At 34.4% G+C, this 144,179-nt stretch overlaps 1 pseudogene; it reads right to left on the bottom strand.

Annotated features, from left to right (window-relative positions):
- Positions 1–76,821: 76,821 nt before the first annotated feature.
- On the bottom strand, positions 76,822–122,393 carry LOC149556908 (putative aldo-keto reductase 2; annotated as a pseudogene).
- Between the last annotated feature and the right edge of the window lie 21,786 nt (positions 122,394–144,179).

The following is a 144,179-nucleotide window of genomic DNA, read 5'->3' as shown; positions in this document are numbered from 1 at the left end:
CACTTATTGATCAATGAGAGGCTCATAAATGTTGATGATAGAATATCATTGACTATCCACATATAGTCATGTATTAGATGCACTTAAGAATTACAATGTTTAGGAAAGAAATACTTGAAAAAGGTATTAAAATTGAAGGATTTATGGTGTAGATATGAGTGGCAACATTGGGATTCACTCATGTTCACTATTTCCTATGTCTTGAAGGGGTATCAAATGTAGACACTATTAATTGGTCAAATGAGGATGAATAAAAATGTGCAAAGAGATATTTTAACTCCATTATTCATGCATGAAATCCTAGACTTGATCCTCATAAAAGAAATATACATGTAAGTTTCAAATTATCAATGAGAAAAATATGAAAATCTGTTGTTAACATTTATTCAATATAGTACTATATGAATTGCCATTTTTAGGCATTCCAAAATTTTGGTCTATAATCATGCCTCAATAATATGGCACAACTAGTTGTGATGGATATCAACCATGACTGTGAACAAATACTCAATTGTGTTCAACGACACACGGTCTATAAGGAGGGCACATTCCTTCGTAAAAAAAGAGGAAGAAAGGTTTGCAAGTAAATCAAAGTCAAAATTTTGATATCTAAATTGTCTATATTATCTTTGTGGACAAGTTGAGTTAACAAGATATGTATTTACAATGTTTTAGGTACCATGCACCTTCCCAATTGAATTAGGGGTCCAAAGTTACATGAGGATGTAGAATTAGGTGAGAAAATATTTAAACTAGAAATAAATAATGAAAGAGTTAATTCACACAATCGCTACATTATGTAATTATAGATGGCTAATTTTGATTAGAAATTTGTCATTTCAAGACATGAAAAAATAAAATACATTACAAAGTATGCAAAAAAAGCATAGAGAAGCTTTGAAATATATCAAGAAATGTTGATGCATCTTTAAAATCTTGAAAATCTAGACAATTTAGTGGTGTGGGCATATAGAAATATTTTAAAAGAAATAGTTGTAGAAAGAGATATTGGAGCTCAAGAAACATGTCATATTCTATTAGAACTTATATTGGTTGAGTGTAGCAAAATTTTTGTTAATCTAAATAAATATCATGAATTTTTCGAACCTATAGTAATCAATGAGGAAAATGAGGAAGAACTCACAAAATATTTTGTTGATGGTTACAAAACAAGACTGCTTCATTTAGAAGGTATTTGTTTCATTCATGTTCCAATGTCTTAGATATATAATCCTACAAAATGGGGAGATAATAAATTGGGGCCAAGGAAGACAACAACTATTATTAGAGATTTTCCTAGGTACTTTTCTATTCCTCAATGTGATTATAATAAGTGGGTGACCTATTCTTGGGTATTTGTTTGAGTTCTTACTATACAAAAAAGTTCATAATGTTGAGAGGGACATTAGTCATGATGGTGATACTATAGTAGAAAATTGGGAGTCACTCAACTATGATCCTTGGTATGTCCAAAGGCAAGAACATGCAAAAAATTATGAACCTTCAAGTGATTTAGAGACAAAAGATTATGGAGGCATTCAGAAAAATACAATAGAACATGAGTAAGAAATCAAATATGAGTTACACTATGGTCAACATATGTCAATTTCTAAAATTGACATGTTGGGAAGAAGATATATTAATAGAAATACAAATTGGTGTAGTGAATATCATAATGAAGAGCACACAATCCAAGTAGTAAATTTCAAACCTGAAATGAAAAGAAATAAATTTCTTATGTATGATGACATCCCATAATGCATCAACTTTACAACTCTTAGTTAGAAGAAGCAAAAGGAAATTGACATTATTATGACATAGTACCATAGAAATCTAATGGGAAGTATTTTATTTATGATAACTCAAGGAATGACAAGAATGGGAAATTCTTATCCAATTGGTGTTATCAGTCAATTTCTTCAAATGGCAGTAATGAAAAATCCTTCTCCACTTCTATTGCTTGCACCAACTAGAGTTGAAACATTCAATATAGGAGCTTCTACCATTTGTTCAAAGTTGTAGATACCAATTAATGATTTTACATAGCTATAAGGGATGAAACTTATGATTTCTTAGCAAGATACAAAGAATATCATATATATGTTGAAGAAGATTGTTGAAGTATACAAATGAGGAAGATTGATAAAACCTATCATGGAACAATCATTATTTTGTCACTGATGTCAAACCTACTACTTGCTAGTGAGACAATTTATCATTTGGTCTAAATGTTATCATTTGATTGATTGATGAAGAGTATTTGAAAAGAAAGGATAATAAGAGTACCTAGAGAAAGGTTGAGTTATATGGTGTATAAAATAAGCACTAATACCGAGTAAGACTTTGATGATATAGTGTATTTTTTATTTACTTAAGGCTATAATGAAAGGATATTTGAGCAAAGACAAGAAGAAGACTAAGAAAAGAAATGTGTGTACCAAGCTTGACTAAGCAAACAATAGAAGTTAAGCAAGTAAGTACAAGCCGAGCAGAAAGTTAGTTGCGACCAAGAAAATTCAATATGTGCCAAGCAAAGAGAAATCTAGTACAAGTCAAGTGAAGGAAGTTTAGCTTATGGTGAGCTCCAGTTAAACTTAAGTGTATACTAAGAAACCTAGTGTTGATCAAGCATCAGAAGACAATGATTGTTGAGCAAACAACATGTTATTGCCAAGTGTCAGTAAAATGATTTTGATCAAAGATTTGGTGAATTTGAGCCAACAAAGTTGAGTTGTTGAATTGTGTGAAGTGTGTGGAAGATAAGTATGATGAGCTAGTGGCACAAAATTCAAGATAAACTATTTGAAGAAAAAATTTAAGAGGATTGTAAGAGAAGTTTCTAGAAGAGAAAAAGTGGAAAAGGGGGTAGATTCGATGAATATGACCTAACCCTAAGATGGAAAATTACGATAAAGTAAAAAAATATCTAAATTATCCATATAAGGAGATATCGGGCTAGAAGAAAAGTGTCATAGTGCAAACTAGAGAGAGACAAAGAGTCTTGAGGTGTTGCTTTGTTTGGTGGCTAAAGGAATGAACCTACAATTGGCATACTAAGAAAGAAGGCTTAAGGAGGTGAAGGCTTGAAGGGTGAACAAGATATTAGAGATGAAGGAGATGAATGCCAAGTAGAATGGAGGATTGAATAAGAGATTTTTAATCTATAAGTGAGTTGTTTTTTTATCAGATCAAGTCCTATTGTCACTTTCTAACAACTATATCAGTGTAGAAAATTCCTTTGGATTAAGGTTGACCTAATAGTCATGTGTAAATCCTTTAATAGGGTGACATTCTAATGGAATGTTCTAAAGTCCTCTAACAAGGATCACTCCTAATAAGATGATTAAAATCCTTTAATCAAGGTCACATTTAACAATGTGCATTATAACCTTTAACAGGGTTGGCTCCTAAGAGAGCTCACTTTAGAAGAGTGAAAATTGGTACCATGTTACTGGTGGGTTTTCCCAAATTGGGTTTCCACATAAAATCCTTGTGTCAAATTGTGTGAATGATATTGTGGTATTTCATGTTTACATTTATGCAAATTTAATTTGACCTAGGACAGTAATTTACTATGGTTTGAAATATTGGATGATCAATGCATGCACATATATTTGTTAAGTATTGAAAAGTTTTATCTTTACATTTAGACCTTGGATAATTGATTCACCCCCCAGTTAGTTATTCTAAAGCATTCCAATATATATATATATATATATATATATATATATATATATATATATATATATATATATATATATATATATATAGAGAGAGAGAGAGAGAGAGAGAGAGAGAGAGAGAGAGATTTATTGATTGATCAAATGAGATTCATTGGCTAGAACATGCTAGAAAATATAGATTAGTGACTCAGACAAGCCTTCCCGCAATGTGCATACATAAGCTTTGGAGGTATACCTTTTCTTACATCATATGGTTATATTAACATCTTCTAAACTTATTGACATAGGTCATATAGAATGCATGTCTTATGATTTTAGTAAATGGTCCTAACTAAAAAAATTCCAACTATCTTTTAGGTTTATCTATTATTTTAGTTGGCAATTTGGGGAAATTACCTTCTATCAATGATAGGTTAGCATATCATAACAATAGGTGGAAAATGTTAGTGTGGTAGGAATTAAAGAAGGTGGTTATACTAGATAAAGTATATAGGCAAGATGGAGAAAATATCCAACAACAAAGATATTTTCATCTTCTCAAAAGTTAGAGAGATGAACTGAGAAGATGAATATCCATAGATAGATGATTGGAGCTTGTTCATGACAAGAATACCTCTAAGGTTAGATAATGTAAGAAAAGATAAGTTTGATAAGATGGTGTATTTATTATCTACAAATGACAATATTCATAACCATAACATGAGGATGTTGTATTTTTTAAGACATCCAATTACATGTATCCTTGCAACTAAGTCAAGGAATGGTAATAAAACTAAATATTTATCAATTAAAGAACTTGATACAAATTTATTGTTCAATAAAAATACAAGGGTAATGCTAGCTATAAATCTATGGGTAGAATCTACCATTGTCAATTGATCACTAAGATACATTAGAAATATTGTCTACAAACTAGGAACTGCTCTACTTGAGCCAATAAATATGTTACAATTGAATTTGATAATTACTCTAGAATACCATTTGATGGTCATTATCCAAAAATATTACCATTAGAATCATTGAAATTGGGTAGGACTTTCCAACTACCAATAAGGTTGTCATGGGCATTGACAATTCACAAATCTCAAGGGCTAACTCTTATGAAACTCACAATTGACATACGTCCAAGAGAAAGAGAATGATTGACATTTGTGGTTGTATCATTTGTAAAGTCACCTAAAGACTTGAGAATAGTTCCACTCTTCATATATGACCACTATGAGAAGATAAAAAGTGGGAAACAACTTTCAAAGAGAAAAGTAGAAGAATGTAAACTCATATGTCTTGAAAATCAATGATGTATTTGCAACTTATTATTATATAATATAGAATTATTTGTTTTCCTATTTTATATTATCATCATCCTCAAGTATTATATTGTTAGTCTTATTACACACATTTCTAATTTATGTTCCACACTTAATGAAGAATAAAATTACATATGTTCAATGTAACATGAGTACCTTATTATTTTAACGTGTTTATTGTTGCAAGATTCATTTGGCTAAAATTTAAATATACTAATTTTCTTGTTTCTAAATTTTAGTATGATCATTATGTTGAAAACAATTGGTCAATTGTATATTATCTTTCATATTACACAAAATGTCATATCTTTACTAGTCAGTGTATGTTGAGCTCATTTGGATGATCAAGATAGTTTCTTATGTTTGTCGAGCATTCTACAATTTTCCAAGTTTAGCAGATAGTGTCTACTAAGTTCACTCAAGCATCGAAGAGAAGCTAAGTGTTAGCTGAGCTCACTCAATTAACAAAGAAAATTTGGATGGAACTAGTGCTAACTAAGCTCACTCAGTTATGAAAGGATGTTTGCAAAGACGCAATGTTAACCAAGTTCACTTGGTTAACATAGGAAAATCATTTCTGAGTTACTGTCTACTGAGAAGGGTCAGCTAGCAAAGGATTTTTTTCTTTTGGCATATTTTAATAGATTTGTTTGTTGGTTCTAGCCAATTGAAGAGATGAATATTAATTATTCTACAATGTGTTCAAGCTGACTTGACAATATATTTGATATAAGTATAAGGTCAAGTTGAGGATTGAAAGTGTGAGAATGTGTCGAAGATAAGAAGGTTCTTAGAGGAATTGAATTGGAAGGATAAGTAGAATATCCTTGAGGAGATGTAAAGATACATTCGATCAACAAGGATCAAGTACCAAAGCTAGAATTGAGATCTAAAATCAAAAAATATAAGTTTGCATCAACAATTCGGTTATATCATTGTTACTTTGTAACCATTGTTGTACTATATCAAATCTCCTAGCAAATTTGGCTTAACAACTATTTGTAAATCCTCTAACAAGGTGGCATTTCTAGATTGAAGTGTCTAAAGACTTCTAACAAGGCCACTCCTAATAGGATCATTAAATCCTCTAATAGGGTCACACCTAGCAGTGTGTTTTGTAACATTTAATAGGGTTGGCTCTTAATAGAGATCACTTCAAAAGAGTGAAATACAGTAACTAGTTGCAATTGGTAGTTTTCCCAAATTGATTTTCTACGTTAAATCTTGGTATCACTTGTGTTCATGCTATTTCATTCATGTGTCTGAAACAAAGTTAATTAAGGTTAACCATAGACAATATCTTCAGATTTGCATGTTTAGTATTTGCTGAGTAATAGTTGATATTATAGTATTTTTCAAGTTACAACATATTGTTAGTGTTAACCGAGTGCTTGTTTGTTAACTGAGTAACAACACTTTCAACAGAGTTTATGTTTTGTATTAAAATCTAAGGGGTATAGGATTTATTTTTGTAGAAACTAATTCACCCTTCCCCTCTTAGTTACTCCTCTTATATTTCCAACAATTGGTATTAGAGCTTTTGGTTATTGTAGAGAAGGTTTCAAGGACCTAAGCTAAAGATCAAGATGTCTTACAGAAGAGAGATTCCCAAGTTGAACAAAGATAACTTCAAGGCATGGCAGGAACTTATGAAACTATATCTAGTGACAATCAGAGATTTAGGTCTAAAATATTTGAATACCCAATATAAAGTACTAGCTAGAACCATGACTATAGAGGATATTTTTGAAAAGAAGAATCATAACATTATGATGATTGACATTGCATCTACTCTTAAATATGTTGAATTTGATGAGGTCAAAAGGTGTGCTACTACTCATGAGATTTCAACCAAACTAAAAGATATCTATGGAGGTGATGACAATGTGAAAAGAGTCAAGGCAAAAATCTTGAGAGATCAATTTGATTAGATGAAGATGAGAGAGGATGAAAACATTGCAAAATATGTTGAAAGAATCAAAGCTAGTTCTAGTGCAATCAAAGCCTCTAGAGGAAAAATCGATAATGTCACAATGGTAAGAAAGGTACTCAAAGCCCTTCTCCATATCTATGCAATCAGAGTGTCTTCTATTCAAGAGATGAAATTTGATCCAAATAATAATATAACATTGGATGCTCTAGTGCAAGGATTGATAGAATTTGAGCTAGATAACTATAATAATTATGTTCCTAGTTCTAGCAATCTTGAACCTACATTTCAAGACAAGTTGTCACTCAAGAAGAAAGCTACAAAGCCTAAAGGTAAACAAGTTGAAAGTGAAGAGGAAGACAGTTCTAATAATGACCTTGAAGCCATTGAAGCCCTACTTGCAAGAAGGTATCCCAAAGGCAAAGGAAAGTACAAAGGTAAAATTCCCTTTAATCTATTTTTCTTGTGAAGAAGTTGCTCACATTGTTGCAAGGTGTCCAAATAGAGAAGACAAAGATGAAAAGAAGAAGAAGAAAAATACAAAGGCAAGAAGGAATTCAAAGTTACAAGGATTAAGGTAAGAAGTCTTGTTTCGTGGCTAAAAATTTAGATAGTAGTGATGATGATGAGATTGTCTATATTGTTATAAAAGATGAATCTGATGAAGAAGAAGATAAAATAGCACTTATCTCTTATGTTAGCAAAAATGATACATGGATTATTGATAGTGGTTTTTCTCATCATATGACTAGTGATAAAAGAAAGTTTGAACATATGGAACACTATGATGGATGAATTGTGATATTTGGAAACAATGAACCATGTTGCATAAAGGGAAAAGGTTGTATCTCACTAACCAATGAACTTAGATGTGATAATGCTTATTGGGTTGAAGGACTAAAGCATAATCTACTGAGTGTGGCACAATTGAAACTTGATATGGGTCTATACAAGAATTTTCAAATTGGTAAGATGGGCAAAGGAGAAATTTTAGCATCGGATACTTGTTCCATCTATGTGTTGGAGGAAGAGGAAAAAAATTTGTCAATAGTGGCTACTTCATTTTGTGAATCCATATTCACAAAATTTTTCCTACCATGGGAGTCGGATGCAGGAGCATCATGCATCAGCAAAAACAAATGTAGAAGATTTGTATGTTGGTTTTCTTGTCCCTATTGAGGTGGAAGCTTGTGTTGAAGATGAAGATGGTTCTATATCTTTCTTTTGACAGCAAAATGTGGGACACACTTTTCTATCTGCCAAGGGAGTCTGAAGCAGGAGCATCTTGCATGGGAAAATTAAATTATTAGAAAAAAAAAAAAAAAAAAGAGAAAAAAAAAATTTGTGGAGAGAGAAAGTGACAAAAATAGAAGGAAAAATAATAAAAAAATAAAATAGGAAAAAAGGAGAAAAGAGAAATTCCTATTTTCAAGGTGCATGGGTGGCATAAATAGAAAATAATAAAAATAGTTGTCATTCCATTAATCGAAGTGTGTAGGTGGCATTTTAGAAGTTTGTGGAAAGATCCTTAAAAAATGTATTTAATATTTGTTGGGTGCTTAGTTGTATTTGGGTGGGAATTTAATATTTATTTAAAGGTAGTTGTATTTACCTTTTATCCCACATTGGTTGTGTTTGTAATGTCTTGGGTTAGAAGTGCCTATTTAAGGAAGGCTTATTATCATTTCTAATCAAGTTCAAGAAATGGAAGCTCTTCTAAAGGAAGTTCAAGAAATAGCAGATCTTTTGTTGTAAGCTCTTCAAATGTAATCTCTTCTAATGGATTTCAAGTATTAATGGATGCTTTATGAAGCATTTTTGTCATCTCTCTATCTCCATATTATTGCATTTTTTTTTGTGAGTTGGTATGGGTGGTGTGGCCCATCATCAATGGTATCAGAGCATACCTTTGTTAGTGGTAGCAGAGCAGTACACTACATTAGTGGTATCAGAGTGGGAGTTCCTGATTGTGCGGATAGATAGCCGAAAGTGAGGCAGTTTGCACTAGGACCTTGAGTGGGTGAAGTTTGTCAAGAAGTTCTTGATTTTGTAGATAGATCACCGACTATGAGGTAGTTTGCATGAGGTTCTTGTGTTGCACTAGAGACTTGATTATGGAGAAGAGAAAGAAGAAGATGACTTTTGTGATTGGATGGATTTTAAGGATTCTTCGACTTGACAAAATTAGGGCAAGAAATCAAGAGACATTGCTAGTTGATTTGCAGAAGCAAGTGAATGAATTAGAAGCTGAGTTGCAGAAACAAAGAGCACATTACTAGAAAAGGGATGTTGATAATTCTTTGGATGCAGAAAAGATAGAAGATCCAATGCAGTATCAAACATGTGGTACAAAAGAAGAGCAAGAGGATGAAGAGAAAATTATTTGTGAACTATAAGTTGAAGAAGATGAAAGAGAAGAGGAAGAGCATGAAGATAACCAAATTTTTATGCCAAAAGTAGATGAAGGTGATTTGAAGATTGCAACAATGGAGGATGAATATAGTGCCTTCGTTGGAGATCAAGCAAGTGGAGTAGTTACATGCATTGTTGACGACATGAAAGAGGAAAGCGCAGATGAATATGTCAAACAAGTAAATTCTTATGAATCATGGGATGTTGTCTTTGATATGAGTTTAAAAGATATTAATAATGGTTTGCATGAGGATCTTGTTCATGATGTATGTTATGCAAAGGAAGATTGGTATGGTGTTGCTGGATTTATTACAGGTGTGATTAATTCAACAAGATTGGATGAGGATGAGATTTATACTTGGATAGAGTTCATTGCAAAGGAGAAATTTTAGCATTGAATACTTGTTCCATCTATGTGTTGGAGGAAGAGGAAAAAAATCTGTTAATAGTGGCTACTTCATTTTGTGAATCCATATTCACAAAATTTTTCCTACCATGGGAGTCGGATGCAGGAGCATCATGCATCAGCAAAAACAAATGTGGAAGATTTGTATGTTGGTTTTCTTGTCCCTATTGAGGTGGAAGCTTGTGGTGAAGATGAAGATGGTTCTATATCTTTCTTTTGACATCAAAGTGTGGAACACACTTTTCTATCTACCAAGGGAGTATGATGCAGGAGCATCTTGCATGGAAAAATTAAATTATTAAAATTTTAAAAAAAAAGAAAAAAAAAAAAAAAATTTGTGGAGGAGAGAGAAAGTGACAAAAATAGAAGGGAAAATAATAATAAAATAAAATAGGAAAAAAGGAGAAAAGAGAAATTCCTATTTTCAAGGTGCATGAGTGGCATAAATAGAAAAAAATAAAAATAGTTGTCATTCCATTAATCAAGGTGTGTAGGTGGCATTTTAGAAGTTTGTGGAAAGATCCTTAAATCATGTATTTAATATTTTTTGGGTGCTTAGTTGTATTTGGGTGGGAATTTAATATTTATTTAAAGATAGTTGTATTTACCTTTTATCCCACATTGGTTGTGTTTGTAATGTCTTGGGTTAGAAGTGCCTATTTAAGGAAGGCTTATTATCATTTGTAATCAAGTTCAAGAAATGGAAGCTCTTCTAAAGGAAGTTCAAGAAATAGCAGTTCTTTTGTTGTAAACTCTTCAAATGTAATCTCTTCTAATGGATTTCAAGTATTAATGGATGCTTTATGAAGCATTTTTGTCATCTCTATATCTCCATATTATTTCATTTTTGGTTGTGAGTTGGTATGGGTGGTGTGGCCCATCATCAGTGGTATCAGAGCATACCTTTGTTAGTGGCAGCAGAGCAGTACACTACATCAGTGGTATCAGAGCGGGAGTTCCTGATTGTGCGGCAGATAGCCGAAAGTGAGGCAGTTTGCACCAGGACCTTGAGTGGGTGAAGTTTGTTAAGAAGTTCTTGATTGTGTAGACAGATCGCCGACTATGAGGCAGTTTGCACGAGGTTCTTGTGTTGCAATAGAGACTTGATTATGGAGAAGAGAAAGAAGAAGATGACTTTTGTGATTGGATGGATTCTAAGGATTCCTCGACTTGAGAAAATTAGGGCAAGAAATCAAGAGGCATTGCTAGTTGATTTGCAGAAGCAAGTGAATGAATTAGAAGCTGAGTTGTGGAAACGAAGAGCACATTACCAGAAAAGGGATGTTGATAATTCCTTGGATGCGAAAAAAGATAGAAGATCCAATGCAGTATCAGACATGTGGTACAAAAGAAGAGCAAGAGGATGAAGAGAAAATTATTTGCGAACTAGAAGTTGAAGAAGATGAAAGAGAAGAGGAAGAGCATGAAGATAACCAGATTTGTATGCCAAAAGTAGATGAAGGTGATTTGAAGATTGCAGCAATGGAGGAAGAATATAGTGCCTTCATTGGAGATCAAACAAGTGGAGTAGTTACATGCATTGTTGATGACATGAAAGAGGCAAGCACAGATGAATATGTCAAACAAGTAAATTCTTATGAATCATGGGATGTTGTCTTTGATATGAGTTTAAAAGATATTAATAATGGTTTGCATGAGGATCTTGTTTGTGATGTATGGTATGCAAAGGAAGATTGGTATGGTGTTGCTGGATTTATTACAGGTGTGATTAATTCAACAAGATTGGATGAGGATGAGATTTATACTTGGATAGAGTTCATTGCAAAGGAGAAATTTTAGCATCGGATACTTGTTCCATCTATGTGTTGGAGGAAGAGGAAAAAAATCTGTCAATAGTGGCTACTTCATTTTGTGAATCCATATTCACAAAATTTTTCCTACCATGGGAGTCAGATGCAGGAGCATCATGCATCAGTAAAAAAAAATGTGGAAGATTTGTATGTTGGTTTTCTTGTCCCTATTGAGGTGGAAGCTTGTGGTGAAGATGAAGATGGTTCTATATCTTTTTTTTTGACATCAAAGTGTGGAACACACTTTTCTATCTACCAAGGGAGTCTGATGCAGGAGCATCTTGCATGGGAAAATTAAATTATTAGAAAAAGAAAAAAAATTTGTGGAGGAGAGAGAAAGTGACAAAAATAGAAAGAAAAATAATAATAAAATAAAATAGGAAAAAAGGAGAAAAGAGAAATTCCTATCTTCAAGGTGCATGGGTGGCATAAATAGAAAATAATAAAAATAGTTGTCATTCCATTAATCGAGGTGTGTAGGTGGCATTTTAAAAGTTTGTGGAAAGATCCTTAAATCATGTATTTAATATTTGTTGGGTGCTTAGTTGTATTTGGGTGGGAATTTAATATTTATTTAAAGGTAGTTGTATTTACCTTTTATCCCACATTGGTTGTGTTTGTAATGTCTTGGGTTAGAAGTGCCTATTTAAGGAAGGCTTATTATCATTTGTAATCAAGTTCAAGAAATGGAAGCTCTTCTAAAGGAAGTTCAAGAAATAGCAGTTCTTTTGTTGTAAGCTCTTCAAATGTAATCTCTTCTAATGGATTTCAAGTATTAATGGATGCTTTATGAAGCATTTTTTTCATCTCTCTATCTCCATATTATTGTATTTTTTGTTGTGAGTTGGTATAGGTGGTGTGGCCCGTCATCAGTGGTATCAGAGCATACCTTTGTTAGTGGTAGCAGAGTAGTACACTACATCAGGAATAAGACTTGAACTCTTGTTCCTAGACCCAAGGATAAGAATGTAATTAGCACAAAGTGTTCTTTTAGAAATAAGCTGAATGAAGATGGAGAAATGTCAAGAAATAAAGTAAGGTTAGTATGCAAAGGCTATTCTTAAGAGGAAGGTATTAATTATGGTGAAAAATTTTCTCATGTTGCAAGATTAGAAAGTGTTAGGAATTTACTTTCTTATGCTACATATAAAGGATTTAAAGTATATCATATGGATGTGAAATCTATAGTCTTGAAATGAATTCTTAAAGAAGAAGTTTACATAGAACAACGTAAAGGTTTTGTTAATCCTAGTAAAAAGAATCTGGTTTGTAAACTGTAAAAAGCATAGTATGGTCTCAAATAAGCTTGATATGAAAGACTTCATAACTATTTGATGAAGATTGGTTTTCAAAGGACAAATGATAACAGTAGCCTATACATAAAAGAAGGACTAGATAGGAAGATTGTGTTCGCTAAAATCTTTGTAGATGATACATTGTTTACTGGAAATGATGATTTTTCCAAAGCTTTTTTAGAGGAAATGAGTAAGGTATTTGAGATGTCAATGTTTGGAGAGATCAAATTATTTTTTGACTTGTAGATTCAACAGAAGAAAGATGGTATCTACATTACTCAATCTAAGTATATCAAGGAGATACTAAAGAAGTTTAGAATGGAGGATTCAAGACCAGTTGGAACACCTATGTCTACTAGATATAAGCTTTCCAAAAATGATGATTCCAAGGAGGTAGATCAGACCATATACAGATCAATGATTGGTAAACTTTAGTATGTAGTCCATACTAGGCCTAATATTGCTCTTGTAGTTGGTATGGTAGCAAGATTTTTAGCTAATCTTAAAGAAAATCATATGATGGTAATAAAAAGAATCATTAGGTATTTGAAGGTTACTAAAGATTATGGATTATGATACAAGAATGGAGGAAATTTAGGTTTCAAAGCCTCTACTAATTTTGATTGGGTAGGAAGTGTTGAGGATGGGAAGAGCACCAGTGGTGGAACATTCTTTCTTGGTAAAAGATGTGTCTTTGACAAGTAAGAAGAAAAATTTCATTTCTCAGTCTATAGAGGAGGAAGAGTATGTTATAGCAATAGTTAATTGCTCCAATATTATTTGGTTCAAGCAACTATTGGCATGTACGAAGGTAGAAATCAAGGATCTAGTGGTTATCTTTTTTTATAACACCAGTGCAATTAATATATCAAAGAATCCTATGATGCATGCCAAGGCTAAACACATTGCAATAAAATATATGTTTTGAGAGAATTGGTGCAAGACAAAGAGGTGAGATTGGAATATGTGAATACTAAATAACATATTATAGATGTAATCACCTAAAAATGGTCATCTAGACTATTAGCCCCCTTCTCAGCATTTTGACTAAATTAATTTAATCATTTGCCTAGAAAAAATTGCTAATAATCAATTTATTTGATTATAACCTATAGTTTGACTATGCTATCCTAAGTTCATTATTTGATTAAAAGAACATGTCCCCTTTTAATTAAATAAAAGACCCCATTCTTCTAACCCACTTAAAGTGCACGCATAAAGTCTTTTTTCTATTTTGCAATTAAAAGAAAAGGCTTTGTGACTTTTTTCTTATATGACAAGTTAACTTATATTCTATTGGTTGACTTGTGTGTGCACATGGATCACTCCTCTTTTCAAATTCCACCACTAATCATCCACCATCTTCATCTTGATCTCTACCGTCTGTACAACTTTAAAAGGGAGAGATCTTTCCCCCTCAAATCCATCCATCTTTTGAATATTGTTAAACTGCAGGTTTTCTAATAGGTTTCTTTGGAGCTTTTTGGATAACTTTTATTTCTTGTCTACATTCTCTCATACCATAGCATTTTAGCTTAGATTCATGTTGCATGTTAGTTTAGCTTCTATTTTGCAATAATCTATCTCACATAGCTTAATATTTGGATTGTAACACTCTCATCCATGCTTAGAATAGCTACACTTTTCATATTTATTCTAGTTTAATCTTTAGTTGCATTGCATTCTTGAGGAACTCCTTAAGACATTTGCATTTTTGCATCTTGTCTTTGGAACCTCCCATTGCATGGTTTACTAGTAAGAAGTGTATCTCTAAGGCTCGGCTGAGAGCCTTCAAACATGAAACATACCTTCTTGCACTCCATGGATAGGGAGCTCTAAGCTGGCATTCAAACATTCCAAACTTATGGAATCGTTTGAATAGAAGGGTTTAAAGTGGGACACTTTCGAGTGTACATTTTTGGTGCCCACCGTGGGAAATGAATCAAGTTTCTAGCTCCATTTGCTTTCATTTCTTATCTTTGATTTTTTTATAGCAGCATATTGGATCTAATCAAGTGCTTTTGTAAAATTATCACTTTGGTTTTAAGACCAACCCATAAGTAGATTGGTTTGAAGGCCAAAAATCTAGTTGGTTTAAATATTTGATCATATCTTTTAAACCGCTTGGAGTTTGGTTTTGAAATTTTTTGTTCAAGTTGGGTATGTGTTCAAAATGTCTCAGTCCAATTTTTAGATCATTTTGACATGATTTGTGGGAGTTATGATTTATTCTTTTTTTTTTATAAAAAGCCATTTTTGATCGAAAATCAATGTATTTTTCAAAAAAAATTACATTTTTAGAAATATTTTTCAATTTTAAGAGGGGTACTCTCTTTGTGTTGTGACTTTTGAGGTCGTATTAGGGATCAAAAATCCAATTTCATAAATTTGTCCTATTTTGACAAAATTGGTCTCTAGGGAGAAAATGAAGAGATTTTTTTGAATTTCTTGCATTTTTGGAAAGCTCTCTGATTTTTAGTAGGGGTCTCTTCTTTTCATTTTTATTTTTGGATCCGAAATAATAGAAAAAAAGTATAATCTTGTTGACTATATCAAAAGCAAAGAGTAAAAATGAGAGCATTTGTGATTAGTTTGCCCTTTCTTTGCATACACTTGATTGGAAGATAACTTGGATATTTGAGGCAACTAACCACTTTTTATTTTAGTTTTTTATGTTATTTCACACTAACTTGTGGTGCTAACAAGTTGTGATTGCAGGTTGCCATCCTTGTGAAAAAAATTGAAACATTGCATAAAAAGAACGCATGTCAAAGCTTCAAATGCACAAGGGCTACTAACGATTGTTTGCAGGGCTGCAAAATGCATAAAAATCCAATTTTTCTTGTTCTTTACTTTTGCATGTGTGGCATATACTAGTTGTTTATTTTTAGGCACATTAAAAACTTACAATTAGGATCTTTTGGTGATAGGAGAGTATGCTCCTCACCCTTGTGATGAATCAAAAATCTTGACTTACCATTTGATTTCAAGAGTAAGAGGCAACTAAATCTTTTTGGTGTGTTTGGGAGAAAATGATTGGAATAGGAGAGTATGCTCTTCACCCTTGTGGTGAATCAGAAATCTTGACTTCTAAAAGTTGATCCACTCTTTATGTAGTTTAGAATCCTTTAGAGGGCCTGCTCTCGGACAACCTGAGAGGAACGACCCAAGTGGGGACAAGTAGATTGCCTGGCTCTTCCAACCCACTATAAACTTAAGGCTATCAAGGACACAAAACTTTGGTAGACATAGTGATTGTCTTCACCTAGTGTGATCGCTTATGGGATTTCAACCATAGGGAGATCACTAGGCAAGAATGCTTAAGGTACTCTTGTGGTCCTGAGATCGGTTACTCATCGCAAGGTGAGGTGTCCCATAATTGAGACCAGGAGGAACACTATGAATGGAAGCCTTACTAAACACCCTAAGTTATTAACTACCTTTTTTAGCCGCTCAACTTCTTGGTGCAAGGATCGATCCTAGTGGACTACCCGGATCACCCCAAGATTTTACACTCACCATCTGTGTTCCCTTGGTTATGCTTATGGCATTTCCATGACAAAGCCAATATCTTTTGTGGGAAACCACTTGGTGTGAGGCAAAGGAGCATCAAGTGTGGGCCAAGTTGTTGAGTAATGAACCATGTCCTTTAGGTAGATAATGCTTGATGTGTTCTCAAATGTGGTATACTTGTGAAAATATTTTGAACATACACATGACGATAATTCTAGGGAATTCTTTTGAGACCTCAGATATGCTTGTATTATGCAAGGTTGATTTTTCCCTTGCTTGATTGCTTGAAGACTACTCCATGTGTCACTATCTTGCTTGGAAATAAATTGCTTTTGAACATCAAACATGCTATGCTATCAACTATTGTCAAACTTTGTCAACCAAATCAAAACATAAAATACAAACATTTTCTTGTGTTGCTTGCTAAGGGGAGTCTCGTCATTTGATTTTTATTTTCTATGTCTATAGTACTTAAACATGCTTAAAGTGACTCTTTGGTCTTGGTGCTCTTGGTCTTTTTGTCTTAATGGTCTATGTTTGCTTGCTAGTCATCCTTTTGTTGAAATGGTTACCTTGATTTCTTGACTGCACTCTTAGGTTGGGAAAGTTGTTCACTTGTCACCCCACTTGCTCTATCTACTTAGCTATTATCTTCTTGCCTAGCTCTTGACTTGAGTCACTAGTGTCATAAGTAACTTGGACACTTTCTTGACAAGTCACTTTACTCTATCATTACTATATTGGCAAGTGAATAGTCTCCTTCATGCTTGATTATCTATCTATCACTATGGAATTCAAAGCTTGTGCTACCAAACCTCAACCAAATCTATATGGTCATGATATCCTCCGTGTCACTAAAGAGTTTCAAGATCTATATGCACAATATAAGGAACTAGAAGAGACAAATGATCTTTCTTACCTTCATCTCTCTAAGCGCATGATAGAAATGAAGTCTAAACTTGAGAAAAGGTTAGAGGAGAAGATTGCATCATTACATGAATCTTCCTTAAGGTCTTTACATGCATGTGAGTCACCTTCTTTGAGGTCATCCTCTTCTTCTAGGTCTACATGCTCTACTTCAAGACATCAAATGTCTTCATCTTCTAGATCTAAAGACCTCTTTAGAGGACAAGCAAGTGATACCTACTTTGAGCCTATTCCAAAATTTCATGATGGACCTATCTTTGACCAAGATAATGATGAAGACATGAATGCATTCTATTCACTTGAGAAACAACAAGAAGATCCTAGACATACTTCTAATAGAACTTTTGCTCCCTTGGAAGATTCTTATGATGACACTTTGTAAAAACTTCTTAGCAAAGTCTAGCTCATATGGAAACCCATTCTTGGATATCTATTGTGCTTATCATCAACATAATGAGCATAGTACTTCAGATTGCATTGAGCTAAAACATAAAATCCAAGATCTTATTGATAATGGAATTATTGATACCTCTAATTATTCATGCGATGAGGATAGTTTTCTTGAGCAAGATTACATTAATGAACCTATGTCTAGTAGCAGCTCTATTACATCTTCCACTTCTTCCAACACTCATGCATCTCCCAACACTTCAAATCTTTCCAACATGCCTCCATCAAATAAAGAACCTAATGCTTTCCACATTGACTATGTGTATCCTCAAGGGCTATCTTTAAAAGAAACTCAAGCTAACCGTCACTTGGTTGCAAACCTTTTCCATGCTACTAATCCTAAACATCCTCAACCTTCATGCACTACTATGCCTAATCCAAACACTACTCCATTCACTCTTCATTCTCCCTTGTCCTTGGAAGTGGCTCCATGTCAAGAGGACTCTCAAAAAGAAAAAGCTATAAATTTCAAGAAAGATCAAGATCAAGCACCTTTTCATCTCTTTCAATATTTTCCCCCTCCATATCCTATATCTTGTCCACCCCATAAGTATGATGAAGATACCACTTCCATTATCTCCCTTGAGCTTACTGAAAATTATGAGAAAAGTTCTCTTCATATGCTATCCAAAGCTACTTGTCAAGATCAAAGCATCGCCTCATGTTCTACTTCTCCACATCCACTTCAAAATTGTGCTCAAGCTTCAAGTGCTTCTATTAAAAATGATGCTCCTATCAAAGGTACTTATGAGTCTATTGATGGCTTCGACCATGTTTCTCATTCTAAAGATGTTGATATCCCTTCCCACTATCCCTTTCCATCTTCTAAATCTATCCTTGGTCCTTATCCATCTAAGCTAAAGCATTCAAACCTTCCATCCATATTGGAGCCTTATGTTCCTCCATCTCCTACATTCACTCATAGCTCATTCCCTAGCTCTCCTATACTACCTCAAGGTCAAAAAAGACACTCATCCTTGATGAATTTTCACCCATCTATACATCTAAACCAGTCATATCATCCTTATTCATCCACAAATCCCAAGTCCTTTGGAAGTGAGAATAAACATAAGAATCCATTGAAAAAGAAATATCACTATGTCCCATCTAATCGACATATGAATGCTAAGAAGGAGAATGCACAAAAGAGACCGCAAAGGTCCACTACTCAAAGAGCTAAACCAAAGAAAATATGGGTTCCTAAATCCATCATTATACAAAGGCACTCTCAAGCACCCAAAGAACGAAGAAAATCTAAAGCTATTTGGATTCCCAAGTCTCTTTTAAAAGACTTGAATATTGAAAATATTTTAAAGTTGACATTCAAGCTTCCAAAGGCTTCCATTCCATCTTCTTCCAAAGCCTTCCACTCCACTTTTTTTCAAATCTCTTCTACCAACTCATACATCTAAACCTCAAGATACTTCATCCATGATTCCTCCATCATTCCAATACCCTTCAAGGTGTGTTTCAATGTTGATCTTGTACAATATTTCAAACTACCCTCATGAAATCCTCTAAAGCTTACACTAACTTTCTATACATGAACTATTATCCTCCATATACTCTTCCTACTACCATTTCTCTTTCATCACCCTATCAACATCTTTGAGCATACCTTTTTATGGTCTTGGCTTATCATGACTTATCTTTTCTATAGGAGCATTATTTACATTCAAACAACTTCAGCTCTTTCTAAAAATTCAAAAAAAAAATAGAAGAAAAAATAGAAAAAATGAAAAAAATGAAAATGTGCCTTAGTGAAAACCACATCTTGTGGCACCTTGGTAGCAAAAGTAAAGAGAAATAAATTTATCCTATGGTGAAAACTACTTCTTGTGGCACCTTAGATAAGTACCATGATGAAAACCTGGCAAACAGGCATCATGCATAATTCTTCCATCATCCATCTATCCCTTCTCTTTTTGATCTTGACAATGTTGAGCTATCTTTGCATATTGGCTATCTTATCCACCAGATTTTCTATTGTTCTCTCCCATTCACTCATATCCTCTATCTTGAGCTTTCTTCTTATTGATCTATCACATTGTTATACTATCTAGTTGACCCCTTGGTCTCGATCATAATAAATGAAACATGGTTCTCATAGGTCTCTTGACATGGCTACTCTTTTGGACTATACACTTCATGCTATCTCACTTGTTGGCTTCATTGCTTATCCTACATGCTATCTTTCTCATTACTTCCATTGCTTATCCAAAATATGCTTCATATGACTATTTCACCTCTTTCCCTAGCTTGGGTACTCTTGAGGAGTCAGTCCTTGAGGATCACTTTCACTTGCTTCATACTCTTTTTTCATCCATCTTTGCTTATCCACTAGCTCATTGCTCCATCATATCCTATACCTTGCTAGACATTAGGAGAAAATGATGTGATCTTGCTTGAGAACTAGTGATATCTAAAACCTTCTAAAAAATTCCAAAAAAAATCATATATGATCCTGAAAAAAATTCTAAAAATTAGAAAATGTCCTTAAAAAAATATCTTCTTAGTGAAAACCTAGCAATAGGCACTTTGATGTATCACCAAAAAAATCAAAAATAAAAAAATACAAAAAATTGAAAAAAGTCCTGAAAAAATCTATCAAGTGGTGAAAATCTGGAAATAGGTGCTACTTGAGACCCTTGCACCTCTGTCTATCAGTCTCAATCACCTATTTTGCTACACATTTCCTAGCTTGGAATTCTTTCTTGTCCCCGTCTTGGGGGCACAACTGCTTAGCCTATTGAGGTAGTCTTGTGCATTAGGGTTTCTTGGACAACTCACAAAATAGTGTTTCTCAACACTTCCCCCACCTTGACATCAAGTGTTTTTCAACACTTTTCAGATAGTTTACCTACAGTCTCCGATGTCGCAATATTTCTCACTATCAGAATCAAGTCTTGAAGAAATGGCCAAGTGACTTACACACACACACTTTAACACTTAAAAGATTGAGCTATGTTGATCTTTATCTACTTTGTGTGCTGTCTATGATGATTTCTTTTCCATGTGTTCCCTCCCTAATAGTCTTTCAAGGATGTCGTTAACTAGAAGATTGGGGGCATGGGACATACTTTCTTGATTTCTGCTTGTGGGTATACTTTGTTTGTCTATAGTGTTGTAAGCATTTATGCTTGTCCTATCCAACATGTTGACTTGCAAATGTATCATCCTTGAACATTTTGCAAGACCACACTTGGGGGTTATCTTGGCGCTTATGCCTTGATACAAGTTAATCTTGCTAAATTAAACTTAGGGAATCTAATCACGTAGTTATCTTGAGTTACATGTCTCTGATGCTTAGATTGGATTTTCACATACCTATCTAATATTGATCATATTCATATCCCCATAGTTATACTAGTGATGGTTGTATGACCTCATTGTAATCACCTAAAATGGTCATCTAGACTATTAGCCCCCTTCTCAGCATTTTGGCTAAATTAATTTAATCATTTACCTAGAACAAATTGCTAATAATCAATTTATTTGATTATAACCTATAGTTTGACTATGCTATCCTAAGTTCATTATTTGATTAAAAGAACATGTCCCCTTTTAATTAAATAAAAGACCCCATTCTTCTAACCCACTTAAAGTGCACACATAAAGTCCTTTTTCTATTTTGCAATTAAAACAAAAGGCTTTGTGACTTTTGTCTTATATGACAAGTCAACTTATATTCTATTGGTTGACTTGTGTGTGCACATGGATCACTCCTCTTTTTGAATTCCACCGTTGATCATCCACCATCTTCATCTTGATCTCTACCGTCCATACATCTTTAAAAGGGAGAGAGCTTTCCCCCTCAATCCATCCTCATTTGAATATTGTTATGCTGCAAGTTTTCTAACAAGTTTCTTTGGAGCTTTGTGGAGAACTTCTCATTTCTTGTCTTATTCTCTAATTCCATCACATTAGCATAAGATCATATGACATTCTTAGCATAGTTGCATTTTAGTTTAGCTTTGATTTCTTGCAATAATCTCACATAGTTTAAATATTTGGGTTTGTAACACTCTCATCCATGCTTAGAATAGCTGCACTTTTCATATTCATTCTAGTTTAATCTTTAGTTGCATTTCATTCTTGAGGAACTCCTTGAGACATTTGCATTCTTGCATCTTGTCTTTGGAACCTCCCATTGCATGGTTTACTAGCAAGAAGAGTATCTCTAAGGCTCATCTGAGAGCCCTTGAACTTGAAATACACTCTCTTGCACTCCATGGATAGGGAGCTCTAAGCCGGCATCCAAGCATTCCCAACTCATGGAATCATTTGGATAGAAGGGTTTAGAGTGTGACACTTTCTAGTGTACATTTTTGGCACCCACCGTGGGGCTTGAATAAAGTTTCTAGCTCCATTTACTTTTATTTTTCATCTTTTATTTTTTACAGTAGCATATTGGATCTAATCAAATTATTTTGTAGAATTATCACTTTGGTTTTAAGGCCAACTCATAAGTAGATTGGTTTGAAGGCCAAAAATCTAGTTGGTTTAAATATTTAATCATATCTTTTAAACCACTTAGATTTTGGTTTTGAAATTTTTTTTTCAAGTTGGGTATGTTATCAAAATGTCTCAGTCCAATTTTCAAAGTATTTGGACGTGATTTGCGGGAGTTATAATTTTTTCTTTTTTTTTTCATAAAAAGTCATTTTTGATCGCAAATCAGTCCATTTTAAACAAAAATTTACATTTTCAGAAAGGTTTTTGAATTCTAATGAGGGTTCTTTCTTTGTGTTTTGAATTTTGAGGTTGTATTAAGGATCAAAAATTTGATTTTATAAATTTGGCCTATTTTGACAAAATCAATCTCTAGAGCACAAAAGAAGAGATTTTTTTAAATTTTTTGCATTTTTGGAAAGCTCTCTGATTTTTAATAGGGGTCTCTTCTTTTCATTTTTATTTTTGGATCCGAAATCATAGCAAACAAGTCCAATCTTGTTGACTAGGTCAAAATCAAAGAGTAAAAATGAGAGCATTTGTGATTGACTTGCACTTTCTTTGCATGCACTTGGTTGGAAGATAAATTGGATTTTTGAGTCAACTAACCACTTTTTATTGCAGTATTTTATTTTATTTTACACTAAATTGTGGTGCTAACAAGTTGTGATTGCAGGTTTCCATCCTTATGAAAAAAATTGAAACATTGCATAAAAAGAATGCATGTCAAAGCTTCAAATGTGCAAGGGCTACTAACATTGTTTGCAGGGCTACCCAAAGCATAAAAACCCAAAATTTCTTGCTTTTTTGTTTTCATGTGTGGCATTGACTAATTGTTCATTTTTCATAAGCACATAAAACTTGTGATTGGAGTCTTTTGGTAATAGGAGAGTATGCTCTTCACCCTTGTGGTGAATCAGAAATTTTGACTTGCCATTTGGTTTCAAAAGCAAGGGGTAATTGAATCTTCTTGGCGTGTTTGGGAGAAAATGATTAGAATAGGAGAGTATGCTCTTCACCCTTGTGGTGAACCAGAAATCTTGACTTTCAAAAGTTGATCCACTTTGTGTAGTTAGAATCCTTTAGAGGGCCTGCTCTCGGACAACCTGAGAGGAACGACCCAAGTGGGGACAAGCCAATTGCCTGGCTCTTCCAACCCACTATAAACTCAATGCTACCAAGGACACAAAACTTTGGTAGACGTAGTGTTTGTCTTTGCCTAGTGTGATCGCTTATGGGATTTCGACCATAGGAAGATCACTAGGCAAGAATGCTTAAGGTACTCTTGTGGTCGCGAGATCGGTTACTCATCGCAAGGTGAGGTGTCCCATAATTGGGAGCAAGAGAAACACTATGAACAAAAGCCCTATCTAAACACCCTAAGTTAGTAACTACCCTTTTTAGCCGCTCAACTTCCTTGTGCAAGGATTGATCCTAGTGGACTACCCGGATCACCCAAAGATTTACACTCACCATATGTGTTCCCTTGGTTATGCTTATGGCATTTCCATGACAAAGCCAATATCTCTTGTGGGCAACCACTTGGTGTGAGGAAAAGGAGCATTAAGCATGGTCCAAGTTGTTGAGTAATGAACCATGACTTTTAGGTAGATATTGCTTGATGTGTTCTCAAATGTGGTATACCTGTGAAAATTTTTTGAACATTCACATGATGATAATTCTAGGACTTTCTTTTCAGACCTCAAATGTGCTTGTATCATGTAAGGTTGCTTTGTCCCTTGCTTGATTGTTTGAAGACTACTCCATGTGTCACTATCTTGCTTGGAAAGAAATTGTTTTTTAACATCAAACTTGCTATGCTATCAACTATTGTCAAACTTTGTCAACCAAGTCAAAATGTCAAGTGCAAACATTTTCTTGTGTTACTTACTAAGGGGGGTTTCATCATTTGACTTTGATTTGCTATGTCTCTAGTTTTTGAACATGCTTAAAGTGGCTCTTTGGTCTTAGTGCTCTTGGTCTTTCTATCTTCATGGTCTATGTCCACTTGCTAGTTATCTTTTTGCTGAAATGGTTGCCTTGATTTCTTGACTACACTCTTGGGTTGGAGAGTTGTTCACTTGTCACCCTGCTTGCTCTATCTATTTGGCTATTTGAGCATCTTGCCTAGCTATTGACTTGAGTCATTCATGTCATAAGTTTCTTGGACATATTGTTTGACAAGTCACTTTAATCTCTCTCTACTATCTTGGGAAGTGAACACTCTACCTCCTATAGTTTCAACATCAAGTTATCTTCTAGACTATTTTATGCTTGGCTTTGCATCTAAAACTATGGGATCTAAACCTTGTGCTAGCAAACCTCAACCAAATCTAGATGATCATGATATCCTCCATGTCACTAAAGAGTTTCAAGATCTATATGCGCAATACAAAGAACTAGAAGAGACAAATGATCTTTCTTACCTTTGTCTCTCTAAGCGCATGATCGAAATGAAGTCTAAACTTGAGAAAAGGTTAGAGGAAAAGATTGCATCATTAAATGAATCTTCCTTAAGGTCTTTAAATGCATGTGAGTCACCTTCTTTGAGGTCATCCTCTTCTTTTAGTTCTACATGCTCTACTTCAAGACATCAAATGTCTTCATCTTCTAGATCTAAAGACCTTTGTAGAGAACAAGCACTTGAGGCTATGCCAAAATTTCATGATGGACCTATCTTTGAGGAAGATAATGATGAAGACATGAACACATGCTATTCACTTGAGAAACAACAAGAAGATCCTAGACATATTTTTGATAGAACTTTTGCTCCCTTGGAAGATTCTTATGATGACACTTTGCAAAAACTTCATGGCAATAAGATCATCATGTTACCTAAGTATAGCTCATATGGAAACCCATTCTTGGATATCTATTGTACTTATCATCAATCTAATGACCATGCTACTTCAGATTGCATTGAGCTAAAACATAAAATCCAAGATCTTATGGATAATGGAATTATTGGAACCTCTAGTGACCCATGTGCTGAGGATACTTCTCTTGAGCAAGATTATGTTGATGAACCTATGTCTAGTAGTGGCTCCATTACATCTTCCACTTCTTCCAGCACTCATGCATATCCCAACACTTCAAAGCTTTCCAACATGCCTCCATCAAATAAAGAACCTAATGCTTTCCACATTGACTACGTGTATCCTCAAGGGCTACCTCTAAAAGAAACTCAAGCTAACCTTCACTTGGTTGCAAACCTTTTCCATGCTACTAATCCTAAACATCCTCAACCTTCATGCACTACTATGCCTAATCCAAGAACTACTCCACTCACTCTTCATTCTCCCTTGTCCTTAGAAGTGGCTCCATCTCAAGAGGACTCTCAAAAAGAAAAAGCTATAAATGTCAAGAAAGATCAAGATCAAGCACCCTTTCATCTCTTTCAAGATTTTTCCCCTCCATATCCTATAACTTGTCCACCTCCTAAGTATGATGAAGATACCACTTCCATTATCTCCCTTGAGCTTACTAAAAATTATGAGAAAAGTTCTCTTCCTATGCTATCCAAAGCTACTTGTCAAGATCAAAGCATCCCCTTGTGTTCTACTTCTCCACATCCACTTCAAAATTGTGTTGAAGCTTCAAGTTCTTCTATTAAAAATGTTGTTCCTATCAAAGGTACTTATGAGTCTATTGATGGCTTTGAACATGTTGCTCATTCTAAAGATATTGATATCCCTTCCCACTATCCCTTTGCATCTTCTAAATCTATCCTTGGTCCTTATCCATATAAGCTAAAGCATTCAAACCTTCCATCCATATTGGGGCCTTATGTTCCTCTATCTCCTACATTCACTCCTAGCTCATTCCCTAGCTCTCCTATAATACCTCAAGATCAACAAAGACACTCATCCTTGATGACTTTTCACCCATCTATACATCTAAACCAGTCATATCATCCTTATTCATCCACAAATCCCAATTCCTTTGGAAGTGAGAATAAACATAAGAATCCATTGAAAAATGAAGATCACTATGTCCCATCTAATAGACATGTGAATGCTAAGAAGGAGAAAGCACAAAAGAGATCGCAAAGGTCCACTACTCAAAGAGCTAAACCAAAGAAAATATGGGTTCCTAAATCCATCATTATACAAAAGCACTCTCAAGCACCCAAAGAACGAAAAAAATATAAAGCTATATGGATTCCCAAGTCTCTTTTAAAAGACTTGAATATTGAAAATACTTCAAATTTGACATTCAAGCTTCCAAAGGCTTCCATTCCATCTTCTTCCAAAAATATTTCTAAAAATATTCCAAAGCCTTCCACTCCACTTTTTTCCAAATCTCTTCTACCACTTCATACATCTAAACCTCAAGCTATTTCATCCATGATTCCTCCATTGTTCCAATACCCTTCAAGGTGTGTGTCAATGTTGATCTTGTCCAATATTTTAGCCACCCACATGAAATCCTCTAAAACTTACACCTCCTTTCTATACATGACCTCTTATCCTCCATATATTATTCCTACTACCATCTCCCTTTCATCACCCTATCAACATCTTTGAGCATACCTTTCTATGGTCTTGTCTTATCATGACTTATCTTTCCTATAGAAGCACTATCTACATTCAAAAAACTTGAGCTCTTTCTAAAAATTGAAAAAAAATAGAAAAAATAGAAAAAATGAAAAAAATGAAAATGTGCCTTGATGAAAACCACTTCTTGTGGCACCTTGGTAGCAAAAGTAAAGAGAAATAAATTTATCCTATGGTGAAAACTACTTCTTGTGGCACCTTAGATAGGTACCATGATGAAAACCTAGTAAACAGGCATCATGCGTAATTCTTCCATCATCCATCTATCCCTTCTTCTCTCTTTGATCTTGACAATGTTGAGCTATCTTTGCATATTGGCTATCTTATCCACAAGATTTTCTATTGTGCTCTCCCATTCACTCATAGCCTCCAGCTTGAGCTTTATTTTTATTGCTCTATCCCATTGTTATCCTATCTAGTTGACCCCTTGGTCTTGATCATAATAAATGAAACATGGTTCTCATAGGCCTCTTGACATGTCTACTCTCTTGGATTGCACGCTTTCATGCTATCTCTCTCATTGGCTTCCATCGCTTATCTTATATGCTATCACACTTGTTGGCTTCACCACTTATCCTACATGTTATCTTTCTCATTACTTCCATTTCTTATCCAAAACCTACTTTACAATGCTATCTTTCCCTAGCTTGGGTACTCTTGAGGAGTCAGTCCTTGAGGATCTATTTCACTTGCTTCATACTCTTTTTCTATGCATCTTTTCTTATCCACCAACTTTTTTCTCCATCATATCCTATACCTTGCTAGACATTGGGAGAAAATGATGTGATCTTGCTTGAGAACTAGTGATCTCTAAAACCTTCTAAAAAATTTCAAAAAAAAAATCATATATGATCCTGAAAAAATGATCATCATAATGAAAACCTAGCAATAGGCACTTTGATGTATCACCAAAAAAATTCAAAATTCAAAAATACAAAAAAAAAATTTGAAAAAAGTCCTAAAAAAAATCTATCAAGTGGTGAAAACCTAGAAACAAGGCACTACTTGAAACCCTTGCACCTATGTCTATCAGTCTCAATCATCCACTTCGCTACACATTTCCTGGCTTGGAATTGTTTCTTGTCCTTGTCTCGGGGGCATAGCTACTTAGCCTATTGAGGTATTCTTGTGCATTAGGGTTTCTTTGACAACTCACAAAACAATGTTTCTCAACACTACCCCAACCCACTTAGACATCAAGTGTTTTTCAACACTTTACAGATAGTTTACCTATGGTCTTCGATGTCGCGATATTTCTCACTATCAGAATCAAGTCTGGAAGAAATGGCCAAGTGACTTACACACACGTACTTTAACACTTAAATGACTGAGCTATGCTGATCTTTATGTACTTTGTGTGTTGTCTATGATAATTTCTTTGCCATGTGTTCCCTCCCTAATAGTCTTTCGAAGATGTCATTGACTAGAAGACTGGGGGCATGGGGCATGTCTTCTTGATTTCTGCTTGTGGGTATACTTTTTTTGTCTATAGTGTTGTAAGCATTTATGCTGGTCCTATTCAACATGTTGACTTACAAATGTATCATCCTTGACTGTTTCGCAAGATCGCACTTGAGGTTTATCTTGGCACTTATGCCTTGATATAGGTGTAATCTTGCTAAATTAAACTTAGGGAATCTAATCAGGTAGTTATCATGACTTACATGTCTCTGATGCTTAGATTGAATTTTCACATACCTATCTAATATCGATCATATTCATATCCTCATAGTTATACTAGTGATGGTTGTATGATCTCATGATGTCCCTAATAAATGCTCAATGATGAAATTAAGAGTCTAAATGTTATGCGCTTCTTGCTGGTAAACCACTTTGCATATTAGCTTGCATTTTAGGTTCATTTTCTAGCTTAGTCTTGCATTCTTACATATGGGGAGAGCTCTCTCTTCATCTTTTTCTGGACATATCAGCTAACTCCTTTCATATATTTCTTTACTTTCTTCTTGTTCATGTCTTTTCACCTTCTTAATCTTTCACTTCATCTCTTTTCTATCTTATCATCACATTATATAAATTTTTGACCTCTTAAATAATTTCAATGTCCTAGATTTATTTTCAAGATCGAAATCCAAATTTGAGTTCATCTTGATGGTCAAAATTGTCTTTTGAAATTCTACTTTCTTCTAAGCAATTAGCTGACCTTTTGAGGTCTAATCTCTGAATCATTACTGGGGCATCTTCATTTTTTCATGTCTTCATCATTTCCATACTTCATATCTACTTCAATTCACTGTTTCATGTCTAAAATCACCTTTCTACTCGTTTTGACCTAATTTTTATGCTATATCCTTCAAGGTCAACTCTAGTCAAACTGGGGCATTCTATAAAAAAAAATTTATAGTCATTCTTGGGTTCTAATCATTTATCTATCATCTTGTACATTGCTATATTCTAATTTTCTCATGTCTAGCCAATTTTTGCATCCCCTTACCTCATTTCAATTTTGATCCCGAGGGGGCAGAAATACTCTATTGCTGATTGTTACGACTATCTATTTCTTAGGAGCATTTGTTTGACCTTATCACTTGCTCTCGATCTATTCGCTTTTCTAGATGTTAGAATTCTTTTCGGATCCTAACATCATCTTCCTAATGTTCAGTACTACCGCTATTAGGCTATGCATTTAGGACTTGCTATCTATTTCTGCATTTCATTCTTTGGAATCAGATATCTATATCTATCATCCCCTACTTGGCTTTGATTTTCTTTGACGTAATGTGTTCCCAGATTGATCACGCATTAGTCAAAGAGGGGAAAATGTAATCACCTAAAAATGGTCATCTAGACTATTAGCCCGCTTCTCAGCATTTTGGCTAAATTAATTTAATCATTTACCTAGACCAAATTGCTAATAATCAATTTATTTGATTATAACGTATAGTTTGACTATGTTATCCTAAGTTCATTATTTGATTAAAAGAACATGTCCCCTTTTAATTAAATAAAAGACCCCATTCCTCTAACCCACTTAAAGTGCACACATAAAGTCCTTTTTCTATTTTGCAATTAAAAGAAAAGGCTTTGTGACTTTTGTCCTATATGACAAGTCAACTTATATTCTATTGGTTGACTTGTGTGTGCACATGGATGACTCCTCTTTTTGAATTCCACCGTTGATCATCCACCATCTTCATCTTGATCTCTACCGTCCATACATCTTTAAAAGGGAGAGAGCTTTCCCCCTCAATCCATCCTCATTTGAATATTGTTATGCTGCAGGTTTTCTAACAGGTTTCTTTGGAGCTTTGTGGAAAACTTCTCATTTCTTGTCTCATTCTCTCATTCCATCACATTAGCATAAGATCATATGGCATTCTTAGCATAGTTGCATTTTAGTTTAGCTTTGATTTCTTGCAATAATCTCACATAGTTTAAATATTTGGTTTTGTAACACTCTCATCCATGCTTAGAATAGCTACACTTTTCATATTCATTCTAGTTTAATCTTTAGTTGCATTTCATTCTTGAGGAACTCCTTGAGACATTTTCATACTCTCATCTTGTCTTTGGAACCTCCCATTGCATGGTTTACTAGCAAGAAGAGTATATCTAAGGCTCATCTGAGAGCCCTTGAACTTGAAATACACTCTCTTGCACTCCATGGATAGGGAGCTCTAAGCTGGCATCCAAGCATTCCCAACTCATGGAATCGTTTGGATAGAAGAGTTTAGAGTGTGACACTTTCTAGTGTACACTCATGATGTCCCTAATAAATGCTCAATGATGAAATTAAGAGTCTAAATGTTATGTGCTTCTTATTGGTAAACCACTTTACATATTAGCTTGCATTTTAGGTTCATTTTCTAGCTTAATCCTATATTCTTGCATATGGGGAGAGCTCTCTCTTCATCTTTTTTTGGACATATCAGCTAACTCCTTTCATATATTTCTTTGCTTTCTTCTTGTTCATGTCTTTTCACCTTCTTAATCTTTCACTTCATCTCTTTTCTATCTTATCATCACATTATATAAATTTTTGACCTCTTAAATAATTTCAACATCCTAGATTCATTTTTGGGATTGAAATCCAAATTTGAGTTCATCTTGATGGTCAAAATTGTCTTTCAAAATTCTACTTTCTTCTGAGCAGTTAGCTGACCTTTTGAGGTCTAATCTCTGAATCATCACTGGGGCATCTTCATTTCTTCATGTCTTCATCATGTCCATACTTCATATCTACTTCAATTCACTGTTTCATGTCTAAAATCACCTTTCTACTCATTTCGACCTAATTTTTATGCTATATCCTTCAAGGTCAACTCTAGTCAAACTGGGGCATTTTATCAGTTTCTTATAGTCATTCTTGGGTTCTAATCATCTATCTGTCATCTTGGACATTGCTATATTCTAATTTTTTCATGTCTAGCCAGTTTTTGCATCCCCTTGCCTCATTTGAATTTCGATATTGAGGGGGTAGAAATACTCTATCACTGCTTAGGAGCATTTGTTTGATCTTCTCACTTGCTCTCACTCTATCTGCTTTTCTAGGTGTTAATATTCTTCTTGAATTCTAACATTGTTCTCTTCCTAGTGTTCAGTACTACCACTATCAGGCTGTACATTTAGGACTTGCTATCTTTTTCTACATTTCATTCTTCAAAATCAGATATCTATATCTATCACCGCCTACTTGGCTTTCTATTTTCTTTGACATAATGTGTTCCTAGATCGATCACGCATTAGTCAAAGAGGGGCAAATGTAATCACCTAAAAATGGTCATCTAGACTATTAGCCCCCTTCTCAGCATTTTGGCTAAATTAATTTAATCAGTTGCCTAGAACAAATTGCTAATAATCAATTTATTTGATTATAACCTATAGTTTGACTATGCTATCCTAAGTTCATTATTTGATTAAAAGAACATGTCCCCTTTTAATTAAATAAAAGACCCCATTCTTCTAACCCACTTAAAGTGCACACATAAAGTCCTTTTTCTATTTTGCAATTAAAAGAAAAGGCTTTGTTACTTTTGTCTTATATGACAAGTTAACTTATATTCTATTAGTTGACTTGTGTGTGCACATGGATCACTCCTCTTTTTGAATTCCACCGTTGATCATCCACCATCTTCATCTTGATCTCTACCATCCATACAACTTTAAAAGGGAGAGAGCTTTCCCCCTCAAATCCATCCATCTTTTGAATATTGTTATGTTGCAGGTTTTTTAACAGGTTTCTTTGGAGCTTTGTGGAGAACTTTTATTTCTTGTCTACATTCTCTCATACCATAGCATTTTAGCTTAGATTCATGTTGCATATTAGTTTAGCTTCTATTTTGCAATAATCTATCTCACATAGCTTAATATTTGGATTGTAACACTCTCATCCATGCTTAGAATAGCTACACTTTTCATATTCATTCTAGTTTAATCTTTAGTTGCATTGCATTCTTGAGGAACTCCTTGAGACATTTGCATTTTTGCATGTTGTCTTTGAAACCTCCCATTGCATGGTTTACTAGCAAGAAGCGTATCTCTAAGGCTCGGCTGAGAGCCTTCAAACTTGAAACATACTTTCTTGCACTCCGTGGATAGGGAGCTCTAAGCCGGCATTCGAACATTCCAAACTCATGGAATCATTTGAATAGAAGGGTTTAGAGTGGGACACTTTCGAGTGTACAATAGACATATTCACCAATCCATTCCCTAAGTATGCTTTCTTATATCTAAGAGGTAAGCTAGGGATTATTTCCCTATCTGAAGCCCACTTAATGAAGTTTAGTGATGCATCAACCAGAGCATGTTGAAGATCAGTCAAGTTCGTGAAATAATAAAAGAGAAGATTGCATATGAATTAGTACATAACTTACATTAAAACTCACTGAATATTGTCTTTGGCATAAGATGTCAAAGAGGGAGAGTTTGGCTATCATATTCACAAAAAAAAAATTTGAAGATATGAAGGATAACTTGGTCTGATATCAGAATGGGAGAGTTTGTTGGTAGAGGGAGAAATTGAAGTCAAAGGGATTTCACACTAATAGAGGGTGTTCTCGTGGATGAGAATTAGAATAAAAATAAGGATATTATCCTTACTATTATTTTTCTCTAAAATTTCATTGTATTATGACATTTTTTGTTGCGATCAATATCAAAGAGGGAGATTGTTGAAAATAATTGATCAATTGTATATTATCTTTGATGTTACACAAAATGTCATAGCTTTATGAGTCAATGTATGTCAAGCTCACTTAGGTGATGAAGATAGTTTCTTGTGTCTACTGAGCATTCTATTATTTTCCAAGTTCAGAAGACAATGTCTATTGAGTTCACTTAGGCTTCAAAGAGAAGTTTGCATAAGTTGAGTGTTAACCGAGCTCACACATTAAATGAAGGAAAGATGGATGGAACTAGTGCTAACCAAGCTCACTTGGTTACCAAAGGATATTTTCAAAGATGTAGTATTGACTGAGTTCACTTGGTTAACATAGGAAAATTATTTATGAGTTAGTGTCTACCGAGCAGGGTTGGCTAACAAAGGATTTTCATATTTTGGCATATTGAGTTTAATAGGTTTGTTTATCGGTTCTAGATGACTAAAGAGATAAATATTAATTATTCTAAGATGTATTCAAGCTGACTTGACAATGTATTTAATATAAGTATAAGGTCAAGTTGAGGATCAAAATTGTGGGAATGTGTGGAAGATAAGAAGATGCTTAGAGGAAGCTAATTGGAAGGATAAGTAGAATATCCTTGAGGAGATGCAAAGATACATTTGATCAAGAAGGATCAAGTATTAAAGCCAGAATTGACAATCAAGTCATATCATTTTTAATCTCTAACCATTGTAGCAGTGTATCAAATCTCCTAACAGACTTGTCTTAACAACTATTTGTAAATCCTCTAACAAGGTGGCATTTCTAGATTAAAGTGTCTAAAGACCTCCAAAAAGGCCACTCTTAATAGGGTGATTAATTTCTCTAATAGGTTCACACCTAACAGTATGTTTTGTAACCTTTAATAGGGTTGGCTCCCAACATGGCTCATTTTAGAAGAGTGAAAATAGTTGCTAGTTGCAATTCGTGGTTTTTCCCAAGTTGGGTTTTTATGTTAAATCTTGGTGTCACTTGTGTTCATGCTATTTATTTCATGTGTATGCAACAAAGTTAATTAAGGTTAATCATAGATAATATATTAAGATGTTCATGTTCAGTATTTGCTAAGCAATAGTTGATTTTATACTATTTTCCAAGTTACAACATATTGTTAGTGTTAACCGAGTGCTTGTGCGTTAACCGAGTAATAGTAGTTTCAGCGGAGTTTATGTTTTGTATTAACATCTAAGGGATCTAGGATTTATTTTTGTACTAACTTATTCACCCCTCCCCTCTTAGTTACTCTTCTTATATTTCCAACACATTATTTGGGTCCTCAAATAAAGGTTATAGTAAGATTAATGCAAACATAAGGAATACTTTTCTTAAATTTATCATAATAAAGATAAATTAAAATCCATAATCCAAATACTACCATATTAAGCATAAATAAATTGTGATATAATTATAAAATATAACCCAAAGACTTTATATAATATAACATTATTATTACCCTAACATTGAGTGTAACTATAAAAATACCACTAGCCATAATTCTAATATGAGAACCACCCGTAGCAATTTTTGATAAACATGCCACTAAAATTAAGTGTAATAATAACAAATTAAACTTGACCGTAATGTGAGAACTACCCTAACCATAACCTTGACCTTAGGAATATAAATAAACTTAACGATACAAATCAACACAATCCTAACAAAACTAAATGTAGCCAAAAGACAACCATAACTTATAAGAAAAATGAGTGTATTGTCAAGAAGATATGATTGTGGAAACATCGCAGGCTACACATTGAACTTATCATAAGGTTTCCCCTAATTAGGTAATATAATGATATTTGCAACCCCAATTCTAACCTAATTTTAAACCCAACTCTGCCCATTTTCATAACCCCAATCATATGCATAACAATAATTATTATTATTAAATGTAGATGTATTTACAATCATATTTCTAACCCTAAATCTAACTCCAAGCTAATAATTACCTTGTATTCCTAACCCTAACCCTAACCTCATCTCTAACCCTGAATATTTGACCCTTACTCTTGTTTATTGGTAAAATGGAAGCACTTTAATAAGGTGCAAGTCTCCACTTTATGGGATCACTAAGCCATTCAAATATGTATGTGAGGGAAAGAGTGGAGTTTCTAAATATGAGTCCACTTATGATCCAAATTAAATTAGCTAGGACCCAAAGGAATAAAGGAGCTAATACTAAATTTGAATAATAAAGAGGAATGTAATGCAAGGAAATGTACTCTTTGGCCCTTGATAGGACAATGTAAATGTGAAATTGAACTAATTTCTTAAAGAATGGAAATCTAGATGCTATGTAAAGACAATTAGCCTGATTAAGATATAAACCTAGGGTAAAGATATTAAAGGAAATCAATATAAATGACATGCTTTGAAATGTGTAGAAGAAGATGTATTTTTTCTCCAAAGCTTGCAGATCCAAACTATATCCAGGAATATTTTAGTGGTGAATCTTCACCAATTGGTAATTTTGTCTCTTCAAAAAATCATCATTTCGAGACTAAAATGTACATATGGGATCAACTGTGTCACTGAGTCACTGATATATTGTAATAATTTTGGTCCAAATATCAAGCCAATCACCCATTAGTTTACATGTGTAATCACCTAAAAATGGTCATCTAGACTATTAGCCCCCTTTTCAACATTTTGGCTAAATTAATTTAATCACTTACCTAAGCCAAATTGCTAATAATCAATTTATTTGATTATAACCTATAGTTTGACTATGCTATCCTAAGTTCATTATTTGATTAAAAGAACATGTCCCCTTTTAATTAAATAAAAGACCCCATTCTTCTAACCCACTTAAAGTGCACACATAAAGTCTTTTTTCTATTTTGCAATTAAAAGAAAAGGCTTTGTGACTTTTGTCTTATATGACAAGTCAACTTATATTCTATTGGTTGATTTGTGTGTGCACATGGATCACTCCTATTTTCGAATTCCACCGTTGATCATCCACCATCTTCATCTTGATCTCCACCGTCCATACATCTTTAAAAGGGAGAGAGCTTTCCCCCTCAATCAATCCATCTTTTGAACATTGTTATGCTGCAGGTTTTCTAACAGGTTTATTTGGAGCTTTGTGGAGAACTTCTATTTCTTGTCTACATTCTCTCATACCATAGCATCTTAGCTTAGCTTTCATTTTTACATGTAGCTTAATCTCACATAGTCTAATAGTTGGATAGTAACACTCTCATCCATGCTTAGAATAGCTACACTTTTCATATTCATTCTAGCTTAATCTTCATTTGCATTGCATCCTTGAGGAACTCCTTGGGACATTTGCATTCTTGCATCTTGTCTTTGGAACCTCCCATTGCATGGTTTACTAGCAAGAAGAGTATCTCTAAGGCTTATCTGAGAGCCTTTTTATTCTTGAAATATACTCTCTTGCACTCCATGGATAGGGAGCTCTAAGCCGGCATCTAAGCATTCCAACTCATGGAATCGTTTGGATAGAAGGGTTTAGAGTGTGACACTTTCGAGTGTACATTTTTGGCGCCCACCGTGGGGCTTGAATCAAGTTCTAGCTCCATTTGCTTTCATTTTTTATCTTTGATTTTTTACAGCAGCATATTGGATCTAATCAAATGCTTTTGTAGAATTATCACTTTGGTTTTAAGGCCAACCCATAAGTAAATTGGTTTGAAGGCCAAAAACTTAGTTGGTTTAAAGATTTGATCATATCTTTTAAACCGCTTAGATTTTGATTCTGAAATTTTGTTTGCAGGTTTGGTATATGCTCAAAATGTCTCAGTCCAATTTTTAGATCATTTCGACATGATTTTCGGAAGTTATGATTTTTTCTTTATTTTTCATAAAAAGCCGTTTTTGATCGCAAATCAGCGCATTTTTTAGAAAAACTTACATTTTCAGAAATATTTTTGAATTCTAATGGGGGTTCTTTCTTTGTGTTTTGAATTTTGAGATCGTATTAAGGATAAAAAATTCGATTTGATAAATTTGGCCTGTTTTGACAAAATCAATCTCTAGGGAGCAAATGAAAAGATTTTTTAAAATTTCTTACATTTTTGGAAAGCTCTCTGATTTTTAACAGGGGTCTCTTTTTTTCATTTTCATTTTTGGATACGAAATCATAGCAAAAAATTCCAATCTTGTTGACTAGGTCAAAACCAAAGAGTAAAAATGAAAGCATTTGTGATTAACTTGCACTTTCTTTGCATGTACTTGGTTGGAGGATAAATTAGATTTTTGAAGCAACTCACCACTTTTTATTGCAAATTTTTATGTTATTTCACACTAACTTTTGTTGCTAATAAGTTGTGATTTCAGGTTGCCATCCTTGTGAAAAAAATTGAAACATTGCATAAAAAGAACGCATGTCAAAGCTTCAAATGCACAAGGGCTACTAACGATTGTTTGCAGGGCTGCCCAAAGCATAAAAACCCAAATTTCTTGTTTTTTTGTTTTCATGTGTGGCATTGAATAATTGTTCATTTTTCATAGGCACATAAAACTTGTGATTGGAGTCTTTTGGTAATAGGAGAGTATGCTCTTCACCCTTGTGGTGAATCAGAAATCTTGACTTGCCATTTGGTTTCAAAAGCAAGGAGTAATTGAATCTTCTTGGCGTGTTTGGGAGAAAATGATTGGAATAGGAGAGTATGCTCTTCACCCTTGTGGTGAACCAGAAATCTTGACTTCCAAAATTTGATCCACTTTGTGTAGTTAGAATCCTTTAGAGGGCCTGCTCTCGGACAACCTGAGAGGAACGACCCAAGTGGGAACAAGCCGATTACCTGGCTCTTCCAACCCACTATAAACTCAAGGCTATCAAGGACACAAAACCTTGGTAGACGTAGTGTTTATCTTTGCCTAGTGTGATCGCTTATGGGATTTCGACCATAGGGAGATCACTAGGTAAGAATGCTTAAGGTACTCTTGTGATCGCGAGATCTGTTACTCATCGCAAGGTGAGGTGTCCCATAATTGGGAGCGAGAGGAACACTATGAACGGAAGCCCTATCTAAAAACCCTAAGTTAGTAACTACCTTTTTTAGCCGCTCAACTTCTTGGTGCAAGGATTGATCCTAGTGGACTACCCGGATCACCCCAAGATTTACACTCACCATATGTGTTCCCTTGGTTATGCTTATGGCATTTCCATGACAAAGCCAATATCTCTTGTGGGCAACCACTTGGTGTGAGGTGAAGGAGCATCAAGCGTGGGCTAAGTTGTTGAGTAATGAACCATGACTTCTAGGTAGATATTGCTTGATGTGTTCTCGAATGTGCTATACCTGTGAAAATCTTTTGAACATACACATGATGATAATTCTAGAAAATTCTTTTGAGACGTCACATATGCTTGTATCATGCAAGGTTGCTTTGTCCCTTGCTTGATTGTTTGAAGACTACTCCATGTGTCACTATCTTGCTTGGAAAGAAATTAATTTTGAACATCAAACTTGTTATGCTATCAACTATTGTCAAACTTTGTCAACCAAGTCAAAACATCAAATGAAAACATTTTCTTGTGTTGCTTGCTAAGGGGAGTCTCATCATTTGACTTTGATTTTCTATGTCTCTAGTTTTTGAACATGCTTAAAGTGGCTCTTTGGTCTTAGTGCTCTTGGTCTTTTTGTCTTCATGGTCTATGTTTTCTTGCTAGTTATCCTTTTGCTGAAATGGTTTCCTTGATTTCTTGACTACACTCTTGGGTTGGAGAGTTGTTCACTTGTCACCTTGCTTGCTCTATCTATTTGGCTATTTGGGCATCTTGCCTAGCTATTGACTTGAGTCATTCATGTCGTAAGTTTCTTGGACATATTGTTTGACAAGTCACTTTAATCTCTCTCTACTATCTTGGCAAGTGAACACTCTACCTCCTATAGTTTCAACATCAAGTTATCTTCTAGGCTCTTTCATGCTTGATTATCTATCTATCACTATGGAATTCAAATCTTGTGCTACCAAACCTCAATTGAATCTAGATGATCATGATATCCTCCATGTCACTAAAGAGTTTCAAGATCTATATGCACAATACAAAGAACTAGAAGAGACAAATGATATTTCTTACCTTCATCTCTCTAAGCGCATGACAAAAATGAAGTTTAAACTTGAGAAAAGGTTAGAGGAGAAGATTGCATCACTACATGAATCTTCCTTAAGGTCTTTACATGCATGTGAGTCACCTTCTTTGAGGTCATCCTCTTCTTCTAGGTCTACATGCTCTACTTTAAGACATCAAATGTCTTCTTCTTCTAGATCTAAAGACCTCTTTAGAGAACAAACAAGTGATACCTCCTTTGAGCCTAGGCCAAAATATCATGATAAACCTATCTTTGACCAAGAAAATGATGAAGAAATGAATGCATTATATTCACTTGAGAAACAAAAAGAAGATCCTAGACATGTTTCTAATAGAACTTTTTCTCCCTTGGAAGATTCTTATGATGACACTTTGCAAAAACTCCTTAGCAATAAGATCATCATGTTACCTAAGTCTAGCTCATATGGAAACCCATTCTTGGATACCTATTGTGCCTATCATCAATCTAATGACCATGCTACTTCTGATTGTATAGAGCTGAAACATAAAATCCAAGATCTCATTGATGATGAGATTGTTGATCTTGGAACCTCTAGTGACTCATGTGCTGAGGATACTTCTCTTGAGCAAGATTACATTGATGAACCTATGTCTAGTAGTGGCTCCATTACATCTTCCACTTCTTCCAACACTCATGCATATCCCAACACTTCAAAGCTTTCCAACATGCCTCTATCAAAAAAGGAACCTAATGCTTTCCACATTGACTACGTGTATCCTCAAGGGCTACCTCTAAAAGAAACTCAAGCTAACCTTCATTTGGCTGCAAACCTTTTCCATGCTACTAATCCTAAACATCCTCAACCTTCATGCACTACTATGCCTAATCCAAGCATTAATCCATTCACTCTTCATTCTCCCTTGTCCTTAGAAGTGGTTCCATGTCAAGAGGACTCTCAAAAAGAAAAAGCTATAAATGTCAAGAAAGATCAAGATCAAGCACCCTTTCATCTCTTTCAAGATTTTTCCCCTCCATATCCTATATCTCGTCCACCTCCTAAGTATGATGAAGATACCACTTCCATTATCTCCCTTGAGCTTACTGAAAATTATGAGAAAAGTTCTCTTCATCTGCTATCCAAAGCTACTTGTCAAGATCAAAGCATCCCCTCATGTTCTACTTCTCCACATCCACTTCAAAATTGTGCTCAAGCTTCAAGTGCTCCTATTAAAAATGGTATTCCTATCAAAGGTACTCATGAGTCTATTGATGGCTTTAACCACGTTGCTCACTCTAAAGATGTTGATATCCCTTTTCACTATCCATTTGCATCTCCTAAGTCTATCCTTGGTCCTTATCCATCAAAGCTAAAACCTTCAAACCTTCCATCTATATTGGGACCTTATGTTCCTTCATCTCCTACACTTTCCACTCCTAGCTCTCCCATCATACCTCAAGATCAACAAAGACACTCATCCTTGATGACTTTTCACCCATCTATCCATCTAAACCAGTCATATCATCCTTATTCATCCACAAATCCCAAGTCCTTTGGAAGTGAGAATAAACATAAGAATCCATTGAAAAAGAAAGATCACTATGTCCCATCTAATCGACATGTGAATGCTAAGAAGGAGAAAACACAAAAGAGACTGCAAAGGTCTACTATTAAAAAAGCTAAATCAAAGAAAATATGGGTTCCTAAACCCATTATTGAAAAAATCTGTTTTGAAGTATCCAAAGAAAAATCTAAAGCTATATGGATTCCCAAGTCTCTTTTAAAAGACTTGAATATTGAAAATACTTCAAAGTTGACATTCAAGCTTCCAAAGGCTTCCATTCCATCTTCTTTCAAAAATCTTTCTAAAAATATTCCAAAGCCTTCCACTCCACTTTTTTCCAAATCTCTTCTACCAGCTCATACATCTAAACCTCAAGCTACTTCATCCATGATTCCTCCATCATTCCAATACCCTTCAAGGTGTGTGTCAACATTGATCTTGTCCAATATTTCAACTACCCTCATGAAATCCTCTAAAGCTTACACCTCCTTTCTATACATGAACTCTTATCCTCCATATATTCTTCCTACTACCATTTCCCTTTCATCACCCTATCAACATCTTTGAGCATACCTTTCTATGGTCTTGGCTTATCATGGCTTATCTTTCCTATAGGAGCACTATCTAAATTCAAAAAGCTTGAGCTCTTTCTAAAAATTCAAAAAAAAAAAAAGAAAAAGAAAAAAATTGAGAAAAATGAAAAAAATGAAAATGTGCCTTGGTGAAAACCACTTCTTGTGGCACCTTGGTAGCAAAAGTAAAGAGAAATAAATTTATCCTATGGTGAAAACTACTTCTTGTGGCACTTTGGATAAGTACCATGATGAAAACTTGGCAAACAGGCATCATGCGTAATTCTTCCATCATCCATCTATCCCCTCTTCTCTCTTAGATCTTGACAATGTTGAGCTATCTTTGCATATTGGCTATCTTATCCACCAGATTTTCTATTGTGCTCTCCCATTCACTCATAGCCTCTATCTTGAGCTTTATTCTTATTGCTCTATCCCATTGCTATACTATCTAGTTGACCCCTTGACCTTGATCATAATAAATGAAACATGGTTCTCATAAGTCTTTTGACATGTCTACTCTTTTGGACTACATGCTTCATGCTATCTCACTTGTTGGCTTCACCGCTTATCCTACACACTATCTTTCTCATTACTTCCATTGCTTATCCAAAACATGCTTCATATATTTCACCTCTTTTCCTAGCTTGGGTACTCTTGAGGAGTCAGTCCTTGAGGATCACTTTCACTTGCTTCACATTCCTTTCTTATGAATCTTTGCTTATCTATCGGCTTGTTTCTCCATCGTGTCCTATACCTTGCTAGACATTGGGAGAAAATGATGTGATCTTGCTTGAGAACTAGTGATCTCTAAATTATTCTAAAAATTTCCAAAAAAAATCATATATGATCTTGAAAAAAATTCTAAAAATCAGAAAATGTCCTGAAAAAAAGATCTTCTTGGTGAAAACCTAGCAATAGGCACTTTGATGTATCACCAAAAAAAATCAAAAATACAAAAATACAAAAAAATTGAAAAAAGTCCTGAAAAAAATTTGTCAAGTGGTGAAAACCTGGAAACAAGCGCTACTTGAAACCCTTGCACCTATGTCTATCAATCTCAATCATCCACTTTGCTACACATTTCCTAGCTTGGAATTGTTTCTTGTCCTCATCTTGGGGGCATAGCTACTCAGCCTATTGAGGTATTCTTGTGGATTAGGGTTTCTTTGACAACTCACAAAATAGTGTTTCTCAACACTTCCCCCACTTTGACATCAAGTGTTTTTTAACACTTTACAGATAGTTTACCTACGGTCTCCGATGTCGCGATATCTCACTATCAGAATCAAGTCTGGAAGAAATGGCCAAGTGACTTACACACACGCACTTTAACACTTAAACGACTGAGCTATGCTGATCTTTATCTACTTTGTGTGCTGTCTATGATGATTTCTTTGCCAGGTGTTCCCTCCCTAATAGTCTTTCAAGGATGTCATTGACTAGAAGACTGGGGGCATGGGACATATTTTCTTGATTTCTGCTTGTGGATATACTTTTGTTTGTCTATAGTGTTGTAAGCATTCATGCTTGTCCTATTCAACACTTTGACTTATAAATGTATCATCCTTGATTGTTTTTGCAAGACCGCACTCAAGGTTTATCCTGGCGCTTATGCCTTGATACAGGTGTAATCTTGCTAAATTAAACATAGGGAATCTAATCATGTAGTTATCTTGACTTACATGTCTCTGATGCTTAGATTGGATTTCCACATACCTATCTAATATCGATCATATTCATATCCTCATAGTTATACTAGTGATGGTTGTATGATCTCATGATGTCCCTAATAAATGCTCAATGATGAAATTAAGAGTCTAAATGTTATACACTTCTTGCTGGTAAACCACTTTGCATATTAGCTTGCATTTTAGGTTCATTTTCTAGCTTAGTCTTGCATTCTTGCATATGGGGAGAGCTCTCTCTTCATCTTTTTGTGGACATATCAACTAACTCCTTTCATATATTTCTTTATTTTCTTCTTGTTCATGTCTTTTCACCTTCTTAATCTTTCACTTCATCTCTTTTCTATCTTATCATCACATTATATAAAGTTTTGACCTCTTAAATAATTTTGACATCCTAGATTCATTTTCGGGATCGAAATCCAAATTCGAGTTCATCTTGATGGTCAAAATTGTCTTTTAAAATTCTACTTTCTTCTAAGCAGTTAGCTGACCTTTTGAGGTCTAATCTCCGAATCATCACTGGGGCATCTTCATTTATTCATGACTTCATCATTTCCATACTTCATATCTACTTCAATTCACTGTTTCACATCTAAATCATCTTTCTACTAGATTTGACCTAATTTTATGCTATATCCTTCAAGGTCAACTCTAGTCAAACTGGGGCATTTTGTCAGTTTCTAATAGTCATTCTTGAGTTCTAATCATCTATCTGTCATATTGGACATTGCTATATTCTAATTTTCTCATTTCTAGCCAATTTTTGCATCCCCTTACCTCATTTCAATTTCGATCCCGAGGGGGCAGAAATACTCTATCACTGCTTAGGAGCATTTGTTTGATCTTCTCACTTGCTCTCACTCTATCTGCTTTTCTATGTGTTAGTATTCTTCTTGAATTCTAACATCATCTCTTCCTAGTGTTCAGTACTACTGCTATCAGGCTGTGCATTTAGGACTTGCTATCTATTTCTGCATTTCACTCTTCGGAATTAGACATCTATATCTATCATCGCCTACTTGGCTTCGATTTTCTTTGACATAATGTGTTCCCAGATCGATCACACATTAGTCAAAGAGGGGCAAATGTAATCACCTAAAAATGGTCATCTAGACTATTAGCCCCCTTTTCAACATTTTGGCTAAATTAATTTAATCACTTACCTAAGCCAAATTGCTAATAATCAATTTATTTGATTATAACCTATAGTTTGACTATGCTATCCTAAGTTCATTATTTGATTAAAAGAACATGTCCCCTTTTAATTAAATAAAAGACCCCATTCTTCTAACCCACTTAAAGTGCACACATAAAGTCTTTTTTCTATTTTGCAATTAAAAGAAAAGGCTTTGTGACTTTTGTCTTATATGACAAGTCAACTTATATTCTATTGGTTGATTTGTGTGTGCACATGGATCACTCCTATTTTTGAATTCCACCGTTGATCATCCACCATCTTCATCTTGATCTCCACCGTCCATACATCTTTAAAAGGGAGAGAGCTTTCCCCCTCAATCAATCCATCTTTTGAACATTGTTATGCTGCAGGTTTTCTAACAGGTTTATTTGGAGCTTTGTGGAGAACTTCTATTTCTTGTCTACATTCTCTCATACCATAGCATCTTAGCTTAGCTTTCATTTTTACATGTAGCTTAATCTCACATAGTCTAATAGTTGGATAGTAACACTCTCATCCATGCTTAGAATAGCTACACTTTTCATATTCATTCTAGCTTAATCTTCATTTGCATTGCATCCTTGAGGAACTCCTTGGGACATTTGCATTCTTGCATCTTGTCTTTGGAACCTCCCATTGCATGGTTTACTAGCAAGAAGAGTATCTCTAAGGCTTATCTGAGAGCCTTTTTATTCTTGAAATATACTCTCTTGCACTCCATGGATAGGGAGCTCTAAGCCGGCATCTAAGCATTCCAACTCATGGAATCGTTTGGATAGAAGGGTTTAGAGTGTGACACTTTCGAGTGTACAACATGTAATTGGTCCCAAATCTTGGTTCAATGGCTAATGTAATCTATATTTAGCACATAATTTTTATTAAAAAATTGCCAGCCTTTACCTGATGTATTTTATTGGATAATGTTATTTTTCCCTTAGTATACCAAAATATTTTCCCTAGGGCCAAGTGTCACCTACCATTTTACTGATGTGTGTCTTCATCTACTCCCATTTAGACAACTATCTTATATTTTGGGCTTACATATATGGCATGTCATTTTGCCTACTTTTTACATAACCACTTACAATTCCCACCCAATTTTCCAACATAGTTTGGTACAAATACATTCATATGAGACTTTTATTTTACACAATTTTCTCTTTTATGATCTAGAATTTTTTATTGTTACCAAAGTTTTAGAGTGTTGAGTGTATTGTCTAGTCGTGACTCGTGATATTCCTTAAAGGTAAGAAATTTCTAATTTTATTTTTATGTGATTCATTTTACTAGGTAGTAGATACCCTTTAGACACATGACATCTACCATCTCACTATATCGAGTAGTAAGTGGACATGTGTCACAAATTTGGGTGAATCTAGACAAAAGCATTAACATTCCCCAAATCAACCTAAAATTCATCTCGGGCCATGGATTTTTCTTTTAATCAATAGTTGGGTGTAAGAAAGAGTCCTAAGTCATGAGTGACGAGTGATACGATATGATTATAGCTATCATTAGTAATCACATTGAGTGGATTTGGGACATGTTTCCTAATTTTGGAAAGAATTAGACTTTATTTTATATCATTTAAAATTAGGCCTAAAATAGAGCCAAGTTCATTGATCTATCTTACATCGATGGTCCATAAAAATTCCTTTCATCATCAAAATGATAACATGCAAAGTGAAAATAGCCTAGTTGACAACAAAAAAGGGCACATTATTAATTGAACCTTAATAGATTGGTTGACTAAAGTATATTGTATACTATACACTCAGCATATGGGTCATGGCTCATCTATGACTCTATAAATTTTCTAACAAATTAAATAAATTTTCCATAGAAACCAATACATTAGCCAACTATATTAATATTTTGTTCTTATGAAATAATTAATTTACCTCTTACATTACAAAAATGTTTATGGCTAACTAAATAAATTGCCTACCTTTATTTACATGCGAGAAAAATAAATTTTATTTTTCATAATTATTATTATATTTTGATACAAAGAGGAAAAAATTTCCAAAACAAAATAATCTTTTTTGCTACCTCAAACAAAGAAATTACCCTTGATTAGAAAAAAAAAATTATGCATTAAATGTTGAATTCACCAGCCTTTTACATATTTTTCTCAGAAGAAGTTTCTTAAAGTTATCCCTACTTGAAAATTTGAGATCTTTAATTTTTGTTCTTAAACTTGTGAAAGCATGATGTGAAAATGAGGAAATGAAAGGGTTTATAAAGGGCTCAAAATTAACTGACTCTTGTAGGCTAATATGCATAGAAATTAACACCTTGAAGCTATCCAAACATAGGACTTGAATAGAGGACCTAAAATGGAGCCCAACCAAGGATACATTATTTCTCTAATTGGACCATTAGGGGTGCACCATGTCCCTAACAATCAAGGCCTAAAACCTTCAAAATCCCCAAATAGGTCCAAAATCCTCAAAATTGGGCATAGAGTCTAAGATATAGCCATTTCAATGTGGAGAGTAGATTCCATGTGATTAAAAGAAAAGGAGGACCCAGTAGGATAGATCCTACCTTGAGATTAATGCCATAAAAATAGGAGCTTTAAAGATGATATATTAGGTTTTATCCCAATTCCACCTAGGAGAAAGGAGAGAAAAGGGAAGAAGGAAGGAGAGGTGCAAGGAAATTGATAAGATTGCATTAAATGTGTGCTAAATTGTCACTAAATTGGAGGTCTTCCAATTTAAAATGGTACATTTAACCCCTACTTTAGTGAGAGTGTGGGTCAATCCACACTTGAGGTAGAGTAGAGAGGGGACAAGAAAAGAATTTGGTAAATCACAATGAGCTAGAACAACACTTAGTCAAAGGGAATAAGCCCCCAAGACTAATGGTCCTAATTCCACACCCATACACTGGGGTCTGAAGAAAAATAATACAAATAGAGCTAAAAATTCAAAGACACCAAATAGGGTTAGTACTAAAACAAACCGAAATAAACCAGTGAAAGAGAAATTGGCTAAAGAAATATCTCACCCACTAATATCATATTTGGAAAGCTATTACAAGAGCAATAGTGATGACATAATAAATGCAAGAGAAAAATCATTAATAACATAGCTTCTAGATCTATCTCTACTAGCATAAAATAAAAAGAGAGAGAAGGGAAATAAAAATTGATTACCTCACATAGTAGAGTGCCCACCCTATAGTGAATCACCAAAAGAGCTTCTATAAAGGATGGTGTTTGAATGGTCTAATAGGGTGGTAACCTACTAGTCAACCCACTAAAGTTCCATCCATACATCAGTATCTTCGATATCACCATGGAATGGTCCTATAAAAATATGTTATCCATGTATAGGACTTAGCATGTTATGGTTGAATGTGTTACTTATATTGGGACTTAGCAAGTTTTTATGCATTACCCATATGTAAGATTTAGAATATATGTCTGGATGTATTACTCACATATGGGACTTAGCAAATCATTATGCATTATCCACATATGAGATTTAGCATATGTGTTTTTGTTTGCAAGAGAGAGAGAGAGAGAGAGAGAGAGAGAGAGAGAGAGAGAGAGAGAGAGAGAGAGAGAGAGAGAGAGAGAGAGAGAGAGAGAGAGAGAGAGAGAGAGAGAGAGAGAGAGTAACAATGCCTAGATTTGAGAGTAACTTAGAAATCATACCAAGCATCTAGGGCTAAAGTATTCTAAGCCATGCTTAAAAACTATATTTGCTACCCCATGAGAGAGAAATTATGTACAAGGAAGGTGTATATAGTCCCTCTCCTTATCATGAATAGATACTAGACATGAGAAGGAAGAGAAAGAGGATACCTAAATCATGCAACAAGGAGATGTCCTTAAAGTAACAATGTAGACTACATTCATAGAAAAAGCCTTAACTCTTACAATCTAAGAATATAGATAAATTGTGAAAAGGATATAGCAGTTTTGGAAAGAAGATTCTCAAAAGGTAAAAATATTAATGAAAACACATCTACCTAAGAGAAATAATTGTTTAAGATAACATCTCCAAGAAGAAGGGAGAAGAGATAAATACTATACAAATCTTCTTGCCCCCAACAGTGAGATTAAAAAAGAAACCTATTGTGGAATATATAAAAAGATCTTGAAGAATATAAATATGATTTGTAAGAAAAAATTGATAGCTATGCACAAAATGTAAACATCTAATATCCTACAAGAGAGATGTAATACTACACTATAGAGGGGATAGAAAGAAAGAAGGTGTCATAAGATAATCAATTCCAAGCAATGTAAGATTCTAGAAAAGAAAATCATAGATAAAGTAAGATCATTATATGAGAAGCATTAAGATCAAATATATGGAAAGATACTTTGTTATGAAAAAAAAAACCTCATCATGTATATATAAAAGAAATACATACCTATGGATAAGAATGATCCATATAACAATGCAAATCTATAGAGAAATTAAAATAGAGAAAAAAAGATGTCATTATAACATCTAAAGAACATCTGATAAATATAAGTAACATAATAAAGAAATAAATCAACACCCATGTAATGCAAAGAGATGTAACATATAGAGATAATACATTCAAAGTCATCATGCAACCAAATTTCAAGAAGACAAGGAAATAATTCCTGTCCTAAAAGAGGAAATGAATTTAAGAAAAGATGTGAAGAAGGGATAACCAACTCTATCTCCCACATTAGATTTCATAAAATTCCTATGCATAGGAAGAAATATAGATCCCTAGAAGGAAAGGGGATAAAAATCCTTGCTCCTAATAAAAAGGAACAAGAAAAAGAAATCTATTGGGGGACTCTAAATGTACATTATATGAAATAATGGGGAATTAACGCCAATAGGTGAGAAGAAAGACTAAGTGAAGTTATAAAGAAATTGTAACACCTCATGTGTATAAGGAATTATTCCTAAAGAAGATTCCTTAACATAAAAGAAAAAAGTGATACAATTGACAATCATGTGAGCAACATCCTAGTGAAAATGAAATGAAAATTTGACAAGAGAGTCTTTAAGAGGAATTTTTTTATTGGTTCAGCAATAACTATTTGAATATAAACCTTCAAAGCCAAATATATATAAGTATGGGGATAATTAATATCCAGAGTAGGTAAGAAAATATGAAGACGAGGCCATCCAAGATATTCTTGCATTATTTTAGAAGGAGAATAACTAATACCATGTTTGTCTACCTTAGGAGATATATGAATAGGATTTTTAATACCATGTTCATTAATACCAAGTCCTAAGTCATTATAACCTTATTTAGTAATCATGTAATAACCTTTAGGATAATAATTCTTCAATTCTTCAATAAAAAGGATATTTTTTGATAGAATTACGAGAAAAGGTCATGTAAGGAATGATAATAGGAGGAGAAATAAAAGGAACTTTATGTTTCCCATTATTATGAGTAGAAGGAGGAGAAGGTTCATCAAGGAATGCAGTAACATCCTCATCATAAGAAAAGGTTTAAGCTATAACATATGTTTGAGAAATGCTAGGAGAAGAAGAAGAAGAAGGGGGATTAAGAGGGTTAGGAAAAGCATTAGGAGGGTTATGGGGATGATTAGGAGCACCATCAACTAGACCTTTCACATAATCTAAAGAAGAAATAAGCCAACCACATAAAGATCTAATCAAAAACTTGAAAGATGGAAAAGATGTATTCATTAACCTCATAATAGTACAAGACAGAAGATTGTGAAGAGTCATGAATACTATAAAATGCATGAAACTCTCATAAACATCGTAAGTGCCATAAATGGATGCAAGAAGGAGAATATTGAAAAAGATAGTCACACAATTGGTAGATCATGGAAATTCCCATATAAAATACACCATGAAATTTTTATTTTTTCTTGGAAAATACTCTAAAAAGCACATCTTCACCATTTCAGGAGACAAGACCAAAGGTGCCTACCAAATAGTAAAAAAAAAAAAATTCAAAGAAGATAAGGTGGGTACCTCACAAAGTGGCAATTTTAACTATTTTAGATGGATTAAGAAAGAAGGCTTGCGAAGTAGTGATTTTAGCAAAATCGCATTTGCTAGCATGAGGTGACTACAAAATGGTGATTTTTTGTTGTTTCAAGAATAAAACTAAGGAAGCATTGTGAAGTGGCAATTTTCACTATTCCATAAGGGATAGTCAGATTACTTAGTAAAAATGTGCAAATAACATATGGACAACTTAAAAGGATAAATTAGTCATTTCAAGTACCACAAAATATGAAGCATTAACTATCGGAATGTTTGAGGTGATGGATGAGAAAATTAGAGATATATCTACTTGTTTAAAATTTCTAAGGTCACGAATGTGAATTAAATGAGAAATAAAGACAATGAGTTGTTAAAGGAAAGAACTCATTCTATGAAAAGTACCATTTTGAGTTGAGAAAGAGTTTGGATAATGAGCAAGAGAGTTGTGTGATTGCATCTATGAATTTCAAAACCATAAGTTAAATTTTCTACCTAAATTTGAGCTTCTTTTCAATGGCACCTAAGAAAGAAACTAGTTCTAAGAAAGAAGTAACTCTTACAAAAGAAAAGGGAGAAAACATATAGAAAACTATTCAAAAAACACTTTTAGATTTATTCCCTGATTCCTTTGCTACTGGAAGCATGTCTATCTTTTCTGGTGAGTTTAATGGGTGTAAGGATGCAAATATTCCTATATTGCTAGGTCTTTGTTTTGGTACTTCTATGAAAACAAAGAAAGGAGATATCATATGTTTTAGGATGAAGGTGATTCTGGGGAAATTTAATGAAATATATGAAGGGTTCTGAAGTATGAATTAGATTCTTGAATTTTTCAAGAAAAATAAAGCCATACTCTCTAAATTGGAAAGAAAATGGAAACCCTCTTAGTTTGAATTGAGTAGGCTCTATGAGTTTACTAAAAGAGATCATGGTACTCCCCCATAGATTAGATGTATTATTTATATGTTGGAAGCCATATAAAAGAACTTAGCATACATGGAACAAGACTAGCAAAAGATAGTGCTCATTACTTCTAATAAATATTATATTACACCTACTCTAAAAGATAGTGAGGGGAGGACCATAAACTTAGAATAATGGAGAAATGAGATGGTGACACTAGCTTAGAAGGTCATGGCTCAATACAAGGAAAATGATGATTTTGAACTAAGTTAATTCCTTAGTTTTCTAGATAAGCTTATTACATTGGAGAGTAAATTTATTAAATTCCACACAAATGTATGTATTGTTATAGGAAAGAAATGAAATGACCTACAAAAGTTCATCCCTAAATTTTCTCAATTTGTATGGCCAAGGCACGTTCAGATTTCAAAGTGGTTCAATGATTACATAATGGTTCCTGAATCAATGTAAGTAGAGGCATCAACTAACAAGGAGGAGAATGCCACCATGGTAGAATGATAAATATAAATTTTTTTCAAGTATTTTTTGATATTTTATATGCATAACTAGTTTTTAATCGGATAGTTAGTTATGAAAAGTTGTATTTTGAAGAGATCTAAAGCTTTGTTGCACCCCTTCATTTTATATAAGAAATGGTACCAAGATCTCATTTTCATATAAATGACACAAACACATTTTTATCAGCTATAATTCCTTTATAAAATATTACAAACATAAGTTGAACCTTAATGATTAATGCAATTTCAAGGTTTATGCAATTTACATTATTTTGTCATTGTTCCTTATTTCAAATATCAATATAATGATACTTTCCTTTGATTCTCAATTTAGATATATGGATGTTTAATAATTTGATGTTAGCATTTTCCTATTGAATTCATTATCAAATATTGTATGCTATGTGATGTTTTTAGTTGACCTCCATCATTGTGGTTAAATTCATTTAGACTAGGGTTCATATTCTTTAATTGCTAAGATTATGTTGATTAATGGTTATAATTGATGGAATTCTTTACCTGATTACTTGCACCACATTAAGTCACTTTCATTATTTTCATTAATCTTTTATATTTATTGTAAATGCCTAATCCGTCTTTCTACTTGAGAATAACTTGCAGTTTCATCTAGAGCATCAATTCAGAAAGTTTGCATAAGTAAGATAAATTAGTTTTCATAAGGTATACCCACCTAGGTTGCCAGAACCTAAAGAGAAGATGATTTGATCATTAACTATCAATCCTAGCTTTTGGACAAATTGTGTTGGATTCCCCAACATTAAGAAGGCAAGGCTCATAGGTTTTTCAACCAATGATTTTAGGAATCAACAACACAAAAAGATCTTCATAATGCAAGACATAAGCTAAACAATAGCACACAAATATGAAGATGAAGATGTAAAGAATCAAACTTTGAAAAAGGACACAAGTTGGATAAATAATTAAATGTAATAGTGTAACTATAAAATGGAAGAGGAGTTTTTTGGGTTCACTAATTAATGTAATACATAATGAAATGTAATAATCTAACTCCAAAATGAAAGAAGAGTGTGTTGAATTCACCAATTAATGTATGATTGCAAAATTGAATCTAACCGACCAACACATTAATGAAGGGGGGAGACCAAGATCCACCCCTAGGATTAGGTTTGATTGACACAAGAGGAAGTATCAATACAAGCCTAAATACAAAAGGATGAATGACTTGGGTTTATTTCCCTCTTGCCTCCACCTTAAGAGGGTTTAAGAAAGAAAATAAATAATATAGTACTAAAATGTAAAGTATAAAAATGAAAAAGGGAATGATCATATAGCTTAAAAAAATAAAAACCTAAAAACCAATTGTCAAATGATGCCAAAAACTATTGTAAAGAACTCTTTAGACTAAAAATTGTGAGACAAACAGAACCCAAAAATTGTCTCAGCAATCTGTGAGCGTTGAACTAGATCATCAAGAGTGACATGTTCTTCATTGAAGCCTCAAGGGTGACCTGATCAGCCCTATAGGAATGAGTATGACACTAATTTTGATTTTATATTTTTGAAGAAAATTGAAAAGGGTATCTTGATCTACAACCTGTTTGCCAATCTAAGATCTGAAATCTAAAAAATAAAGGATTTTCTTTTTCTTTCTTTTTTGGGAGGGTCGCCTTATTCAAACCTCAATTTAGGAATTAAACTTGAATTGAAATAAAAATAGAATTTTATCAAGTAGTAGTGATAGATATATCATGAAGCAGTGTGAATATGCTCTTGAATTTAGAATGTAATCAAGCATGTAGATGCAATAGCTTTGACTCAATTTCAAAATCCCTAGAAAGGAAATCAAAGTGAAACCAAAACCTTCATGAATGAATGTGCTTGAAATCCACCAAATGAATGTGGATGAAAGCAAATCTTGAAAGGATAAATATATAAGATACAAAAAGGATCTTGAATGTGTGAATATATGCCAGAATCTATGCTTAATTGAGTTTGTACAAGTGACTGAGAAGTACTAATTCTAGATCATCTCACTTCTTTTAATCCTAAGATTTTCCAATCTAAATCCCTTAAATATCTTAACTGGGTGGTTCATTAATTTCAGTTTTAAATCCTTTCACAAGGTTACTTCTAATAAGGTAAAGATCCTAACTATTCTAGAAGAAAATCCCTTAACCAAGTGACTCCCTAATAGGTTTTTCTCTTAATTGGGATTTATGCTAATCTCTTAATAGGGATAGTCCATTAACCATACATATTTTAAAAGAGTGTAAATATTTGTGGGTACTAGTTCCCATTTTGATTTTTCCCTTAGAATTAGGGTTTTCATGTGAAATATCTTGGTGTTCATGTGTTGTATTTTGTAAATGGTTTTATGTATTTCATTTTTCGTTGCTTTACAAGTTAAATTAGCATGCACGTAATTCAATGATCAATAAATAAATATAAATTTTGATTTGAATAGGTGGTATAAGATTGAATTTGATAGATTACTAATTCACCCCACTCCCCTTCCATGTAATCTTGCACCTTATTGTTGGACTTAGAAGTCTCATTAGCATGAAGTGTGTAGCAAGATAATGATATCACTTAGCATACCAATGTGTGTTTATTGATTAACAATTGGTCAAGAATGATCAAAGAGTTATAAATAGAAAGTGCAACCACTAGTAAAAATGTGTACCAATTAACATGTGTTTAGCGACTCAAACAAAGTCAAGATAGGAAAACAAGACAGAAAATATGTAAAATCCTATCATTTTGTTCCTTCCAAACACCACAATATAAATAAGGTAGAATATAATTCCATAAGTTATTGATCAAGGCATTATCAGAGGGCGACTTTCATGCTAAGAACAAATCTTGGATACAATAAAGGAGAATCCACTCCATATCTAGAAGTCTAAAAATCCTTTCCCATAAGATTCTAGTGTAGGAACAATAAATGGTCAAGTGATTAACCAACTCTTCCTCTTCCTTGCAAAGATAACATTTGCTAACAAGAAAAAGAACTTTTCTCTTTAAATTTTTAGTAGTGATAATTTTGTCCTGTAATAAAATCAAAAAAAAAAAATTTGTTAACTTTAGGTGTCAGGCCTTTGAACTAGGCTTTAGCCCAACAAGGTTCATGACAATCTTCAAAGGTATTACCATATAGAGAAGAGATAGAAAACAATCCATTAGGATTAAACTTCCAAATTAGAGAGTCCTCCTCAGTAACTAAAAAGACAACATTTATCATTTTACTAAGGTCATTCAAAGAATTATCCACTCTAGTAAGATCCACCCATTTATCTCCTTCCAAATAGTTAGCAATAGATTTCCCAAAAGTAGTCTTGTATTGCATAATATAGTCATTCCACTACTGATTAAAACTTAGGGCATGATCAACTAACAAGGAGGAGAAGGCCACCATGGGAGAATGATAGATATATAAAAAATTCGAGTAGTTTTTTTAATTTAATGTGCATAAAATTTTTTTAATCAGATAGTTAGTTACAAAAAGTTGTATTTTAAAGAGACCTAAAGCTTTGTTGCACCCCTTCATTTTATATAAGAAGGGGTACCAAGATCTCATTTTCATATAACTAACACAAATAGAATTTTGTCAGATATAATTCCTTTATACACTATTGCAAAGACATGTTGAACCTTAATGATTGATGTAGTTTCAAGGTTTATGCAATTTACACTATTTTGTTGTTGTTCCTTGTTTCAAATATCAATATAATGATACTTTTCTTTGATTCTCAATTTAGATATTTGGATATTCAATAATTTGATTTCAGCATTGTCCTATTGAATTCATTATCAAATATTGCATGTTGTGTGATGTTTTTAATTGACCTCCATCACTTAAATTTATTTAGAATAGGGTTCATATTCTTTAATTTCTAAGATTATGTTGATTAAAGGTTATAATTGATGGAATTATTTACCTAATCACATGCACCACATTAAGTTACTTTCATTATTTTCATTAATCTTTTACATTTACCATAAACACCTAATCTCTCTTTCTCCTTGAGAATAACTTACAATCTCAACTAGAGCATTAGTTAAGAAAGTTTTCATAAGTAAGATAAATTAGTTTTCGTAAGGTATACCCACCTAGTTTGGAAAAACCTAAAAAGAAGAGTATTTGATCATTAAGAATCAATCCTAGGTTTTGGAAAAATTGTGTTGGATTCCCCAACATTGAGAAGGCAAGGCCCATAGGTTTTTCGACCAATGATTTCAAGAACCAACAACACCAAAAGATCTTCATAATGCAAGATGTAAGCTAATCAAGAACACACAAATATGAAGATGAAGATGCAAAGAATCAAACTTTGAAAAAGGACACAAGTTGGATAAATAATGAAATGCAATAATGTAACTATAAAATGAAAAAGGAGTTTCTTGGGTTCACTAATTAATGTAATACATAATGAAATGTAATAATGTAACTCCAAAATGAAAGAAGAGTGTGTTGGATTCACCAATTAATATATGGTTGCAAAATGGAAGTTTACCAACCAACACATTAATGAAGCAAGAAGACCAAGATCCACCCCTTAGATTAGGTTTGATTAACACAAGAGGAAGTATCAATACAACCTTAAATGCAAAAGGATGAATGACTTGGGTTTATTTCCCTCTTGCCTCCACCTTAAAAGGGTTTAAGAAAGAAAATAAATAATATAGTACTAAAATGTAAAGTATGTAATTTAAAAAGGGAAAGATCATATAGCTCACAAAATAGAAACCTGAAAACTGATTGTCAAATAATACCAAAACCTATTGTAAAGCACTTTTTAGACTGAAAATTGTGAGATAGACAAAATCCAAAAATTGTTTTAGCAATCTATCAGGGTTGAACTCGATCATCAAGAATGGCATGCTCACCATTGAAGCCTTAATGGTGATCTAATCAGCCCTATAGGAATGAGTGTGACACTAATTTTGATTTTATATTTTTGAAGAAAACCAAAAAGGGTATCTTGATTTGCAACATGTTTGCCAATCTGAGATCTGAAGTTGACAAAATAGAGGATTTTCTTTTTCTTTATTTTTTCAAGGGGGATTTCCTTTTTCAAACCTCAGTTTAGTAATTAAACTTGAATTGAAATAAAGATAGAATGCTATTAAGTAGTAGTTATAGATGTATCATGAAGTAGTATGAATGTGCTCTTGAATTTAGAATGTAATCAATCATGTAGATGTAGTAGCTTTGACTCAACTTCAAAAGCCCTAGAAAGGAAATCAAAATGAAACCAAAACCTTCATGAATGAATGTGCTTAAAATCCACCATATGAATGTAGATGAGTGCATATCTTGAAAGGATAAATATGTAAGATACAAAAAAGGGTCTTGAGTGTATGAATGTATGCCAGAATTTGTGCTTAATTGGGTTTGTACAAGTGACCAAGAAGTGTTAATTTTAGATCATCTTACTTGTTGAATCCTAAATTTTTTTGAGATAAATCCCTTAATCCGATCTTTCCTAATAGGTTGAGTAGGATCCTAATAGATCTGAAGTAAAATATTTTAATTGGGTGGCTCATTAATTTGAGTTTTAAATCCTTTCACAAGGTTACTTTTAACAAGGTAAAGATCCTAACTAGGCTAGAGGAAAAGCCCTTAACCAAGTGACTCCCTAATAGGGTTTCCTCTTAATTGGGAATTATGTTAAGCTATTAATAGGGCTAGGTTGTTAACCATACATATTTTAGAAGAGCACAAATATTTGTGAGTACTAGTTCCCATTTTGGTCTTTCCCTCAAAGTTAGGGTTTTCATGTGAAAAATCTTGGTGTTCATGTGTTGTATTTTGTAAATGGTTTTATGTGTTTCATTTTTTGTTGCTTCACAAGTTAAATTTGCATGCACATAATTGAATGATCAATAAATAGATGTAAATTTTGATTTGAATAGTTGGTATAAGATTGAATTTGATAAATTACTAATTCAGCCCCCTCCCCTTCCATGTAATCTTGCACCTTATTTTTGGACTTAGAAGTCTCATTATCATGAAGTTTGTAGCAAGGTAATGATATCATTAGCATACCAATGTGCATTTATTGATTGACAACTAGTCAAGGATGATGAAAGAGTTATAAATAGAAGGTGCAATTACTAGTAAAAAGTTGTACCAATTAACATGTGTTTAGTGACTCAGACAAAGTCAGGACAAGAAAACAAGAAAGAAAATATGTAAACAAAGGATTGAAGGCAAAGGCTCACCAAAGATGTGATAGAATGAAAGGACAATTGGAAAGAGTATTATGATAGGCATACAGGTTGAAGTGGTAGAAGAATGCATTGATAGAGGCTATATATACATACATAGTGTTAGAATACAAAAACCACTGAGAGGGGGAGGGGGTGAATCAATGGTTTAAAATACTTTTCAAAACTTGAAACAATCACAAGTTATAAAATTTAACACATGAGCGAGATCGGTAATGCATAACAAAGTGACACAATATTTTAATATGGAAAACCCCTTAGGGAAAAAATTCATATTGAATCTGAAATTTTATTGACCTCTTGGGAAAATCTTTCAAAGCTACAACTCTAGGAAGCACCAACACCCTATTTTAGAAACACCAATCCCTTACACCTAAAGCACCAACTTCATGAATACAAAAAGCACTAACTTCTAAAATGAAAAAATGAGATATAAAATTTGACGATCATCTCAGTTACAATACAAATCATGAATCCCTAGTTTCAACTTCTTGTTGAAAACATAATGTAGGATATACTTCTATTCTTCTCTCTTATTGACTCTTTTACATCAAAGATTGCACCACCAAAGTATACAAGCCTCTTTCAATGAATTTATAATATGATGACATGTATAATCAGATCTAAAAAAAAATATATGAATGCACTAAGATGACTCAAATTAAATTCTTTCAAACTATCAACTTTCTTGAAGTAATAAATCCTTGTTTCTCCTCAAAACATCAAGTATCTAAATATGTTTTCTTTTTCCATTAAAAGATCTGATCAAATACTGATATGAAAGAATAAAGAAGAAATATATAACCCTTATTTTACCTCTAATAAACCTTTGCAATGAAAATCAAATCACAATTGGGAAAATAGATGCATAAAGCACTACCCTCTTCTTTGTTGTTTAAATTATGTCTACAAATTGTTCAGTCTACAAAGAATTCCACACAAATCCTACAACTTCTGTCAAAATCACCTATTAGAAATTTTAGAGGAATGTATATCCTCTACTTATAAACCAAAAAATTCAACATTTTGGAGGTAGTTACGTACTCTGAACTTCAATTAGACCAAAATTGCTTAAAATTGCAAAAACTATGATAACAATTTGGTAATTGCTTCTGATAAACAGATTTTTTCTCTTTCCATACATGTGTTATGAAAAAACTAGTAGAGACCCATTATATATCATTTTCTTAACCAATCCATGCATTAAGTGTTAATTGTATAACACTTCAGTGTTTGTCTTGAATATATTTTGAACAATATTGAAGGACAAAAAATAAGATAATTACATGTTGTTAACCATACCATATGCTCATTATAATTGAATGGAAAAATTATTGACATCAATGACAACAATCAAAGACCAAATACCAAATACCAAGGGTTCAACACATAGAAATATTGGAAGGTCTACCATTCTAGACCCCTACTAGTAGGTGTGATGGATTTTATGTGAATAGCTCAAGTATGCAATTCAAATTTAAAATAAATTTAATTTGAGTGATACTTTGTTTTGGTAACAACGATCAAAAATTGAAAAGTGTATAAGGATGCCTAAACATCATTATTGAAAATGATTTTTTGAGGTTGTCGAAGTAATTTATCATATTGAGTATGCAAGCTATTGAAGTAAAACACAATTGAAAAGAAGGTAGCCAAACATTAGACTAGCTATTAAGAATAAGAAGGTAGAAGTGAATGAGAGAAGTTCACAAGGTAAGCAAGAGAAAGGAAGAAGAGCAGTGCATCTTTAGGGAGACATTATGAAGATCCATAAGGAAAGATAGTTCTCTATATAGAACATTCACATTTTTTTTCTCACCATTTCATCTATTTGTAAGATCTTGAAAGTGCAAGCTTAATTATTAATCTTTGTTAACCCTCTTACGAGGTACATCCTAGAGGGAGTGTTTGTAAATCCTATAACCAAGTAGCTTGCACAAGCTTTTATAATCCTCACAAGTTATGAACATTCCTAATAGAATGTGCAATACCCAGCCCACAGATCCTTGGAGACAAGGATAAATATAAACTAACAATTTTTTTTAAATAAAGCATATCAACAAGAATAAAACCATCATAAGGTCACAATGAAAGACTTAACTAACCAACCACCTGCAAGTGCTCATCACTTACTAACAAATTCATTTCCATCTACATGAAATAATCATACAAGGTTCATTCCTTTAATCATACTAACATTATAATTGATGCTCATTTTAAATCCCAAATACAAAGTTCCTACATAGTTAATTCATACAAGTTTATTTACCATTTAAAATGATATAACAATGACCCTTGTTGACATTGAATCCCTATGTGTCCCAAAAGGGTATCCAAAACATCAAACTGCATCCATCAATAAAGTCAAGAAGTGCCCATTGTTTGGGGTTTTAAGTTTCAAGGTAGGTGTCATATCACATTTCACCCTAAGCTAAGTGATACAATCTTCTACTAGAGGCAATACTTCACTAGTATTGTATGATTGACCATAGAACAACCATGCGATGCTTTACTAATATCATACAATGCACCATGTAACTACTAGGTGATAATAAACCTCAACATTATATATGATGAATAAAATCATTGTATGACATGTTGACCCATTTTCCCCTAGTTTTCAAAACAAGTCTAAAATGCTAACTTAGAAGCTGAAAAGGGATATATTCTACACACTGAGGAGTGCCAGATATGAAATTTGAGTAAACACTCAAAGAAAAAATATAGATCAATAACTCTACTTATACTAATCAAAGAAGTACATTGCTACTCTAAGCCATTATATAGAGTTCACAATGAAACAAAAGGCACCAAGTACAATAAGTGCATCAACAATACATAAATCCTAAGTAATTCATAACCATCAAGCAATATAATTATAAAACATCTAACATGATACTTTTCCAATAATATCTCTAGTACATAGCAATGAAAAAGTAACATAAAGATAAAGGAATCCATCAAGTAACCCATAGGGTACACCATAGCATAAATAGCATGCTATCAAAATGTATCAAAAGAAAGGCATAAACCCAGAGAGATATACTTCAAATACATTGAACCACTAAGTGAAAATGTAACATCAACCTTTAACTAAAATTAGACTATCTTTGTATATAGAATCTTGATACTTTTATAGGTAGCAATGCCTCCCAACCACTTGGTACCCTCGGTCCCACACCCACCATGTTGATAAAGATAATAACCCAACCATGCTCACATGAGATAATTATCCATGGATTACACACAAGTCAATCAAGTATTTTAAAAACATCTATATTATTAGGAAGACAATATAGTACATCGTGTCACTAGTCAAACACTCTATAGGATAATTATGTAGGGAATCTAGTTGAGTGTAAATCTCTTGGCAACAAAAAGCCCAAGTTATATGGGTATGGCTTAACTCCCCCCAAAAGACCACATACCTAGCATGGCTCAAATCCAATGGGAGCCCACATGGCATTCCCTCACAATAGCTTCTACAAAAGAGTTCAAAATATAAATGTGTAGCATCACACCAGCTCCCTCGAGACACTTGAAGAATGTACACATGTTTACTGATCTTATAATTAAGTTTTATCATCCTATTTATTAATTTTGGTTATACTTGTTTAAACCTCTTCATGTTACCTTGTCAACCACTTTTGGGTTGGGGTACATAAGAGAAGTAACTCCACACATCTACCCTACATGCCCATGCCTAATACATGATAAGTGCCTATAGGAAATGCAAGTTCCAAACCCAACCACCAAATAAAAAATCCCAAAACTGACCTATATTTAAGATTTTGGGTCTTGAAAGATCCTATTATATGGATATGCATGTGCTTGTGTGTGGGCAGTATTGAGAACAATTGGTTAATTGTGTATTGTCTTTGATGTTACAAAAAATTTCATATCATTGCCAATTAGTGTATGTCTATTTCACTCAAGTAATGAAGACAGTTTCCTGTGTCTGTTGAGTATTCTAGTGTTTGCCAAGTTCAAAAGATAGTGTCTACTAAGTCCACTTAGTTGTCAAAGAGAAGTTTGCAAAAATTGAGTGTTAGCTAAGTTCACTCGGTTAATAAAGGAAAAGTTGGATGGAACATTAACTGAGCTCACTTGGTTACCAAAGGAACTTTATGAAAATGCAATGTTAACCAAATTCACTTAGTTACCACATGACAATCATTTATGAGTTAGTGTCTACCAAGCAAGGTTGGCTGATAAAGGATTTTATTTTTTTGGTATATTGAGTTTATTTAATTTGTTTGTTGGTTCTAGCTGACTAAGGAGATGATTATTAAGTATTCTAAGTTGTATTCAAGTTGACTTGACAATGTGTATGATATAAATATAAGATTAAGTTGAGGATTCAATGTGTGGAAGTAATAGAAGATTTAAAAGATACTTAGATGAAGTGAATTAGAAGGATAAGTAGAATATCCTTTTTGAGCTACAAAGATACATTTGATTAGAAAGGATCAAGTATACAAGCTAGAATTGAGATTTGTAATCAACAATTCAATTGCACTAGAAATCAAGTCATCTCATTGTTACTCTCTAACCATTGTAGTAGTGATCTAAATCTCTTAACAGAGTTGGCTTAACAACTATTTGTAAATCCTCTACCAAGGTGGTATTTCTAGATTGAAGTGTCTAAAGACCTCTAACAAGGCCACCCCTAATAGGGTTATTAAATCCTCTAATAGGGTCACACCTAACAATGTATTTTGTAACCTAGATTGACTCCTAATAGGGCTCACTTCAAAAGAGTGAAAATCAGTAACTAGTTACAATTGGTGGTTTTTCCCAAATTGGGTTTCCAAGTTAAATCTTGGTGTCACTTTTGTTCATGCTATTTCTTTTAAGTGTGTGAAACTAAGTTAAGTAAGATTAATCATAGATAATATCTTAATATTTTCATATTAAGCAATTGCTGACTTATCGTAGTGTTTGCCAAGTTATAGAATTTGCTAGTGTAAACCAAGTACTTGTGTATTTATTGAGCATCGGTATTTTTAGTAAAGTTTATGTTATGTACTAGCATCTAAGGGATCTGGGATATATTTTAGTGGTAACTAATATTCACCCCTCCCCTCTTAGTTACTCCTCTTATATTTCCAACAATTGGTATCAGAGCTTCTTGGTGCTTGCAAAGAATGTTTCAAGGACCTAAGCTAAAGATCAGGATGTCTTATAAAAGAGAAATTCCCAAGTTGAATAGAGATAACTTCAAGGCATGGCAAGAACTTATGAAGTTGCACTTGGAAACCATCAATGATTCAGGTTTGAAATATTTGGAAAATTCTTACAAGGCCCCTACTAGAACATTGATTGTGGAACACAACACTGAAAAGAAAAATAATAATATCATGATGATTGGCATTGCATTAGCTCTTAACTATGTTGAATTTGATGAAGTCAAAGGATGTGCTACTACTCATGACATGTGGACCAAAATGAAGGATATCTATGAAGGTGATGATAATGTGAAAAGAGCCAAAGTAGAAAGCTTGAGAGGTTAGTTTGATTAGATGAAAATGAGAGAAGATGAGAATATTGTAAAATATGTTGAAAGAATCAAAGCCAGTGTTGCTGCCATCAAAGCCTCTAGAGGAAAAATTAAAGATTTGATAGTGGTAAGCAAGGTACTCAAAACCCTTCTTCCCATCTATGCAATCATAGTGTCTCCTATTCAAGAGATGAGATGTGATCCAAATAACAAGATAAATGTGGATGCTCTAGTTGGAAGATTGACTACATTTAAACTAGATAACTATGATAATTATACTCCTAGTTCAAGTAATCTTGAGTCTACATTTGAAGCCAAGGTATCACTCAAGAAGAAAGAAAAAAGGTCAAACAAAAATCAATCGAAAAGTGAAGAGGAAGATAGTTCTGACAATGATCTTGAAGCCATTGCAAAATTTCTTGCAAGAAGCTATCCCAGAGGCAAAGGAAAGTATACAAGTAAAATCCCTTTAATATGTTTCTCTTGTGAAGAAGTTGGACACATTGCCACAAGATGCCCAAATAGAGAAGACAAAGATTAAAAGAAGCACAACAAGTACAAAGGCAAGAAGGAGAACTTCAAGGACTACAAGGACAAAGGTAAGAAATCTTATTTTATGGATAAGGATTCAAATAGTAGTGAGGATGATGAAATGTTTTACATTATTGTAAATGATGAATATGACGATGAAGGAGATAAAATGACACTTATCTCTCATGTTAGCAAAAATGATACATGGATTATTGACAGTGGTTTCTCACATCATATGACTGGTAACAAGACAAAGTTTGAACATATGGAACATTATGATGGTGTAAGTGTGAGATTTGGAAATAATGAACCATGTTGCACAAAAGGATGTATCTCACTAAGCAATGGACTTAGATGTGATAACACTTATTCAGTTGAAAGAATAAAGCATAATCTACTGAGTGTGGCACAATTGAATAATGTTCGATTCAAGGTATAATTCATAAATGGGAAGGCCAAGCTACTGGATGGAAAAGGAAATCTGGTTGGGTCTAGCAAACAAACAAAAGGTAACCTATTCTACCTAGATCTTAGTGAAAGTTCATGTTTTATTGCTCAAATAAAGGAAAGTTGGTTATGGCATAAAAGGTTATGTCATGTGAACTTTGATAATCTAATCAAGATAAGTAAGAAGAAAAGAGTAAGAGGTATTCCTAGTCTAACAAAACCTGATATGGGCCTATGCAAAATTTGTCAAATTGATAAGATCAGAAAGACAAGTTTCAAAAGCAAGGACTATCATTCTGAAGAAGTCTTCAAGCTAGTTCATATAGACTTATGTGAACCTATTGGAATAGAGACCTATAGTGGACATAAGTATTTTATTCTTTTTATTGATGATTATTCGAGAATGATGATTGCAATGTATTTGAAAGAAAAGTTTGAAGCATTTAAAAAATTTAAGTAGTATATGGCAAGAGTAGAGAAAAAAAAAATCTAAAATGTTTGACATCAAACAAAAGTGGTGAACTCATTTCCAATGAGTTCAATGAATTATGCATTGAAAAAGAAATTAAGAGACAAGTATCAGCTCCCGATACACCACAACAAAATGGTATAGCTGAAAGAAGGAACAGATCAATCATGGATTGTGCAAGAACTTTAATTATAGAAAAGAGTGTTGCAATCAAATAGTAAATGGAAGTAATCAATATTGTAGTGCATACCTTGAATAGAGTACAGTTGAAGAAATAATCAAATCAAACTCCTTATAAACTATGGTATGGTTACAAACCTAATGTGAGTTACTTGAAAGTATTTGATAGCAAATTTTATATCTTAAAGGAATCTAGGAAAGGTAAATTTGATATCAAAGGTGATGAAGGAATATTCTTAGGATACTCTTGTAGAAGTAAAGAATATAAATTTTTGAATTTATCCACTCATAAGATCATAGAAAGTGCACATGTGAGAATTGATGAGTTTGTAGAAAAGAGTAAAGAAGAGAGTGACAGGGAACCTAAGGATTATAGAAGGTTTACCTACTATGATCCTGATACACTACCAAATCAAATTAGAAGTTAGCATACTTCACCTCCTAAGTCCCCAAAATCTCCAAAAGCTATCGACTTGCAACTAGTGCAACATGAGTCACAATTTGAAGGAATTAAATCACAATTAGAAGGTATCGATCTATTGCCAAAGCAAACCAAGTTTGAAGGACCCAAGTCACAAACAGTGGGACCCAAGCTTGACATAGAATATCATGGAGAGGTTAGTGGAATAAGTTCTAAATCCAAAGTACCTGTGTTAGCAAGATATGTTAGAAGGCACCATGCACCTTATCCAATCATTAGAGATAAGTCATATGGAACAATGATAAGAAACAAATTGAAAGATACATGTTTGCTTACTAAATTTGAACCTAGATAAGTAAAAGATGCTTTGGATAATGAAAGTTGGATTGAAGCTATGAATAAAGAGATCGAACAGATAGAGAGGAATAAGACTTGCACTATTATTCATAGATCCAAGGATAAAAATGTAATTGGCACAGAATGAGTTTTTAGAAATAAGTTAAATGAAGATGGAGAAGTTTCTAGAAACAAAGAAAGGTTAGAATGCAAAGGTTATTCTTAAGAAAAAGGTATTGATTATGGTGAAACTTTTGCTCCTATTACAATATTAGAAGGTGTTAGAACTTTACTTGCTTATGTTGCAAATAAAGAATTTAAATTTTATCAAATGGATGTGAAATCTGCATTCTTGAATGGAATTCTTGAAAAGGAAGTTTACATAGAACAACCCAAAGGTTTTTGGGATCCTAGCAAAAAGAATATGGTTTGTAAAATGTAAAAAGTGTTCTATGGTCTCGAGAAAGCTCCCAAAGCTTAGTATGAAAGGTTACATAACTACTTGATAAAAATTGGTTTTCAAAGAACAAATGATAACAGCAACATGTATATCAAAGAAGAACTAGACAAGAAGATTGTGTTGGCAGAAATCTTTGTGGATGACACATTATTTACTCAAAATGATGACTTATGAAAAGATTTTTCAAAAGAGATGAGTAAATATGTTGAGATGTCCATGTTTGGAGAGATTAAATTCTTTATTGGATTGTAGATCTAGCAGAAGAAAGATGGTATCTATATTACTCAATCCAAATATATCAAGGAAATACTAGAGAAGTTTGGAATGAAAGATTCAAAACCAGTTGGAATACCTATGTCTAATAGACATAAGCTTTCAAAAAATGATGATTCTAAAGAGGTAGATAAGAACACATATAGATCAATGATTTGAAAACTCCAATATGTAGTGCATACAAGGCGTGATATTGCATTAGCAATTGGTATGGTGGCAAGATTCTTAGCAAATCCAAAAGAAAATCACATGATAGCAATCAAGAGAATCATGAGGTATCTAAAGCATACTAAAGACTATGGATTATGGTACAAAAAGGGAGGCAATTTGGATTTGAAAGCATTCACAAATGTTGATTGGGAAGCAAGTGTTGATAACAAAAAGAGCACCAATGATGGAGCATTATTTTTTGGTAAAAGACTCATGACTTGGACAAGTAAGAAGCATAATTGCATTTCTTGATCTATGGAAAAAGCAAAGTATGTGGTAGCAGTAGTTAATTACTCCAATGTTGTTTGATTCAAGCAACTATTGGCAGGTATGAAGATAGAAATCAAGGATCTAGTGGTTATCCTTTGTGATAACACTAATGCAATTAATATATCAAAGAATCCTATGATGCATACCTAAACGAAGCACATTGCTATAAAATATCATTTTCTAAAAGAATTGGTACAAGATAAAGAAGTAAGATTGGAATATGTGAATACTAAGAACAAATTGCAGACATATTCACTAAGCCATTACCTAAGGATGCATTTTTGTATCTAAGAAGTAAGCTAGGGGTCATTCCCCTATCTGAAGCTCACTAAAATGAAGTTTAGTGATGCATCAACTAGAGCATGTTGAAGATCAATTAGTTGATGCAGTATTGAAAATGGTAGATTGCATATGACTCAGTACATTGGGTACATTGATATTAGTTGAATATTGTGTTTGGTATGAGATGTCAAAGAGGGAGAGTTTACATTTCACAAAAAATTTTAAGAGGGAGAGTTTACATTTAATATCTCATAGAAACTTTCAAAAGAGGGAGAGTATACATTTCACAAAAAATTTATAAAGGAAGAATTATTTGCAGAGATGTCAAAGAGGAAGAACTTGGTCTGATACCAAAGAGGTGGAGTTTTCTATTAGAAGAAGATGTTGAAGAAGCAAAGTTTTTAGACAGAGAAAGAAACTGAAGGAAGAGGGAGTTCACATTGATAGAGGGAGTTCTCATGAATGAGAATTAGAATTCAACTATGGATATTTTCCTTAATTTATTTTGCTCCAAAACTTCATTGTATTATGGCATGGTGTGTTGCCATCAATGCCAAAGAGAAAGATTTTTTAAAATAATTGGTTAATTTTGTATTGTCCTTGATGTTACAAAAAATGTCATATTATTGCTAGTTAGTGTATGTTATGCTCACTCGAGTAATGAAGATAGTTTCATGCATCTATCGAGCATTCTAGTACTTCCAAGTTCAGAAGATAGTGTCTACCAAGTCCACTCAAGAGTCAAAGAGAAGTTCGCATAAGTTGAGTGTTAACTGAGTTCACTCAGTTAATAAAGGAAAAGTTGGATGGAACCAGCGTTAACTAAGCTCACTCGATTAACAAAGGAACTTTGTGAAAATGTAGTGTTAATCAAGTTAACTTGGTTAACAAAGGATTTTCTTGTTTTTTCATATTAAGTTTATTTAATTTGTTTGTTGGTTCAAGTTGACTAAGGAGATGAATATTAAATATCCTAAGTTGTATTCAAACTGACTTGACAATGTCTATGGTATAAATATAAGGTCAAGTTGAGGATTGAATGTATGGAAGCTAATAGAAGATTTAAAAGATGATTAGAGGAAGTGAATTAGAATGATAAGCAAAATATCCCTATTGAGTTGCCAAGATACATTCAATCAGAAAGGATCAAGTATATAAGCCAGAATTGAGATTTGTAATCAGCAATTTAGTTGCATCAGAAATCAAGTCATCTCATTGTTACTCTCTCACCATTATAGAAACAATCTAAATCTCTTAACAAAGTTGGCTTAATAGCTATTTGTAAATCTTCTAACAAGGTGGAATTTCTACATTGAAGTGTCTAAAGACCTCTAACAAGGCCACTCCTAACAGGGTGATTAAATCCTCTAATAGGGTCTCACCTAACAATGTGTTTTGTAACTTTTAACAAGGTTGGCTCCTAATAGGGCTCACTTCAGAAAAGTGAAAATCAATAACTAGTTGCAATTGGTGGTTTTTCGAAAAGTGGGTTTCCACGTTAAATCTTGGTGTCACTTGTGTTCAGGCTATTTCTTTTATGTGTATGCAACTAAGTTAAGTAAGATTAATCACAGATAATATCTTAAAATTTTCATGTTAAGCAGTTGTCAGGTTATTTCAATATTTTCCAAATTATAGCATTTGCTAGCGTAAACCAAGTGCCTTTGTATTTATTGAGCATCAGTGTTTTTAGTAAAGTTTATGTTATGTACTGACATCTAAGGGATCTAGGATATATATTTTAGTGGTAACTAATTCACCCCTCCCCTCTTAGTTACTCATCTTATATTTCCAACAAGAACAACCAACTTCATAAATATAATCAAGTAATACCAATGCAAGGGTTGGATTTGAGAAATACAACAAATAAAACAAGTATAAGATAATTGTCTAAAATGGCCTATATCTATGAGTATTATTTTTATACGAATCCCAATGTCCATAGGGTATAAATAACTCACTCAATCAACATAAATACGGAAGTGTGAATTCTACATGAATCCTAATGTCCATAAAGAAAAACATGACATGAAAGGAAACATGAAATACACTCCTTTTCCATAATCTAAATAAATGCCAAAAAAATCCCAATAAAATATAGGTGGCACACAAAAGGAGGTGAGGGTAAAATGGCCAAACTTCAAACTTCTCAAAAATCAATAAAACTAAAAACGTATCTCTAGAATCTGGTCACAAGACCAAGGGTCCAATAAAATCCACAAACTAAGCTCAAAGTCAAAATCTAAAAAATTACCAAAACCAATATGAAAACACACCTTTAGGTTGGGAATTTAAATACCTAAAAATTGTTGAAATTATAATTTGAACAATGGTTATGTTGTTGTTGATGTCAAACCTTATTAGTAAGATAATTGTTATCTGAGTAGAGTGTCATATCAAGATGATTAATGAAGACGATTTGAGAAGAAGAGATAACAAAAGGACCTAGAGAAAGGTTTTGTTATGAGAAACTACAATGAGAACTTAATTAGTTAGACCTTGACAGGATAATGTGATTGTTTAATCATAATCTGAGTGAAGAAGACAGTTGTATTAAAGCCTAGAAGGAATGATCAATGAAAGACAAAATGCATAGGCTTGATTGAGAAAAGAGAAAAAGATTAAGGAACTAGAAGCATATGCCAAGTGATGCTAGTGTTGACCAAGTGACAACATAATTCAAGCATAATACAGTGTTAACCGAGCATTAGTGTTGACCGAGTATCAAAAAATATGTCAAATAGAATAGTCAGTATTGAATGAGTAATTTAGTAATGAACAAGTGTTAGAAGATAGTGTTGGCTGAGTGACAACATTTGATAGTTTGTGAGGAAATCTTGATTTCTAGTCAACACAGTTGAATTCTTGGTGTATGTAAAATGTGTTGAAGATAAGGATGGATGACTTGGAGCACATAATACATAAAAAACCATGTTTGAGCATTTCTAGGCATGGATTCAAAGAGAATTCTTAAGAAGTTTCTAGAAGAGAAAGGAGGAAACAAAAAGGTGGAAGGATTTTATGAATTTGACCAAACCTTAAGGTCAATGGTGGTGTTTAAGTGGTAAAAGATCTAAACTATTTACTTTAGGATGCATAAGGGTGAACTAATAAAAATTAAACAAGTAAATGATTGTTGATGTTATTGACTGGTAAACCTAAGTAGAAGGCTAAGAAGAATAATGAAGAAGTGAAGTGTGATCACTTGAAGGATCTCCAAGTATATCAGAGATGGAGATGATAATGCAGGTTAGTCAGTGGATCAATATATGAGCTACATTGTGATATATATTTGCAAATTGAGTTGTATTTATTAGATCAACATATTGTTACTTTCTAACCATTGTGTGAGTATTGAAATCCTTTAATCAAGGTTGACCTAATCATCATTTGTAAATCCTTTAATCAAGGTGGCATTCTAATGGAATGTTCCAAATCCCTCTAATAATTCCACTCCTAACAAGGTGATTAAATCATTTAACAAAGTCACATTTAATAGTGTGTTTTGTAACCTTTAACAAGGTTGGCTCCTCATAGAGCTCACTTTATAAGAGTAAAAATTGGTAGCATGTTACTAGTGGTTTTTTCCAAATTGGGTTTCCACATTAAATCTTCGTTTCATACTTGTGTGGATGTTATTTGAGATTTTTTACTATTAATTTTTTACATTCTACAAATTTTGTTACTAATAAGATAGTGGGATGTAAGTTTTATGTTGCTAATTATTTTCCATAGAGATCGAGCTAGTTAATGATTAGATTTGAAGTATTTGAAGTCATTAAAAGTTGAATTGGTACATTTGAACCCAAGGATAATTGATTCACCACCCTCCCCCTGCCTCTTAGTTATTCTAAATCATTCTCACAAGAATGTCTCATAACCATTTTGATTCCATGATCTTAATCATTGTAGCAAGGGCTACAAAATTAAATCCCTAATTAATCCAAACCAAGAAATATGCAAAAATTGTATTGAACGCAAAATGAGTCAATGCCAAAAACCAAAAATCAAACACCTTGGGATTCGATGAACTAAAAAGATCATTCACAAATATGCCCAAACTAATGAAAATCAAATTAAATTCAACTTCCAAGAACACATGCAAAATCTAACAATATAACATTGCCAAAACTTACATTTCTAAATTCTTATGATAAATAAATGCTCATCCCCATCCAACCAAGTGATGGAATTGTGTAAAAACAAAGAGCAACACTATTTCTCCACTCCCTAACATTTAGCAATCAAAATAGTGTATTAAAATAGAGTAACAATAAGTAAACAATAAAGTCCTACCTCACATGTTTGGTAAAAAACAAGAACAAGAAGAAATAATGGATACTCATTCAAAACCATTGAAAACTTTAATAAAGTAGAGAAACCCCAATATGAATCCAATGAGACTAATCTCACAAAGATCTGCCAAGCCAAACTCTTGCAATGAGCAAAATAGTGAAACAACCCGACGAGGTTTTAGAGCAAATTTCTCCAAACATGAAATTGTAAAGTGACAGGTGGGAATGAAAACTCACTTATGTGTAATATGAGCATTTTTATTTACGTGACTTATAAATAAGAATATTAAATTACATAGACTAATTGGCCCCTTTCCCAAAGTAAATAAATCAATTCCAGATATTTGAAATTCAACTACGAAAAATTAGCTAGAAATAAAATAAAGTTAAATCAACTAATTAAAGACCCTCAAACCAATTAAATCACCATATAATTTAAATATTTTTGTGAAAACTACAAAACTGTAAATGTACAAACACCCTCACAAGTCTAATCACAAAATATATTATAAATACAAATTTACTAATTACCAAAGGGTTAATAATAACAATTATAAAGATACATCACCCATAAATGGATGGCATTGGCTCAACACGAATGACCAAATCACTAACTTTGTATGCCACTACTAGGGATATATATCTTGTATAGTGAACAAAAAAAATCAATCCTATTAGCTAAAGCAACAACTACATGTAATCATGTAATAAAGCATCTACTTACTTTTATTTACATAAACATCATTCATTATTACATAAGTCTATTATAAGAACAAGATAAAATATGGAGCATCATAGTCCATGAAGCCAAATATAGATAACTCATATCTCAATTATTCTAAGCATTTGATAATTAAAATAATAACCAAATTACAAGACATCATAAAGGTACAATATCACATAAGTCTCAAATAGTCATTCTAAAGAAACATCATCAACCTTAATATAAAATACACGAAATAACATCATATATAATGATCATACAAATATGGTCAAAATATCATGAGTCGACATCACTACAAGAACCAAGTCAAGTGCAGCAAACCAATAGTACACAGTGAAACCATTGTTTACATCTCAAGGGTACTCATGAAACAAATTGTGACACCATATAAATCTAGGTAACAACTAGCAAAACCTTAGTGAAACCATCAAATACATTATAATCTCATAAATCAGGTAAAATAAGCATAAACAAGCAACTATTACCATAACATAATTCAATCACCCCAAGGGTGTAGATCACTCATGGGTCCAAACATGATCACTCAAAATGTAAGATCATCAATGTTGCATCCATCATGATGACTTGCATTAATCAAAAAGGAAAGGTGCTACAGAATGTGTTCTCGAAAGGAATGATTGTAGCATCTAACAAGGAAACTATTTTACATTCATTATAAGGGCTATTGAGTTTATTATTCCCACCATGGTTTTCATCCTCTCATTAAGGGTTTCCATACACAAAATATTTATGTCATTGGTGTATGTATTTTTGTGTGAGTTTACTTTCTCTTATAGTATTTCTTTCATTACTTTATTATTTTCTAGAAAACTTGCAGTAAAGCTTATTCTATTAGGAACAAGGTTAACTAGTAAGAAATTTTCTACTGATTCACCCCCCTCTTAGTACTAGTTGTGACCAATAATTGGTATCAAATCTCATGCCAAGATAGCAACAAGCCTAACAACTTGAGGGAGAATCTAATGGAAGCTTTGATATTATAAAAATAGCTTGATGAATATTTTGATACTATTGAAGGTTTAAAGTAAAAGATGATAAAGTCTCTAACCAAAAGGAAGAAGCTAAGTGGAAGCCAAGAACTCATTGAATAACTAGAAAATTGTAGTGGATATAGGGAGTCTCATGAAGCCATTACTGATCTAATGGTTGAGAATGAGAAGTTGAAGGAAACTATTTCATTGTTGGAAATATAGATGGAGTAACTAAGAGGGGGGTGAATAAGTTACCACAAAAACAAATCCACAGATCCCTTAAATGTCATATAAAAATAGTTATCATTGTCACTCGGTAAACATATAGAAAAATGTTGTAACTCAGTAGATACAATGTGTGTTAAACTTATTACTAATCTTTAAGCATTCACAGTGATTAACATGCAACCATAAAAGAAATAGCATGAACACATGAGACACTAGATTTAACATGGAAACCCAATATGGGAAAAATCACCAAGCAACTAGCTACTAATTTTCACTCTTTTGAAGTGAGCCCTATTAGGAGCCAACCGTATTAAAGGTTACAAAACACACTATTAGGTGTGACCTTGTTAAAGGATTTAGTCACCCTACTAGGAGTGGCCTTGCTAGAGGACTTTAGAACAATTCAATAGAACTATCACCTTGTTAGAGGATTTACAAAATGGTTGTTAGACCAACTCTGTTAAGAGATTTAGAAATCACTGCTGCAATGGTGAGAAAAAAACAATCAATAGACCTGAATGAGATGCAACTAATTTGCTGATACAGATCTATGTTCTGCTCCACTAGATCCTCTCCTAATTGAATACAACTTTGTTGCTCCTCAAGGATATCTAACCATCCTTCAAAATTTGCTCACACTTTCCTCAACACACTTGCATGCTTGCTCATTACAATTTAGAATTCACAACTTGACCTTTTATTTATACCTTGCAAATTGTCAAGTCGGTTCATTTACAAGTTACATTTATCAATAATCATTACATCGGTCAGCTAAAATCATTACATAAAACAATTAAACTTTATTTCTCAAAATAATGAAATCCTTCATTGGCCGACGCTACTCGGTAAACACTGCTCCAGAAATGATTTCCAGTATTAACCAACTAAAGCTCAGTGAACACTGTGAACTCTACAAAATCCCTTGGAGACTGAGTGAACTCAGTAAATAATGCCTTTCCTTTGCTAACCTTGTGAGCTCGGTCACCACTGACTTCTGCCACAAAATCCTTCAATGCTAAGTGAGCTCGGTAGACACTATTTTCATAGAGTAATTTCCAGGAACACTCGATAGACTCTAGAATTTGCTTTGCTAACCAGCTGAACTTAGTAGACTCTATCTACTAACTGATATAAAATTTGTGTAACATCGAAGACAACACACAATTGAACAATTGTATCCAACAATCTCCCTCTTTGGCATTAATGGCAACACAACATGTCATAGCACAATGAAATTTGAGAACAAGTATTTTCTTGACAAAACATTTCTCCCTCTTAGATTTTATGCCACAAACTTCTCTAATGTAGTAATCTCGCTCTATGAAGGAATTACATAGCTTCTTTTCTAAACAAAAAACTCTCCACAAACAAATTCAAATTTGAAAAAGATATGATAGTAAACTCTCCCTCTTTGACAACACATGCCAAAGAAAACACAAGCCAAGTGAGCAACAATGTATCTTGAGTACTGATTCATATGCAATGTTTTCATACTAGTACATTTGACCCCAATTTTTGACCAAAATTTTTGACCATCTATTAAAATGTTTTAGATTGGTCAAAATATGCAAGGAAAAATATCTTTTTTTTTAAATCCATGCTCATGTTGGTCGAATTTTTGACCAACACGGGCTTCATATGTTAAATTTTTTTTAAAAGTGGGAAAACTCATTGTTGCTGAGGACGAAAATGGAGGAAGGGTTTCACAGGCTAGAGGAGGCAAAGGCAAAGTTTTTTGAGAAAGGGGCATCTATGTATAGGGGGTGCGTGGAGATGGGTGTGGCAGCGACGGTTTTAATGAAATCCTTGCAATCAATATTGCCGTCTGCTAATGAGGAGGCCAAGTTAGGGTTGAAGATGAGAGTGGCGGATTTGGTTAATGAGGATGGGGTGTTTTGATAATGCAGGATCTATTAATTGTTGGTTTCGACATCACTAGTGCAACAATAGAATGGGCAATGGTAAAACTCATTCATAATCTAGATAAAATGGAAAAAGTCCAAGGGGAGTTAGAGGAGGTTGTAGGTCATAGTAGAAGAGTGGAGGAATCTGATATTGATCATCTACCTTACCTTCATGAAATGGTGAAAGAAGTGCTTCAATTGTATCCTCCTGGTCCTCTTTTGATCCATCATAAAGCATCAAGATCTTGTGAAATAGGGGGTTTTTGATCCCCAAAGACACACAAGTATGGGTTAATGTGTGGGCGATTGTGAGGGATCCTGTTGTGTTGGAAGGAGCCTTCCAAATTTATGCGAGAGAAGTTTTTGGAGGGAGAGGGAGCTACTGTGGACTTTAAGGGACAAGATTTTGAGCTTATACCATTTGGAGTAGGGAGAAGAATATGCCTAGGGCTTCCTTTGGCTGATAAGATGCTTCATTTAATTTTGGCTTCGCTGGTTCACTCCTTCGACTGGAGTCTTCCTAATGGAATGAGCACAAAGGAACTAGACATGGACTATATATTTAGAGTGGTATTGTGGAAGAGTCAGAATTTGGAAGCAATCCCACTACACCTGCAACATCACTTGTATTAATTCTTCAATATTAAGGTAATTTCTTCAATACGTTGGATCACAAAGTCTAATATGATAATGCCGTTTAAAATGGAGGTGTCATAATAGATTTAGTAAGTTGACTGACTTTCCCTACAATAATTTTATTAGTGTCTAAGACTCTAAAGTATCAAGAAAAGTGACATTTGTGTACACAACATAGTGAACGAGGGCTACCATTTCTTTCTTAGGTGTCACACCTCTGTATCAAGAGAGACATACCCATACAACGTAGACCCTTCTTGCACTCTACATGGCACTACTTCTGTGCATATCAACGAATTTGAATGCAATATTATAAATAATTTTTTCATGCAACTTCTTACCATTATATACTTATTTTTGTTTAAATTAATATGATCATAAACGAGTTTGAAATTTTTATTAGAAAGACTTTGAGATTTTTATATGGTTTTTGTAATGTAATATGGGTCTTATTCAATGTTATACCACTTCTTTGAGTGTGTTTCATATTGTTTCAAGGAAATTCAAGGAAATTTGGATTTATTTGTAGCTACGGGTTCTTGTGCTTTGTCTTGATAATAAAACATGAATTGGCACCAGATGGACATTCTAGATTATCTACTTTGAAACATGAATTTGTTGACATATGGGGTGAAAACCTCTAATGTATCCTTGGCATGCACTGATAATAAATGGCATATTGTTATCCTGATGTCCAAGCCCACAAGTTATGTGGAGTAACAATGGTTGAATATCGAAGTCTCTGAGAGAACCTTGGAGACATTACGACTCATTTATTGGATCTTTATTACTAACTTCTGCTTAAGATCCATGTGGAAGGGTTTGGGTTTATCACTAGTCCATAAATATTGTCATGCATAAATGTTAAAATTCCAGTATCATTACTATTAACGAAATATATTTCCACCAAGTTTATAAAACTCTTTATAGAGTCATTTACCAAAAGCTCTCTATTAATAGGCTCTAAAAATACTCTATTAATAGACTTTAAAAATACTACATTTTCAATAATAAGCATTTATAATTGATATAGTACAAGGCTAAAAAATCCATTTATTTAGATTCTTTTTTTTTTAACACTGCTAACTCTTCAGAGCCCTTTATTCATCTAGCTCAATTACAAATGTTCTGCTCTGGAACACAAACATTTACGTGCTTTAATTCAATGGAGAGTGTTGTATGGGAGCGTTTCTGAATTTATTCAGGTCAATTGCAAATCAACAGCTCTGTGTCGGTCTCCAGCTGCAGCATCTACAGCAAAGATGGCTTTGATTTCATTCATGTCATCTGCTGTCAATTTTATCGAGAGAGAAGATATTATCATCCAGGTTCTTCATCTTGGTGGTTCCAGGAATGGGCACAACATCATTTCCCTAGTCTTGAACCCATGCAAGAGCAACCTGGATTGGGCTGCACCCCTTTCTTAAATTGATCTTACTTAGCTTTAGTAATAGATCTTGGTTCCGCTCAAGATTCTCACCTTAAAACCTCAAATTCCCTTATTTAACAGATCAATTATTATGATATGAAACAATCAACAATGACAAAATCAAATCAAATTAATTTTTACCTTTATTATCAGTCTTGTCATGTAGATTTTTGTTTAGATTTTACTTTGTTGTTCAGTCTCAATGTTTGAACTCAACATCAGATCATCTTTAAAATGGTACAATTATTAAATGGAAAAAAAAAATCCTATCCTTTACCTTACGAAGTCATTATCTATCACACTTTGAAGAAGTTTTCCTCCTGTGCTAAAGAAACCCATGCCTAAAGGATTGTATGGAACAATCCCAATCCCCAACTCCCTATGAATGGAATAAAATGAAATAAAATAAATATAAGTAAGCTTGTATTCCTTATCTAAGTTCAAATGGAACAAAGTTCAAAAAAAATCTTATTAAAAACTTCAACTTTTGGTATATACTGTGAACCCAATTCACAAATATTTATTCTCAGTTCTCTGCAATCTATAAAGTAAACATTGAATCACTGACTGTTGAGGTATTATATCATCACAACGTTTACCTAGAGGTGGGAATAATTTGGGCCTCAGAATCCCTACTCCAGAGAGACCATTCAAGCTGCACAACAGTGATTGGATGCACTGCATGGGCCCTACGGATTGTTGAAGTAGAGGCTTCAAATAGACCCACATATTTTATATTTCCCTCTTCTACCAACTTCTTCAGTTCACCCATCTGTATAAAAGGAAAATTGATTTGCTTGTTATTAGATTTCTTATGTTTTGCTAGGCGTCGGTAAAGAGCGAGAGGGATACAATCTTGCCCTCCAAAGCCATACAACCACGATTATTAGACACATATTTTATAGTGAAATTAGAGGTTTCAAATTTTGATTTTGTTGTTTCTGAGACAAATTCATTGACTCATGTTACATTAGCTTCATAAGAACTCATCTCTCATGACAACAAGTTGGAGTAGTATTGCACTTAGTGACCTTCTGGAAAGGCTTAATGCTTCACCTTATGAGCATCATCTAAATGTAATGAGTACTACGTGTTCCATTCATTCTTATGAAAAATGAGTTCTTGTGAACCACTATTAAAATAACTTGTGTCAATGCGTTTCACTAGAAAACCACACAGTTGAATCCTTGTAGTGAAATCACAATTTGACTTGCTGTAGAAAATATTTCATACTTATCAATCTCAAGAATTGATATGTAAAATATATTTCTCACATCAAATCAAATTCAAGATTCAACTATGTAGTTTTTGGAGAAAAACCATTGCCCAAAATTTTATAAATAAGATTAAAATAAAAAACCTATCACAGTAGTACAGATTTTGAATCTTAAAACTTACAGCACCATGACAAAATAGTATTTTGGTGCAAGGTTAAGGGTTTGGAATCCTAAGACTTATAGTAGCTTCTATGGGTATAGTAATATCCACCCTGTGCTAGTAATAAAGATCAATGTAGTCTATATCAAGCCTCTTGAGGCTTGCTTCACAGGCAGCCCTGACATATGCAGGATCTCCCTTCACACCAAATTCTCCATTACTCCAAGTCAATCCAAACTTAGTTATAATATGCACCTTCTCTCTGATACCTTTCAGAGCCTATTTAGGAAGGAAAAATAAAAGCATTATGCACAGTGTTAGAACAATCACGCTCAGAGAATTAATAGATTAAGAAATGGAAACAGTACGAGTTGGAAACAAGATGTGCATCTTTTGATCAATCAATGGTTTTAACAAATGCATCTTTTGAGTAATATTGATCACTTTTCAGTGATGGTTTATATAGTTTTCAGCTATGTAAGGATTTGATACAGTTGATGCTTCTGCAGCTCATAATTATGTTATAATGTTGAATTACTTTTCAGAAGAGTCTTCTAGTGCAGGCTGGAAAAGAAATGTTAGAACTTAAGTATAAACACACAAGAGAGCTTGTTAGGTTTGTTTACATGAATGATCCAATGTTTTCCAAGATGACACAAAATAAAACAGCATGTATGGTAGAACCATTTTTTAAATTGTAAAGTGAAGCTTCTCAACACCTAACATATAGAAACTGTTATCCAAATTTGCTCATCTACATCACCACTTATCAGTTACAGCAGTAATCTTAAAATGTATCATAGCAGTAACTGGGAGCCAAGCATGCTCAGATCAACATGTATGGTAGTCACAATCAAACATGGATTTCAAGAATTTTTAAGGAAATGAAAGCATTTCATTTTATTCATGCTGCCTATCCAAGAACCTTGAATGGCACAAAGAAATCTTACTCCTTTTGTCATATATTCTAACTTGGCTATATTTATAAGATGTGTCTATATAATCTTTTGTCAAACATGAGAAGTCATACAAAATATTTGGAAATACCTTCATCTCTGAGTTACAAGGCATAGAATCATGCTAAATTGCTTTAATCCACCTTAGGTTCAGATTTCTTGATTATGCTTTACAAATATTGATACACTGTTATCCTCTTTTGTAAATCCAATTTGACATTATTTGATTGGTAGTTGCTCTGTATTATGCATTAATGGCAGTCCATGTTCGGAGAATGTAATCCCATCTTTGTTATATGAATAGAGTTTGCATAAGAGATGTTGGTATGGTTTTTATAAAGCAAGTTAACAGCTCTATCTTCTAAGTTCTTTCTTATAAATGGACATTTGGATATGGTGATAGTAATGAAGGGTCTATATTGGTCAATATGATTGTGTTGGAACAGACAAGCAAAGGAAGTAATCAAAGCAACTAAGAAACGCATTGCCAATAAGAATCCTAAGATCCAAATTCTTTCTCTGACGGTTAGTATTGAATAATATTATAAATTTCTATATACATTTTGATTTATTTTAAGTTATCATTACTGAGATATTTGGTTGAATTCTGAGTGCAAAAAATTTACTATAGTAAGAATTCATTTATGATTGACTTTGATGGATAACTTTGATTTAATATTTTCCTGGTTATTTCTGCAGCTATTAGAGACACTTACAAAAAATTGTGGTGATAATGTTCACTTGCAAGTTGCCGAGAGAGATGTGCTACATGAAATGGTCAAGATGGTAAAGAAAAAGGTCTGTTAAAAAAGCTTTTGTGTAACTTGCACATGTTTTTTTGGGTTGTAGCTTAAACAATTTTCGGTTTGTGCTCTTAGTGCATATTTTCAGCAATCCTTTATGTGGGTTTTATTTGTATTTTATTTTGTAGCCTGATTTAAATGTTAGAGAAAAGATCTTGGTCCTGCTAGATACATGGCAGAAAGCTTTTGGGGGTTCAAATGGAAGATATCCACAATATTATTTTGCATACCACGAGTTACAGGTAAGGAAAAAAATAAAATGAATCTTAAGGATGTTCAACAAATATCATGTTTTTCAAGGGCAGCTTGAATATATTTGACTGACTCTGCCAAATGGCAGGGTAAAACATTAACCTTGAGATTGACCCTCATTTTTGTTACCTAGATTTGCTTTCTAGCTCGCATACTTTAAATGCCATTTGGAAGTAGTGTATATTGTTAAACTATTCCAGGATGTAGTGCAGCAGTGATGTTGGCATAATAACATTAGTTAGTAATTAATTTCATGTTGCATGTTCTTAGTTTGAAGTTTTATTTGTCATTTTAGAGCCCAGTGGATCTAGGGCCTTGAGTATGGTAACCTGAGAGAGTGCATGAATTGTTTGTTATTGCATATTAAAATGTGATTGCCTGCCTCAGTTTGCTACATTTGTAGATGCTTTAAGGCTTTCCAGAAAACAACAATAATTGTGTTACGGTTGCTCAAGTATCTTCTACAGTCACTCCTCAAAGATCTATTTTAAGTTTTTATCTTAACCAATGGAAGGCATCAACTCCTTATGGAAATTGCCTTTTAGGTGCCTACCAAAAATGGTATGATTCTTCAGAATCATGGGGCTCCTGCACAAGTAGCATAATGATCTCTTTATGGGATATATTGGATTTTGCCCAAAAATAACAAGTCCCACAACACAAGTTATTTATAAATAGTATTCTATATATAAAATACGTAATTGCAATTCAATTTAGAGAAAATTGTATCAAGGATTTATGATCATTATACAAATGATATTGAAAACAGAACACCCTAAATTCACTTGTATCCATTTCACTGCATACTTCTAATAGCTTACCATATTAGGAATTCGGTGGAAAAGCTTGATAGGATGCTGGGAGAGTTGAGACTATCCTCCTCAATTAAACTCAAGGGCACATAATGAGTGTCCAAGTCATATGGCTCCTTGGGTCATGAGAATGGCAGGACATCTATCATCTTGTAGTTGTTGTATTCAATGACAGAACTAGTATTGGTGCATCTTTCTATCAAACATTTTCAAATTGATCCCAAATATGATGTTTTATGGAAATCAGATAAATAATTATTAATCTTATGTTCCTTGTTAAGAGGATCAAAGATATTCTTCCTCAACCAAGGCCAAGGGCATGGAATGAGCCTCTGAGTAGAACCCTTAGTCCATCCATCTCGCGATTGGCATACTTGACGAGGGATGACCAATACCTGTTGCATCTTCTTAACAAATTTATATGGAGATTAATAGAAGAATACTTGCATACCAGTTACTTTCTATTATATTCTTTATTGCTATTATTTTATACACCGATTCTTTTCTAATTCAAACATGGTAGTTTGATTTCCATGAAGTTTTGCAAATCCTCAAGACCACAAGATAGATTAAGCATCAATAAGTAATTGTGAAAGATCCCCACCCAAACCCGATCCAATTTTTCCATTTTGTTTGGTTTGATGTATGTTTTGGACTCCTAGGAATGGTGATGTTTCTAAGTTCGGCAATTCTGATCTGACTTTGGCTGAGTTCACTTTGATGCTTGTTTATGATAACAGACTACAAATGATTAAAGGAAATGACTATGCAATGAATGAAAACATGTATAGCTAAATGATATGGAAAAATATGACTTTATTGTTTACTGCTAAGACTGAAAAGAGAGATTACAAACTTATTATTAGTCACAAATCAAACTATAACAATTCAATCCATAGGTTTTAATGCCATATAATCAACATGTATCACATCCAGATGTTAGCTAGCTATTGTAGGCTTCTGTAGACCACTTTGGGACTAGTAAATGACCACTTTAAGGTATGATATGAAGTATGATCTGCAACAGAAAGACTGATATTATCCTACACAGGTTTGATATGCAATTTCCAGCCATTATATTCAGTGCCATGAATCTAATATGCACTTTTAGCCACTATATCCCTTCAGATATGGTAAGTTTGAATGACACTATAATTTGATTTTTTAATTTGATTCCAATATTGAAAACTAAGAACTCAAATGACTAGTACATTGTGATCCTGTTACACCAAACATCTAGAACCAGATTACTTGAGCAAATTACAGATTCACACTGAATGATATTTCTCATCAATGCTTTGGCAATATAAATTGCAAAACTAACTATAAAGAAGCAAAGACTGAGTTTCATAGTCAATATTAAGGCATTGTTATATCTCAAATCACATGTATAGGAACGAGAAATGTTACAGTTCTGGATCCACATTAGCTCTCCAAGCGGTAGGCAACAAGCCTCTATTTCCCATTGTGACTAGTAATTCAACTATGCTTTTCAAACCTCTGATTTTGTCATCTAGCACCAACCTTAAGAGCCTTCCAGGTGATCTATGTTGTTTAAATCTCTCTCAAATATTGCTTATTTATTTGTTGCTATTGTCAGTCCCAATTGTAGGGACGCATTTATCAATTCACCCCTTGTACCACAGTTATCCTAGTATAGCCATGACAGTCAAACAGTGAAGGTTGAACTTCTTTTGAGATTCTAATGCATGGCTCTGAATACATTCTTGTCACATTAAATAAATAGACAACTATTTTTGCTAAGAACACATTTTCAGTCTACTAGTCTTTTATTTGTTTATGATCCATAGTGTTAGTTTATAGTTAATAAATTATAATATTAGCTTATCCACCACCTATGAGCATCATCTAATTGCAATGAGTGCTAAGTGTTCCATTCATTCTCATGAAAGATAAGTCCTTGTGAACTATTACTCATGAAACATGGGTCAATGAGTTTAACTTAAAATCTACAAAGTTGAATCCGCATAGCAATATCATAATTTGACTTGCTGTGGAAAATATCTCCTACTTACTAATAATATATTTCCGTGTTGGGTAGTTAATGGTTGGTTCTTATGGGAAAAATGGTTTTAGAAGCTAAAAAAGTGAAGGCCTTTTGAAAAATAATTGAATATTGTAACTGATATAGAAAATATAAAAATAATATAATATTTGTGAAATTTTATGTTACTTAAAAATGTGATTCTATATTTTGTTTCCATTTTTTAATCTTGTACTCCACATGTTCATCAATGTATCATCAATGGCCTTTAGCTATATAAGCTATAGTCTTATTCTAATATATGTCCTTTCCCCATGCAGTTGAGCTGTTGGGTACAGGTTTGGACCGCATCTAAATGAAATTGTTCCCCTACTTATTAACTATTGTAAAAGTGCATCTAAAACTGATGAGGAGCTAAGAGAATATAGCTTGCAGGTGTTAAAAGAGTTTGGTTGTAGAGAAATTATGTATTTTCATCTCACACTATTTGTTAACATTAGTGGTTCCATTTTAAAAGTTCATATCATCTATATTGAAAGTATATGTATGTTTTGTGAAATGCATCTTCAGATTTCATTCTTCAAATAGAAAACCCTGATTATTCAAAAATTTGTAAATAATCACCTTAAAGATGCAATTTGCAGGCATTGGAGAGTTTTTTCCTATGTTGTGCCAGAGATGTGGTTGTTTATTGTGATACAATTTTGGAACTTGCTCTGGACTACATAAGCTATGATCCAAACTACACTGATAATATGGAAGAAGATATAGAAGAGAGTAATGGAGAGGAGGATGAGTATGTTAAAATTGCTTAAGGTAATTATTTGCTTGAGAAAATTTAATTTTTGCACAATGGTGTCTTTTATTTTCATGTAATTATGAATTTTATGACCAACATATGAATACTATTTTGTTGATGTAGAGAGAGTGCTAATGAATATAGCGATGATGAGGATATCAGCTGGAAGGTTCAGAGGGCAGCAGCTAAGTGTTTGTCTGCTATGATAACATCTCATCCATAAATTCTATTAAAGTTGTATGAGGAGGCATGTGCTTTGAACCTTTCTCAATTGTTGATGGGAGATATTTATCATTTCATAAAAGTTGACTCTATTTGTCCTATACATTTGCCATGTTTTTTGACCTTTGTGTGCCCAATAATTTTGGCTTAGTGTCTCTTCAAAGTTTATGGCTTACCTCTAAAGAGTGACAAGAATGGCCCTTTGTCTTTGTTAGAGTCAAGAGGATACATAAATTCCATTCTCTTGGCATAACACTAACCTGCTAATGTTATGCACAAATAGGAATAAATTGAGTTTTAAATGATATATATCAGTTGTTATCTCATTTCAAAATGTGGTTAGCTTTAGGAATTGTTTTATAAGATGTTATATGAAATGATTGCTAGCTAACACCTGCCAAGGAAACATAACTTGCTTCTTCTCGCAGTGAATTCTGCTCAAGGTTTTGGCATTGTGAAGTGTAGCCCAGTTCTTTATGTGCCAATGGCAATACTGAGAATGCTAAGAGATGGCATGGTTACTCTCGTTGATGTTATTTCTTTGTTGATAAATATATCTATTGCGTTTTCCTTGGTTTGTTAAATGGGAAGTAATCTAAGGGGAGAACACTTCATTATGTTTCCAAGTAAGTGTTTTTATAAATATAAAATGATAGCATTATTTAGACTTGCACAATGCACCAAATTTTTCTTTGCTTCAAGTGACTTGGAGGGGTGACTTGGTGAGTTGACTCGACGAGCCAACATGGCGAGTGAACTTGGTGAGCGAACTTAAAGAGTTAAGCCATCTTACAAATTTCAAAAGAAAATGTTGACAGTTAATCCAACAATAAGATGCTGCTCTAACTAAGTGCAAAGAAAAGAAGGTTATTCACGATATTCAAAGAATGAGTTTGATGAGAAAAACAAGTGCAAATATACGAATTAGAAGAACATAGAGTAAATCATACAGGCCTCTAGAAATTCAAGAAATAATACAACTCACAATTAATATTTTATATCTTCTATACATGCTAGGCTGGAATGCTTTTTCCTTTATGGAATTGTTTTTGGGCTTCTACATGCTTTTTGGTCTATGAAACCTTGCTTTGTCAAGCCTGCCCGGGATGTACAAAGTTTTACCACAATTGAAAGAGAGATTTCTTGGTAGTGGGCCAAAAAGATGAGGATAATAAAATGTGTATCATCTAATATCTCACTGAGAAACTAACTTCAACAGATTGCTGGTATTCTGATTAAGAAGAAGCTAAACAAGGAAACATTAAACTGACAGAAGAAGCAATCCTTGAACTTCGTAAATGTTTTGAAGATTAAACCATATATATTCAGTATGATGAGAATCAGATATGATATTATTGGTGTCAACACATATTGCTTACAGGAAATGGTTCTTCTATCAGAACTAATGGTCTTACTATTAGACAAAGGCCATCAAGGAGATGGGTTGCAGAGATAGAAGACAACATTCAAAAGATCAGTTTGTTGGGCACCTTTGACACTGTAAAGGATGAAGCAGCCTGCCTTTTGAGGGGCAAAGAGACTGCCAAGATGCTCCTCCTGAGGTTCAAGGATGCCTGTGCCAAAAACAAGACTATCAACTCTAGTTCAAGTCCCAATTCTCTCTCTAATTCTGAGGCAAATTGTCTCAGGAATCATTTCTTATAGTCAAAAGTCAAGCTGGGAACATAGTATCTCAGCTCTAATGCCCATGTCCAAAATGTTGAACTTACCTTCAGAGAAGTCCTCTTGCATTGGAAGTAGGATTTCTAGCCTAAAAAACGTGCACATTACTCCAAGTAAGTCCATGGGTGAGGGGAATTTCGAAGGTAAAGACAATGACTCAACTGGTTTTTCTCACAACTCTATACAACAGAGACATAGTAATGGTGAAAGACAATGGCTATAAACGTTAGTGAACCATAATTTGGTAAACTTTTAGTTTTCCATCCCTTGTCTCTCTTCTATTTAAAAATGTTCTTTGTTTTGGTAAACTTTTAGTTTTCCATCACCTTGCCGATTAGGATCCACCTTGTAGATTTGAGGCGACATGTTTGGATTGGATCTGGTTTAGGTCCTTGTTTATGAGTTTTGTGCCCAGATTTGGGTCTTATTTCATGTGGCTAAGGCCTATATGTTTCATGTTCTGGGCCGAGGCCCACATGTTACCCTTTTGAGGTTAGATCTATCTCAAACTTAGCCTAGTATATGTTCCCAAATTCACACCCTATATGCTAAAGCCCTAGCCACTTGGATCTAGGCCTAATTAGGCTTGTATGTCAGCTATTGGGGCCTAATAAAGCCCATTCTACATTGAATTATGGACTTGTCTAATTAGATCAGGCCCATTCATTAGATTGAGAGGCTATTTAAATAATTTTTAGGCTCCAATCTCGAGTTTTGAGCTTCATGTTTCATCGTAGGCCTGATTATAGGCATCACTATATCTAGTTTAAGCTTGATTTGGTCATATAAGGCCCACGTGTTTCATTACAAAGGGCTTGCTGATTGGTTGATATTATATGGGTCTTTAGGAATGTGCCAACACTCCCATAGGAATCTGGCACCTGAGAGGAATCAGTCATGGAGAAAAGAGAAGAGTGAGCATTGCCTTAGAAATTCCTATGAGCTAGTATAATAATATGGTTCATTGGTTCAATAGATCTCAAAGTTTGTCATTTTTTCACTTAATAATTATCATAACATAATTATTGTTCCTCCATATTGGTATCGGTTATGAGTGTTGCATGCTTATTATTGCTCAGTCATATGTTGATTGATGTCCTCTTGATTATTTATATTTACTGATACAACTTCTCCTAATTTTTGTATCATCCTGTTACATAGTAATCATGGACCGTCATTGGATATACATATGATCATTGATCAATTATCACTTATCAATTATCAACCATACAAATCTTTTTATCTCTTAGTTGCTACCTTTTAGAAGGAATTCAACTTAGGTAATGAAGGTCACTGATTTTGAATGTGAGATGAGACACAGACTCATGTACTATTAGGAATATCCATTCATATGGAGCTTAGATGACTTTTCAACAATGTGCCGATTTATTTCTCATAGTTTCTTTACAATAAAATTGTAGTAGCTCTACGCTTTAAAGTCTGCATTCTTAAAACAAACTTATGTAATGTGGTAAAAAACATTTGTGCTGGTTTTCTATTAATTATTTAATGAAAATGCTAGGAATGGTTTTTTCCTTCTATAAGGTTGATTGATCATGATGCGTCTTAATTTATCTAACAAGACACAAATTAAATACTGAGGCAAAGCTAATGTTCAGTTTATTCATGTTCTTTGTAATTAGGATACAATGGCCAGGTGACCAGTTGATCCAGAGGAGGAGTTGAGGTTGATTTCTCAGGAAGTATGTGGTTATGTGGAAGCTATTCTGAATAGTCTTGCTGCAAATGTACCTAAAGTAAGAACCTTAGAACATCCTTGCATTAAAGCACTACAGAAATAGGCGTTCTTCTGTATGGTTCTCATGAGTATTAACTTGTCCTAAAATGATTGACAGGTTGTGGTGCTCTACCAAGTTGAGAAAGACAAAGAGGAAATGCTGACTCAACTTTATAGCTCTGTCAGGTGAAGGTTAATTACATGTGGCTAATATGGCCATGGTACTAGTTATATTTGTTTTCTATGTTCCTCATATATTATTTTTCAATTCTACTTCAAACAGCTCTCGGAGTTCAGCAAAGATTTAAGAACTTCTCCAAGAAGATCAAAATGCAAAAAGGAAACGTGAGAGATTCAAAAAATAGGCATCTTTAATGTCAAGACTTACTTATCAATTAAGTATCCATGATGTTCAAGAAACAAGTGATAATTTTTCTTCAAATGGAGGTACTTGATATATTAGTTTTTGTTAAGTGAAATGTTTCTTTTCATAGTAATTGAATAATATATTTAATTTCTTATAATGTTTATATCTATATACAGCTTCATATAAAGGGAGAATTGTTACAGTAGATCTGTAACCTCCATTATATTTAGAAGCTTCATATCTTCTTAATGTTCTTTATAACAGTATTTTATTGTGAAGATATATGCTGTTCATTTTTGTTGTCAAACAGAATTGCACTTGCATTTTAATATATGTTTTTAATGAATATTCAATCACAATAACTCAAAACCAAAATGATAAGAAAAATTATAGCAAATATTGAGAGGGATCATCACATTTGAGGAACCATCCATGTAGAGAAAAATATATTGAGATTATTTTGTTTGTTAGTGATGTCATTTTTCTCTACTCCTAGCTACATTCTGCAACTAAAAATAGTTGAAGCAAAGGAATATTCTGTACAGATATGATCTAAGAAAACCAACATATACTTTCTAAGTCTACAATAGTATCATTGGCTCAAAATTTTTAAATAACCATTTCTTTGCAAGGGCTGGCACAAGCTATATGCCTAAGGTGCATCAAATTGTTTGAATAGAGTTTGTCTCAAAGATAATACCTCTAACATTTACTTGCAGCTTTTGAAAGACTTCTCTGACACTTAGCATAAAGAATAGGAGTCCCCATCTGGATAGAACTTCTTACCATCATCTTTATCTTTATGAACCTACATTGCCACATTATTCACAACAATAGATAATGTGGCATCTAGATAGACTTAGAAGAGTTATCCCCTACAACCAATTTATTAAGCAACAAAACTATTTCAAAAAATGACTTTTTTAGGTAGATAATTAGACCAAATTCTTGTCTCTTAGCCCAAACATTCCTAGAATCATGAAGACCTCATAGGAGGTTCAATTAATTGCACCAATCCGCAGAGGGTAGTCAAGCATACATGTAATCAGGAGTAACTTGAAAGATTTTCTTACCACCAACCCATTTAATATTCTTCTACAAGCCAAAATTGCAATGTATTCTTGTATAACAATATTTGATTAGTTAACACAATTGCACACATGCCTAGATAAGTCCCCAACCTTATTTTTGCAAACAGTTTGAGTTTTTTGGAAAGTTTGTGGTTTGTTGGGTATTTGAGAAAGTATTCTCACAATTTGATGGTCCAATTGATATGGGTTCCCCTATTACGATTTCATGGTCAAGCCTTCATAAGAAATATCAAAATGAGTTTTGTCTCTTTCTTATCAAATTTTATATTTGATATCAGTGTTCCTTCCCATAGAATTACCACTTGTGTTGGGGATGCTACTATGTTGCTTGCTATATGGCACATGCCATACATATTGATAGCAAACTTTTTGAAATCTAGTTTACTTTTCATGGGGTACTCAGATATGTTATTTTGTAGATTCTGCCTAATATTTCAGTTCTTCTCAATTTGTATAGTGGCTATTTTCCTGCCCACGAATCTTGTCTTAGGGAAATTAAGCTTTTAGAGTATATGGTGACTAGATGCATTTGGCATCTTGACAAATTGATTCATGACCACTATCATTTGATACCTATCTTGTTGGTATTTTGTTTGTGAAAGAAATATATAGTGTTGTAATAGTCATTATTTTTACTCCAAAATCAAGTTATGGATGTCATATTAGGTTTTGTTGGAGGAAGGCTTGGGGTTGGACTTAGTTAACTACCTTGCCATAATTATTGGTCCTTTTTAAATTTAATTTGAACATCACTACTTATGGCCATTGATGTTACCTTGATGTGGGAAACAATGAAAATCAGAGCTATGTCTATGTTTAAGGAGTCAAAATTGAGAATGTAAAGAGTTTGTGAAGGGAAAAATGTCTAATTATTGAGGGCAAAGTCAAGTTCTCATCAAATAATATAATTGCCCCAATTTTGATTTGTAAAGGATCTTGATAGCATTTCCTGAAGTCTTAGAAAAGCAAATTGTTAGTTGGGGAAAATCTATTCATTCATCCATCTTATCTTTTCGGACCAAGTCTCTCAGTAATAAATTGTAGTGCCATTTAAAGATTTACAAGTTTATCGTAGAGGCTTCAAAGTAGATTCAATTAAATATGCAATTTTTCTTTAGTGTTGATTGAATCCAAGAAATTATATTTTTATGTTCTTGTTGCATATGGTGTAGAGCTTGTTGACATGTTATATTGGGTGTAGAAGACAATGGTCCCACTGCAAAATATGCTAAATGTATAAGTTTTGACTCAAACCCTCCTCGTAGTTGAATCCTGATGAATTAACATAATTTGATACACTGGAAACAATACTCATATGGGAATTAAAGTTACAATATCCATAAAGATAGAGGTTTCACACATCACATATCCTTTTGTTATTCATTGATTACACGATCAATAAAGTTAACTAAAATCTCTACATTTCATGTTATATCCATTTGCAGCATGTGCCTCATGGCTATGTTTTTGTGATGGGCGATAACCGGAACAACAACTGTGACTCTCATGTTTGGTAAGTAGAGTGGAAGCTTAAGTTTCTAATAGACTTTGTGCCACCTATATTTGTATATCTGACTTTTAAATGGATTGACTCTGATTTGTCTTATTTTAAAACAGGGGATCTCTTCCTGTCAAGAACATTCTAGGAAGATATGTAATGTGTTATTTGCGACTATCACAATTGGGATTAGACATATACAAACATCATTAGAAATTTAGAGGCACGAGATTTGCTAGGATGTTACTAGACAATAGCTTTTATGACAACATGAATCTCTTTTTGTGGAGAAAATCCTAGTAGTAGTCATGCATCATATGCAACCTTCAAATATTGGCAGGAACCCTGGTGGACAGAAAACTAGTGGTTGTGAGTATGTGTCATTGGAGTATCAATTCCTGACTAGGGTAAAGCTTCTTAGGAAAATGTTGTCTATAGTAAAATGAGCAACTGCAGACTCACTTCTTAGTCACATAATTTGGTGGTTGTAATTTCCTTATGTTTCTGATTATGAGATACTACTTGAATTCTTCACAATTCAATGAATATAGAAATAGTTTCTTGTATTAAAGTAATATTTGAATGATTCTTAATTCCAAATGCATATACAATATGGTTCAGATCAAAATAATTATGATTGCATAACAATCAAGATGATATATATTTTCTATTTCTGATATACAGGAAATTACATGCAATGATTGAGGAAATTCTCAGTACCTTGTACTGTTCGTTGTGTCTGATATACGAGTAAGAATTTGAAAATATGAGGCCGTCTCTGCTATAACATTATATTTATGCTCTAAATAATGTGATAAGTTGTCTAATATGACAATATAAATATACTCAAAGATGATGTCGTTTCTGATGGTAGACTTTATATGCCTGCACTGAATGGGTGCCAAAGGCAATATGCTCTCTTACAAAGTGATCATTGTGAGATACAAAATATAATAAGTTCTTCCAATCATCCTGAGTTGAATGATAGAACTACCTTTTTATAGCTTTCATTAGAAATGATTAGTCATGTTGTAAATGATGTGAGTTATCTCTCTTTTCAGTCACACCATTTCATAATAATCTCTAATCACTTCTCTTATGATCCAAATTGGTTTGTTCACAATAAGCACTGGGTGGGGGTGACTTGGTGAGCTGACCTAGGGGGTGGACTTGGTGAGCGAACATAAAGAGTCCAGTTGGTGAGCGTACTTGAATTATTGGCTTGGCGAGCTGACTAGGAGAGTCAGCCTGGTGAGCTGACATGGCGAGTCGACTTAAAGTGGCGAGTTGGTGGGGCAAGTGGGGGTGACTTGGTGAGCTGACCTAGAGAGTTGGCCTAGGGGGCAGACTTGGTGAGTGAACTTAGAGAGTCGACTTGGTGAGCATACTTCAATTGTCCGCTTGGCGAGCTGACTTGGGGAGCCGGCCTGGCGATCTAACATGGTGAGTGGGCTTAAAGTGGCAACTTGGTGGGGCAAGTTGGTGAGCCAAATTAGCGAGGCCACTTAGAGACGTGACATAGTGAGCTGACTTGGTGAGCAAGCTCGAAGAGTGAACCTAAAGACTGACCTTGATGAGGCACTTTGGTGGGGTGACTTGATGATCGAACTCAAAGAGTCAACTTGGCGAGCATACTTGAACAGTCAACTTCGTGGGGCAAGTTGGCGAGCCGACTTAGTGAGTCCACTTGGTGAGGCGAGAGGTGAGTCAACTTGGTGTGGTGACTTGGCAAGCTGACTTGGTGAGCTGACCTAAAGACTGACCTTGATGAGGTGCTTTGGTGGGGCGACTTGATGAGCGAACTTAAAGAGTCAACTTTTTGAGCATACTCAAACAATCGACTTGGTGACATGACTTGGTGGTCTGGCTTGGCGAGCCGACCTAGCATGCGTACTTGAACAGTAGACTTGGTGAGCTGAATAAAAGAGTCAACTCATTGAGGTGACTGGGTGGGAGTGACTTGGTGAGCTGACCTAGAGAGTTGACCTAGGGGATGGGCTTGGTGAGAAAACTTAGAGTCAACTTGGTGAGTGCACTTGAATTGTCGTCTTGGCGAGTAGACTTGAGGACTTGGTGGGACATGTGGGCGAGCCGACTTGGTAAGGCAACTTGGTGACATGAATTGGTGGGTTGGCTTGGCAAGCCAACCTTAAATATTCAACTTTGTGAGTGTACTCAAACAATTGACTTGGTGACATGACTTGGTGGGCTTGGCGAGCCGACCTGGCGTGTGTACTTGAATAGTAGACTTGGTGAGCTGACTTAAAGATTCAACTCATTGAGGTGACTTGGTGGGGGTGACTTGGTGGGCTAACCTGGAGAGTTGACCTAGGGGGAAAACTTGGTGAGCGAACTTAAAGAGTTGACTTGGTGAGCGTACTTGAATTGTTAGCTTGGTGAGCTGACTATGGGAGTCAGCCTGGCAAGTTGATATGGCGAGTTGACTTAAAGTGGCAACTTGGTGGTGCAAGTTGGTGAGCTGACTTATCGAGGCCACTTGGTGAGGTGACTTCATGAAGCAACTTGGTGAGTTGACCTACTAAGTGTACTTAAAGACTGACCTTGATGAGGTGCTTTGGTTGGGTGACTTGATGAGAAAACTTAAAGTGTCAACTTGGCATGCCGACCAAGTGAGTTTACATGGTGAGCAAGCTTAGAGAAGAAACTCTATGGGGAAACTTCATAAGCACACTGAGTGAGCCCACTTACTGGGGCAAGTTGGTAAAACCACTAGGTGAGTCAACTTGTTGAGGTGACTAGGTGGGGGTGACTTGGTGAGCTAACCTGGAGAGTTGGCCTAGGGGGAAGACTTGGGGAGCAAACTTAGAGAGTCAATTTGGTGAGCATACTTCAATTGTCAGCTTGGCGAGCTGACTTGGGGAGTCGGCCTGGCGATCTAACATGGTGAGTGGGCTTAAAGTGGCAACTTGGTAGGGCAAGTTGGTGAGCCAACTTAGCGAGGCCACTTAGAGACGTGACATGGCGAGCTAGCTTGGTGAGCAAGCTCGATGAGTGGACCTAAAGACTGACCTTGATGAGGCACTTTAGTGGGGTGACTTGATGATCGAAATCAAAGAGTCAACTTGGCGAGCATACTTGCACTAGTGCATTTGGGTTCATTTTTTGACCTTCATTGATCAAATTTTTGACCCAATTTTCGACCAAATTTGACCAACCCATTGGTCAAAAATTTTTTGGTCAAAATTTTGACCAACTCACTGGTACATGATTTGTCTCAATCATATAACTAATTATATATTTTTCATATTAGTTACTGTTAGTGTTTTTCAGGCATTCTATAAAATAGTTCACATGCCTTACGTATGATATGACATTTTGCATGCATCCTGCACTCTCTCTCATCTAGCTAATGATGGATTACGTAGAGTGATCTGAAACCATGATGCTAAAAAACACACAATCAAATCCAAAATGAACTTGCACTACAAATGGATTGTGGAAATCTGATATTGGTAAAATTGCATGCATGTCTACCAGGACAATCACAACTTAAACATGTATTTGTCCTGGTAGACATGCATGCAAAATTAACAATACCAGATTTCCACAATCCATTTGTAATGCAAGTTTGTTTTGGATTTGATTGTGTGTGTTTTTTAGCATCATGGTTTTAGATCACTCTCTGTAATCCATCATCAGCCGGATGAGAGTGCAGGATGCATGCAAAATGTCATATCATACGCAAGACATGTGACTGTTTTATAGAATGCCTAAAAAAAAATTTACACCTACCTGTTGGTAGAAATTTCTACCTTCATTGGTTGAAATTTCTACCTTCATTAGTCAAAATTTTTGACCTTCATTGGTCAAAATTTCTACCTTCATTAGTCAAAATTTTTTACCTTCATTGGTCAAAATTTCTACCTTCATTGGTCAAAATTTTTGACCTTCATTGGTCAAATTTTCTACCTTTATTGGTCAAAATTTTTGACTTTCATTGGTCGAAATTTTTACCTTTATTGGTCTAAAAAAATTTCCTTCATTGGTCAAAATTTCTACCTTTATTGGTCGACATTTTCTACCTTCATTGGTCGAAATTTTGACCAATTCCTGACAGAACTTGCACCATGGCTATGGAGGTTTTTCGACCAACGTATTGGTCAAAATTTTGACCAGTGTGTTGGTCGAATTTGGTCAAAGTTTGGTCAAAAATTGGGTCAAAATTTTGACCAATAATGGTCAAAAAATGGTCTTAAATGTACTAGTGATAGCTATGTTGCATCAACTAAAAGATCTTCAACTTGGTTCCTATTGATGCATTACTAAAACTTCATTTTAGTGATCTTCAGGTAGGGGAATAACCCCTAGCTTACCTCTTAGATACAAGAATGCATCCTTAGGTAATGGCTTGGTGAATATGTCAGCAATCTATTCCTTTGTATGGACATATTCCAATCTGATCTCCTTATCCTACACCAATTCTCCAATAAGTGATACTTTAATGCAATGTGCTTGGTTTTGGAATGCATTACTGGATTCTTTGATATGTTGATTGCACTTGTATTATCACAAAACATAACAACTGATTCTTTGATCTCAACCTTCATACCTTCCAACAACTATTTAAACCAAACAATATTGGAACAATTTACTGCTATTGCAACATACTTTGCTTTTGTTGTAGATTGGGATGTACAATTTTTCTTTTTACTTGTCCAAGAAACCAACCTCTTGCTAAGAAAGAATGCTCCACCACTTGTACTCTTTTTGTCATCAATGTTTCCTACCCAATCAGCATCAGTAAACACTTTCAATTCCAAAAAAATTTCAAATTTGTACCATAATCCATAATATTCAGTACCTTTCAAGTGTCTCAAGATCCTTTTGATTGCCATCATGTGATTTTCTCTAGATTTTGCTAAAATTCTTCCTACTATACCAACTACAAGAGAAATATCAGGGCTTCTATGAACTACATATTGCAACTTTCCAATCATTGATCTATATAAGGTTTGATCTACCTCTTTTGATTCATCATCCTTGGTAAGCTTTAGTCAAGTTCACATGGGAGTACCAATTGGTTTACAATCTTCCATACCAAACTTCTTGAGTATCTCTGTGATATATTTAGACTGAGTAATGTAGATACCATTCTTGCTCTGCTGAATCTAAAGACCAAAAAAAAATTGATCTCACCAAAAATAGACATTTCAAATTCCTTATTCATTTGCTCTAAAAATTCTTTGCATAGATCATCATTCCCTGTAAAAAAAGTATAATCCACAAATATTTCTACCAAAACAATCTTGTTATCTGGTCCTTCCTTGATATACAAGCTACTATTATCATTAGTTCACTAAAAACTAATCTAAATAAGATAGTTATGCAATCTTTCATACCATGCTCTAGGGGCTTGTTTCAGACCATACAATACTTTGTGTAATTTGCAGACCATGTCCTTTTCTGGATCAATAAAACTTTTAGGTTGCTCAATGTAGACTTCATCACCCAAAATACCATTGAGAAATGTTGATTTGACATCCATTTGATATACCTTAAATCCTTTGCATGCAGCATATGCAAGTAAGGTCCTGACACCTTCCAATCTTGCAACAAGAGAAAAAGTCTCTCCATAATCAATTCCTTCTCCTTACCATCTTCATTCAACTTATTTCTAAATACCCACTTAGTTCCAATCACATTTTTATCTTTAGGCTTAGGTACAAGAGTCCATGTTTTGTTTTTCTCTATTTGCTCTATTTCTTCATTCATGGCCTCAATCCAACTTTCATTTTCCAATGCATCTTTGACATTTCTAGGTTCAAAATCAGCAAGTAAACAAGTACCTTTTAGCTTCTTCTTGTCATAGTACCTTCAAATTTGTCTCCAATAATCTGATACGGTGCATGATGTCTCCTAGCATACTTGGCCAATACAGGTTCCTTGCCTTTTGAATGAATTGCATTGTCATCCTCTTGAGCTTCAACGTTAGGTTCTAGCTATTATGGCTCGGTAGCAATTAGCTTGATAGCATCTAAATGTGACTCGAGTTCCTGCAACTCAGTTTGAACTTCTTGCAACTTGGTGACTGAAGACTTAAGAGTAGAAGTTTCTTGATTGACAGATGTATCTGGCACTGTATCAGGTTCAATAAAAAAAAATCTCCTATAATCTTCTACTTCCTTTTTTCTTTCTTCTTCAGTCCTTTCTACAAACTCATCAACTTTCACATGTGCACTTTCTATGATTTGGCGAGTAGACAAATTCAAACATCTATATGCCTTACTCTTGCAAGAATATCCCAAAAATATACCTTCATCACCTTTCACATCAAATTTGCCTTTTCTAGATTCTTTCAAGATATATCATTTACTTCCAAATACTTTTAGGTAACTTACATAGGGTTTATAGCCATACCATAACTCATAGAGGGTTTTGAATGAGTCTTTCTTCAATTGTACTTAGTTCAAGGTATGAACCATTGTGTTGATAGCTTCCTTCCAATATTTGATAGCAATGTTCTTTTCAATCATTAGAGTTCTTGCACAATCCATGATGGATCTGTTCCTCCTTTGAACTATTCCATTTTGCTCGAGAGTTTTAGAAGTTGATACCTATCTTTTGATTCTTCTTTCAATATAGAAGTTATTGAATTCATGGGTGATGAATTCACCACCTATGTCTGATCTCAAGTATTTATGTATTTTCCTTGTTTCCTTTTCTACTCTAGCCAAATATCATTTGACTTCTCTCTTAGATACATGACAGTCATCTTTCTAGAGTAGTCATCAACAAAAAAGAATGAAGAGCTTTTCACTAGTATAGATCTCAATTCCAATAGCTCCACACAAATCAGTATGCACAATTTCCAAAATTTCTTCAGACTAGTAGTTTTTACTTTTAAAGCTAGTCTTTCCCATCTTACCAATCTAACAATTCTTGCATAGACCAACCTCAGGTTTCTTTATACTAGGAATGCCTCTTAGTTTCCTAAATTTTCTTATTTTTACTAGGTTATCAAAATTTACATGACATAACCTACTATACCATAACCAACTTTCTTCAACTTGAGCAATAAAACATGAACATTCACCAAGTTCAAGATAAAACAAGTTACCTTTTATCTATATGCCTGATCCAATCAGCTTTCCTTTGTCATCCAACAGTCTTTCTTTTCCATGCATGAATTCCACCTTGAATCCAATATTGATTAGTTGTGCCACACTCAATAGATTGTTTTTTAGTCCTTCAACACAATAGGCATTATCACATACAAGATCTTTGGTTAGTGAGATTCTTCCTTTTCCTTTTATGCAACAAGATTCATTATTACCAAACCTCTCACTACCACCATCATAGTCTTCAAATTGTTCAAACTTTGTTTTTTCACTAGTCATATGATGAGAACAACCATTGTCTATGATCCATGTATCATTTTTTCTTACATGAGAGATAAGTGTCATCTTATCTTCCTCATTATTATCAGATTCATCTTTCACAGCAATGTAAACAATTTCATCTTCACTATTATCAGAATCCTTAGAATCCTTAGCCATGAAATATGTTTTCTTACCTTTTTCCTTGAATAATTTGAAGTCTTTCTTACCATTACACTTGTGACCTTTCTTCTCATCCTTGTTTTCCTTGTTTGGGCACCTAACAACAATATGACCAATTTCTTCACATGAAAAATAGATTAAGGGAACCTTACCTTTGTATTTACCTTTCCCTCTAGAATATTTCCTTACAAGTAGAGCTTCAACCACCTCAATATCACTATCAAAACTCTATTTTGATTCTTCTTCACTTTCTAACTAAGATTCCTTTATTTTCTTCCCTTTTTCCTTGAGTGAAATCTTGGCTTCGAATGTTGATTCAATGTTCTCGGAAGCTAGAACATAGTTCTCATAGTTATCTAGCTCAAATGCAGTCAATCTTTCTATTATGGCCTCTAAATTTATCTTATGATTTGCTTCACATCTTCTTTCTTGAATTGTAGAAAATCTAATTGCATAAATGGGAAGCAATGTTTTAAGAACTTTACTTACAACTATTTCCTCTTTGATATCTCCTCTAGAAGCCTTGATTGCACTGACACTTACTTTGACTCTTTCAACATATTTAACAATGTTCTCATCCTCTCTCATCCTCATTTGATCAAATTGTCCTCTTAGACTTTCTGCTTTTGCTCTTCTCACATTTTCATCAGCTCCATAGATATCTTTTAGCTTGTCCCACATAGAAAAGGCAATTTTGCAATCCTTGATATCATCAAATTCTTCATAGCTTAGGGCAGATGCAATGTCTATCATCATGGTGTTATGAGTCTTCTTCTCAGCAATGTCATCAACAGATAATGTACCAAAAGGAGTTGTATATTCTTCATCAAGATATTTCAATCCTATATCTCTAATGGAAGCCAGATGAAGTCTCATCAGTCCCTTCCATGCTAAAAAGTTATCCCTGTTAAGCCTTGGAATTTCCCTCTTGTAAGACATCTTGATCTTTAGCTTAGATCCTTGAAATCCTTCCTGAAAGCACCAAAAGCTCTAATACCAATTGTTGTAAATATAGATGGAGTAACTGAGAGGGGAGGGTAAATCAATTACCACAAAAAAAAATCCATAGATCCCTTAGATGTCATATAAAACTAGTTAGTGATGTCACTCAGTAAAAATACAGAAAAATGTTGTAACTCGGTAGATGCAGTGTGTGTTAAACTTATTACTAATCTTCAATCATTCATAATGATCAACATGCAACCATAAAATAAATAACATGAATACATGAGACACTAGATTTAACATGGAAACCCAATATGGAAAAAACCACCAAGTAACTAGCTATTAATTTTCACTCTTCTGAAGTGAGCCCTGTTAGGAGCCAACCCTATTAAAGGTTACAAAATACATTGTTAGGTGTGACCTTGTTAAAGGATTTAGTCACTCAGTTAGGAGTGGGCTTGCTAGAGGACTTTAGAACAATTCAATAGAACTATCATCTTGTTAGAGGATTTACAAAATGGCTGTTAGACCAACTCTATTAAGAGATTTAGAAATCACTGCTACAATGGTGAGAAAGTAACAATGAATAGACATGAATGAGATGCAACTGATTTGCTGATAAAAATCTTTGTTCTACTCCACTAGATCCTCTCCTGATCAAATACAACTTTGTTGCTCCTCAAGGATATCTAACCATCCTTTAAAATTTGCTCACACTTTCCTCAACACACTTGCATGCTTGCTCATTACAATTTAGAATTCACAACTTGACCTTTTATTTATACCTTGCAAATTGTCAAGTCAACTCATTTACAAGTTACATTTATCAATAATCATTACATTAGTTGGCTACAATCATTACATAAAATAATTAAACTTCATTTCTCAAAACAATGAAATCCATCATTGGCTGACCTTGCTCGGTAAACACTACTCTAGAAATGATTTCCAGTGTTAAGCAACTGAAGCTCAATGAACACTGCGAACTCTGCAAAATCCTTTGGAGACCAAGTGAACTCAATAAACACTGACTTTCATTTGCTAACCTTGTGAGCTTGGTTGCCACTGACTTCTGCCACAAAATCCTTCAATGCCTAAGTGAGCTTGATAGACACTGTTTTCATAGAGTAATTTCTAGGAATGCTTGGTAGACTCTGGAATTTTCTTTGTTGTCCAACTGAGCTTGGTAGACTCTGTCTACTAATTGAAATGACATTTGTGTAACATTAAAGACAACACACAATTGTATCCAACATTTCATAAATGTGGAAAGAGAAGGAAGAGCTAGAAAGAGAAGAAAGAGATAGCAAGAGAAGTAATAAATGCACAAGAGGATTGAAACAATGCCATCTTAGCCAAAAATGAAGTTGGGGAAGCAAGAAGGAGAAATCATATACAAATAGTGTAGCTAAGAGAGGAAAACAATCAACCTCACATGAAATAATTCATGCAGCTAAATGCTTGAATCCTTATCTTCAATGGAGGAATTTCTCGAAGAATGCTTGAAACCTTGAGTGCTTGATCTTGTGAATTGTTGGATGTGATGATGAAATGAGGAGGCTCCCTTTTATAGAGATCTCTAGGTGACAAATGTCTCAAACTTTAAAATGAGGTGATATGTAATAAAGTAAATTCCACCAAGATAACTAAGAGGGGGTGTGTGGGGGGTGAATTGGTTATCCAATTAAAAAGCTCTCAATATCCTTATAAATTCCAAAACATGTAAATAGTAGATGTACAACCACAAAAATATAACCATACACAATAACACCATATTTGTTAACTAGGGAAACCCTTGATCAAATAAAAAACTCCGATGGGAATGGTGCCCACAAAATATGTACTAATATTAAAATTTCTTGTGAAAGGATGGACCTTGTTAGTTTCAATGAAATACATTTAGTACATATTAGTCCATATTAAGGGACTTTGATTCCATGTTAGGAGTTGTGCCAACCCTATTAGGATTTGTTTAGGAAGACAAAAGGACCCATTGTCTTAACAACTTCAGTACTATTCTCACTAAATAATACAATTGTACATCAACATTGTCCAATAAAAATGTCTTGTCCAAATATAGTTCCTTGTAAGCTCATAGTGCCTCAACTACACCAATCACTTCTCTAATCCAAAAGGTATTCACATGTAATTTCACCCAATATAATATCTCATTAATTATACAATATTTGCACTAGATGATTTCAACTAAGGAAATCACCTTCCCACTACACCAAGTCCTAGAACAAGTTATTGATTCAGCCTTGAGGCTTTCTCAATTCATAATTACAAGCAATCTTTTGGCTCATAGTCTTCATAAATCTTCATGTGCTAATCATCTAAATTTGCATAAGTTAACCACAACATCCTCAACATTCTTCTAGCTCTGTCCAAGTCTGCTTAACCATATTCCATCTCTATTAGGTGATGCAATCCAAACAATAGTAATTATTTCCTAGACACTATGTTTGAACTTCACTAAATCCAACATAACTTTGTCTAGTCTTCATATTTCCATATGCCTTTTTTGTTATAGTGGGATTGACATTGCACCAAAAGACCAATCTATTAGTGTTTGATGTAACCACTCAACTTATAGTACATAGGAGGTAGCTAAGCCCTTGTCACAAATCTCAAGGGGAGTGTTGAACATATTTCTAAAAATCTCTCTCTCAGTGTTACCTAAGGGTTTAAGGATTCAAACTTGTGATCAAGCTCTGATACCACTTGTTAGAGTGGGATTTTTGTTGCCCCAAAAGATTGATATATTAGTGCCTAATATAACTAGTCAACTTATGGTACACAAGAGGCAATTAAGCCCTTGTCACAAATCTTGAGGGGAGTATTGAAAAAATATCTAACATTCATAATTGTAGGATATAGACATACTCTAGAACATTCTCCCAAGTGCGCATAAGATGATCTTCAATTCTAGAACCACACAAAGCCAAACTCTATCTACTACTAAACAAGTCTTCATACAATAACTAGTATGTTGACATCAATGGCAAACTCTCTCATGAATGCAACACATAACCTCTAAATCATGTCTCCAACATTGCTAGGATAACCCCCATATGAATACCATCAAAATTCATGCTACTAATCTCCCTCTTTGGCATTGATAGAAACATAGATGAAAAACATCTAAGTTCCAAGAATGCCAAATGTCTTTGCTGCAACTGCTTCCCCATTCATGCTAATCATGAATGTTAATTATATTGTAACCATCATGCACAAAGAAGTTGTTAATATCCCCCATACAACAACATCTTTTTAAATCTTCTTCATCAATCAAATATCTCCTTCAGGAATATTACTCCCCCATTGACATCAACTAATATACAATCATGTGTTATTCTCTCCAAACATACGTATTAAAGGGTTTTTCATGTGTTATTCTCCCCCATTAATATTAATCAATATACAATGGTTTTTTCATGTATTATTCTCCCCCATTGACATCAACAACAAAGGTATCATTATGTCAATTCTCTTAATAAGAACTACAATAAGCTCAAGTATCCAAAGACACTATTAAATACTAGTTACCAAGAGACCTTAATGACTCAACTCAAACAAATACACTCCCCCACAGAGGAAGCATCAAGAATCTAGTCTAGATTAAAAGAAATAGAGCTTGGTTACCACTAGACTTATGCAATCTCTATATTAACTACTCAAAAGTAGGTTGAGGCATAACCCCAAGCTTACCTTTCAGGTACTCAAATGTGTCCTTCACCAAAGGTTTTGTAAATATGTATGTTATCTACTCCTTTGTGCTAATATACTCCAATCTAATCTAATTCTCTCTCAAAAAGTGATACTTAATGGATATATGTTTTGTCTTTGAATATAAAACTGGATTCTTTGACATACTCACTGTATGTGTTACAATAATGTATGATAAAAAGCTCTATAAACTCAATCCCAATGTTTATCATTATTTTTTTCATCCAAATGATTTGATTACAACTATTTTCTATAGCTACATACTCTACTTTTGTCATACTCTATAAAATGCAATCTTGTTTCTTGCTTAGCCAAGAAACCAATCTTCCTCCCATGAAAAATGTTCCACCACTAGTACTTTTTTATGTCATCTACACTTATTTCCAAATCTACACCACTATATACACATAAAGTGAAATCATTTAATATATCATACCATAATCCATAATCAAGTGTACCCTTCTTTAAGACCTGCTTGAAATCTTTCCACAATTCCAACAGCATTAGATATATAAGGTGTAGTGTGTGCTAAATATTACAATTCACCAATCATAGATATGTACTTTTTCTTCTCAACAGTAGGGGTTTCATCTTTGCTAAATAACTTATGTCCAATTACCATAGGTATTCCAATAGGTTTACAACTTTCCAAACAAAATATGTTCAATAGATCTTTAAGACACTTAGCTTGTGATATGAATATACCATCTTTGTTCTAAACAATCTGCAATCCCAAGAAATACTTCATCTAGCTAATCATAATCATCTCAAACTCTTTCTTCATTTCTTCTACAAATGCTTCACTTTCTTCATCATCTCCTCCAAACATTATGTCATCCACAAATTCCTCAATAATTAGTAAGCCACTAACAATCTTTTTCAAATACAAGTTATTATTATCTCTTCCTTTTACAAATCCCAAAATTATCAGATACTTATATAATCTCGCATACTAGGTTCTAGGTGCATTGTTCAGTCCATAGAATGCTTTCTTCAATTTTAAAACCATATCCTCTTTAACTATTAAAGGAAAACCATTAGGTTTCTCGATGTATACCTATTTTTGTAGTTTACCATTTCAAAAGGTTGATTTGACATCCATTTGATACACTTTGAAATTATTGTTAGTTGCATATGTCAGAAACATTCTTGCCACTTTTATTCTTTAAATGGGTGTAAATGTTTCCTCAAAGTCAATTCCTTCTTGCTTTGAATATCCTTTACATACCAATCTTTCTTTTTTTCTTACAACTTCACCTTTTTCATTCATCTTATTTCTCGTACTCATTTAGTTTCAATAACATTCTTATCCTTAGGTCTAGGAACCAAATCCTATGTATTATTTTTCTCAATATACTCTAGTTCTTCTTTCACAACTTTAATCTAAAAATCATCTTTAGTAGCTTCATCAACATTTTAAGTTTGAATTAGAGAAATTAAACATAGTTCTTCTTATACCTCATTTTGTTTCATAACTCCTTTGTCTTTGCTTCTATTTATCTATTCAGCAGGGTGATTCTTGATCAAGTTTTTGTTACATGTCATTGCTTCAACTTGACTTCAATTATGTGTTCTTCTCTCTATGCTTCTCTCTAATTCTATTTTGGAAATCAATGTCAGTCTCATAAAATAATTCCTTTTCAATTTTTTCTCTATTAGGCCTTGGATTGGTCTCTTCATAAAAATTGTAATCATGTATCCTTTCCTAAATTCTAAACTTTTCTTCAACTCTTACAGTTGCGCTCTCAACAATACTCATAGTTCTCTAATTAAAATATCCATATGCCTTAGTTTTCAATGAATACCTAAGAAACAAATCCTAAACTTATCAGATACTTGTCCAATATTGCATACTAGGCTCTAGGTGCTTTGCTTTGTCTATACAATGCTTTCTTCAATTTGCAAACCATATCCTCTTTATCTTTTAAAGGAAAACCATTAGACTCCTCAAGGTATACCTATTTTTTTAGTTCACCATTCAGAAAGGCCAATTTGACATCCATTTGATACACTTTGAAATTATTGTTAGTTGCGGATGCCAAAAACATTCTTACTGCTTCTATTCTAGCAACAGGTGCAAATGTTTCCCCAAAGTCAATCCCTTCTTGTTGTGAATATCCTTTACATACCCATCTCACTTTTTTTCTTACAACCTCACCTTGTTTATTCATCTTATTCTTGAATACCCATTTAGTTCCAGTAACATTCTTATCCTTAGGTCTAGGAACCAATTCCTATGTATTATTTTTCTCAATCTTCTATAATTCTTCTTTCATGGCTTTAATCCAAAAATCATCTTTACTAGCTTCATCAACAATTTTAGGCTCGACTTGAGAAATTGAACATAGTTCGTCTTGTACCTTGTTTCTTGTCATAACTCCTTTTTCTTTGCTTTCAATTATCTTCTCAATAAGGTGATTCTTGATCAAGTTTTTGTTAGGTCTTATCGCTTCAAATCTAACTTCAGTTCTAGGTTCTTCTCTTTGTTCTTCTCTCTATGCTTCTCTCTGAATTTCATTCTATAAACCAGTGTCAGTCTCATAAAATAATTATTTCTCAACATTTTCTCTATTAGGCCTTCGATTAGTCTCTTCATTAGAATTGTAATCAAGTATCCTTTCCTAAATTGTAAACTTTTCATGATCTCTTACATTTGCACTCTCAACAATAGTCTTATTTCTTTGATTAAAACACTCATATGCCTTACTTTTCAATAAATATCCAAGAAATATACCTTCACCACTCCTTGAATCAAACTTTCGAATATAATCATCTCTCTTATTGTAACATTTATATCTAAATATTCTAAAATATTTTACTGCCGGTGTATTTCCAAACCAAAGCTCATAAGGTGTCTTACCAATGCCTTATTTTATTTTTACTCTGTTCATAGTGTACACTTTTGTATTCACTGCTTCTCTTCAAAATATCTTAGATACATTGTTCTTAAACATCATTTCTCTTGTTTTCTTTGTCACTGTTATTTTCTTTCTTTCTTTTATCCCATTTTTTTGAGGTGTTTTAGGGGCTAAAATTGTCTCTTTATGCTATTATCTTTACAAAAATTATTATACTCATTTAAAGTAAACTCTCCTCCTCTATTAGATCTCAAACATCTAATCATCAAACCAAATTCATTCTCAACTCTACTCTTAAATATCTTCAATTTCTCAAAAGCTTCAAATTTTTCTCTAAGAAATGCTACTCACACCATTCTAGTGAAATCGTCAACAAGAATCATAAAATAACTTTCACCATATAATTCTTTTGTCTTTATAGGACCACTCAAATCTATGTGCACAATCTCCAACTTCATTGATGTAGTGAGTTCATTTATTGGAAATGAGTTTTTCTTCTATTTTTTCATTACACATTCCTTACACATCACATTAGTAGGTTTTACCATCTTAGGAAAATCTCTTATTGCAAATGTAGTATTGACCTTCACAATGTTATCAGAGTTGATATGACAAAATCTCTTATGCTAAGACCAACTATCATATACCTTAGCAACTAAACATGTCATCTTAGTAGAACTCAATTAAAATGCATTATCTCTTGTTCTTGTACTAGTAACAATCAATGAACCATCTTTATCTTTGATAATGCAAGTCTCTTTATAAATTACAACTGATGTCCCTTGTTCGCTAGTTGTCCAACACTTAAAAAACAATGTTTCAAACCATCCACAATGTAAACATTATCAGTGTGAGTCTTTTCATCAGGTGTAATAGATCCTTCTCCTTTTATACAATAGGCTACATTATTTTTAACTCTAAAAATTCCTCCATCATAGCTATTGAATTCAAAAAACTTATTCATATCTCCAATCATATGATGGGAATAACCACTATCAATAATCCAATCAAATTTCTTCTTTTCAACTTGTGATGTTTATGCTTTTTCTTTTCTAACTTCTTCTTTTTCAAGGCTTTCTTCTTTAATAGCAAGAAATCCTATCTCATCATTCTCATCATCACTTTCACTCAAGAATTGTTCTATTCTACCATAAAAATTTTCATCATTTGCAAAAATTCAATCCTTGGGAATTCTTGATTTATAGGGATTCTTATACTTCTTTACTCTCTTAGGACATTTAGAAGAATAATGACCAAATTCATTGCAATTCCAACACTTAAAGATTTTATTACCTTTAGGTTTTCTTTTCATAAGCAAGGCAAGACCTTCCTCAATCTTCTTGTCTTCTTCAAATTTGTCTTTGTTGCTGCTAGCATAATCCCTACTTGTACTTGCACTCCTTGTCAACATAGGTTGAACACTTAATGTGTTGAAAGAAATTTAAACTCTAGCCAATTCTCTACTCTATCTCATCTACATCTCTACTGATTTTAGTCCTCCACGAAGAGTCTCTCTTGTAAAATTAGATGATAAGGGAATAACATGTTCTATCATTTTTGTTCTATGTCTGTATGCAGGTGTCAAAGTCTTCAATATCTTCCATATAACTTCATCTTTAGATTTATCTCCTCCACAAGTCTTAATTCCTACAATAATTTTGGATATCCTACCAAGAAACTTCTTACAAAATTATCTTCCATCATTTTAGCATCTTGATAAGAGCATATACAATTTTGTAATCTAACCTTCTAAGCATGATTATCACCTTCAAATTTACTTTGAAAATCTTTCCAAATTTCATGAGCTAGTATTAAAGATTTTACTTAAGGAAATTTAGTTTCAAGGAGAGCTGATAATAGTGCTTCTCTAGAAAATATATTGAGCATGTATACATTTTTTTGAGTTTCCTCGCAACCTTCAAGCTTGTCTTCTTCAATCACATCCTTTTTACTTTTAGTAATCAGTCAATAAACCAAACTTGTACAAAGAAAATATGTTTTTCATCTTCTCCTTCCAATTTTCATAGTTTTAGATTAAGGTAAAAATAGGTTTTGAGGGGACCCAAAACCCCTTACAACTAAGAAAAAAAGATATATGATAAAAGTTCACTAAGTTTTAAAATGACTTGGAACCTAAAGTTTATAAACACATCAAAATACTAGGTTTCACAAGGACCTGGAATCTAATAGAGTATCAAAAAAATCAAAGCTGAAAATGAAACAAAAATAGGAAAACCAATACCAACCACCCAACCAAGAACCAAAGCCCACAATTAAACTAACTCTTTGATCACCTTAGCTAATTCCTTACTAGCCACCATAGTACCTTGAAGGATATCCTCCAGACCTGAACCTAGAGCATCAACAACAACTTTATTTGTACTTTGCCTAGTTCTCTTACTAGGGCAACCATATAGCTTAACTGTAATAGGGGAAATGGTTTCCTCCTTACTTCTTTTACCGATGCTTGCAACAACAACACATAAACTCAAGGTTAACATATCTATCCTTTGACCTCTATCCTTAACCATTTGGTATAATTCCATTTTTTCGGCCTTTAACTTCTTAGGGATATTACCCACCTGATTCTCCAATTGGATTCTCTTCATTTTTTCTTCATCCAATTCATTCTAGAGCTCTCCCATTTTTTTCTTGAGTACAATTATTTCATTATAGAGCCAAGAATCAACCCGAAGAGAGGCATCAACTTTTAATTTAACCTTATGGAGGAAAGACTACTTCATCGTATTGGTTTCATCATCATTAGCCTCATCATCACACATTTTCTCCAAAATAATAGTCACATCCTGGGTACCATTCACCTTTAACTAATTTTCTTTGTTTAAACCCTCCTAAGCCATATTATCCTTCTAGTTCTCCTTGTTCAAATTCTTCTCTTTAATCACAAGGGTATTATCCTCAACATTCTTTTCCTTTCTGAGTCCACTAGGAGCTTAACCTCATTAATATCTATCTAAGTAGGGATAGGTCCTTCACTTTGAGTCATGATTTATTTTCCTCATTCTATCCTGAGGGATCTGAATGTGATTTAGTGTCCATTTTTCCCTCATTACTACTTTCCCCATCATCTTTAGCTAAAGAGACTCCCCAACTATCATAATACCACTCCAAGTTGGAGTTGAGATCACCAATTTCCCTTTTGTCCTCGTCTTCTTCACTTCTCTCAGAATTCATAGCTTCCTCATTAACCTTCTAAGTATTATCAACCTTAATCTCCTTCTTTTTACCCTTGCTATCACTACTACCCTCCTCAGTTTTCACATTACAACTTTTAATTTTCTTAGCACTCATTTTGCCAAGAGGCTCTTTCCCAAGAGATTCTCTCTTCTTTTCCACTATAGGTGAAAGATTCACTACATTTTTTCTACAATAATTTTCAATTAATAGAATAAGACCGTCATGGAGCACGAGCCTAGTCTCTTTCTTTTTATGGACCTAGAGGCTATTCAACAAAGAAAATTTAAAGTGAAAGGGAAAGGACAACCTATCCTTATACTAAAAATGGTTCAAAAACCCAAAATAGAATTTATGAACCCTTTTTGATCTACCATCTAGAATAAAATACTCACAAACACAAGATAAAACATCTTTCTTACCATAATCTAGTCCATGTCATAAAAGTCCCTGTCCTTCCCAAGATTTTTTTCTGCCTCTTTATTTTTAGGAAACTTCTTGAAAGCCGCATTTGATATACTAAATTCCTTCTTGAATTTTAGACCCTCCATAGGAACTACCAGAATACCCATCCAAGTTAGTGTTGAGATCACCAATTTTTGCTTCACCCTCATCTTCTTCACTTCTCTTAGAATCCATAGCTTTTTCATTAACATTCTAAATAGTATCAGCCTCAGTCTCCTTCTTTTTATCATTACTATCACTATAGCATTCCTTAGTTTTCACATTACAAATTTTAATTCTCTTAGCACTCAATTTGTCAAGAGGCTCTTTCCCAAGAGATTTCCTCTTCTTTTCCACTGCAAGTGAAAGATTCACTGCATTTTTTCTCCAATAATTTTTAATTAACAGAATAAGACCTTCATGGAGCATGAGCCTAGTCTCTTTCTTTCTATGGGCCTGGAGGTTATTCAACAAAGAATTATTTTTCCAATTGTCATAGTTACCTCCATCAAACTTTAGACTTTCTTTTCTAAAATGTGTCATATATCTCCTTAAGTTGTTAAACTTCTCCTTCAAGGACCTGATGCTCTTATACAAATTGTTAGAAATTAAAGTCTGCAAAGATAACTGAGAGGGGGGAGGGGTGTGAATTAGTTATGAAATAAAATCAACTCTAAAACACATAAATAGAAGATGTAACAACCACAAAAAGATAACCATACACATTAACACCAAATCTATTAACTAGGAAATCCCTTGATTAGAGAGAAAAACCTAGTGGAGATGGTACCCACAAAATGATGTATAATATAAAAGCTCCTTGTGAAAGGATGGACCTTATTAAGAGTCAATGATATATGTTCCTACATATCAATCCCTATTAGCAAACCTTGAATCCATGGTAGGAGATTCCAACCTTATTAGGAGTTGTACCAACCCTGTTAGAAGTTCTTTTGTTAGGAGTTCTTTAGGAAGACAAAAGGACCCACTATCCAAGAAGCTCCAATACTATTCTCACTGATTAATACAATTGTACATCAACAATTTCCAACAACTTATTTTCCAAATATAGTTCCTTGTAATCTCACTATACATCAACTCCACCAACCACTTCTCTAGTCCAAAAGATATTCGCATGTAAGGTCACATAATACAATATCTCATTTATTATACAATATCTGCACTAGATGATTTCAACCAAGGAAATCATCTTCCCTTTATACCAACTCCTAGAATAAGTTATCAAGTCAACCTTGAGGCTTTCTCAATTTACAATGATAAGATAGGACCAACTTAAGATATTACATTTACACATTACATTATAATATTACATCATTTCACAATCAAAAGAAATTTGTCAGCTCACATTCTTCATTACTATTTATGCACTAATCATCTGAATATGATTGATTAACCACAACATCCTCAACATGTCATCTACCTCTATCTAAGTCCACTTAACTAGATTCCATCTCTCTAAGGAGATGCAATCCAAACAATAGTAACTATTTCTCAGACACTCTGTCTAAATGTTGCCTTCACCAAATCCAACAAAACTCTATCCAATCTTCATATTTTTGTGTGTGCTCTTAACTCTAGCATCTAGACATACTCTATAATATTCCCCCAACTATGCATAAGCTAATCTTCAATTCTAGAACCACACAAATCCAAACTCTGGTTTTTACTTAACTAGTCTCCATAGAATAACCACTATGTTGACATCAATGATAAACTCTACATGAATGCAACACACAACCTCTAAATCATGTTTTCATCACTACTAGGATACTCCCCCATAGGAATACCAACATCATTCATGCTAATAGTGAGACCCATCTTAAAGTGGAGCAATAAATGCTTGACCATAATCTTCCTTGGAGGAGTAAATTAAGGATGATTGATTTGAATTAATAAAGGTCTACTCCAAATTATAAAATAAGAGGAGACACATAGTATTAATTGATAAGGGAGATAAAATATTATTTAAGATATGACAAATTTTTAATATTAAATTAAATTAATTAATAAATGAGGACACCATATTTAAGAAAAATAAAGGTCTAACCCATTTATATTAATTTTAAATTAATAAAAGGTCAAATGAGATGAAATTAATTTTTTTAATGGAGGAAAAATAAAAGATAAATGCAAATAATTGATAGAATTGTATTAAATGGTTGTTAAACCTTCATTAAATTGGAGTGCTTCCAATTTAAGATGGTACAATTGGAAATCCCAACATTGAATAGGAAAGCTCATAAGATTCTAACTAATATTTTGAGGAACTAACAAGTTGTATGAACCATTTTTCTCAAAAGGGGCTTTGAGTGATGTAGACATAATTAGAGAAGTCTACCCTAAGCCAAGCAATAGACATACCAAACTTCTTTCATCAAGAATGGGTGTGATTTGTGTTAAGTAGGGTTCATTATCAATATATGTGGCTATATGAGCCATATAAATCATGAAGTTAGAGATACAAATGGTTACTAGATTAAAATCTACAAAAAATGAGCTAACCATGAGTATAATATCAACAAGGCAAGTTACAAAGCTCACAAGAGGATGTTAGCTTCAAAATGGAAGAGCATGTACAACAAATGACATCCCAAATCTAGAAGTAACATTCATCATGATGATAATAGGTTACAAAATGTATCATGCAAGCAAGGTGAACCACATCCCTAGTGGAGCAACATATGGAGCTCACAACATCATACATAAGAAGGCTACACTTGACCTAAGTGGATGGTTGCATGGTCGAATCATGGAGAATCTAGGTATGATCAATAAAGATTTTAGCAACCAAGTTATTAAGTTTAGTTCAATTTTAGTATGTATATTCTTATATTCTAGAGGAGAATTTGAAGGATCCAACCCTTCAGATGGTCATAGGGATAACTAATAATTGCACAAATCAATAAAATGTATAGGAAACTTGAAGGCAAAGGAAATGTCATTATGAGGTAGTATTTCAGATTTTTTCATATAGAAATACATAAGAGAGAAAGGATTCATGCTAATCTAGTAGATAAATACAAAAAGGATATATGCTTTATTGCAAATACAGAAAAAATTATCATACAAGTTTTTGACCTTAATGTCAATAATCTCCCCCTTTGGCATTAGTAACAAAAACACTTATCAAACCAAAAATTTGAAAATTCAAAACTATAAGTCAAAAAATTCCTTTATTATCATTTTGTGTCTTCAACTCAATTTAACTTCATCCTACTGTTGCTCAATAACATACTCTATTTTTTTTATTTTTTAAAATTACTTTTGTAAAAATATTTTCCACTCATCTATACAAGTATCTACATACTACCATACTACTCCACCATACATATATCTCTACTATATACATACATTTGTAGTATAGTAATCTTTTCTCCCTCTTATAATATATTTTCCTCCTTTATATAGTATATAACATCTTCTCCCCTTTTTGACATAAATGCCAAAGGTGTATAATATTTATATGTTAGTGCCAAAATGTGACAAGAAATTAGAATGTACCTTCAAAAGTAGTACCATTGTCTTGTCCCACTTCTCTTGTAATACCTTACTTGTATGTAATGCAATTTAAATTTCTACTTATAATTCCATCATGTGATCAGGTATGGAGAAGTTGTTGTCATGGATGAGAGTCTTTGCATACTTAATGTGTTTCTACAATGCATCCATGTTTGGAAGAATCATGTCCTATATTTCTTCTAGTGTGGCCTTGATTTTGGCTTCTTCCTTCAATAATTATGCCTACAGATTTTTTAGATATCTAATCTTTGTATAATGTGCAAAACTATAACTTGGATCAAGTAACAACTAGTGTACACTTTCCTTCATGTCTTCATCTATCTTGGAAAATTTCTCCTTGATCTCCTTTGTGAAGATAGATGTATCACTTAGTTTGATAAATAATGAAACAACATTATTTATAGAGGTTTCTAGAGTATAAAGAATGCTAGATAGTTCAACTTGATCTATTTCAATCTTCTGTGCAACTTGATCCAACACTCTATGTTCAAACTTTCTTTCAGCTCTTTGAAGAAGCTTATCCTATCCATTCAAGTCTTCATTGAATGTGTGGACCATTTTTTCTAACTAATCAAGAATAGTTTGAGTACTATCAACCTCAATACTCAGATCAAAAAAATGCTCTTTATGTCCTCTAGCACTTGGTTTTTCTTCTTCCTTTCTTCTCTAAGATTTTGTTGCTTAGCTCTCTTCTTCAGTAGTTCACCCAGGGTATCCATTTGATCTAGATGAGGACATAGTTATTCCAAATTGGGATATCTCTACCCTCACAATGAAGGACTCACTAGTTGACATCTTTTTGTATGAGGTAAGTGAAGAAGCAGAAAAGCAATGGATTAAGCAGCTACTCACTATGCCATAAATCCCAATTCTACTGAGGTTTTTCACCTATACAAAAATATGAAACAAATTTCTTAGATAGAAGAAGTCAAAGGAGATTATGCCAAAGAGGGTAACTCAAATTCAAGAAACAAAGTCATCCAAAGTTATACATATTGAAGAAATGGGTGATGAAGAGATGGAGGTAAAAATCACTAGAGAATCCCCGCCAAAGTCTTAAGAAAGGATGAAAGAGAAAGAATCATCTAATACTATGAATGATACTAAGATAAAGGAGAGATAAAGGAGATAGAAAAAAAAAGGTAAGAGGAAGTCAACCTCACTCTCATTAGATGACATTCTAGAGGAAATAACAAACAATAATAACTATGCTATATTAAAAAAATAGATTCTCCAAGTTTAATAAAGAGAAAAAGGTCAAGATTGTAAAAGTGATACTAACAAGTATGGGTAGAATCAGTAAAAGACCATTCAAAGTTAGAATATTTCTACCTAGGGAACTAAGAAAAAAAATATATGAGAAATGGAGAATAGGCACACAGAGCTTTGAAAAAATGCTTTATGACAACCTTATCCAAAATTAGACTTGATATAGCAAAAATAAATAAAAGAACACTAATAGAAGTATAAATGAAAGGGTTTGGCATGCATGAAAACATGATCAATATACTAACCAATCACATAAAAATGACTCAATAAAGTATAGTTAAGCACTATAAAGAGGTGGCCTAGGAGATAGATAGGCACATTTTGAAGAACTAGCAAGTAGTCATCAAGGAACAAATAGGATCAAAAGAAAAAGATACAGATAAAGATGCAAAGGAAAAAGAAAGGAAGGAAGAAGAATAAGGAGTGAAACAAGGCACATGAAATATAGGCCACATTGAAGTCACATATATTCCTAAAAGAGAACAAGTGCCATAGGAGGTGGGCACCATGTAGAAACAAGTAGAAGCATCTAAGGCGAAGTCCCTTGAACCACTAAAGAAACAATGTAGACCATAAATTCAAGCTACATATTCTAAACATGAAGTAAATTCATCATCAGTCACATTAGGAAAGACATTGACAACTGACTCCCCAAGGAGAAAAGGAAGTAAAGATAAAGTTGAGTCACTTGTCATTATTGTTGAAGTTGAGGGAAGTGCAACCCAGCTCCCAAGAATCACTTGTATACAAAGATCTATCACATAAAGAGAGAAGAAAATCTATGGAAGGTTGAATTTAAAGATCCATGAAAGAGGAGACATTCTTGATGCGAAAGAAATGAGATTGCAATTCAATCAAAAAGTATATGAATGTCATGAATTACAAAGAGAGATCAATCCTTATAAAAGGAGATCAAAACCCTAAAATCTAACTAACCTAGGTTGGATCATAATAATTAACAAAAAATTAATTAGTATATGCCGAATGTTTATCTTAAGAAAAATGGAGATAATAAGTGACTTACCAATTAAATAAAAATAATTTAATTAAAAATAAAAATAATTTAATTAATAATAAAATACCTTATTTCTCTAAAACCCCCCTTGGGATAAACTTAGGGAGTAGCTAAAAACCTATAAAATACTACTAAAAGAAAATGCAAAAGGGTCCCATCAACAAATGCCTAATCAGCTACCCAAATATAAGAGAAAATTATAATCACCTAAAAATGGCCATCTAGAATATTACCCCCCTTCTTAGCATTTTGGTTAAATTATTTAATCATTTGCCTAGGCCAAATTGCTAAAAATCAATTTATTTTATTTTAACCTATAGTTTGATTATAATATCCTAAGTTCATATTTGATTAAAAGAACATGCCCCCTTTTAATTAAATAAAAGACCCCATTCTTCTAACCCACTCAATGTGCACACATAAAGTCTTTTTCCTATTTTACAAGTTAAAAGAAAAGACTTTGTGTCGCATGAAAAGTCAACTCTCTCTCATTATTTGACTTGATCTTGCACATGGATCATGTTAAAAATCAACCCCCACCCTTGATCCCTCGTTTCTTGATCTTGATCTCAACCATCTGTATACCTTTAAAAGAGAGAGCTTTCTCCCTCTCTAAGGATCCGATTTTGAGCTAATGTTATGTTGTAGGTTTACTTATAGATTCTTGGAGCATTTTTGGAGAACTTATGTTCTTGTCATCTCATTCTTTGCATTTCCATACTAGCTTAGATTCATTTGCAAGTAGTCTATTTCCTTTTGCAATAGCTTAGATTACCTAGCTTAATTAGTATGGCTTGGTAACATTATCATATTGTTAGCATAGTTGCATTGTTCATTTCATTCTAGCTTAGCTCATTTATTGCATTGCATGTTTGAGAATCCCTTTAACATTGCACTCTTTCTCTTGTCTAAGGAATCTCCCATTGTATGGTTTACTAGCAAGGGTTGTGTCTCAAGGCTCAGTTGAGAGCTCCTCATATGCACAAGCACACACCTTTGCATTCCATGGATAGTGAGCTCTAAGCCATCATTCAAGCATTCCAATCTATGGAATACCTTGGAAATAAGGGTTTGAAGAAGTGCCACCCTAGCTAATTTTGATGACCTGGATCCATTTTTGGGTCGAAATTGAAATTTGAGTTCATCTTGATGGTCAAAATCACATCTTAAAATTCTTCCTTCTTATGTGCAGCTAGCTGACTTTTTGAAGTATAATATTTGAATCTTCATTGGGGCATCTTCATTTCTTCATGTATTTATCACTTCTACACTTCATACCTACTTGAATTCACTCAATTCACCTTGTATCATCTTTCTACTTGATTTGACCTAATTTTCATACTATATCTTTCTTGGTCAACTCTAGTCAAACTGGGGCATTATATTGCTTCCTTATGGTCACTCTTTGGTTTAATCACAAATTTGTCATGATGGATCTTGTCCTATCTCTATTTGATCATATATTTCTCATTTTTGCATTCCCTTTACCTTATTTCAATTTTGATCCTGAGAGGGCAAAAATATTCCATCATTGCTTGCTATAGCTATCTATTTCTCAGGAGCATATGTTTGAACCTTTCCATCTGCTCTCGATCTATCTTATATTCTTGATGTTAGTACTCTTCTTGATTTTTTAAACTCTCTCTCTCTCTCTCTCTCTCTCTCTCTCTCTCTCTCTCTCTCTCTCTCTCTCTCTCTCTTTCTCTCTCTCTCTCTCTCTCTCTCTCTCAGTGTTTAGTATTGTCACTACCAGGTTGTACATTCAGGACTTGCTATCGTTCTTTTCATTTCATTCTTCAAAATCAAATCTCTCTATCTACTACTACCTACTTGGCTTCTCTATTCTTTGATGTAATGTGTTCCTAGACCAATAACACATTAGTCAAATAGGGGAAAATGTAATAACCTAAAAATGGTCATCTAGACTATTATCCCCCTTCTCAACATTTTGGTTAAATTATTTAATCATTTTCCTAGGCCAAATTGCTAAAAATCAATTTATTTGATTTTAACCTATATTTTGGCTATAATATCCTAAGTTCATATTTGATTAAAATAATGTGTCCAATTTTAATTAAATAAAATACCCCATTCTTCTAACCCACTCAATGTGCATACATAAATTATTTTTCCTATTTTACAAATTAAAAGTAAAGATTTTGTCTCACATGAAAAGTCAACTCTCTCTCATTGGTTGACTTGATCTTGCACATGGATCATGCTAAAAGTCAACCCCCACCCTTGATCCCTCATTTCTTGATCTTGATCTCAACTATTTGTATACCTTTAAAAGAGAGAGCTCTCTCCCTCTCTAAGGATCTCATTTTTGAGCTAATGTTATGTTGCAGGTTTACTTACAGATTCTTGGAGCATTTTTGGAGAACTTCTATTCTTCTCATCTCATTCTTTGCATTTCCATACTACCTTAGATCCATTTTCAAGTAGTGTATTTCCTTTTATAATAGCTTAGATCACCTCGTTTAATTGGTATGGCTTGGTAACATTATCTTATTGTTAGCATAGTTACATTGTTCATTTCATTCTAGTTTAGCTCATTTCTTTCATTTCATGTTTGAGAATCCACTCTTGTCTAAGGAAAATCCCATTGCATGGTTTAATAGAAAGTGTTGTCTCTCAAGGCTCAGCTAAGAGGTCCTCATATGCACAAGCACACACCTTTGCACTCCATGGATAGGGAGCTCTAAGCCACCATTCAAGAATTCTAATCAATGGATTACCTTGGATAGAAGGGTTTAGAGAAGTGCACTTTCTTAGTGTAAACAATTCTCTATAAAGAGGAGAAATAAAGAAAACCACATGGGAAATACTATGTTCCAAAAAGAGATGAAGAACATGAAGAACACAACTGAAGTATGAAGCTTCAAACTTTGTCAAATTAATGACTTGAATAACCTCCAATAAATATAACATGAATAGGTAGAGAAGACTAAGTCTAAAAAGTTGATCAATCAAATATGGAAGATATCTTCATGGCCTTAAAAAATAAGAATGAAAGAGTGTCCATATGGTAAATGATTCTTATTAAAATGCATAGGTACCCAACTACAGCATCCACCTAGTGTATACTCAAAAGTGTCTCACTCCAAACCCTTCTATCCAAACAATTCCATGAGTTCAGAATGCTTGGATGTCGGCTTAGAGCTCCCTATCCACGGAGTGCAAGAGAGTGTATTTCAAGTTCAAGGGCTCTCAGATGAGCCTTAGAGATACTCTTCTTGCTAGTAAACCATGCAATGGGAGGTTCCAAAGACAAGATTCAAGAATGCAAATGTCCCAAGGAGTTCCTCAAGAATGCAATGCAAATGAAGATTAAGCTAGAATGAGATGAAAAGTGGAGCTATGCTAAAACATGTATGAGAGTGTTACAATACCATTATTAAGCTATGTGATATTATTACAAGAATGAAAGCTAAACTAAGATGCAACTATGCTAAGAATGCCATATGATCTTATGCTAATATGATGGAATGAGAGAATGTAGACAAGGAGTGAGAAGTTCTCCACAAAGCTCTCAAGAAACCTGTTAGAAAACCTGCAGCATAACAATATTCAAAAGATGGATGGATCCTTTGAGGGGGAAAGCTCTCTCCCTTTTAAAGTTGTACGGACGGTAGAGATCAAGATGAAGATGGTGGATGATCAACGGTGGAATTCAAAAATAGGAGTGATCCATGTGCGCACACAAGTCAACCAATAGAATATAAGTTGACTTGTCATATAAGACAAAAGTCACAAAGCCTTTTCTTTTAATTGCAAAATAGAAAAAGGACTTTATGTGTGCACTTTAAGTGGGTTAGAAGAATGGGGTCTTTTATTTAATTAAAAGGGGACATGTTCTTTTAATCAAATAATGAACTTAGGATAGCATAATCAAACTATAGGTTATAATCAAATAAATTGATTATTAGCAATTTGGTCTAGGTAAATGATTAAATTAATTTAGTCAAAATGCTGAGAAGGGGGCTAATAGTCTAGATGACCATTTTTAGGTGATTACATTTGCCCCTCTTTGACTAATGTGTGATCGATCTAGGAACACATTATGTCAAAGAACAGAAGCCAAGTAGGCAGCAATAGAAATAGATGTCTGATTCCAAAGAATGAAATGCAAAAATAGATAGCAAGTCCTGAATGCACAGCCTGATAGCAGTAGTACTGAACACTAGGAAGAGAACAATGTTAGAATTCAAGAAGAATGTTAACACCCAGAAAAGCAGATAGAGTGAGAGCAAGTGAGAAGATCAAACAAATGCTCCTAAGAAGCGATAGAGTATTTTTTACCCCCTCGAGATCGAAATCAAAATGAGGTAAGGGGACGTAGAAACAAGCTAGATATGAATAAATTGAGATATAGCTGTATATGTGAAAATGCGGCCTATGCTAACACACACACTTCAACATGATCTTTGTATGCAAATTTATCTCGAAATGAACATTGGATTGTTCATCTAAAATTTGCCCTGCAAAGCGACCTGTTGCCTTCTATCTAAAGGGGATTGATTATCAGATATCCTCAGATTCGAGGTGTTTAAGCAACCCGACCCTCTAAGAACAAAGGTTTTAACAATGAAATTAAGCTAAGAATGAGTATGCAGATTAATCTAGAAATGAAAGATGCAATGTAATCTAAGAAAAAATAAAAAAAACTAGATTAAGCATATGCGTGATTAAACTAAAATGACATTTAAACTAAGAATGAGAATGTATGCAAGAAATGTAAGTAAATGTGAGCATGAATTTCAGCAGCGATTCGATGCAAATTCTCCAAATTCATCCTCCAAAATGAAGAGATGAGGGTCTCTTAAATAGACTTTCCTGGAATCCATCAACGGTTGAGATCGATTCGGATCAACGGTCAAGATTGAAGATGAGGTTCAATCATAAAGGGAGATTCCCAAATTAAAGGGAGTTAATAGATTTGATTTGAGTCAAATAAGGAGTTAACTGTTTTAATTTGAGTAGAAAAAGGAGTTAACTCATTTAACTCATTTTTGATCAATAGTGAACTGGAAATTTCCCTTTTTGAATTGAAGAGAGATTTTGTTGAGATATTTAATTTAATAAAATGAGATATGCTCTCATAATTACTTTTTTCTATTTAATTAAATAATCTTTAATTAATTAGAGACACTTTTCTTATTTAATTAAATAACTCCATTTAATTAATTAGGAATGGCTTCCCATTAATTAAATAACTTTGTTTAATTAATTAAAATTAAGTACTCCATTTAATTAAATAATTTCATTTAATTAATTAGAAATACCTTTCCCATTTAATTTAAATAATTACATTTAATTAATCAAGATAGGCATATTTATTAAATTAAATAAATTGAATTCCATAGTACATTAGCCTTAGGATATAATTTAATTTAATTAAAGTATAAATACTTAATAATTAAATTATAATTAAATCAAGTAGGTTTAATGTGACTAATATGAGTACGTACTATAGGAATTAAATAAGAAATATGATGAATGTAGATTAGGGTTTTCTGCATCTGACAATTAAGTCAAGTAGTGAATAGCAGAATGAGAATTGCCTATTAGAATAGGACTTTGAAATTATCAGAAATAGACCAGAATTGGTATAATGGCAGTGAGCCAATTTTGGGGTATTACATTTTGTCCCTCTTTGAATGAATGTGTGAGCAGCACGTTCAATTCAAAGATAATCAAAAAGCATGATGGGAACATGAGATTGGTTTTGAAGGTGATGATACAGAGACCAATTGATAAGATTTTTAAGGACCATCTCTAGAACAGAGCTTAATCCTAAGAAATCCAAGAAGAGCACTTAGATACCTAAGATCGATAGCATTTAAAAGACTACCTCCAGAACAAAGCGTAATCTTTAAGGATCCAGACAGAACGTCTAGATACCTAAAATTGATAAGCATTTAAAAGGCTTCTTCAGAATGAAGTTTAACTTTTAAGGATCCAGATAAAACACCTGGATACTCGAGAGTGATAAAGCATTTAGAAGACTATCTCCAGAACAGAGCTTAATCTTCAAGGATCCAAATAGAACACCTAGATACCTAGAATTGAAAGCATTTAGAAGATTATCACCAGCACGAAGCTTAACCTTCAAGGATCTAGATAGAACACCTAGATACCTGAGATTGATTAAAAGATAACAAGGTCCAATCATAAGCCATAGAATCATCCCCAGAACAAGGCTTGATCCTCAGGAGTCGGGGTTTAGACTGTCCCAATACCTATCCATCAAACTCTGAGAAGAGTTGTTATAAGATTGATTAGTTGATGAAAAGATAGGATGGATAGAAAAGATGCCAAATAGAAAGGAACAAGATGCCCCGAGTGATTAGATGCCCCAAGTGATAGATGGCAAAGATGCCAGATAAAAGGGAACAAGATGCCTCGAGCATTAAGTATTCAATGATGTAATCATCTTGCCCCCTCGGGAGCGAAATCAAAAGATGACACACCAGAAATATGATTTGAAGTAGTATATCATGTCAGCAGAATCTAGAAGAGATCAGAATGATCTAAAGATTGGGTTGATTTGAAATGATTGTGAAGTTGAAAAAAAATTGAGTTTGACCAAAAGTTGACTAGACTCAGCCACTGTTGACTTAAGTTGACTATTTTCAAAATGAATTTTGAAAACATGGAGAATGTAAAGTTGAAAGGATTCCAAGAATCATAAAGTATCAGAAAGATTTGGGCTGCACAAGCGTTCGATCATGTCGGTCCCCAAAATTTTTAAATGCATTTTTAAGGCTCTTAGGTGTGTCAGATTTCGAATTTGATCCTGAAAATGGATCTAGAATGGTCCAATTAGCCAAGGGTGTAATTTTTGCACAAATTCGAGCTTTTTGAAAAATTTGGTCAACACCTATATAAGGGCTCGAAGGGTCATTTTCAATTCATTTGTGCCTTTGTCTTGTAGTGATTTTGAGCTCTGATAGAGACATGGCAGCGAACGTGAGATATCATCATTTTGAGCACTCTAGACGACATAGTTGGCCAGTAGACTACGGACCACCAATGAGTCATTGATTTCCCATCTTTGTACTTTCATTTTCACGCATTTCGAGTTCATTTATGCATGTTTTAGGTTTGTGAAATCTTTCTTCACGTGAGACCGATCTCTTCTCGCGCAAAGATCTTCTTTCTTCGTGCAAAGAAACAGGATGCATTGTTTCTTTGCGCGAGGCTGAAGGATCTTTGCGCGGGGCAATTTTGGTTTCACACGAAAGTGGAGATTCTTAGCGCGAGGCAATTCGTGTTTCACGCGAGAACCTCTTTTCTCGCGCGAGAAGATCTATCTTCGCACGAAGGCTAGATTCTTCGCGCGAAGAAAGAACTATTTTGTGTGAAACTATATGTCTTCGCGCAAGATTTCACGAATCTCACGCAAAATTCCTTGATAGTTTTGTGATTTTGCATTTAGAAATTGCATTTTATTTCGCTTTGATGCATCGTTTCAACTTGATACTGATCATTTTTTTGTCATTTTTTTTGTTGTGCCTGCAGGAGGTCTTTGGAGACGTATCATTTAGATCTCATTATCCACTGTATGGAGAGTTATTGCAGAGTTTGGATGACGTAGATCGGGCACACATTGCCCGATTGAGTTTGTCTTCATTATGCCAGATTCCAGCCGTGATGGTGAATCACGATTTACTGACTGCTTTGGTAGAGCGTTTCCATTTGGAGATGAACACATTTCATTTGTCGATGGGTGAGATGACGATTACCCCAGAGGATATATGGAGGATATTGAAGATCCCATTTCACGGCGTCTGGGTCGTCTATGATACAGTGCCTCGATTAGGGACAGAGGCACTTTCTATTGTTTTTGAGAGAGAGCTACCGAGAGGCAGGGCCATCAGCTAGGATGAGCTAATGCATACCTATGGACCCACACAGAGGTTGGCATCCATGCTGGGTATTATCTTGAGTTGCTTCCTATGTCCTGACAGGGGATAGCATGGATTGGAGTGTGGATGGGGTGTCATGCTCTGTAGGATGGTTGAGGCACTTGAGATCTTTGGGTGGGGTCAATGTATGTTGGCCCATCCTTTTCATGAGATGCATGAGGTTGTTTTCCATGAGAAGAAGACCATGGTAGCAAGTGTTTATGTTCTACAGATCTGAGCCTGGGAGCATCTCCCTGTATGTAGGTCAATTTTTGAATATTCTCGGGAGCCCATGGAGCCCTACATATGCAGATATCGAGCGCATATTACCCAGGCCCACCTGGGTAAGACTAAGCACTGGTAGACACATCTCGATGATCTGGTGTCTGTTATATGGCGACCTTGGAGAGAGACAGAGGACTGGGATGATGCCCCTAGAGAGTTGCCCTAGATGTTTAGTTCTCGACCGTTGGTAGGCAGGACTACATTAGTCATAGAGAGATTCGTGATCTCACGAGTATGGTGGTAGTATGGCCAACCACAGGACATTTCAGCTGAGTACTATGCCTATGCCAGGGTGTAGAGGGATATTGAGCAGGGATGGCCTCCACGGATAGATCTAGGACGATCCATGATAGACATCCGTAGCTCAGCTGCAGTTCAGTGGGACTACTTGCCAGCAATAGCAGATGATGGGATGACACTTGCATATCAGGCATTTTTGATCAATCATCCATACCCACGTTTTATAGATCTAGTGGGGATAGCAGGGAAGGTACAGGGACAGGGACAGGGACAGGTGCCCTAGCAGCAGCAAGCACAGCCACAGGTGCCACAATAGGTCCAACACTAGGTACAGTAGATACCTATTCCCCCACATTAGATGGGATCAGACCCAGGTGCTAGGGGTAGTCGGGTAGGACATAGTTAGCGGAGGAGGCAGAGGACAGAGGAGCAGGCCCCTCAACAGGAGGTTCCACAGCAGCAGGTGCCTCCACAACCATAGGTACCACCATAGTAGGCACCTCCATAGTAGCAGGCACCAGAGATGGTTGATGAGGATATACCAGATCAGCTAGCAAGTGGGGTATAGGATGTGGTACGGCGATACCGAGAGAGAGTTCGTGCGGCCTCCCGACAGTTGGGAGAGTTGCAGATTGCATTGGCAATCAGGGATGCGCAGCTGGTAGAGCAACATCGAGAGACAGATTTTCAGAGAGAGTGCATGGAGACTGTAGAGTGGAGATTGGAGCTGGCACAAGATGAGATCCGCTTCCAGTCAGCTCAGGTAGCATATTATTATGCAGCATATACTAGTGCAGTACCTGATGAGACATTGCAGGTGCAGCGATTCTCTCAGTATGCGCAAGAGTCTAGAGGTGCACGACCTCCTGTCAGGCCATATATGCCACCACCACCTCTGCCACCTACTGCCCCTGCTCCTCCTAGAGGTAAGAGTTTGGGACAGAGTTAGACGCTTTGTGCCTGATTTTGATTTTGATCTCTAGCTATGTATTGATTGGTGTGCCAACACCGCATGTATCATTTTTGATCGATTACACTCGAGTAGCGCCCATTTTTGTACTGACCCATTTTTTGATATCTATATATACAAGATTTTGAGCCGAGTATTCCTGTGTACATGTCATTTTTTGTTTTTGTTTTGCTTTGATGTACATGAGATGTATGTTGTACTTAGATAGAACGCATATGTATGAACTGACATCTTATGTAGTGTTGCGTGTTTTTGTTTGACAATCAAGTATTCCATTGAGGAGCGAGAATTGACAAACCAAATGCTTGTGCAGCCGTAGAGGAATCTCATGCATGTGGAGTATGAGAAGGATTACCATCAAATTGTGTACTAATGCAAATGAAGTATGTAATGCAAGACTATGTTAAATGCAACCCTAGGTCTGGTTACCAAGCCTCGACGATTTATCATCACTGGATAAAAAATAAAGCTCATATGTTATACAACTCTCACTGACATTGCAATCATGAAAATATGAATATAACATATGTTATTGGGATGTCAGGATTAAATGTAAGCATTCAAGGCACAAGAAGCCAGAATGACCAGAACATTTGCCCCTTTTAATGTAGCAAGTTAACATAAGCATCAAAGCATGAATGCTAGGATGACCTAAATGTTGCTTGCATGACAGGCACACCAAACATACGGGAGATTCCTCTTATGCTAAGTATTCAATATTCATTCTGTCAGCAATGACCTTTGCGTTCGTAACCTGAGACAGAAGTGTGCTAGATATACTCGCAGTGACCCATGCGTTCACTTAATAGGACGAGTATCAGTATGTACTATAGCATGAAGAGTTCACTCCAACAAACAAGGAGAAGAACCAATGTTATTGACGTATCAGTATAAAAGGAGTCGAGGTACATATGTCCATCCAATACGAGATGGAGGCTCTTATAGTGAACACCCCTCTTATAGGAACAGATCAACTTATTAGAACTAAACCGCAAATAGAAAGCAAAGAAAAAGATCATGCCCCCAGTCATTACTTCTCTAGTCAAATATGACATCATTGAGTTGCTCAAGGAGATATGATAAAACAAAACAAAGCAAACAAAGAAAATGCTTAGCATATCCAAACAAGTATATCATTTTTTTTTTGAGTTTAATGTTTTTGAGATTGATGTCAAGTGTCAATGTCCAGAACATGTAAGAAAGAAATCTCTTCAGTAGGGTGACATCAGTAGGTAGACGTAGTCAAAATGACTAGTGACTGAGGTCAAAGAGGAATCTTCATGATGAAGAACCTAAGAAGGACTAAGTGACAGTAGACAGACATAGCCAGGATGACTGGTGACTGATGCAAAAGAGATCTTCCATAAAGGAATCTTGAGACATGGCCTAAGCAACGGTAGGCAGACATAGCTGAAACAACTGGTGACCATTGCGAAAGAGATTCTATGAGGAGAATCTCAAAAAGAGTGACACTAGCGACAGTAGGTAGATGCAGTCAGAATGACTAGTGACTATCCCGAAGGAGATTCTATGAGGAGAATCTCAAAAAGAGTGATATTGGTGACAGTAGGCAGACGCAATTAGAACAACTAGTGACTATCGTGAAGGAGATTCTATGAGGAGAATCTCGAAAAAGAGTGAGACTGGCGACACTAGGCAGACGCAGTCAGAATGACTGGTGACTGTCACATAGGAGATTCTATGAGGAGAATCTCAAAAAAGAGTGACACTAGCGACAGTAGGCAGACACAGTCAGAATGACTGGTGACTGTCGCATAGGAGATTCTAGGAGGAGAATCTCGAAAAAATGACACTAAGGGGGGGATGCCCCTAAGCTATGACAAGACTCAATCCATGGATACATGAGCAGGAAAAGCAGGAAAGTGAAAGCATGAAAGTGACTTTACAAAATGGTCAGAAGATGCGTTGCAAGATGGAGCATTGGGAATAAGAGGCGCTTGTTTACCAGGTTTTCACCTTCTTGGCAGGATTCTCCTTTTTTTGCTACCATGATGCCTGTTTCCAAGTTTTCACCAATGGCACTTTTCTTGTTTTTCAATTATTTTTTTAAATTTTTTTTAGGCCTTTTTCTAATTTTTAGATTTTTTTCAAGACATTTAGATATGTACAGAGAGCTTGCTGAGATTGAATCAACTGTAAAATTGCTTCAGGTGGAGAGTGTTCATAGGCTCTTTAAGCATTTCTCCTTCGGTTGTGGAAAGCTGATAGGTGCCAGATCCATATACTGCAGTAATGATGTAAGGACCTAGCCAGTTTGGTTCAAACTTTCCCTTTTGCATTCGTTGTTGTTGATTCTTAGGGTTCTCTCTCAGGACGAGATCACCCAGTTGGAAGTCACGTGGCCTAATTCTCCTATTGTAGCTTCGTGCCATTCTTTGTTGATATGCTCGTAGATGATCACAGGCCGCTTGTCATCATTCATCTAGCAACACAAGCTCTTGAAGTTAGGCTATCCTATAGTCATCATCAGTGATAAGACCTTTCATAGAGATTCTCAAGGTAGAAATCTTGACCTCTATCGGAAGCATAGCATCTGCCCCATATACCAACACAAAAGGAGTCATGCCCGTTGGAGTTCAAATGCTTGTTCTATATGCCCACAGGGCTGGATTGATCTGGAGATGCCAGTCTCTCCCTGACTTACTGACTGTGTGATGAAGAATTTTGAGGATCACCTTATTGGATGCCTTAGCTTGGCCATTACCTTGAGGGTAATAAATGGAAGACCAATGTTGTGTAATCTTGAATTTCTTACACAGTTCCTTAAGGTCTTTATTTTTGAACTATCCTCCATTGTCAGTAATGATTGAGGATGGTATACCATATCTATAGATGATGTAGTTTGTGATAAAAAGCACTACAATTTTTCCATCAGCAATTGTGAGAGGGATTGTCTCTACCCATTTCATGAAATAATCTGTAGTGGTGATAATGAACTTATGTCCATTAGAAGAGGTTGGGTGAATCTGTCCCACCAAGTCAAAGGCCCATTGTTGAAATGGCCATGCTGTAGTAGAGGGAATCAACTCTCTAGCTGGAGCGTGAATGAGATTCCCGTGTAGCTGACACTGTTTGTAAGACCTAGCATATTTAATAGCTTCTTGCTCCATTTTAGGCCAGTAGTAACTAGCACGAAGGAGTTTGCGAGGTAGTGTTAGGCCATTGGAATGAGATCTACAAATGCCTTTGTGAACGTCAATTAGTGTGTGTTTGGACTCGTCAGGTTCTAAACACCTAAGGAGTGTTCCGTCGAGACCTCTCCTAGACAAATCATCAGCAATAATGACATAATGTGAAGTGTTATGGATTAGGTAACGTTTCTCATTCCAAGTCAGACCTTTCGAAATGGTTTGATTACGAAGGTAGGAATAGATGTGATGGTAGCGGGATGATTCTTTTCCTATAATAGAATAGATTATCCTAGAATCAGGTGTGTCATAGGCTAGGTAGTGTAACACTTCCACCAAGAACTCATGTCGTAGATCATTTTCTGGCATTTGTAGAAGGGTGTCCAGAGTGGCCATGGTGTCAACCGCTTTATTATCTGTGCGTGGAACTTGTTGGAAAGTGATATGTGCAAAATATTTCATCAAGTCATCAACCATGCATTTGTAAGGAATTAGTTTTTCATCCTTTGTTTGATACACATTATTTACTTGGTTGATGACAAGCTGAGAGTCACCGAAGATATCCAACTGATCTACTCTCCATTCAGCTGCAATTTTCATACCATTAATCAAAGCTTCATATTCAGCAATGTCATTTGTACAAGGAAACAAAATCTTATACGCTTTGGGCAATGAGTATCTCTGTGGTGTGATGAAAAGTAATCCAGCACCTGATCCTTGTTGTGTGAAGGATCCATCGAAGAACATAACCCATGTATGATGAGTGAGTATTAGAGTTGACTCATCTAGAAAATCAATGTTTATTAGTAGAAGACTCTATATGGGTGCCTCGGCCAGCTGGTCTACAATTGCCTGTCCCTTTATAGCTTTGCGTTCAACATATTGGATGTCAAACTCACTTAGTATCATGACCCATTTAGCCAATCTTCCTATGAGAGCTGCCTTACTGAGAAAATACTTTAATGGATCTATTTTAGCCACAAGCCATGTAGTGTGCGCAAGCATGTAGTGTCTCAACTTTTGGGAAGCAAAGACAACTGCCAAGCAAGCTTTCTCAATAATACTGTAGTTTTTCTCATAAGAGACCAATGTTCAGCTCAAGTAATAAATAGCTCTTTCTTTGTTATCATTGTCTTCCTGAGCCAACAGGATTCCCAAAGATGTTTTAGTGGCTGAAATGTATAAAAGCAAAGGCTTCCCATGCATAGGAGGCATCAGGATTGGTGGATTGACAAGATATTTTTTAATTTGTGTTAAGCTTTGCTCACAATCCTGGCTCCAATCGAATTTCACACCCTTATGTAAGGTCTTTGTGAAGGGTTGTGATTTATCCGCCAATTGTGAAATGAACCTGCGAATAGATTGAAGCCTTCCTTGTAGTCCTCTCATCTAACTGATGTTTCAAGGTGGTGGCATGTCCATTATTGCTTGTACTTTTTTTGGATCTACTTCAATTCCCTTTGCAGAAACAATATATCCTAACAATTTTCCTGATGTAACACCAAATGCGCATTTCTTAAGATTGAGCCGAAGACTAAACTTTTCCATATGATCTAGGATTGGTCCCAAATCATGCAAATAAGTATTGCGTTTAGCACTTTTGACCAAATTATCATCAACATAGTCCTCCATAGTTCTATGCATCATGTCATGGAAAATTGTAGTAACAGCCCGCTGATATGTAGCTCCAGCATTCTTTAAACCAAATGGCATCACATTCCAACAAAAGGTTCCCCATGCACATGTGAAAGCTATTTTCTCTTGATCTTCTGGTGCAATTTTTATCTGATTGTATCTAGAAAAACCATCCATAAGTGAGTACATCTCATAGCCAGCCGTCATGTCCACAATCATATCAATATTAGGAATGAAAAGTCATCTTTAGGACATGCCAAGTTAAGATCACAAAAATATGTACAAACTCTTATAGACTTATCATGTTTTGACACAGGGAGAATATTGGATATCCATTCAGCATAATCAATTACACAAATGAAACCAGCCTTCAGAAGTTTCTCCAATTCGGCTTTGACTAGTAATGCAACATGAGGATGCATTTTCTGAAGCTTTTGTTTAACTGGTTTTATGCCTGGTGTTATGGACAAGTGATGCATAATAAGATCAGGATCCAATCCTGGCATGTTAGAATATGTCCAGGCAAAATTTATTTTCTTTCCCTTGAAAAAGGAAATGAATTGTTCCTTCTCTTCAAGTGACAATGGCTGTGCCAAATGTATCACATGAGGATGTTCTTCTGTGCCCAGGTTAATTGGTTGTGTCGGCTCTATTAACACTGATGATCTCTCTTGAAAGTGATTGGGAAGGACATCAAATATCTCATCCACGAGCACCTCAGAGAGGTTTTCACCCTTGGATACATCTTTTGTTTTTACTTTTTTTGGATCTGACACTGCCACAATGTGGTTTTCACCATCGAACCTTTTGCATTTTTTCCTTTTAATTATGTGATTGAGATATTTGATGTCGGCCTCAATCATGTTGACGCTCTACTCATTGGTGGAAGACGTTATAGGCTCGATAGCATTTAGGTAATAGGCAAGAGCATAGTCATTCTGGAATGTGGAGACTTCGTTAGATGCATTGGGGTTCCAATCTATAAGCTCAGGATGTGTGAGTGAGAGAGTAGTGGTTGGTTCAATTGCGTTCATAGTATAGTCATTAAATATGTGGACCAACAATTTGAGACCTACAGCGACCTCACCCACAGGTGTATTCAAACATCTCAGAGTATGAATGTTAGTAATTGATGACTCTAGGACACTAGTTGGATCAGACCCCTTGTGACCTATCCCTAGATGTTTCACTCACTTCAATTTGATTTTCATAGACATGAACTTGGTCAATGTCTTTATCAGTAGTCGCTTCTGAAAGATTGTCAAATTCATATTCATGAGAATCAGTGCTACATGGTGAGAGACTATAGAACTCCCCAACAGTGATAGGGACATACTCTCCTTCAGCCTCTAGATTCTTACACAAATACTCAATATGGCATGACTGACTAGATTCTCCCTTTTTCTGAATGATGTTTGAGTTACTCAGCATTGTCCTCAGAAGAATCACTAGTATCATCCACAGTGCTAACACGTGGCACAAAGTCATCTAGCTCAGCAAAGAATTTAGCAAGATCATAAGGAATAGGATGAGGGTAAGAATCCTCATCACAAGATTCCTCCTCTCGAGTACCTGACTCAAATTGTGACTCATTTTCAAATGAACTCTTAGGTACGGGTATGAATTTATTGGACCCCAAATGGAAAGGGACCTTCCTGAACCCTAGGCCAGTTGTGTCACTTTTGCTTCGAGCTGTTGCTTTGATAGGATCTATTAAACCATTGTTATTGCACCCAATAGGGCTAGTCCCTTTGTAGCCAAAACGCTTCATAAGCTTAAGACCAGGTCCATACTTCTTAGGAGTGATTTCTTGAGCTTGTTCTGTTAGGTCTACTGGAGACTCTTCTTTGTAAAGTGATGCAACAATGGCTCTATTTTCGCTTTCATCTTCTAAGGGAACTATAGCTTTGACAAAAGAGCCATTAAACTTGGTCTGAGGTGTCAACACAAATGGCTTCTTTGCTACTAAGGGTCTCCCAAAATGTCGAGGGGACTCTGGAATAGATGTTAATGACAACATTGGTTCCATGTGGTACTCTCCCATACCAATTTCTTTCAATTTAAATGACTGCTCAATTTGTTTCAGCTTATTGTTGTGACAATCAGTAGACTCACGATTAGCAGGGACGAAAGAATCAGTAGCTTTGAGCATATTGCAAGTGTAGCTAGTAGTAGCAGGAATAGTAACTTCGGAGCCATGAAATAGAAATTTAATGCATTGGTGGTATGTGGATGGCACAGCGCGCATCTCATGTATCCATGGCCATCCCAATAGAATGTTGTAGGCTAAGGGAATGTCAAGTACCTGACAGGTGACATCCCTTTCGACAGGACCGATGCAAATTGGTAAAGTCACAAGACCTAGTGACTTTCATTCTACTTCATCGTACTTTTTAATAGTGATCTTTCGTCGAGGATCAACAGAGTGCTCAGAATAATCCAATTGTCTAAGCAGAGCAGCAGAAACAATATTTAGGCCAGCGCCATTGTTAATGAGTACTCGACGAACATGTGTCTGGTGGATCATAACCTCAATGTGTAGAGGCTGATTGTGTGGGTGATTCAGTGAGTTATCATCTTCCTTGGAGAAGGTCATAAGATGAGGTGAGGTCAGGTGACCTACCATGGATTGAAATCGCTCAAGATCAAGATCTTGAGGAACGTTTGCCTCAATGAGGGCTTTGTCCAGAATTTGCCTGTGAGCAGGTGAGATTTTAAGCAGCTCAAATATGGAAATGTGAACATTGATTCATTCCAACTGATCTAGAACACTATAACTAGTTGCAGTCAAGTTTTTCGTGTGTTTTGCACCTTTATCGGATGGACCAGCAAGGGCTTTGTCCTTGTGTTGTTGGGTATTTGAAATAGGAGGTGTAGGGCCTTTGAGCACCAACTTTGCATGAGAGCGAGTAACAGCGTTAGCACAATGCTGTGAAGATGCATTATCCATGTTATTGGAAGTAGGGCCTCTCAAGACAAATGGTGTCTTGGGTTTATCATTATCTTGCTTGCCCTTTATGGTAATAACGTTGCAGTATTCAGAATCTACAAGTTCAACCATGTAAATGACATTGTCATCATTGGAATACATATAGTTGACATTATTGTAGGGTTCTGGTTTCGAAGTCTCTCCTTTTTCATAGGCTGGGAAAGGTTCTTTGAACGCCTTGTGGTCTGAGTTTTTGTTATGTCCATGTACCACAAGTTCACTAGCATCAATCATGTCCTGGACTTTATGACGTAAGTTTATACAGTTGCTGGTTTTATGTCCCTTGTTTTGGTGATACTCACAAAATGAGATCTCATTCCACCATGGTGGACGTGGTTGTGGATCATAGGGATGAGGGTTATCCATTGGTGAGATAAGCTTGTTTTTTAGCAATGTTTTGTAAACCACATCCAAAGGTTCTCCTAAAGGTGTATACTCTCGCTTGGGTCATGCTGCCCATGAGTTTCTCAGTTTGTTCCCAGATGTCTTATTGTTAGGAGGAGGCTTCTCAGCACTTTTGGCCGCTTTGAAGCAGTCTGTGAGATTAAATGTTGCTTTAGAAGGTTTTGGTGTGACATTATCAACAACCCCATCATGTAAAATTTCTCAGTTCTTGTTGACATGTTTGGTTTTATCCCTGTTGGAAGTGGAACCTTGTTTTGAGTCTCTCTAAAGAGTGAGCTCACCTTTCTTGACCATAAATTCTTCGATATAGATAGCTTGTGTAATCATGTCTTCAAAGGTACGTGGACCTTGTAGTTGGACTCTATACCCAAAATCAAGTAAGAGGTTATTAGTGAAAATGTCGAGCTTCTCCGTTTCTGGGATTTTACGGGAGTACTTACTATAAAGTTGTCTCCACCATTGGAGGAAAGTGAGAAAAGGCTCACCAACCTTCTGTTTAAGGTTGCATAGATCTCGGATATTTACAGGATGTTGAATGTTATGAGAATATTGCTGAACAAATGAATTAGCAATTTCGTCAAATGTCTTGATACCAGGAGGTAAATGTGAGAACCACTCCAAAGCCTGACCACCTAGGCTTCTAGGGAATAAATGCATGAGGTACATTTGATTGTGTATAAACTCCATAGACAAAGCACCAAATTCCTGCAAGTGATCTTGGGGATCAGTAGTACCAAAGTACTTATCATATTTGGGTAGTTCTATGCCTCTTGGGAAAGGCAACATGTTTATACTTTTGTCAAATGGAAATGAACAAAGAGCATCCAATGTGTATGTGTTTTTGGGTTTCTCTTTCTCATGCATCATCTGAGCCAATTGGTCTTGCATAATTTTCAGTTGTTTTTGGAGTTTAGTGGTCTTAGTTTCTTCTTCATGTGTGATAATGGTCTCCACATTGAAATGTGTGGGGAATTTAGCTCCCTCTTGGGCGAGTTTGAGAAAGTACTTTTCTTTCTTTTCATGGAGTAAGATTCCCATGACCTTCTGAAAATTTTTGTCTCTTTGACATTTTGCTATGTGTTCAGGAAGGATTTCCACCTCTTCTTGTTCTTCATTAGTGTCATCTTCTTTCTCTTTCTCCTTGTCATCCCTAGGTTGTTCTTGATATCGACTATGACTACCCCATTCAGGTTCATGATTAGTCATTATAGGAATTTGTTCAATTTTCCTATGTTGTGTTTCAAAAGGGTTCATGGAGAAAGGATCATACATTGTGTTTGAGAATGCAGGACTCCTACCTATCTCAGTATCCTTTTGGTAAAAAGGATTCCTAATTTGTTGCAAATTGGAAAATGTTCGTTGAACTTGAGATGACCTTGCAGGTGAGGAAGACTGTGAAGATGCCTCACTAGCCAAATTGGATATAGATTGCGTAGCGAAAGGTAAGCTACCTCTGCCGCAATTACGACCCCTAGCACGACCATGTCTAATGTTATCAAGATAAAACACGTTGTCGCTTCTGGTTGTGACAGTCATAGGCAAGGACAAGAAGCTAGAACCTGGACAAGGACTATACTAAGACTGAGTCTCAAAAAGGACAAGATAGTAGCAAGAGTGCTATTCACTAAGGGACAAATGGTCTGATTTAAAGGCTAGAACAGCCAGAGATTATGACCACTGCAGCACAAAGTATGACAAGCATTAAGACAAGGACCAAAATCACTTATGAGACAAGACTAGTCAAGGTATAAGACACAAGTTTTCAGTTAAGAAAAGTGTCATTGTTCCAGGACTGTTTGCAAACAGAGAGCAATAAACGAATGTAGAAAAGGACAGCGTGCAGGCCGCAGATAGCTAGAACAGACCTAGATTGTAAATGTTGATACAAAGTCTCATGCAAAAAACCTTTACGGGCTGTGTGAAGAAGTTTTATGGGCCGCGCAAAGATGTTTATGTCTCACGTGAAGGTTAGTAATAGTTTTTAATTTCGCGTGAGAATGTTTACTGATTCGCGTGAAGATGAACAACAAAAAATTAATTTCGCGCGAGGACAAAATGGATTTGGATGAGAGCCAGATGATTTCGTGCGAGACCCAAATGATTTCACGTGAAAGGACAGAACAGTTTCACAACAATGACTGATTTTGACAAAAAAAATTATCATTCCAATAACCAGGCATGTAAAATAGCAAGCAAGTGATTTCAAGCACGTCTGAAAACAATGAGCAAGGGCAAAAGCAACCTTGCGCATGAAAAATCAAATGACTTAGTTTGTGCTAATCCCTGAGAGAGAAATTTGTGTACATTTTCAAAGAGTTTTGAAATCATTGCACACATTCCTAGAAAATAAAAGTTGGCTTCTCTAAGGTATTTAGTAATGGTTTGACTCTGCAACTTTTATGACTCACAGGGGTGACCTCCAATCCCGGCACACCAAGGTTTTGACACAGTCTGAGAACTTAATCTTCAAGAGCTGCTAGGGAGATCTGACAACCCACAATGAACCACACCTATGGAGATTTCTTCCACAAGGACATTTATATAGCGGTTGTCACTACCATGGCAAAAATGGCTATTACCGCTCGAGGTTCTGTCAATGCAGTTTTCCTTGTAGAGGGATTGTCTGCTACGGTTAACCCTCTCTAAAGGTGACCAACTCACAATAGTGTACCACAAGGGGACTTAGCTTCCAGATTCAAGATTTTGACACCTTTTCACCTTTAGCCCAATCAAAAAAGATAGATTAATCCAACACACTAAACTAAGATCGTCTCTTAAGGATCTATGATATCATCTCCCCATGATCTATCAACCTCTCCGAAGAAAGGATGCCTTAATCAACAAGTCAAAGATTCACCTATCTACAAGATGCTCAAAGTATCCTTCCCACCCATAAGGAATCTGTCTTAGAGAGGAGTTTCACTAGGAACCCACTCCCTCAAGATCCAAGAATAGTGTTCATGGGGGCTTAATTACTATGTGTGTACAGATGTTAATTCCTGAAAACAAATCTATCTAAAAGTAATCAAAAAGCACAAGGTTACTTAACGCTTTAACTAATGTGAGGTGAGTCCAAAGATGTGGAACATTTAACCCCTCACACAAGCCAAAATGAGTCCACAACTCAGAAATTAGTGAGTTTTAGAAAGCACAAAAGGGTTGCCTTGTGGAGCCTTTAATGCTTATGTCCTGTAGACCCCTCCCTTATTTAACGTGGTGCTGAGCTTGCAACCACAGGGTGGAACGAGGGGCCGATGGATTAGTGATTCCAATAACCCAAGATAGCTAATTAGATCTATCACTAAAGACTAAGCCTGCTAAATGAAACTAATAGAGATCACAACCTAGTATCAAATTATGCATGTGTTGTAAAATGAGAACATGAAAGAAAATACACACACAAGCTTGACACAAGAGATGTTCGTTTTAGCTCCAAATGAAGTGTTATCAGTCAAAAAGAATTCCCTGGTAATCCTCGCAACGCGCTTAGTAGATTTTTACGGTTTACCTATTTCTGGCAACTTTAGCACGCTTTTCCCATTGTCCCACAAACTGCTGCTATGCTGTTCAAAAAAATCAAAAAACATAGAAACACTAGAAACCACAAACAGTCAGCAGAAAAATTAGAAAACATACAAATCAATGAAGAAAAAAAAGCCTCTGTCTGCAGAGTTTCGCGTGAAATTCCTGACAGTCTGTGCGAAGAAGTTTTACAGCCCACGCGAAATCAAATTCGGCTCACGCGAAGAAACAAGTCTCGCACGAAGTTTCGTGCACCAAAGAACTTTCTCGCGCAATGCGAAAAGAATCTTCGCGTGAAGATTCTAGATCCTCATGTGAAAATGAACAGTTTCACACAAACATTCTCAAATTTGTACAGAACAGTACGGACAGAGAACAAAAAATGATTTAAAAAATATAGAAAGAGGCCAGAAATATTAATTTTTGAGCCCCTCGGTGGGCGCCAGAAATGTATATGTGAAAATGCGGCCTATGCTAACACACACACTTCAACATGGTCTTTGTATGGGGATTTATCTCGAAATGAACATTGGATTGTTCATCCGAAATTTTCCCTGCAAAGCGACTTGTTGCCTTCTATCTAAAGGGGATTGCTTATCAGATATCCTCAAAGTCGAGGTGTTTAAGCAACCAAACCCTCTAAGAACGAAGGTTTTAACAATGAAATTAAGCTAAGAATGAGTATGCAGATTAATCTAGAAATGAAAGATGCAATGTAATCTAAGAACAAATAAAGCAAACTAGATTAAGCATATGCATGATTAAACTAAAATGAGATTTAAACTAAGAATGAGAATGTATGCGAGAAATGTAAGTAAATGTGAGCATGAATTTCAGCAGCGATTGAATGCAAATTCTCCAAATTCATCCTCCAAAATGAAGAGATGAGGGTCTCTTAAATAGACTTTCCTAGAATCCATCAATGGTTGAGATCGATTCGGATCAACGGTCAGGATTGAAGATGAGGTTCAATCATAAAGGTAGATTCCCAAATTAAAGGGAGTTAACAAATTTGATTTGAGTAAAATAAGGAGTTAACTGTTTTAATTTGAGTAGAAAAAGGAGTTAACTGATTTAACTCATTTTTTATCAATAGTGAACTGAAAATTTCCCTTTTTGAACTGAAGAGAGATTTTGTTGAGATATTTAATTTAATAAAATGAGATATGCTCTCATAATTACTTTTTTCTATTTAATTAAATAATCTTTAATTAATTAGAGACAATTTTCTTATTTAATTAAATAACTCCATTTAATTAATTAGGAATGGCTTCCCATTTAATTAAATAACTTTGTTTAATTAATTAAAATTAAGTACTCCATTTAATTAAATAATTTCGTTTAATTAATTAGAAATACCTTTCCCATTTAATTTAAATAATTATATTTAATTAATCAAGATAGGCATATTTATTAAATTAAATAAATTTAATTCCATAGTACATTAGCCTTAGGATATAATTTAATTTAATTAAAGTATAAATACTTAATAATTAAATTATAATTAAATCAAGTAGGTTTAATGTGACTAATATGAGTACGTACTAGAGGAATTGAATAAGAAATATGATGAATGCAGATTAGGGTTTTCTGCATCTGACAATTAAGTCAAGTAGTGAATAGCAGAATGAGAATTGCCTATTAGAATAGGACTTTGAAATTATCAGAAATAGACCAGAATTGGCGTAATAGCAGTAAGCCAATTTTGGGGTATTACAATAGCAATGTCCAGGATGACAGATAGATGATTAGAACCCAAGAATGACTATAAAAAACTAATAAAATGCCCTAGTTTGACTAGAGTTGACCTTGAAGGATATAGCATAAAAATTAGGTCAAAACAAGTAGAAAGGTGATTTTAGACATGAAACAATGAATTGAAGTAGATATGAAGTATGGAAATAATGATGACATGAAGAAATGAAGATGCCCCAGTGATGATTCAGAGATTAGACCTCAAAAGGTCAGCTAACTCCTCAAAAGAAAGTAGAATTTTAAAAGACAATTTTGACCATCAAGATGAACTCGAATTTGGATTTCGATCCTGAAAATAAATCTAGGACGTTGAAATTATTTAATAGGTCAAAACTTTATATAATGTGATGATAAGATAGAAAAGAGATGAAGTGAAAGATTAAGAAGGTGAAAAGACATGAACAAGAAGAAACTAAAGAAATATATGAAAGGAGTTAGCCGATTTGTCTATGAAAAGATGAAGAGAGAGCTCTCCCCATATGGAAGAATGAAAGACTAAGCTAGAAAATGAACCTAAAATGCAAGCTAATATGTAAAGTGGTTTACCAGCAAGAAGTGTATAACATTTAGACTCTTAATTTCATCATTGAGCATTTATTAGGGACATCATGAGATCATACAACCATCACTAGTATAACTATGAGGATATGAATATGATCAATATCAGATAGGTATGTGGAAATCCAATCTAAACATCAGAGACATGTAAGTCAAGATAACTACGTGATTAGATTCCCTAATGTTAATTAAGCAAGATTACACCTGTATCAAGGCATAAGTGCTAGGATAAACCCCAAGTGCGATCTTGCGAAATAGTCAAGGATGATACATTTATAAGTCAAAGTGTTGAATAGGACAAGCACAAATGCTTACAACACTATAGATAAACAAAGTATACCCACAAGCAGAAATCAAGAAAACATGCCCCATGCCCCTAGTCTTCTAGTCAATGACATCCTTGAAAGACTATTAGGGATGAAACATAAAGAAATCATCATAGACAACACACAAAGTAGATAAAGATAAGCATAGCTTAGTTGTTTAAGTGTTAAAGTGTGTGTGTGTAAGTCACTTGTCCATTTCTTCAAGACTTGATTCTGATAGTGAGAAATATCGCGACATCAGAGACTGTAGGTAAACTATCTAAAAAGTGTTGAGAAACACTTGATGTCAAGGTGGGGGAAGTGTTGAGAAACACTATTTTGTGAGTTGTCAAAGAAACCCTAATGCACAAGAATACCTAAATAGGCTAAGTAACTATGCCCCCGAGAAAAGGACAAGAAACAATTCCAAGCTAGGAAATGTGTAGCGAAGTGGATGATTGAGATTGATAGACATAGGTGCGAGGGTTTCAAGTAGCGCCTATTTCCAAGTTTTCACCACTTGACAGATTTTTTTAGGACCATTTTTTCATTTTTTTTGTATTTTTGTATTTTTAATTTTTTTGGGTGATATATCAAAGCACCTATTGCTAGGTTTTCACTAAGATGATCATTTTCTCAGGACATTTATTGATTTTTAGGATTTTTTTCAGCATCATATATGATATTTTGAATTTTTTAGAATAATTTAGAGATCACTAGTTCTCAAGCAAGATCACATCATTTTCTCCCAATGTTTAGCAAGGTATAGGAAACGATGGAGAAAAAAGCCAGTGGATAAGCAAAGATGGATGAAAAAGGAGTATGCAGCAAGTGAAGGTGATCCTCAAGGACTGACTCCTCAAGGGTACCCAAGCTAGGGAAAGAGGTGAAATTTTCATATGAAGCATGTTTTGGATAAGCAATGGAAGTAATGAGAAAGATAGCATGTAGGATAAGAAATGAAGCCAACAAGTGAGATAGCATGAAGTGTGTAGTCCAAAAGAGTAGCCATGTCAAGAGACCTATGAGAACCATGTTTCATTTATTATGATCAAGACTTAGGGGTCAACTAGATAGGATAGCAATGGGATAGAGCAATAAAAATAAAGCTCAAGATGGAGGCTATGAGGGAATGAGAAAGCACAAATAGAGAATCTCATGGATAAGATAGCCAATATGCAAAGATAGCTCAACATTGTCAAGATCAAAGAGAGAAGAAGGGATAGATGGATGATGGAAGAATTATGCATGACGCTTGTTTGCCAAGTTTTCATCATGGTACTTATCCAAGGTGCCACAAGAAGTAGTTTTCACCATAGGATAAATTTATTTCTCTTTACTTTTGCTACCAAAGTGCCACAAGAAGTAGTTTTCACCAAGGCACATTTTCTTTTTCTTTTTTCAATTTTTTTTTTGAATTTTTAGAAAGAGCTCAAGCTTTGTCAATTTAGATAGTGCTCCTATAGGAAAGATAAGCCATGATAAGCCAAGACCATAGAAAGGTATGCTCAAAGATGTTGATAGGGTGATGAAAGAGAAATGGTAGTAGGAAGAATATATTGAGGATAAGAGTTCATGTATAGAAAGTAAGTGTAAGCTTTAGAGGATTTCATGTGGGTAGCTAAAATATTGGACAAGATCAACATTGACACACACCTTGAAGGGCATTGGAATGATGGAGGAATCATAGATGAAGTAGCTTGAGGTTTAGATCTATTAGGTGGTAGAAGAGATTTGGAAAAAAGTGGAGTGGAAGGCTTTGGAATATTTATAGAAATATTTTTAGAAGAAGATGGAATGGAAGCCTTTGGAAGCTTGAATGTCAACTTTAAAGTATTTTCAATATTCAAGTCTTTTAAAAGAGACTTGGGAATCCATATAGCTTTAGATTTTCCTTTGGATACTTCAAAACACATTTCTTCAATAATGGGTTTAGGAACCCATATTTTCTTTGATTTAGCTCTCTTAATAGTGGACCTTTGCAGTCTCTTTTGTGCATTTTCCTTCTTAGCATTCACATGTCGATTAGATGGGACATAGTGATCTTCATTTTTTAATGGATTCTTATGTTTATTCTCACTTCCAAAGGACTTGGGATTTGTGGATGAATAAGGATGATATGACTGGTTTAGATGTATAGATGGATGAAAAGTCATCAAGGATGAGTGTCTTTGTTGATCTTGAGGTATTATACGAGAGCTAGGGAATGAGCTAGGAGTGAATGTAGGAGATATAGGAACATAAGGCCCCAATATGGATGGAAGGTTTGAATGCTTTAGCTTAGATGGATAAGGACCAAGGATAGATTTAGAAGATGCAAAGAGATAGTGAGAAGGGATATCAACATCTTTAGAGTGAGCAACATGGTCAAAACTATCAATAGATTCATGAGTACCTTTGATAGGAACAACATTTTTAATAGAAGCACTTGAAGCTTCAGCAAAATTTTGAAGTGGATGTGGAGAAGTAGAACATGAGGGGATGCTTTGATCTTGACAAGTAGCTTTGGATAACATATGAAGAGAACTTTTCTCATAATTTTCAATAAGCTCAAGGGAGATAATGGAAGTGGTATCTTCATCATACTTGGGGGATGGAAAAGACATAGGATATGGAGGGGTGAAATTTTGAAGATGAAAGGGTGCTTGATCTTGATCTTTCTTGACATTTATAGCTTTTTCTTTTTGAGAGTCCTCTTGACATGGAGCCACTTCTAAGGACAAGGGAGAATGAAGAGTGAATGGAGTAGTGCTTGGATTAGGCATAGTAGTGCATGAAGGTTGAGGATGTTTAGGATTAGTAGTTTGGAAAATTTTTGCAGCCAAGTGAAGGTTAGCTTGAGTTTCTTTTAGAGGTAGCCCTTGAGGATACACGTAGTCAATGTGGAAAGCATTAGGTTCCTTTTTTGATAGAGGTATGTTGGAAAGCTTTGAAGTGTTGAGAGATGCATGAGTGTTGGAAGAAGTGGAAGATGTAATGGAGCTACTACTAGACATAGGTTCATTAATGTAATCTTGCTCATGAAAAGTATCATCATCGCATGAATCATTAGAGGTATCAATAATTCCATTATCAATAAGATCTTGGATTTTATGTTTTAGCTCAATGCAATTTGAAGTAGCATGGTCATTAGATTGATGATAAGCACAATAATCATCCAAGAAAGGATTTCCATAGGAGATAGACTTAGGCAACATGATGATCTTGGTGCCAAGAAGTGTTCTTAAAATGTCATCATAAGAATTCCCTAAGGGAGTAAAATTTCTCCCAAAAGTATGTCTAGAGTCCTTTGGTTGTTTCTCAAGTGAATAGAATACATTCATGTCTTCATCATTATCTTCGTCAAAGATAGGTCCATCATGAAATTTTGGCATAGGCTCAAAGAAGGTATCACTTGCTTGTTCTCTAAAGAGGTATTTAGATCTAGAAGATGAAGACATTTGATGTCTTGAAGTAGAGCATGTAGACCTAGAAGAAGAGGATGACCTCAAAGAAGGTGACTCACATGCATGTAAAGACCTTAAGGAAGATTCATGTAATGATGCAATCTTCTCCTCTAACCTTTTCTCAAGTTTAGACTTCATTTCTGTCATGCGCTTAGAGAGATGAAGGTAAGAAAGATCATTTGTCTCTTCTAGTTCTTTGTATTGTGCATATAGATCTTGAAACTCTTTAGTGACATGGAGGATATCATGATCATCTAGATTTGGTTGAAGTTTGGTAGCACAAGGTTTAAATCCCATAGTTTTAGATGCAAAGCCAAGCATAAAATAGTCTAGAAGATAACTTGATGTTGAAACTATAGGAGGTAGAGTGTTCACTTGCCAAGATAGTAGAGAGAGATTAAAGTGACTTGTCAAACAATATGTCCAAGAAACTTACGACATGAATGACTCAAGTCAATAGTTAGGCAAGATGACCAAATATCCAAATAGATAGACAAGCAGGGTGACAAGTGAACAACTCTCCAACCCAAGAGTGTATTCAAGAAATCAAGGTAACCATTTTAGCAAAAGGATAACTAGCAAGCATGCATAGACCATGAAGATAGAAAGACCAAGAGCACCAAGACCAAAGAGTCACTTTAAGCATGTTCAAGAACTAGAGACATAAACAATAAAAATCAAATGATGAGACTCCCTTTAGCAAGCAACACAAGAAAATGTTTGCATTTGATGTTTTGACTTGGTTGTCAAAGTTTGACAATAGTTGATAGCATAGCAAGTTTGATGTTCAAAAAAAATTTATTTCCAAGCAAGATAGTGACACATGGAGTATTCTTCAAACAATCAAGCAAGGGACAAAGCAACCTTGCATGATACAAGCATATGTGACATCTCAAAAGAATTCCCTAGAATTATCATCATGTGTATGTTCAAAAGATTTTCACTGGTATACCACATTTGAGAACACATCAAGCAATATCTACCTAAAGAACATGGTTCATTACTCAAAAACTTGGCCCACGCTTGATGCTCCATCGCCTCACACCAAGTGGTTTCCCACAAGAGATATTGGCTTTGTCATGGAAATTCCATAAGCATAACCAAGGGAACATAGATGGTGAGTGTAAAATCTTGGGGTGATTCGGGTAGTCCACTAGGATCGATCCTTGCACCAAGAAGTTGAGTAGCTAAAAAAGGTAGTTACTAACTTAGGGTGTTTAGATAGGGCTTCCGTTCATAGTGTTCCTCTTGCTCCCAATTATGAGACACCTCACCTTGCGATGAGTAACCAATCTCATGATAACAAGAGTACCTTAAGCATTCTTGCCTAGTGATCTCCCTATGGTCGAAATTCCATAAACGATCACACTAGGCGAAGACAAACACTACGTCTACCAAAGTTTTGTGTCCTTGGTAGCCTTGAGTTTATAGTGGGTTGGAAGAGCCGGGTAATCTGCTTGTCGCCACTTGGGTCGTTCCTCTCAAGTTGTCCGAGAGTAGGCCCTCTAAAGGATTCTAAACTACACAAAGAGTGGATCAACTTTTGGAAGTCAAGATTTCTGATTCACCACAAGGGTGAAGAGCATACTCTCCTATTCCAATCATTTTCTCTCAAACATGCTAGGAAGATTCAGTTACCCTTTGCTTTTGAAACCAAATGGAAAGTCAAGATTTCGGATTCACCACAAGGGTGAAGAGCATACTCTCCTATTACCAAAAGACTCCAATCACAACTTTTATGTGCCTATGAAAAATGAACAATTAGTCAATGCCTCACATGAAAACAAAAAATAAGTAAGTTTGG

The sequence above is a fragment of the Cupressus sempervirens genome, chromosome 5 (genome assembly GCF_028749045.1).
Source record: "Cupressus sempervirens isolate cs-2001-9-10 chromosome 5, ASM2874904v1, whole genome shotgun sequence".
Classification (NCBI taxonomy): Eukaryota; Viridiplantae; Streptophyta; class Pinopsida; order Cupressales; family Cupressaceae; genus Cupressus; species Cupressus sempervirens.
The sequence above is the reverse complement of the archived record's forward strand: the minus strand, read 5'-3'. Positions and strand labels throughout refer to the sequence as shown.